Below are 137,929 nucleotides of genomic sequence, written 5' to 3'. Positions count from 1 at the left end.
GAAACGCTGGCATGGTCACGGCCACGAACGCAAGGCAAGCAACAAGACGGTACAAGGAAAAGGCCAACAAAAAGAAATAACACTACGCGGTAGTCACACCTTAAAATAACGGTCGAACTGAAAGTTACTGGAAGAGCATATTCAAAAAGTTGACAACACATATTAAATCTATAATTTTTATATTACAATAAACTGTATAACCAACCAACTTTTATATCTAGAAAAATTAATTCTACATCTACAAAAGCCCAAAATCTAAACTAAGTGTTGATAATTTATTAAACTCTCAAGCAATCGGCGGCTTGTGATTACTTTCTCTGACAAGTTGTGTCCGCTGCATTTTAGTCAAACCAAAAATTTTGCCCCAATCACGTTTGGAATCATCGACACTTTCGGATCCATCCTCAAACAACCGGACCGACGATCGGTACCGCCGCGAGCTAGATGCACCGGCATGCGACTTCTTACTTTGCTTTCCTGTCACGCCGCAAGCTTTTCCGTGACCATGATGGACGCCGTTTTTCACGGTTTCTGCGCACATGGCGCGGGCTTCGAATGCAACAAGAAAAAGACTCTTCAACAGGCGAAAAGCTGCTGGCTGCTAGAAGCCGCACGCTGCATGAAGGTAAAGTAAAAACTTCTTCGAGAAACGAGGGACGATATCGAACGGGCGCCTCAGTCGTTGCGAAGGAGCTGCTGCCTGCAGACCAAATGCGCGATGCAACCCTCGGTGCTGCACCTTCGAAACGAAAAGCCGTCCTTGGCAAGGACCACGAGCGCCAAGAAAAACGCAAACCAACCTTCACACGAATGGCGTAGAGAAGTTTGCCCGTTGGACGTTCCTCTACTTTGCCGCTAGAAATTCCGGTGCATTTCAGAGAGAAGGAGAGAAGGAGAGAGAGAGAGAGAGAGAGAGAGAGAAAAGTGCATCAGTTGAGACACGACCCGAAGGGCAGATGCATTCTAGCACGTCGTCGGCACCGGCGCTCCTGTATACGAACACATTCCAGACTGTGCTGTTGTTGTTAACGACATCAAACGTAGTTTCATGATTTAATTTGAAATTTTATAGGACACCCACGGTACACCGGTGGGTTTTGTTCGCTAACACGCTTCCTGGCGGACCGCACCCGTTTTGATCGGGTTCCAAAGTGTCTGATGCGCCTATCGTACGATTTCGACTGCACAGTTACTGGTGCTCAACACGCCGTTAACGGGCCGCTGTAAGAGGTTACCTAAAAGTTTGTCTAATTTAATTACATTTTTATGGTAATGGAAATAACGGGCTCAAGTGATTGCCCGGCTATGCTGAAAACTCCTTCATATTTCCCAACTTTACTCGTAAACTGCACGGTTCGATTGCGTAGACTTTCCACTGGCCGAGTGAGCATCCGTGTACATCCTGCTGCTGCTTTGCATCGCCACCCCCACACCTGGAGTCATCTCCAGCTGTCGATCCGCCGGTACCCGCACCGAAATGTGCCCAAAAAGGACCGGCTTCAGTTGTGAGGTCCTCCTTGAAAGCTTCACAAACTACTAATTACACTTTCGAAACAACCTGCCAGACGCAACCAGACTGCATCCAGTGTTGATAGAAAAAAAATGATTGCTGTTCAGTGAAACTCGGGAAAGCGATGAAAACAAAAACTATGAAACCCTACCCTGCTTCTGCCATGTAGCCGGGAAATGTACTAAACACTAGGCAGCTTAGAAGAAATCAGAACAGCGTCTGGCGGTCTCCTGAAGCAGTTGAAAAGTTGTCTGCGAGAAACATTTGTTGCGCTTCAATTGGTTTTAAAAAAGCACTTTCCTCGTCCAGCTTCGTGGGGTAGGGAAAATAAACAAAATGTGACATTCAACCGTACCTATCTCTGAATCGTCAAAAACTTTTCGATAAACCTCACGCTAGTCGGACTCGTCCGCAGATCATCCGTCTGCTCTGCACCGGCTGATCGGTTACTCTGGCTCAAACCCTGACAGTGCACCAACTTGAGTGCTTTAAGTTTAATAAATAGGCTCAATAACTATAAAACCTTATACAAACCACTGTCTCGCAATGAAAGAGATACACTATGTTGGCTTCTGGTCTACGAAACAAAAAACCCACCCCAAATTTGTAACAAATTATTGCAACTGTTTCAACGTATCGATACTTTCGCCATCGGTATCGCAAGGTGCGCTGTAGCACATCCGATTTGGGAATTAAAGACTCGTATCCGAGCAAGAACTTCATGACTCTCTAACTTCAACCACTATGCGCCAGCACAACAAAGTCGATCCCACGTCAGCCGTACGGCCTTTGCGGACAGTCAAATTCGATCCGTAGCGGTGGATATCATATGCATGCCGCAGGATACGCCTCGGACCGAACGAGGCCAGAATTCCAATCCACCATCAAACACGTCCACCAGGGAATGGAACTTCGGCAACATCATTGTATACATTTTTGAGCACGCACAGCGATGACGGTAAAGGTGCTTGCTAAGGACCGCTAGCTGCAGAGTCTTCTTATGAGCACATCGGTGCAGCCGGGTTGTCGTTCCGTGTCCGGTGAGAAATAGCTGATAAGACTTGGTAGCAATATTTACACATTTATAATACATGCAACGAACTGAACGTCCCGTTGTCGATATCGCAACACGGGCGAACCAATCGCTCTAGAACCCAAGGAACTGAAGGACATAGTTGTATCCGCCGGCAAACGTTATCCCGTCGATTCCTGCTGCGCAGACTACATACTGCACGTACGTTCACCACAGTGGATTCCAGGAACGGATCAGTGCCTAGTAGACAGTTAGACCCACGAACCATAGTCAGGCATCCGACGCGCCAGCGAGTCACCTGCAACGTGCAGAAACTATTATTGTCATTTGGGACACACATCAAACTTACTCTTTGAAGAGCCGATTCTTCTGCGAGCAGCCGTCGCTGAATAATTCAAACTCCGGGCACGCTCACCTTAAACCCCCCGGTGACAAGCCAAAGGTACCGCTCCTCATTCTCGAACGGTTCCGAAGCGAAATTTCCAAACCGGTCCAACCCATTTCTGGGGCTTAGTCTCAACAGTCACCAACCCCGAGCCGGCAACGTAACTGGATGCAACATCGTCGCCGAAGTGCAGAAGAAAAGTGCATTCTTATCAGCATGACTGCACCGTACCGAACCGAACGCCAGTTTGCTCTTCCTTCCTGACCTGGCGTGTTGGCTCCAGGTATCGTAATTCCTTCGCCACTCGAAACACTGCTCGGCTTCCAGGCGACACCGCCCGATGCAGTCGCTGATGATGACCCACCCGTTTGATCTGGTGAAACACTAACACCTTACGCGGCTGCAACGTCTAGTCCACTGGTTGCAAAGATTTTACCATTCACCGTTGACCGTTTCGTCGCTCAAGCACTAATGTGGCCACATTTTCGCACATGTTCGTGCGAGGTTATCCTCTTTTTCGGCCGAATAGCTTGGAACGGAACGGAGCTTTCCAGTGCCACTGAAGTCTGTGCACTGAATCTACGGGCTGAATTTATGCCTTGAAACGAATTCATATGCACTTTGTCCAGGACTTTGTGTGAGACGGCGTTAGTATTGTGAATAAAAATAAGTTATGTTTCGGCAAGCCGTAAAAACTCAGGATCTTTTAGAGTCTTGCTGTCGAGCATGGAGAATGCTTTGAATGAATTGTAGTAGAAGTAACCAAATTCTATTTTGAAAAGAGCTTTCTCGTTATTCTTTCTTGATAAGAGAGGTTAGTTCTTTTGTTATTTAATATAAGAACTTTATTTTAATGAATTCTAACTCTCTGAAATACTTCTGAACTATTATAATAATTAAAATATTACTAAAACATATTATAGTTTTACAAAAAGACCGTTAGTTACTGTACGTAACACAGAAACAATCGCTTTCTAAAAACGTGTAGAAATTTAGTTCGCGTTCGCGAAAACGCGAAGTTCTAGTTATAGTTTAATATAAGATGGATTGGATTTCGAAGTTCAAATGACACTCGTTTCTTTTCACGTGGTCAACTGAAGTCCAATCGCCAATTGTCTGTGTAATATTTTGCAAACATCAAGCTCTGCAAAAAGATCATATCGACGCACTTTTAATGTAAATTGAAACGAGATTATGAACTTCCTATCAAGTCGTACATTAAAGAAACAATTAGTGTTAGGAGTAAGGCCAAAATCAAAAATTAGTCTTATGATTCAGTATTACATAGAATTGGACACCGCTTTAATTCTTCGCTTATAAACAAAACCTTAGTTCTGTATTGTTTCCACCAACCTTTGGTTTATTGCTATCAAACAATGCAAAACTGTTCTGTCTATTGGTGAATTCGATGCCCCAACTGTTTACCAGTCTCACTGAATATTATTAAACGATTGCCCAAAGCAGCCACAACCAACAACATCGTCCTCTCCTGCAGCCGATATCAGCTAGCAAGCTTTCGAATCAGCAAATTTATATTCCACTCTCAAGTAATCCTACATAATGCCGGCCGGTGGTTGGTCGGTGGCTCGGGTGCCTATTGAACCATGGGCAGTGCAAGCACTGGGATACCAAACCATTGCAAACAAGCCAAACAACGACCCTGCAGGATAATGCTTCCAGGGTGTCGGTTCTTCTTACCGCGTTTTTTACTGCCGTCTGGCCGTGTTGATATCACTTCATAGCATCGGTTAGCGGCTTCCAGCAGTCTCTTATGGTTGAAGCTTTTCCTTGCGGTACACCGAAGCTAAGAGGTGGGATTTTGTGAAACAAGAATAAAGCTATCCCTATCAATTGAAAATGTGCCGAAATATATTTAACCCATGTGTGCGTTTACCTCATATGTGCGCTGCTGAAGATGTGCGAACGATGCTCGATCGTACATCGCACGGCTTCAGAATAGCCGTCCTTACGGATTACGGAGTGGGCAACGCTAGAATGCCAACATCTGAAGCATCTTTATTTAGCCAACCGCGTTCGTCCTAAGAGCGAATCGCGAGATTAGTCTTATTTTTCGAGCAGCACGGAAGCTTTCATCGAAGCCACGCATCCACCGCCAATTCTCCGAGATTTACCATTCGAAGCAACCTTGTCCGTTCCAAAATCTACCTAGCCCTTTGCTATCGGTGAAGCTGTCCACGAGTTTCGTGTTCGTTGGGTACGAAAATTGAAACACACTTCAGCACAGTTTCCGTGTCGCATCGTTGTGATCGGAGCTCAGGAGCGTATCTTGAGGTATCGATTGCATTAACTACCCCTCAAGGACTCATTTCAAGGACCATGTCATCAGCAGCGACGATGGCCACCAGTACGCGGTTCTGGAATCGCCACCTCCATCTGCGAATCGTCCACACGGTCGTCTTCGGGGCGCCGGGACTCGCCTGTCGCACATGATACTGAGATATTGGCAACCACTCGATTTCCGAATGGAGATCAATTTATTTTTATCGCTTTGATGAGCAGAAAACGGTGCTTCGGTGAGAGAACCGGAACGAGCACAAAACCGAAAATCTTTCCACACTCGACTAAGCCTGAGCTGCCCGAGGATGCCCCATGAAATATGCATTTCTAGTGGAAACGGTTATTCCTGTAGAGTATTGTGAAAGTCTTCCCCGTCGCAGCCACTCATCGATGATGATGGCAACGTGGTCAGAATTCAATCAAAGAGACTAGCTTCAGTCTTCGTCCCGGTTACCGCGGAAAGCCAAGCGCGGATGCGCTTAGGCGACCCTGCTTGCACCAGGAGCGTGCTTTGAGCTTAGATCCGCAGAACGGCCACAGCACCGGAAAGGCGATCGAAAGAGAGAGCGTTGGGCATTAATAAGGCAACCGGTGGACCACCTAAGTCGTATGCAAAGGAAATATTAGTTGAATACTGACAAACATAAAACGGTAGTGTAAATATCTCGAAACCCAAACAAAAATATATTAATTAACGAACATATTTTGGTCAAAGAACAAAGATCCTGCGAAGCATAAATACCATTTTTGGCTCTGTTTTAACCGTTTTATAGTGAAATGGCTATGTATTAATAACATTTGCAACATTTGCATTTGCAAACTTTGTCAAATGTCGGAAAACACGGACCCTGAAAATCTCGGGAAAACATTTTGTAGACCCCCTTCGTCCTGGATTGGTTTGTCCAGCAACAACATCAATGCATATTGAACACACTTTTTCTTCCCGGCACCAGACAAAAGCAGGCCGACACAAGCCAACATGGTTTACCATGCATTTGAACACGGAACTGCCCCACAGCATGTAAAATGTATGCACTGCCAATGTTGCGTTCGTTGGTGTTTCAATGCTTAGCCGACAGAAAAGACGAAGTTTAATATTAAGCTAGGCTAACGCTCGTACTCACCAAGCACTTTCCACTTGTGCTAGGACCAGGCGAACCTTCACCAGGAGAAAATTCAGACGAGGCAGTAGTAGAGTGAAAATAGTGCTCACGTTTGCCCGAACCCGATCGTGCTGTTTAGAGCAAAAGAATTCCGAGTCGTTAAAAAAACTTACTTTTCGTTGCAATGTTCACTTCGATCCTTCATGACCTTTTCTCTTTAGGGGTTCTTTGCGCTGTTGCTTCTACGTTGACGAATGTGTGATTGGGAAAAATGATAATAAATTCTTTGGTGATCGAATCATAGACGAAGCTTTCGAAGCGTAGTTCCCGTACTAATACTAATGGTTGCCATATCAACAACCATTCATTCAATGACAGATATCTTCTTACAATCATAGAAAATATAACAAACAACAGAGTTTTCCTTCGCATCTTTAAAAATAATTTTACTATACTATGCAGCGTGTACTGTATAATGAATGAGTTGTTCTATGAGCATAACTTGAAATCATTGTACAATTATTTACAACTACTGAGCCGTTGATTGCTCGGGGTGTGAAGCAGTATTAAAGATACTTATAAAATTACTCACTGTGGTTTATCTGTCAGAGCTCTTGGGAGCATCCAAAATCACGCTTGCTGATGCGATTATGATTGTACCCGTAATACATTCTAGCCGTTATCTTCCAGCATTGTCTTGAAGTTTGTAATCGCAACAATCAAACAATCACGCGTAAACAAAGCCGTGTAAATATTTGGTTGCTTAAATAAAGTAACCACAAAGTCAAGTGCATATTCGAAGAACGATTCATGATGGTTGGAAGTAGCTAATATGTTACGAATCGCACATTATCTGGGCAATCCTCGTTACTCATTCGCTAGGTTTGTAACTCATTACTTACCTTGTCTTGGCATTATTTAAGCACGACACAACCTATCCATGTAAAAAATTAGCCTAAATCCAACATAGATTCATTCTATAGATTATTATTAACACCAGATGTACCACCACCAGTCATTTCGAGTGGTCTGGTACAAGGGTAAGCTTTTTTATTTGCTTATAAAAAACAAACGGCTTCATATTTTTCGACGTTTGAACTTTTATTTGAAATATTCATTCATCACATTTATGTATAAACTAGCAGTTCCCGGCGCGCTTGTATGGGAGCCCCCCCTCCCGAAGGTGTCGGAGGGTCAAACTTTCCTATTCACAATCCGGGGTCACAAAACTACGCTGTGCATAATTTCAAGCGGATTGGTTCAGTAGTTTTGGAGAAAAAGCGGTACAGACAGACAGACAAACAACCATTTTTATATTAGGTGTGTGAATTAATTCTTGCGGTTTTTATTGGACATTTGTGACCTAACTACAACAACAAAACGTATGACTACCTTCATAAAAGTATTTTCTGTCGTTAGCTACTACTTTCTCCCATCTTTCAGGTAATTCCTCGATTCCGTATTGATTGAACTTCTTATCTTTAGAAGCGATCTACTCAGAGACCTATTTTTCGATACTTTCATAAGAAATGAACAGCTGTTCTGCCAAATCGTTACTTATGTAACGGAACAAATACTAGTTCGAAAGAGCAACATCTGGTGAATACGGCGGGGAGATTCACAGTTCCCATCCGACATTTTCGGGATAGGTTTTTACCGGTTTTGCGATGTGGGGTCGAGTTTTGTCATTTTGAAAAATCAGCTTATCATGTCTTTTATACCATTCTTGACGTTTTATGGCCAAAGCATTGCTTCAAATGCATTAATTGTTGTTGATGGGATTGTTCTTCAATAATTTCATCGAGTTTTGAAAGCTCAAAATACACCACACCTTTCATATCCCACCATATGCACAACACAACCGTTGCGCAGTGAATATTTCGCTTTGGTTGCGATGGACATGATTCACCAAGCTGTATCCAGGCCTTTTTGGGGTTAGAATTCTTGTAATAACTCCACTTTTTATCACCAACGACGATTCAATACAAGAATCCCTTTTTTTTGCCGTGCAAGCTGTAATGAAAAAGTACTCCCCGCAAAAACGCTTTATCAGGAACAAAACTTGACATATTCAATTGCTTAAAAAAGGTGTTGTTTACACTTTCACCAACAATCTATACCGCGTTAGATGCGTAATGAGAGTAGCTATCAAACACATATTTCATGCAAGGATTAATTCACACACCTAATATATATAGATAAAAAAGTGCATCATATTTGGCTAACCCGCACCCTATTGAAAACGGTGGTATATCTAGTGATTAATAAAACCTACACCGTATTTTGCGTGGTTATACTTAATAAATGAAATTTAAAATTAATAAATAAGTGAAGAAAGCAAAATCGACAAACGGACATTCGAAATCATCGGCCGTATCATTGAAAAAGCCATTGCGTGCCGTTGTAGCGAAACATCAAAATGCGCAGCGTAACATCACATTCATACCCCCCGGATTGGTTCCGATTTTCCCTACCTGCGGGGACACACGATGCGTAACGTAACAAGTTTGACGTTAACGATTAATGCCAAACTGCTGCGCCTCTGTCAAAACGTTTACGCCTCGCGCGAGCCGTAAACCCGAGCGTAATTATTTGTTTCATACGCTTTGCTTACAAACAGAGGATAATTTAAGTTCTTATTTGCTGGTATAGCAACAAAATCGGAAAAAACAGAAAAAAATATTCAGAAATCAATTAATTTCTCTTTTATTTCTATTTTCTTGGACCAAAAACACGTTTCACGTTTCGTTTTTAATTTTTTGCTGCCACACGAAGCGTAAACGTTTTGACGTTACAAATTAATTTTACGCTAGTTTTCACGCTTCGTGTGTCCCCGCAGTACGAGTCCTCAAATAATGCTGCTCGAATCTTATGCATCGCGCGCGCAAATTGTTTTGACAGTCCGTCGTTCCGTTTCGAGCAGTCGACACGCACACAACCGTACAACGCTTTTGCGCTACGTCCATACGAACACATATTTTTCAGCAGAGCAGCGAAGCTCAAGCGACCATTTTTCATCGTCCCAGAAGGCAGGTTTTACCAACTCTGCCCGCGACAGAAGGTTCGTTATCATTTCGCTCATTAGTTGCTGGTCCTGGTGTGTGTCCGATCGGCAAAACTGGCGTCGTTTAGTGCATTTTGAGTGGAGGCTGTGTGTGCAATGTGTTATCTTCCTTCCTCCCGTACCATCCGTTGGCGATAGAGCCGATTTTATGAAGTGTTTTTTTGTTCCGCCCGCGTTTTCTTGCATCTTTCCGTGCCGAGCGACGTCGTGTCGTTTCCCTGCGGACGCAATGTTTTTATGATGTGAGTGTATCTAATTGATAGGCGCCGCTGAGGTCTTGTTGGCGAGCGGAGGAATTTTGGCCCCAGCTTTTCCCTCCGGATAAAACGCGATTAAGGTACGCGAACAGTAGCGGCAGTTGTTCCGATTGGTGGGTGCGCGTGTTAGATGAGGGAAAGCCAAGGCAGATATTCTCCTTTCAGCGGGCGACGGTCCTTTGCTTGCTCATATGTCAAACATTATCGATCTTCGTCGTCGTTACGATGTTCACCGGAATATTCACTCCGTGATGCACAGGAACTAAGCAGCAACCACCGCTTCGGAGTTCTAAAGGGCGTATTTTTGGAATAGCAAAAAGTGAGAAAGCCACTAGCGCCCGTAGAAACGTCGTAGTTTATTTTTTGCCTCTTCCGAACTTCCGCTACTTGTAGCAACGACAAGCTAAACCGTGCATACCACTACATATCACAAACACAAAGAGAGAGCGCGCGAGTGCTGCGCTGCGGTGGGCAAAGTTGTGTATTGTGATTGGCCGTGCGTGAATGTGATCTTGTGTTTGCGGGCGCGCGCGCATTCATTTCTGTGTTTGTGTAGGTTTGTTGCGTTGACTGTGTTAAAGCGCACCAATCATAAATAAATACAGCACAAAATCGAGAAACGCTCGTGAATCTCGCCCAAAGTGGACCTTCCTTAGTAGGAGCGGACCTAATTCCAGGATAGCCCAGCGTCCGGTAGAGCGTAGCGTTCGCGGATACCACCTGATAACAACGAAGGACGCGACTTATTGAAACGTAGTTCCGTTTCTCCACCCGAAGTGGAAAAATGTGCAATTCTCCGTTTGCTCAGAAAGTAATGGAAGCAAAGTAGGCATTTGAGTTCGTCCACTTCGCATCAAGTTTTATCGCTAAAGAAAGTGACTGTTCGACATGCATTTGGCAGAATGTCGAAAATAAGCTTACGTTTGTCATATCGCGTGTACCACTGCGGGCCAGCGACTCTGTGATTAGAAGAGCCGTGGGCAGTGCAATACGTGGCTCGGTCGCAACCAAACCGCAACCGTCAATGTACCGTTGGAATCCATCGTGACAGTTTCCACTTTAATCGTACGTTTTCTTTGCCTTCTTTTCCGTGCATCCGGCCGCATCGCTAGGACAGCACACTGAAACAGGTACTGGTCTCTCCCGGGCCGGATCGGAATCCCGGCCTCGTTCTAGAAGGGCATGTTTACCACTTTTATCGGTTTAATTGGTAAGTTTGACAACACGGCGAGTGTGAAGATGTTAACAAGTTTATCTGTTTCGCACACGCACATATACATAAACGTCGTGAATTATTGTGCCACCCTTCAGGAACGGGTCTGCCCTTGGCATTGAACCATGCCAAAACAAGTTGCAATGTGTTGCTTCGCTGTTCTTTTTCCATGTTTTATTGTACGGGTTAACCGTTTGAAAGCAATTTAACTCCGGTGGCGTGGCGCAGTCCACTTTAGTTTTATTAAGCGGCCATTGATCTGATTCATGTTGATTTTGATAATTCTTTTATTCACATTTTTCTCTTCTCTTTGCTGTATAATCCAATAATCTGGTTAAAGATTTTGCACCTACTGAACACAGAACATTTTGCGGAAACTAACGGATAGGTCTAAATTTTTTATCCTTGATGAATTTTGCAGATATTCAATCATGGTGGGAGGTACCCTGCATCGCACACTTTTGTTCGCTGTTCAGTACCACCTTTGAGCTACCGGTGTTTGACATCGAGGTAACGCGAGGGGCTAGTATTCACAAAGTGGTAGATATTCATAAAGCTTTTCCTCCCGAATAGGACCTCGAAGAGGCACTGCTTACAGATACCGATGCCGAGGGACAAGTAGAACCAAAAGTGTATATCGCGCGCTTACTCCCAGATCTGATTGTAGCGCTACTAAAGGGATGTGACACACTTGCTCCGATCGTAGCGCACATCAGCCCGAGCAATTATCAGATGTTCCTGAGGCGCTTATTTAGACAAAAATGCCAGGTACGGTGTTGTTCATCGATCTCAGAATAATCTCACATCATGTGTGCTCTTCAATATTTTGTAGGAACATAGAGTTGAAAATCCGTTCAATACCGATACGGATTTCGAGAAGTTGCCGCTCCGCACTAAGATCCTGATTTTGAAATATTTGTGCGAATTCCGGCTTGATTCCGATGATGTGGCTTCGTTTTCTCTGTACGAACCCGACAGTATTCGCTTAGAACCGCTTGGGTAAGCATAGTGTTGTAACAGTTATCAATTCCTTACTACAATAACACACCTTATCGGTGGGTTTTTCGTTTCGCCAATAGATACGATCGTAACGGGTCATCCTATTGGCATTTTTTCGGTACACGGCTATACCGGGAAGACTACGTCCACGGGAAACATAAATCTGGAAGTACGAAGCCAACCGTCTGGCAGGTAATCTGCTTCTCGGAAGAAGATTGGCGCAATCTCGCACACAAGTTTGAAAACTCCACAGACCGTAAGGAACGAGCCCTACACGCACTATTGGTGGAAAACTTTTTGCCATACATTCCGAAGCTGTTTCGCGACAAGGAAAGAGTGCGAAGAGTTAAGTGAGTAAAGCACCGTGAAGCTAATAAATGGTTGTTCAGGTGAAGTTATGTGCATTTCCGTATGGCTACAGGCTTTTAGAGCGGAAAACCTCATCAAGGCTAAGACTCAAACGTGAAGAAAGAATCCTTCGTCAACAGCAACAAGTACAACAAACCAAACGCGAAAGTGAACAACCCGGCCCGTCGGAAGTACCAGAGGAAGAAAATCCTTCTAGGGGTCAACAGCTTGCCGAAGCACGCGCTAAGCGGGCCGAACGACGGTTAGAAGCAAAGCACTAACATAATTAAAACCAACATTTCAGACAAAGAGCGAAGGCAACTTAAACAGCCAAAAACATCGGAAACATGATCATTTCCGCTTCTCAGTGGCAGAAGGAATCGGAACAGTAATGGCAGAATCGGCGTATCATTTGTTCAAGAATAACCAACTCTCATGATATCCTACCATGATCATCTAACGGCCAAAGAAACAATTCACAAATACGGACATCCCTCATACCAACGACTGTGCATAGAAAGCGATCGCCAAGCGTCATCCCAAGCCGCCGTCGATCAGAAAGAGAGAAATGTTTGTCGATGAATAGAACGATGTTGCTTTAGTTACGTTTTGCTTTCTCTCGTCTGGGCTTTGCTTGCTTCTTATGTATGTATGCATGTTGTGTTTTTTATTATTTCACATTTTCTTCTAAGACGTTCCTTTAACAAATGGAAAAGTTTCATTTTAACAGCTGTATTATTAACAAACGCCTATCATTGCACCTAATTTACTGGAAGTTAACCAAACATTACGAACATCCAAGATGGCGATGCCTACATAAATTGATATTTCAATCACTTCAGTGCTCTTATCACGTCCGTTTTTGTGCCTTAGCTGCGTTGTAATATTACTTGCTACCATTCTTTTACTGGGCAATTTCTGTCAATAACAACATTAACGTATCATTAGTAGGCAAAGAAGGTGGCTACCATATTCAGCCAACCGTGCATTGTTAATGATAAACATAACATAATGAAACTTTTTGTTATATTTCATATTAGGGGAGTTTTCGCCTTCAAACTTAGGACTTGTTGTTTATTAATTACATCTTTTTATCTCTCTTTCCATTTTTTCCATCAGATCACGATCCAATTCCGTCACAAGTATAGTTACGACACATGCTAGCTCATCAGAGCCACCTCTGACGCCTGATTTTATTTTTCAGCCAAAAGAAAACGCATTCCGTAAAGAACTTTCTACATACCCTTACCTTCACACTACTAATTTGAGAGGTTCCACTTCTCCGTCAGTAGGTTCGCTCTTGCTAAAACAGGGCGAAGAGGAAGAAGACCACTTACAAGATACTATTAGCGGCAGCGGCAGCGGTCCTGCCAGAGAAACGAACCGTTCACCGTCCTGCGTCAGCCGTGAATCTGTTGATTCTGCAAGTAGTTATCGAAACAGCACTGGCAGCAGCAGCACCTTTGTGTCAGGAGAAAGCACGGTGCATGTACAAAGCCTGAGTGATTCTTTTTTCATCGCAAAACGCCACGACACCGACGACGATAGTGAGAGCTTGGATAACGTTGAAGCTGAGAATAACATCAACACTAATAACACTATTGACCACTGGCGAACTGCGGCAGAATCGCTTCTAGAGATCAAATCCCCAAACGCAGACAAACCACAACCAATTGACTCGAACAAAAAACATCAGAACCAAGGGCGGCGCGTATGCTCTACCGAATTGGAAAGTCTTCTTCGTTCGAACCATAATATGGCACCAACAGCGACGAAACTGCCCGGACGGCAGACCAATAACTCCCTTTCGTCTGTAACTGGACCCGTGATACTTCCATTTGCCGACGGTGGTATGCAGAAGGGTAGTTCAGCGGGCAGCAGCAATCATAATAACAACAACGGATCGACACCGGGTAATGGGAAAAGTGGAATAGAATCGGCAACAAACAACGGCGGACGGAAAGGCAAGAAAGGAGCAAAATCGGCACAGCATGTGTAAGTATCTTTCAGCAGTCGATGCAGTAGTGTTGTCTTTGCTTTTCATCACGAAAGAGACGTGATCGTGTGCTAAACGGTTGGTTATGGTTTCCTTAATATTGCTTGTTAGAAGGTCTTATAATATGCTTACACCCGGAAACATAATTCTCGTTAGTTTGATTTCTTATATGACTTATATTCATTTTGATTTGTTTGGTTCAATACAACTTCTAATAATCTAATTAAACTTTAGCTTAAATTATCTGCATTTAGTTGATATATTTGGCATGAATGTTAGCGTCAATAGTTATTAATGGCATACTATTGGTTTATTTTCTGCATAAAATGGTAATAATTCTTGTGCGACATGAATAGTTTTGTTTATATAACATGTATTTATTTATCTGTTCTGGTGTGGTTATCCACATTTTGTTTCTATCTGTCACCAAATGGGTGTTCATGTTGCGGTTGCTCTTTAAATTGCATATTAGTTTGGTAGTGTCGATTGCGTTTTATAAGAGTACATAAGTGTGGTATGTTTTGGTGTATTATAAAATAGACAATAACATTGATGCATCGGTTGTTTTCATTTTTCTCCCTATCACATCAACTTCATGACTTCGTTAATCATCATCCTCAACTGCACTGTATATAACCTGAATCACCAATGCACAACCTGGCGTATTTGGCCTATCCTGGCATTTACAAATGTATCTGTCAACCAACGACGTTACAATCGCACTCCATTCAACCTGATCTTCCGGGGTCGCGACGCACTGTGATCGATGGTTTCAACTGCACCTGTAAATCAAAATTCAAACTGATATTACAAACGCAAAAAACTCATCGCATCACATCGGTGTTCTGTGGGGTCACCTTTGGTATCGTTGGCGGTACCCACAATCTGCAGTTTTACCAAAACGACCTCATCCGCTTTCATATCGTCGTCTCTTAGCTTCACCGAAACGGATGAGGTACTGCAGATCGGCATGCATAAGGTGCTGGAAAGCATAAAAAACCACGACGATGCCTGGCCATTTATGGATCCAGTCGATGAGGATATCGCTCCACGATACTACTCCATCATTCGAAGGTACATTTATAGTTGATAGGTAGAAGTGTAATGAAAAATGCTTTCTAAATACAATAACTTGACATGTTAATAGGCCGATGGATCTACAGAAGATGGAGGAAAAGCTTGACAATGGAGAGTACGCCATGTTTGGAGATTTCCAGTACGATTTTAAACTGATCGTCAACAATTGCCGACTTTACAACGGGCAAGCCAATGGTAAAGTAAAAAAAAACTTATGCCGTGAACGGGACAACTCCACAGTACGATATTTTACGTGTTTTGCTTTTTCTTCAGAGTACACGGAGATGGTAAACAATCTTCAGCTGGCTTTTGAACGCGCCCGAAAGAAGTACTTCGATGAGAATTCTTCTGATGAAGAAATGATGACTCTCGAGCACCCGGATGTAAGCCGATCTAGTGCGGTCAAGGAGAAAGTGTCATCGTCGGTGCCCAACAAATCTGGCGATACGTCCAGCGGGGGTGGAAAGCCTAGTACAAAAGAAACTGGTAGTAATGCTGCTGGCAGCGGCACCAAAGCAGATAACACAGTGAAGGAAAAAACCAAGAAAAGTGGCAGTGCTGTGAATGTCAAAGGAGGAAGTAGTGCAAGTGGTAGTGCTACGGATGTCGATCGCGGACCTCTTAACAGTGGCGAAAGCAAAAAACAAACGACGACAGACAAAGCGAAGGATAACAAACCAAAACCAGTGAAGGGGGCAGTTCCTACAGCATCATCGGATCAAAAAGATGGGAAACATGGTGCGGCGACAAAGAAACAGAAACCGATCAAACATCCGGAAATGGCGGCAGATCCGAAACCTGCTCCCGAGCCGCTAGAAAATGAGAAAAGTGGATCGAGTGGTAATAAGAACTTGAAACGAAAGCGCAAAGAGAGGGAAAAGGCAAACAACAAAGTGAAAAGTAGAAAAGTGAAAACCGAAACAGGCGACGATCGGGGGGGTGATGTGGTGATGAAGGAAGAAGTGGATGTAAGAGCGGTGGAGAACAAAGAAGATGATGACTGGGGTGGCCCAGAGCGAAAACGTGCTAAAAAGGAACGGACGGAGCATGTGACGAAAAAAGTGCAGTCCAAGTCTGTTTCAGCGGCCGATGAGCGACACGAAGTGGTGTACCAAGATCACAAGGATTATTTAGTGCCTGTTCGGAGTGAACAATCAAAAATAGAAGGAGAAAAAAGGTCGGCCAAGGATGACGAGCAAGAAGATTATCCTGTGTACGAGAGTAAGAAGAAAGCTGCCATCAAAGCTCTTCAGCGACAGGAAAAAGAAAAGAAGAAATATAGTGCAAAGGTGAAGAAGGAAGAGAAAAAAACTAAAACTACTGTCAGTAGTAATAGTCTCAGTGGCACTGGCAAATATGGCAAGGGAAAGCACGAAATTCGGTCGCCGGTGCGACGATCACTATCGCGATCGCTGAGCCCTGCGCCGTTGCCTAAAATATCGAGAATCAGTGTCGAGTCACCAACTGCTACAAACTCAAACTCTCCACCGTCGGTGAGTCGATTGGGAAAGGATAGTACGAACGACAAGAGCAAAGCGCACAGATTGGTTACGAAAAAAACGAACAATAGAAACGATACAGAGTATGAAGAAACTCAAAAACGGGATGAGTCGAAACCGAAAAAAAGTGTGGCGCAAGCAAGAAGTGGTCCTGCCGGTAGCAAGGGGCAACAGAAAAAGGACACACGAAACAAACGAAAGGAAGGTGTTGCGAAGCCAGTCAAAACGTTCGAGAACGAGGTTGTTGTGGATGATAATAAAATCCCTGAATCAAACAGCGATAGCAGTGGAACTAATGCGGATGATGGGAGCGACTGCGAACAGGACAAGTTCAGCAGACAACGACAGAGTACTGGCGCGAATGCAGAAGAACTCAACGAAGATGGCGACCGAGAGGAATGTGGCCGAGGTAAAAAATCGGACAAATCTAAAAACAAAAAAAGCAAAAACAACAAAAACTCGGTAGAAAACAATAACGATGTTGAAGATCACCACCATCACCGGGGAAGTAAAAAAGGAAGAGGAAGTAAAGTGAAGGGAAAGGAGAAGAAAATTGACAAAAAATCTCACAAAAAAGACAAAGCTGGTCGTGGCAAGAAAAAATCAAAACCAACGTCTAGTTACTGGCGTAACCCAGTATCTAGCGGTGGCGAGGACGATGATAAGCAAGATGATGTGAAAACCACTGATGGGAGCAGCTGTCGTCGACAACAGGCTGTGGCAGAAGAACATAGCAAAAGTGCCTCAAACTGTGCTAAGCAAACAAGGGATTTCACGCATTACTCGATTCATTCGCACGACGGATTATCGAGAAGTGCCTCCCGGTCGCCAAGTCCGATTGGTTCTTACTTTTCCGATCAATCGGAAGATAATGATGACGAAATGGATGATGGTTGTAGTAAAATACCTAAGGGATTACTTGATCGGCCGATCACTCCCGACATCAAGGATAAGTTTGATCTCATCAAGGAACGCCGGAACCGTGCTGCAGCTGCTGCCGCAGTCGCTGCCGCAGCCAAAGCCAAGGCCAAACAAACCAAAGTTAAAACAAAAGCCAAGGAAACTGCCACTGGCACGAGCCCGGGCAAAAAAGGCAAACAGAAAACACAAAATCGTGGCCAACAAGAGCAACAGTTGGATGTGGCCGTTGCGGTTTCCATTACAGCAAGTGCCTCGGGTAGCAAACATCCCAAAAAACGTCATCAACAGCAACACCAACAAGACCAGGAGAACGAGAAGCCTGCGGTGGAGATGGCGAAACAGAAGAGCAGTCCCATTGGTAGTGCGAAGGGGAAAAAGAAACGCGACAAATCCATCGAACAGTCGGCTTACGGAACACTGGACACTTCATCTTCGTGGAACAAAGCGCATGAGAAGAAGCGTCCGACGGATTCGAAAAAAGTCGACCGAAGCATCGAGTATGAGTTCGTCGACGAAGCTGCATACGATCCCGTCAGTCCTTCGATAGTGCCCGGTAAGCCGGACCCCGACAGACGTACGTCACACGCTTCCGCCGGAGTGAAGGCGAAAGCAGCACATAAGAGACCACTGGCAGCTGGCGCAGTATCGGTTTCACAAAAACATGCCAAACCAAACGCGAAACCAACAGCGGCCATGATCACCAAAACATCCGGAGGCGTAAGCAGTGCGTCGAAAGGTGCTATGGTTCCAGCAGCTGCTGCTGGTGGGGCCAACATGGAAGAATTGGAGTTGGAAACGGAGCAAACACTGAAGGACATCAACAAATGGCTGGAGAACACACCACGCTTCCCAGAATACAGTTCCGCAAGTAACTCACCATCGCGCTACATCATGGACGACTTCGACAGCGTTCCAGTAAAGATCGAGGATACCGACTTTCGAAAACCAATTCCACTCTCTCAGCTTCCTGCGTCCGCAACGGCGGTCAGTGAATCGAGTGACAAAAGATCATCGGGCCCATCGGCAGCGGTTAGTCCGTTGCGTGGATCCAGTCCCGCGCTGGCAGCCATGGCTGCTCCACCAACAGCATTCTCTCCCAAATCGAGCACCACCGGTGCATCGGCGAAACCGATTGGCGAGCGTGCGGGTCTCAGTGCCTCACAACATTCTAGTGGCGCCATCGAAACATCTCTTAAAGACACCACCAACAGTGGGAAAGACTCCACCACGACCAACATGAAAAGTGTGGGGTCGGCTAACCACACGATACTTGGGCCGCCACCCATCATTCCAGCGCATTCGCAGAAGAAGGAAGTAAAAGAACCGAAGCGAAAAACACTGAAGGAAAAGCTGTCGCAGCTCGGTGGTCGAAAACGTGACCTGCACCGAACGATCGATCGGCTGCAACCGGGCAAGACAAAGGGCAACCTGATCGGTACAATGCAGAATCTCAACAAACCGGACGATTTGTTCGCAATCGGTGGTGGCTCCGGCGGTAACGGCGCTGCTGGTGGTGGAGGTGGAGCTAATGGGAGCGCTGGGTCCGGGAACAGCGGTGCTTTGGGCAAGTTCAAGGAGGTTAAGAACTCGCTTATAGTCAAGACGGACGAATCGAAACCGAAGCTCAGTCTCGGCACCGTTCTAAACACGGAAGGGTTCGGCATCGTGCAGCAACACAACTTCGCGGACGATGTGAAGGATGACGTGGAGGCGGAGGATTTCGAAACCCGGCGCTCAGAGCGGAAGCCAGAAGAGGAAAATACGACTGTGGACGAACCTGCGACTAAATCATCGCCGATGTTTCTGTCCAAACTCAGTAATGGAAGTGCGAACAGTGATGTGGGAATTCAAAAAACGACTTCTACGACTGGAAAGACTGAAGACGGCAACAATGCCAGCAGCACGCCGGGAGACAAGGAGCAAGCCGCAAAGCTTTGTTCCGCAGACGAGGGTTCATTCACCAAGGAGAAAGCGGCGAAGAAGGAAAATGGTGCCACCAAACCTACAGCAGCCACATTACCAGCGGAAGGAAAGGACGGGGTGTCCAAGGGAGCTGACAAACCTTCCGCTACCCCCAACTTAAGCGCTTGGTTCAAGGCGTTCGGTGTTCCAAAGAAACCGAAAAAATCGGAAGACTCGGACGAACCCGGCAAGGCGTCTCCGGCTAGTGAAAAGAGTAAGGGTAACGAACAAACACCCCCCACGTCCGAATCGTCTTTGGCACCCTCGGTACCCGGTGGCCTGGAAGGCTCAAATTATACGTCGCTCTCTGCACCACCGCGCCAACGAAAGGCCAGCACCGGCAGCACGGTTAGCGAACGGTCGTCATACAGTCAGGACCCGGACAGCCCTCGGATCGGAATTGACGAACGGATCGGTGGCTATCCCGGTCCATATCCCAGCCCGATTGGTGCCTCACCTATCATGACTTCGCCGAAGCTGGACGAGTCGCAAAAAAGTCCATACCATCCAATGAACGGTGCCATCAAGGTGGGCTTCTATCAGGACACGACGCAGAAGAGCAGCCCGGAAAAGAGCTGCAGTCCGCGGGATATGCCTTCCTCATACCCGCAGTACTCGCAGCATCTGTACACCTCGAACACAGCCAGTGGGAACGCCACGAACAGCGGTTCGCTATACGGTAGTTACGGTTACGGTGGCATAAGTAGCGGAACACCTGGCCCTTCCACTTCTTCCGCAATCACAGGAAGCACGTCCACTACGCTCGAGGAAGCAACTCGACGACAAAACAACAACAACAGTGTTAGCGGTGCGGCAAGTACCGAAAGCGCCGGGGGAACGACACCAGCTGATAGCTTCAAGGGCTACGGGAAGGAACTAAAGTCACCCGTCGATTTCTACGATCAGTACAAACAACCGGCTTCGCAGGAGTCCGATTACAACTCTTCGATGAGTCCGAGTACAAATCCCAACTCTCCATATCACAACCCAGCGTCCTCGCCGTACCATCAACAACCGAACTCACCCTCCTGCTATCAACAGCAATCGAACCAAGCGTCCTCTCCGTACAACCAACAGCAGCAACATCAACAATCGTTGGCGTCTCCAGCCTCGTCTGGGCCTTTGTCACCCTACAGCACGAGCTCGGTGACTCCCAACCCGCCGACGGTACCGCACAGTCCGACCAGCCAGGCAGGGCTCGGTGGACATTCGCCGTACAACAACTCGTCTCAAGCACATTCCCCGTATCATGGAGGGGCCAACAACAACCAGGCCCCACCACCACAATCGACATCGTCCGGAACTGTGGCCGGTGGTCCAAAGTCCAAACCGAACACACCGCTGCACCAAAGCCCCAACTCTCCGTTCTCCCAGTCGAACCAAAGCTCTCCTTACTCGCAGCAGGACCCCAACTCGCCCTATTCGCAAGGCCAACTGTCCCCGTTCCAACCGATGTCACCGAAACCCTCGCAACCAACGGTAGCGACGAGTGCTTCGGGCGGTCAAAGCAGCATCAAACTGGCACCGCCCATCATCACACCTCAGCAGGCGGCAGCCGCGGCTGGAGTAATACTTCCAGTTGAGGCGGTTGCTCAAAATCTGGCCACTCCCGCGAGCGGCGGATCGACGGCATCCTCTTCGCAACACCAGGCAACATCGACACCACCACAAATCAATCCTCACCACCAACATCACAACCATCAGTCCGCATCGTCGTCGTCTCATTGGAGTCACCAGGGTCACTACAATCCTTACCTTCCGACCGGAAGTGGCGATCCGGGCAGTAGTGGTAGCAGCAGCGCTATGCTAATGCCCCCCGCTCCTGCGCATATGCCGAATGCCACATCCTCTCAAGCGCAGCAGCCCCAGCAAGCCCACCACAATGCCCACCAGCATCCTTCACCTGCCCACGCACATCAGCAGCATCATGACCAACAGCAACAATCACACCCTCACACACAGCAACACCAACATCCTCCTTTGCAAAACCATCATCAGCGCCAGCCGCACCACGCTCTGGCAGCCGCGGGCCAACAGCAGCACAGCCATCTCAGCAACCTGCTGATGGGTGGCAACAGCAATCCGTACGCTTCCACTTACGGTCGTCCCTATGACCTCAACTCTGCTTCGGCTGCCCCGGCTAACCTTGAGCATCAACATCATCACTCTGCCCATCACCACCAGCAGCAACACCATCACCCGCAACATCAACACCAGCAACATCAGCAGCATTCGTCGAAGGTGCCGGAAATGATAAATCTTGGCTACAGTGAACCGGAAGCGACCGGCAACAACAGTAATGTATCGGCAGCGCCTGCTTCGATCCCCAAACAGCAAGACGTGCCAATGAACATGGAAACTACCGGTGGTGCGTTAACACTGAGTGGCAAAAACAAGCATCCGGGTGGCACAGACGGAAAGGAAAGTGCGAGCAAGCAGCCGTTACCACAGCAACATCCCCAGCAGTCTTACGACACCCCGCTAATAGATTACGCTGGAGCAATGGATGCTTCGATCAGCAAATCGAAATCATTCGATGTGTTTAACCGTTCGGCCCCGATGAACTATCCCCGAGGATTCGGCAGCAACCATGCTGCTGCGCCACCAATCAACAGCGGAGCAGGCGGTGGTGTCGGTAGCAGTCCCGTCGGTTACGATCATCATGGTAACAACATAAACAAAGCACACGAACAACATGGTGCGCCCAGTTACAACATGCAATCGTCGAGTACAACGGGCACCACAACGGCGCCATCCGCTTTAGCAAGTGCGAAAGGAGCTAGCGGGGGTCAACCTTCGGAGCTTATGCTGTCACGCTACGATCAGCGAAGTCCTCAACAAATCCAGTTGCACCCGCAGCAGCAGCAACAGTCGGCGAACAATATGGATCTCAGTAGCAGTGGTGCCAACAGTGCCGGGAGCAGCGGCAGCAGCACGACGGGATATAAACCCTACAGCTCGGCAATTTCGGGCCCGGCGGCAAATTTAATGGATCCTTCGATCCGCAATCTCACCTCTCTTTCGTCGCTGTACAATCCGGATGATCGGTTGCTGGGAGCGCCCGGTGCTGGTGCACTACCGACAGCTACGGCCGGCTACTACGACAAAAGTATCCCACCTACGGCGCACATGTACCCCAAGAACCTTGCTCCGACCGGATCGTCGTCGGCAGCGGTGGCCGCTGCAACCGCCACTACGTCAACGTTGCAGCAAATGTTTAACAGCACCATGGCAGCGACTTCTTCAATGGCCTACAGTCGCAGTGGCGAGCAGCAAAATACAGCCTATGTACCCCCTGGTTACCACCACCAGTCCCAACAACAACCCCCTCAACAGCAACAAACCATGAACACACCGGGTATTCCATCGCAAAAGATGATCCACGGGAGCGGCGTACCTTCATCGGATTGCAATCCCAACAGTGACCCGCAGCCATCGGTGGTGCCACCACCTGCCAAGCCGAAAAGGACACGGAAGAAGAAAGATCCTAGCCAGGATCTGCTTGCCCAGCAACAACAGCACCAGCCGTCATTGCATCAACAGCAGCCGAACCAGCTACACGGACACCAACAGCAGACTGCCCATCAGGGATTCCAGTCTTATAGCGGTTTGAAGCCCGGTGCCAATCCAGTGTCCGTAGCGTCCCCGGCGATTGGTAATATGGTCGGTGGTACTAGCGGCACCGGCATGGGCGGCAGTCACCCGACGGGAAGTGCCGAGGCTTCCGCCATTTCACTCAAGACGACCAACGTACCGGGGAGTGCCTTCAACTTTGGAACTGGGCCATCGGGACTTGGGCTACCCGGTAGTCTGTACGGCGATACTTCCGTGGCAAGTGCCGCGTACCTCGATGATGCGTATCGCAACACACAAAATCCTTACTATCTTCCTCCACCGAGTCATCGTGGTCCCCCCGTCGACGATAAACTTGCGTCGGTAGTGAATGCCGCCGGTACTTCGCAGGGAGTACCTGCTCCGCGTACAGTCGCGGAAGCGGCAGCCGCAGCTGCCGCTTCGGCTGCCGCATCCGTAGTACATCCTCCACCGCCATCAGCCGGTTCACCGTACCACCAGTTTCTTGCGTCGCATCACGGCTCACGACCGTACCAGTTCATGAACCAGCTCGATCCAATCCACCAACAATACCTCCAACGGCAGCAGGATGAGCTGCGCGCCCAAATGATGCTCAATCAGGGACTACTCGGGCCTCCGGGCCCCGCTCCGCCCAGCGCCTACGGTCAAGCAAGCTATCATCCGGCTCTCGGTATGCACAAACCGTACGATGCCATGAACAGCATGAACCGTCCGCCGTTCCTCTAACGTCAACCAGCAGTTTGAAGGAATCCACTAAGATCAAGGTGCGAGCTAAACTCGACGCGAAGGGTAAGTTTGCCAGATAATCGGAAAAAGAATATCAACACCTTTCCGACGCACGATTTGCGTACGTCTCAGTTCAAGGGTCATGAGCCGTATATGTTACAAACAAAATGAAAACGAGTTTCCCAAATTCGTTTAGTGTTGTATGCCTTTTTAACCAACTACAAATACTCGTCGTATTAAGTGCATCATTATGCTAGTGGTGTAGCGTCACACTTGTTCGTTTTGTTTTTTAAGCGCAAACTAAGAACACACTGTTGATTTAAACGTATCAGTATACTTGTTGCGGTCTCATGTTGATTTTCTTTTTTTTTTGTTTTGTACTTGATGTAGTCGATTTGGTCAAACCTTGTTACAGAAAAGGGACCAAGGAAAAGCAAAACATGAATATTTGAAGATTGCTTTTACCGCCTTTGCTGAGGTGTTACAAACGGGTTAATTTCAGCAACGGTGTAGCAAGGGGATCTTTGTATAAACAAAAGCTCCTGATTCCAGTATAGGATTGAAATCACGAATCATTCGCTTTGAGTTTCTCCTCATAAACTAGAATTGAAAGCAAGTCGTTCTGACTTTCAATCGGTGCATAGATTTAATTGTACGTAAGTGTTAGCAACTTGCAGCAGGTGTACCCCGAAAAGTGCTGTTAATCTTTGGACGCACTTGGCGTGGATTTGTATAGGTTTTCCTTGGTTCGTCTTAAAATCGAGTAAATTAATATAATTAGTGACTCACTGTTTGTATCCTTCGTTTGCTTTGTTTGCATTCATCCAGAAAAGTAAAGGTTTCAGGTATCCCGATAATGAACAATGCATTGTATTGTATGTACAACTGAAAATGGAAAGCAAACCCCTCATAGACAGGCGGATCACATTCCTACGTTTGGACGGAGAATTACAATGCCATATATGCATCGTGAACGTTTGTTAGCGTAGCAGAATTGTTAGTTCATGCAGTAATAATGAGTGCATTGTGCAGTAATGAAAACAAAAACATTATAAAATAATCTCACCAAAAACACAAAACAAATATTGCGGTAACGTTGCACAAAATGACAAAAGCATAGGGAAACCCGAAACTGGTAATTTTATATGTAAAATACAGCCCCTTTACGCCTTATTTATGACAAGAACTATTCTTCCAGTAGCAAAGATATGAAACATAGTGAACAAAAAATGAGGAACCAGTGTAACAGATCTTTAAAAAACCGAAAAATCTGAAAAAAATGGTATAGCTATAATGTTTAAATGTGGAAGAGTTGTTCAAATTGCCCACATGAGGTCTCTATTTATATTTTATGATACTTATGCGAACCGTACCTTCCTATCGATACGTGTGCTTAAGGGCGAAATTAAGAGGACGATCTGATCTAGAGTTTAAACCAATGAAACGGTGTGTGTAGCTTTGGTTTGTGTACAGCGCAATACACTTCTAACAAATACTGTAAACAAAATAGGTTATAGAAAACAACAGGAATACATTTGTAAGGCACAAAAATTAGGACGTGAATAGAACAAAAGTCCCCGAACGGAACTATTCCGGCAGAGTGTCAGCGAGAGACGAGGTTCTGTGAATCGAAATTTTAAGCAGACACGCGCCGTGTGGTGCCGCTTAGTTTCCACTTACCTAGTTGTTCCATTGTAAATAATGAAATATCGTATGTCACACTCGCGGTATTACTCGTGTACTGAAGGATCGAAAAATTAGGAAAGGCCTTCGTGTGTGCACGCTACGGTTGAAAAGAACAATCGTTAACTCTTGAGTCAGAAACTCCACATACAAAGTAGCGTAATTTAGCATTGAAGTGACAAAAAGTCTAAAGTACGACAAAAAATACGGCGCAGAAACACAGTGCTTAGAATCATAGAACGGTCATCAACATAATATCAGTTATGTGTTTTAAGTAAACATTTACATTCATTACTTCCAATGATAAAGCCTCATGCACATCAATATACCCTTATGTTCCAGAAACCGGCTGACATTGTTTCTGGGACGAGTAGACGAGATAAATCAAAACTACAGGCGGAAGAGTATTTGAACCTGCTTTCCGTACATACTCCTTAATTTGGCATAAGTGTTTATGGGCCTGTCGTGTGCACCGGTTCACGAAAACCTTTAAAAAAAACTGTCACGCAATGATAGTTGAGACGTTCAAGAGCAAAGCTAAGCTACAATTAGAACTGGACGCAGTCACAACTGCGCAATGCGCGTTGTGGTCAGTCTTTATGTTGTCCTTATTTTGTTTGTTGCCTGTTGTGTTCGTGTAAATACGCTTCTGTAAATGTGTTCTACACACTACAGAATACTTAAAATGCGGAGTAAAGCGAATAACTTTTTGAAGCCAATCGACAATTCGTTTCATTCAGTAAGTAAGAAAATTTAAAAGTTTGCATACTAATATTCGAGAAAATATATTCGATACGTTGATTTTTATGTTCACTTGTTTTTATCATCTTACGCCACAGAAACGGAGAACAGTGTGGAAACTGTAGTGCAAAAGCTAAAATAAGGTAACTGTAAACAATAAAAATGATACAAATAAAAACCTAAAAAACAAATAAAGTATATAGTGAATTATAAAGAAAGCAACTATGACGGTATGCATATACTTCGAGAAACAACATTCCTTCTACATTGAACGACTTAATTTATATTTTGTACATAGCAGAAACAGCTGTTCACTCACATAAAAGGAACACCAGGAGACGTTTTTCCAACTGTTTGGAAAGTTAATAGTAAGAAAATTTCAATTTCACCGGTGGTCCACGGTTTTTGGAAGTGCTGATGTTAGTAACCGGAAACAGCTGCATCTTACCCACAGCAGTGCACTGAACTCGATGGATCCAGATTGAACAATATCACAACGCCCATTTCTATGCACTCGAAAGAAATGAATACGTCCGTCATCGAGAGTCTGTTAGCTATCAGCCCAGGACTATCGCTAGCAAATGTTGAGCCCCAATTGCCGCCGCATTCATCCTCATCTTCGTGCGGCACCGGCGAACCGAGCAGAGATGCCAGCTCAATCTTATCAACGAACGACGGTTTGGTTCATCCGTTTCTCTGATAATCATGATTCCTTATTCACCACGTTACTCCGACGCAGCACATTATGATGCTGCAAACCCTTTTTCAGTCACATTCTTGCCATCAAAGAATTTGGATGCTACAGACCAGCCGAGGTCGGAGCGAGAAACGAGTTAGTGATTCGATTGAGTGGTTCATCTGATTGATCGGCTTGTAAAGCGTGTTTCGGTGTGGTTTTAAGGTGATCCTGTCAGGAGGGCCACCTGGAGACCTTTAATATTTAATCTTACCGTACATACGAACGTTATCTTTGAGTAATTAACTCATCGTCATTTTGTGTCCAGACGGCCCCATTATTGCATTGATAACGATAGTCTAAATGATAGATGATGGTTACATCTATAAAATCCCTGTCAAAAACGGTAAATTGGTTTAAAACGAGACTATTTTTCACATACTAATGATAATAATAAACGTGGTTTTTATCGCATTGCGATCAGCCAGCACCGGCTGAACCGTCTTATCAGTTACTAAACAATGTATGATCCTGGTTTGTCGATTTACATCTTCTTGGCCAAGCGATTGTCATTTCAAACTCAATATCGAATGAGTGGTTGTGAAGTCGGATAATGGATTAAAGAATGAAAAACCAAGTTAAAAACCATTGAAAATAGTACGTTATTTTGACGGAACACATGTTTTCTGGTAATCTAGTGACCTGTTGACCCGTTTGTTTACACTGCTCTTTTGTCACGTGTAACCCCCGAAAACATGATCTATTAACCTTGTTTCCCGTTAGGCGCGCGTACTCGAAGTTTGACAACTAATGCGCCCAAGGGACGAAGCCGAAACCGGGCGGAAACGGGCGTTGCATAACAAGAAAGTGCGGTGAACGGGTTACGTTGAACGTTGCCATAGCATAATCCGTTAGTCTTTCTCCGGTGTTCGAAGTGTGAGTGAGGCTGCTGTAAATGGGATTGCGGCAAGAAAACAACAATACCGGCACAAGGGACACGTTTTCAGTTCGATATTGTTGATATTGTTCGCACGTTAAGCATGCCACGATGATGTTTCTTGCGTTTTCAATATTTCAGTGTGCTTGTACCTCACCATAGGTTGATGTGAATCTCCAAACAATGGAAAGCATTGAATGAGTTTGGTGATTTCCTTTCTTTTGGGGAATCGAAGACGGCCGTTAAGAGCCCTCTCACATTGCAGCAAAGCGCACTGCCGGTGGAAGTAGTGCACATCCCAGTTTATTGAGGCAGAATTCAAGTGAAACACGTGAACGATCAAAGTGCACCATGGTTAACCTCGAGATCAACAAGAAGCTATTGCCGATGAAGGCACACTATTTCCTCTTTAATGCGGGTAAGCCAAAGAACCTATCGAGTAGCATTTTTCTGCAGTGTTTAAGACGGACGGGAATGTACCTCGAGCGTTCTCGAGTGGATCAGTTTAACAGCGAACGGCATATAATATCATCCGTGTGTACTGTCATTCGTGTCTCTTCGTTTGTATTTCCTTAGGAACGGCTCCAGTAGTGCCTTTCATGCCAACTCTGGTCCGGCAACTCGGATTCTCCACCGTAGTTGTTGGTACGATCTATACCGTCCTCCCAGTCGTGGGCATGCTGGTGAAGCCCCTGTTCGGGATCATAGCCGATCGCTTCCAGCGTCAAAAGTTGCTGTTTTTGATCTTTCAGGTAAAATATATCCTACCGTTCATTGTGACCTGTGACCGAAGTTAAAGAACTTTCCTCCTTCCGTGTCTTTTGGCAGATTTTAACAGCGATTCCGTTCTTTCTCATCATGTTCATCCCGGCCATCCCGCAAGAATCGACCGTTACATTCCACTGCCACGAGGGTGCATCTAATTTCCGCTTCTGCCCGGAAAATGGGACCTCTATAGATGGCTGCTTGGTGGAGAGCATCACGTCCAACGAAAACAACGCCTCCATGAACTGTGCACTCGAGTGCAACACTGAGCCGTGGATGTGGGATACGATCTGTAACTACTGGAACGTCACGAGATACTGTGACGAAAAGAACATTCCTGCTGATCAACTTCTAAGACTGACGGGCGTTGTGCCCTACAACCACATCAACGAGGTGGAGAACTGCTTATACTTTATCCTGCATGAGGGTCAAATCGATGGGCAGCGAGTGCCCCTCTATTGCCCGTCGAACACAACCGACTTTAAGCCACTCTGTCAGGTGCACTGCAACAACGAGCAGGTGATGGAGACGATCTCACACTCCAAAATCCCGGACAGCAAGGTGACAGGACTGTATCAGTTCTGGTTGCTGTTCCTCTTCCTTATCATCAGCTGGGCTGGCATGGCCGTGGTGGTAAGCGTCGGTGATGCCATCTGTTTCGAGATGCTCGGTGATAGGCCCCATTTGTACGGCAATCAGCGGCTATGGGGTTCCATCGGTTGGGGTACGGTTTCGCTATTTGCCGGTTTCCTTGTCGACACGCTGTCAGAGGGCAAGATGACAAAAGATTACACGATCGTTTTCTATATGACGGTTGTCCTGATCGGGCTCGATATGCTTTGCTCCTCCAAGCTCCAGGTAACTAACAAATGTTAAACACCCATTGAAGATGGTGCCATTATGCTAGAACACTGTTTTCATTCAAGCATACGCAAAGCAGACTGTCAACAAACATCCTGAAAGATGTGGGGCAAATATTCGCCAGCTTCCGCATTGTGGTATTCTTTTTCTGGTGTGTTCTGATTGGTTTCGGTACCGCGCTCATCTGGAATTTTCTTTTCTGGCACCTGGAAGACTTGGCTAGTGAAATGGAGGGGTAAGAACGGCGCGTAGCTTTTGTCGTTTCTATTACCGTATTCTACATATCTTTCCGTTGTTACAGTTGTGGCCATTCGACGTGGATTAAAACTCTGGAAGGTATCATCATGTCGATTCAAACGTTCGGTGGCGAGTTGCCCTTCTTTTTTCTATCCGGTTGGATATTGAAAAAGATTGGCCATATTCACGCAATGAGCCTGGTTCTGCTTGGATTCGGTGTGCGCTTTCTGCTTTATTCCTTCCTCACCGACCCGTGGTGGGTTATACCGATTGAGTTTATGAACGGCATTACGTTTGGCCTTTTCTATGCTACGATGGCGTCATACGCTAGTATTGTGGCACCACCAGGTACGGAGGCCACGATGCAGGTAAGAATGGTGCGATGCGGCCGATAACGTGCACTGTTACATGGTTTCTTTTTTTCGGTCCACAGGGTCTAGTAGGTGCTGTGTTTGAGGGTGTCGGAGTATCTCTGGGCAGCTTGCTCGCGGGCAATCTTTTCAACCGCATCGGCGGAAGCGCTACTTTCCGTGCCTTCGGCATCGCTGCGCTAGTGCTGTTTGTCGTCCATGTTTCGGTTCAGGCCTTAACCGATCGATTTGGTTCTAAGGGTAAGCTAGCAACAAAGAGAACGACTCTAGGTTAGGGTCTAATCAAGGGAATGGCAACGCCTTAGGGAACGAGGATAATGCGAACGGCTTCAACAAAACCAACTCTGCCCTGTCAAACTCAACCGTGCAGGAAGAGTTGTGTGAGCCGGAGGAGAAAGAGCTGACGGACAGAACTGTTCGTTCAATAAACACTAACATTGGAGCCGAATGCTGACCAATCCAACAGTTGTCTCGGCGTTGCGAACGGTAAAGCTTCCACGCCTGGCGAGCCACGACTATTCGAAGTGCCACTAAATAAGTAATTTTGCGCAAGTTGCGTAGTTGGCATTGGGCACTTGGACCAGTGAGACAAGGCTGAAAATGCATTTAATTAAGACCTACCTCAAAACATGGTCGGCATGGTTTGTACAACAACCATTTTGTACACATTATACGCTAGGGTGGTAAACGATGACGTAAAATGGCATTCGTTTTCTGAACAAAATGAAGAATTTTTGTTCGAAAAAGTAAGTTCATTTATTCCATTTGCAGTTCATGAAGTAGTACTGTTCTGTAATGTTTTCTCTCCACTAGATGTATTAACATCGCCATTTAGTTTTCTCAAATAAAATGATTTAACAATTATACAGTCTCTCTGTCGAAATACTTTCAATAAGAATCGGAAACGGAAAACCCCTATCGTTGTTTTCCAAATAAATTCGGTACCAGTGACCACCGCAAGGGAACAAACCTTTTCGTGTACGTTCGTGGATGCTCTTCCAAGAAAAGGTACACTTATTGCAGTAGAAAATGAAACTGTTGTTGGTTTGATTTGATTAATTTTACTAAAGTATACTAGAGTGTAAATGTAGAGTGTTTTAGGTTTTGTTTTAAATATCTGCTGTGGCATCTGCATCGAGCAACGCTTTACAATCAAATGGCTTGTAATGGGCGAGCATGCCGCATGCAATGCTAATTGGTGCTTATTACGTAGCAATAAAACAGGCCACAGTCTAGCTTAGCAGCGAATGCGACAAGCAACATTGTAGAGTGAAATGAATTGCCCGAAACAATGATTTTTGTTATCTCTAACAACGCCGATAACTTTTATCGATATAAAGATGCCTATAATGGGAGGGTGCCTTTTTTATTTTCGCAAGGTGGATGTAAAATATTAGTTTCTTCCGCCATATCGTATATTTTGCTGTGTAGTTACTACTTCAATAATGTACTTCTGTTATAGTTTGCAAACCTTGCACGAAAAACAAGCATGGCTCCCCCGGCATGCCACAAATATAACGGGGCGAACGACGATCCATTTCAGGATTCATTTCAATGCATTAACTCCGTTGCTTGTCTGTCCGTTTCAGAAACTCGCGACGGGTACGCTGCACCAAAGGAGGCGACGGAAAACTTGGAAGACGATCAACCCATCGTCCGTGGAAGCCTTCAGAGTTAGGATTGGGAGGTGGGGAGTCATGAGCTTCAATTTTAAACGACTGTTTACAATAATGACAAGATCATGATGATTATGCAAACAAACGAATACTATTATCAATAGAAGAGAAGAAACCAAAAGGGTTTTCCTTTTTGGCAATGACGCGCAAAGACAATGTTACGTGCACGGTATCATAGAATAAAATTTGACAACGATTTGATTTGATTTTGTTGCTATATTTGATGAACTTCAACATACTTGGTGATAAATCTTCTTTGCTGTTTGTTCCACAGTTACGGTGAGCAGGACAAAAGTCGTTTCATAAGTTCCGAAAATAGTTTTTAAATGACTTTCGTCTTCTTCATCGGTTGACAAGGTCCATGGGCGCCGTTTTCGTCTTAACACGTTGCATTTGGCATCGTTGCGGTAAGGACGATCATCATCGATTCTTGCGGGTTCATGCTTGCCGCACTGATTGTGGCTCAGTCCTTTTGATTTCGTTGTATTGTTTCACATTAAGCGACTTTTGTGCAATGCCGAACCACCAACACAATCCAAAGATCACTTCAGATGAAATAAATCGGTATAAGACTGTTGAGTGTAACCATTAAGATTTCCGCGGCGTTCGTTTACTGCTGGCCACAAGGGATTCTTCGTAGTGCAGTTGCTGAAGCTTTGTTGCACACTGATTCACTTTTAACTCCTGAATCTCCAGTGCCTTAGCCTGCAAAGAAAGGGAACCCCTTAGCTGCCATTAGTCAGCACGTAAGAGGCTGTTACCCTGCCATCCGCCCTCACCCTAAGATTCTTCGTTCGCTGGTGAATTTGATGCATTTGCATTTTGATCCGCGTCACTTTGTCCTTGTACGCCTTGGTTTTCAACACCTTGAAAGAAAGGGATTCGGAAATATATGTCATCTGCGACTGAGCACATTGTGTTTTGCTATTAGCGTATTGTTTTATATTAAGCGTCACAGCACTTTATTTCAAACGCCATTTGTGTTTGTATTGAGAAATTGTACAAAAATCGCAGGTATTTTGGTAATGTCTGAGCTGACGTTGGTATGCATTTTTACATAGTTCAAAAATTGTCTCCGATGTCGGTTAAGCTGCGCCACGCTCATATTTGGTGGCACTTCCGCTCGTATGCCCGCCTGTGGTATCTCTACTGGACCTTGCAAGCCGATTTTTCTAGCAGATGCTATCTGATCGATAATCGTTTGTGTAGTTTTATCCAGCTCGAACAGAAAATTGGTGGCACTTAAAGGCATCTGAAACAGAATTGTTCACAACAATGTCTTTATCGCTCGCTTGTGCTTCTGTGTCTATTATACATACATTCTGTGTCGCCAAATTGGGTGGCAGTGGAGCTTGCTCGAACAGGGCACTTTCTATTTGGTTTAAATTCAGCTGTTCCTCAGTATAAACGGTGAACAAGGGACGGTCCCACCGATTAGAGCCCAGTGGTTCCTCGTACCGCAGGCAAAGTGCATCGAAAGTTTCACAATCAAGCATCCCACTATTATCGGACGCAGATTGGCTTGTAATCACTTCCCGCAGTTGCTGCCGCTGCTCAATTGTCATAGCACAGTGGAGCGTACATTGTGTCGTCCTGGCATTTTTGCTGGCACAGAAAATCTCGTAACGATATCCCTTGATATAGTTCGTGCCATCGAGAATGACGAGCGTTGTTTTGCTTAGAAGTTTCATGGCTTCGGACTTCAGAGTGGCCCGAATCTGCTTCTCCTTGGCGGGGTCGGTGAAACTTTCTTTAACGCCATACCCAGCTCTTGCAATGCATTCTGATTCCGAGACCACATGAACCGGCCCCTTTCCATGCTCGATGAAATATTTTTCCAGCTCTTTCGCCCGAGAAGTTTTCCCACTGCCCGGTAGCCCCGTAATCACAATTAGTGGCATTTAAGAATTTGAGAACTAATTTTAAAGGAGAACGATACGGAATAGGCTCTGTTTACGTTATGAGCATGAGCTTCTGTTTTGACAGATCGAACGAAACGTCAACACTCATCGCGACAAAATTCCTCGTTCCTTCCGCAGCACCATTTTCCAGTTCGCTTTATTAAAAATGTTCGCAATACCTGAATAGAACATTCAATCATACTTTTCCGCTCACTGCTGAGTATATGATGAGTATGATCTTGTAAATTTACATTGCATATGCCGTTCATACAAAAACGTCCAATGCTAAAGATTCAATCGATTTGCGTGAACATATGAGTCCGTCGCATATTTGAATAGGTAAAAATTTCTTACTCAATTAAAGCTATAACTATTGTAGTATCCTAAGCAAATATGCTCAATATTGATCATGTTAGAAGTGTTACATGAATATGTGGTTTTCCGCATGTGCGGATCGTCTGGCAAGTTGCTTCGGGAGAGTTCTTTTATTCACTTACCATTTCGTACACTTCCTTTGTCTGAGTGCTGGAGAAGGCCTTTTTCTCGTTTGAGATTGCTATTTGCAAATCATTTTGTTTGTTTCTGGAATAAAACAGAGCAACATTAAGTTTTGTTTACAGGCAGCAGGGAATTAGAACGCACATTAGTTCTTTCAAATTTTCTTTAACCTCGTTCAATTTTGGTTCATAGATGCCCAACAAACCGGCGGACAGGTCCCGGATAGTTGTTTCATTGTGCTCCTGGAGGTCTACACTTTCGCTATCAGAACTATCGGTGCTGGCCATGAAAGTTGATATTGAAGTTAATTGGAACTGATATACTAAGCCGAATTTCACATTCTTACGCTCTCTCAGACATGGTGGTCACTCGTACCCAGTGAATATGGGGAAATATCCGATCCTTTACATATTCTCAAGCACTGAACATTGGTTTGTTTTTGTTTGAATACTCAGACTTTCGTAATGAAGTTTTCTTTTCTTTTTGTTCAACGTTGTTCTAAAGCGAAAATGGAAAACGAAATGAAAGACTTGTGCTAAAGCATGCTTCGCACACAACCCTAAAATCCTTTATTTTGACATTTCATCAATCGGCCAAAACACGTTGTTTTCCCTCGCTCCGCAAGGTAATATTCCGGCTCAAAAAAGAACATTGTGTAGACTACATTTTATGCGAAAACAACCATTTTAGCTGCAATTGAGCCTTGTTCCAGCTTTTCGACTTTGTTTCCCGTTCCAGGAACCAGCTTTAACTTAAACTTAGTGAACGTTGCTCACGAGCCCAACGACATGTTGACAAACAAAGTGTTTATGAAGAAAACCAAGCGGGGAAACATCCTCAAAATTGTCCGGGAACACTATCTCCGCGACGACATATGGTGCGGAATAAAAAGGTTTGTGTGAATAAACGCTGTAAACGCTGTGCTAATGTATTTTCAGTTTGTGAATATCTAATCACGCTGCAGATATTATTGCGTGATTAGAAATGTAATGCTTAATACTAACCTAAGGTTGTCAAATTCTGTCCATTATCGTCATTAGCTGCCGAAAGTGTCCTCTGTCGGAAAATGATGCGATTCTCGATGCTGACCCGGAACCGCTGAGTGAAAAGTATGGCTTTCCGCACTACCTACTCCTCGATACAAACGTCGTGCTGTACCAGATGGATCTTCTGGAGGAACCAGCCGTCCGGAACGTGATCATTCTGAACACGGTGTTGGACGAGGTGAAACACCGCAGTGCTGTGGTGTACAAACGGTTAAAGACGGTCCTCTCCGATCCGGGTCGAAAGTTTTACACCTTTGTGAACGAGCACCACAAAGACACGTACATCGAGCGATTGCCAGGGGAATCGGCCAACGATCGGAATGATCGAATGATTCGCACGGCGGCAGTGTGGTATGGAAAGCATCTAAAGAAGTCACGTGCGGGGCTGAAGATTATTTTGCTCTCCGATGACACGGATAATCGCAATAAAGCGATCGAATCGGGTTTGATTGCTTGCTCTGCCGCGGAATATATCCAAACGGTACGAAACGAAAATGCTCATCTATTGGACAAGATTTCACATCGAGAATGCAGCAGTGAGGCGAAGGAACCTCTTTTTCCTTCACATCTGACCGCCTCGCAAATTCATCAGGGCATCAAGACCGAAAGCTTGCTACAGGGTTCGTTCTTAGCATCGCGCGAAAACTATCTGGAAGGATTCGTGCGCGTTGAGGGAATCGAGAAAGCGGTACTGATCCAGGGACGGCTGAATTTGAACCGGGCCGTCGATGGAGACGTGGTGGCGATCGAAATGTTGCCTGAAAGTGAGTGGAAAACGCCTAGCGACATTGTGCTGATGGACGAGCAAAATGATCCGGGAGATATAATCGAACAGGATCCATCCTTCACGACGAAGGTACTGGCGAAGGAGCTTCTTGAACCAACAGCAAAAGTGGTCGGAATCATTAAGCGCAAGTGGCGCCAGTATTGCGGCATTTTACTTCCCAGCCATATTCCGGGTACGACGCGACACATTTTCGTTCCTGCCGAAAGAAAAATTCCACGCATTCGAATAGAAACGCGTCAAGCGACGACGCTTCTTTCGCAGCGCATCATCGTTGCGATCGATCAGTGGCCTCGTCACTCACGTTATCCCCAGGGACACTTTGTGCGAGCGCTCGGGGCAATCGGCGCCAAGGAAACCGAGAATGAGGTAATTCTGTTAGAACACGACGTGCCGCACAATCGCTTTTCCGAAGACGTTCTCGCCTGTCTGCCGCAGCTGCCGTGGGTTATAACGCCAGAAGATTTGCGGCGCAGAGTCGATCTTCGTGGGATCACAATTTGCTCGGTGGATCCTCCTGGCTGCACGGATATCGATGACGCGCTTCATGCTCGCAGACTTCCCAACGGCAACGTTGAGGTCGGAGTCCATATCGCAGACGTGAGCCATTTTATACGACCGTGCACTGCCATCGATCGCGAAGCAGCCAGCCGCGCGACAACCGTATACTTGGTGGATAAACGAATCGACATGGTACCGGAACTGCTCAGTTCCAATCTGTGCTCCTTGCGCGGCGGCGAGGAGCGTTTCGCCTTTTCTTGTGTCTGGGAATTGAATAACGAGGCACAGGTACAGCAAGTAAAGTTTCACAAGAGTGTGATAAAGTCGAAAGAAGCTCTCACCTACGAGCAAGCACAGTTAATCATAGACGATCGGACGCAAACAAACGAGGTGGCAGTGTCGCTCCGGTTGCTCAACCAATTGGCAAAAATTTTGAAGCGACGCCGCACGGAAAACGGGGCACTAGTGCTCGCATCGCCCGAAATTCGCTTCCAGGTTGATAGCGAAACACACGACCCGATTGACGTGAAGGCGAAACAGCTGCTCGACACTAACTCGATGGTCGAAGAGTTTATGCTTTTGGCAAACGTTTCAGTGGCGGAGAAAATTGAACAAGAGTTCCCCGAATGTGCGATGCTTCGGCGACATCCTGAGCCACCGCAGAACAATTTTGAGCCGCTGGTAAAAGCTGCCCAACACCAGGGTTTTAAGATAGTGACCGAAAGCGGGAAGCAACTGGCGACTAGCCTTGATGAAGCTGTCAATCCTGCCAATCCGTACCTCAATACGATGCTTCGCATTCTGGCTACACGCTGCATGATGCAGGCAGTCTACTTCATCAGTGGCACGCTACGGCGCGATGAGTTCTTCCACTACGGTCTTGCTGCTCCGATTTACACTCACTTTACGTCTCCGATCCGCCGATATGCCGACATTATCGTACATCGACTTCTGGCCGCTTGCATTGGCGCGGACTCCACCTACCCAGAGCTGCTGGACAAAAAGCTCAACTCAAACCTGTGCAACAACTTGAACTATCGAAACCGCATGGCCCAGTACGCGGGTAGGGCTTCGGTGGCACTTCACACTCATCTTTTCTTTCGCAACCGTTCCGAAGACGAGCAGGCGTTCGTGCTGTTTGTTCGGAAGAATGCATTGCAAATTTTGGTGCCAAAGTATGGCTTCGAAGGTACAATATATGTGGCCGGCCGCGACAATCAGGAGATCAAAAAGGGGGTACAGTTCGTTTACGACGAGGAAAGTCAAACGCAACGTTGCGGAGATGTTATGTTCCGTGCCTTTGATCCGGTTATCGTGCGGTTGAGTCTGGATTCAACGAATGTGCAGCACGAGAAACTGGTATTTGAGCTAGTGCATCCATACATCGAAGGGTTCAGTGTGATGCCTGCCAAACATGCCGAAGAAGGGAGTGTTCCGGAAGTACAGATTAAGCGGAAAAGTGATCCAATGCATACAAAAACAAAGAAAAGTAAAAAGCTAAAGTAAGGCGCCGTTCCAACATTTGATGATTATGATCGTTTTGACATAATAAAATATTGATACAATGCAAATCGTATCAACGCGACAAATGACTTGAGCTTGGTTCATGAGAATGATTCCGCAATTCGAAAAAAAGCGTTGGCTTGCTTTCAAGCAGTATATTTTTTGGCATAACTTTCTTCTAAACGTACATCGTTACCTACTTTGAATAGTGCGTTCCGTAAATATTACTTAGGCAGTATTAATTCCGATATTCCCCTTTTATTTAACATCTATCCCTGTCCACGGTACTCTCAGAGAACTGGCTTCAGATCGAAAATGATCCGTTTGTATATTTGACTGCATTTGTTAGATTTTTGTTCATTCATTCTCAAACAACTATATAGACATTGCGAGAAAAGAACTTGCATTGAAAACATTTTAAATGTAACACAAACTCAACATGCGCCTGAAAACTAAATGTAAAACTCTTTCCATCACACTGAATAACGAATATCGCTAACTGTCTTTATGATTTCTTGTTTCGTTTTTTTCCTCACTGTACACGTATTGAAAAGTCGATCAGACATTTTATTCTAATGTCTCTCTTGCTTATGTTTGTTTTACAATTCATCGCTGACTTAGATTTGTTCTTAGATACTTTTATGTTACGCTTCTTCTTGCATGTTGGTCAATGCGGTAATTTGCCTGCTGTTAAGAACAATAAACTTCTTGCTATTTTTATTCGAAAATGTTTCAAAACTCTTCATTCACAAGAGAAGAAGAAAAGCGGATGAAGGATGTGTTATCACAATTAAAATGCACTTTTACTAATTAGCATCACTAATCGACATTAGATGACATTTGCCTGCTAACCGATTCATACAAATTAAAAAATTGCGAAGTTATATTCCAATACATGGTGAAGGTTGAATCATGATTTGACTCCATCGCGAAAAGCGAAGAGACTGTTCTGCAGTAGTGTGTGTACAAAATCAGTGCGACTGCCACAAATTTCATTTAGCTACTTACGTACTACTTTGTGGTTACGATTATGTTTTGGGCGTTTCTTTTGATCCTCTTTGTATAAAAATAAAACCGCCACATGGTCGAACATGCAAGATGCTTTCGGTAAGAAACGGCCGTATGGGAAGTGGATATAGATGGTTCGGATGATGCCGGAACTGTGCACTGGAAGGAAGGCTCTCTTAGTCGTCGTCTTGCTCCAGGTTGAATCGGCTCACTGTGCGACGACATGCCCATCGGAACACTCTTCGCATTCGACCGCAAATGTACGAGCAAAGTCCTCCGGCAGTTACAATTAATGAGCACCAGTACTTCAAATAATCGGTAAAGCAGGCGGTTAAGGAAATACTATTTATAAACAACAGGTTAGATAAAAACGTCCACAGCTACAAAAATACACTTATGTTTAGTTTGAATATGCATAGTTTGAAATGTAAAAGATATAAAAGATTTTTAAACAATTCTCCTGATCTTTTAGATAACCTACCAAATACACTGTAAATGAACAAGAAAATATTTAAGACAATTTAAGTTAAAGTAAATGGGGACAAACCTATTGGCTAGGTCATGTTGTAGTTTCCTTTTGGTGGAAGTAAGATACAAGAATGATTGTATTATAGCAAACTTCTTGAATTCTATTCGCTCGAGATTTTAGAACTGCAGTCACCTGGACGAATACTGCCCGCCACATATGTGTAGAAACTCGTCTCCATTCTAATTTATTTTCTTTTTCACACCCTATGATCAAGAAACATCGATGTACAAATATGCAGTAGAATGTGAAGAACAAATAAAAACAGAAGTTAGTTTATCTTGGAAAAGGATATTATAGTGACCATGGTGAGTGACCTTCGTTGATGTATGTTACGTACGTGAAACCATCTTTGCATTTCCCTCGAATCGAGTAGTAGTAAGGCAAGAAACAATGAAGAACAAAACTGAAACGATAGACGGTCAGTACAATATTTTCTCGTAAAATAGGAATTCTTCCACGCGCTGCGGTATAATACACACCCTCTACGTTCGTAGAACAGGATAGCTGTTCGGTTGGTTGTGAGGACATGCAGGAATATTGCCTTCACCTTATGCCTCTCGGCCGTGGTTAAGTGGTTGATAAGGGAATCGAGTAGCAGCGAACCAATGCCATTCTGGCGATACTTTCGATGCACACCGAGTGATAATATGTAGCCAACCTCGGCATCACGACCCATTGATTCCGGTAAAATTCCACGATCCTGAAAAGATCGAGATCGAGAACAATTTAGATTTACTTATTTCTTTAATCTAGCAGTAGCCTTACCTCTTTGTTGAGTTTATTATACGACTTGATTTCGGCCACGATTAGTCCTATGATACTGAAGTTGTAAACTGCTGCCAGTGCGTAAAACCGCGTGCTAGAAGTTATGTCCACGTACCATGATAAAGGATAATCAATCGGGAACCAATCCTGGCACAGAGTTCGAACTTCTTCGAGATCATCAGGGCAGAGAAAACGGAGCTGCACATCGTTTACTGAGCACAGTGGGACTGGCGGATATTCGTTTAGGGTGTGGAGCCGATCACTGTTCTTAGGGCTACCAAGATGGTTTACCGGAAACCTGCCGCCAATGAAACAAATGCACCCGAACAGTGTTATTGTGGTTTATGGTTTAAATCAAAACAGAGGAACCTAATCAAGTAGTAGTCCCTTGCATGCGCAATCGTACTTCATATTGCTCGCTATTTTCTGACTCACTTTGAAAGAATAAATTTTGCAATTTACAAACAGAGCACGATATAATCTCGAATTTTACTGACACAACCAGAAATCGTTTCGATGTAAAATTGTTTCTAGTCCGATGCCCCTGTTCGTTCAATTGCGCCTTCGGAACGCTTAGCATATCGTTTGTGCTGGCACCAAACACAAAGTAAATAAAGTTAGGTGTGTCGTTGTTGGTCATTCTCCGGCTATTAAAACCAACATATGCATTCGGGGCTACTTAAATTGCCGATCCTGAATCATATTCATAAGCTTTTCTTTACATTACCAAGTGAATGATTGCGCCATCGAAGCTTGGCCACCGTTCGCTGCGATTCCGTTTCTTTGGTTGCGTTTGAACCTGCGAAGTACTGTACGAAACTGTGCCCCCTGCTTCTTACGCTAGACCAGTTCCGTTTATCACATCGCCGCTACCGACCACTTGTAACCGCAGTATCATCATTTTCACCCTCTTTCATTCGGCTAACTTTCGATTGCCACCCATTATTATCACTAACACTTTCGCTTCGATATCGCGCGGTCTGCTACGAGTGCCATATTCAGCCTCGATACGGCATGCGAAAATCACAAGTTTGGTGCATAAATATCGCCTTTTTCGGGTTGCTTCCTTGTTCGTTGTCTTGTTTGCCTGTATCACTGATTAAACGGTGGTTTCTGCAGTTCAGTAGTTAATCAGAATCAATTAAATTCTCGATATTCAGCCAGCAACGCGTTGACAGCAGCTGACCTTGTTTTGGATTTTTGCTTCCTTCGGCCACCTAACTTGACCAAGGTTAATAGATTTGTTTGTATTTTATAGTCTTTTTTCTAATTCTTCATTTTTACAATCAAGCCATCATTCGCCATAGGTAAGCTATCAAGATTGTTTTAGTAAGCAGTTGTTAGTTAGTAAGCAGTTGTTTTTTTTTAGATCTATATTCGTTATTCCAGTGTCTTTTATGATAAAGGGACGGAAAAGGCGCATGTTTAACAATTACAATTTTTGTATTCAAATTTATTTATTTTGTTTGTTTATGTTTATGTTAATGCTTCTGTGTTATGTATAACGAATTTCAACATTTTTACTCTAAAACTAGAGACTTAGAGTAAAGACTTGGCCATCCCTATCATTGCAACTGTCAACATCATTGAGCGGCAAGGTCGCAATCAGCATAACATTTCAGTTGCCGCTTCGTGTGGTTGTTGCGATTTCGTCGCCTAAATTTTCTATAAATGTCCATAAAGTAACGTCTTTTCCAAATTATTTGTGCTATTTTGTTTCGACTCACAGAGTTTCCGATGGAGGATATCAATATGGATGTGATGTAAGTTTACGATAAATTGTTTAACGAGGTTTTCTAGCCCCATCAGATTGGTTTGTTTATGTTCACATAACCTGAAAATTGTATCCGTGCAGACAGTGGAGGAAGCTGTGGCAGTTTGTTTCAGGAATACATTACGGAACCCCGAATTCGGAAGTGAAATGCAAGCTGCTGCAGGTGTCCAAAGAGCTCGTGGACGGCATCCTCCATTATAAAAAGCCCAGCAAAGAATCGGAAGATAAACTTCAGAAGCTGATCAAAGATAGAAATCAGTTAAAGCTCCAACCGTTTGCCAACAAACTTCACCAGTATTTGGTGAGAATCAACACAGACGAGAGGTGGGGAACGAATCTAACCGATTCCTTTTTTTCCCGCTCCCCGACAGGACATTGACGCTATCCAGTCTTGGCAAATTCTCTGCTTCTACCTGGTGAACGAGTATCGCGGGGCTGCGACGGCGCTGGCGGAGTACATATCGACCGAAACGTCGATGGTAAAGCTATTGCACGACATTTGGGTGTATCACACGATCGAGCGCATGGTGCAACTGAAGGTGGTTAAAAATCTACTGAATTACTTTCACTCCGGCAGTCATCCTTATTCGCGCGAGTATCGCGAGGTAGTCGAAAGAATCGGTTTACCTGCCCTTCGCAAATCGTACCTTGCGCAGCTCAAGCATCTGATTGCCGATCCACTCGTGACGCACAAAACACTTCCAAACGATGCTTTCCACACGCAAACCAAAGTAGCCTGCGCGGAGCGAAGGTTACGCGAGACGAGTGAAGTGCTGCAAATCCTACTGTTAATCGTCCATTATAGCGGCATCAATCCTGGCGAGTTAGATGAGTTGTTTGGTTTGTTTCGAGAGCATTCTTTCGGGCGCCAGCAAGAATACGTAGACGTTGCGACAGAGATTCACGCCGAACTGGTCAAACGCATTACGTACAACGAGTTGGCGCTCGTCTTTCGGACACTCGACCTGTCAGAAAAATTTGATGATACAAACTGGATCGAAAAGGTGGTGAACGCGCTCGACGGCCCAATAACAGCACTGCAACAGTTTCCCGAGCATGGACCCCTTCTGCTGGTATGGATGTTGTTCAACTTCCGTCTACAGCACAGTGTCGAAGATGAGGACGTGACTCGTCGCTACCAGCAGTTAGGTTCGCGGGCCATCAAACTCGGTGTGTTCGAATACCTCCACGGGCTCGTGTCGCATCCGATGTTCAAGGATAACAGCCTTCCGGCAAAGATAGTGCGAAAGTCAATTTTCAACCACATTGGTTTTCTTTGCCAACTGTTCGATGCGCGTGAGTCTATAGCGCATCACGGCAAAATATTCGATCTGGTCAGCGAACTACTTACATCTCCCACCATAGCGACAGAGTTTTGCAAAACCGAAGACCACCCGATACGTGCGCTGTTCAACATCTGCGTAGAGCAATTTCCCGTGGAATTCTTGCCTCTCTCGAAAGTAGCATTCGCCCTGGCTTCGGCCGGTTCCACGCAAAACGCTTACATCCAGCGACTGTTGGAAAATCTTCCGGTCTACACCGAGCTCTATAACGACACGAATGCTCAGTACATGTGGCGCAAATCGGCTACAGGGCTGGACGATGAATTCGTCCTGTGCAGTGATTACACTCCCTCGAACAAGATTGAATTTACCATGCCTCGGGGAACGAAGTTAATTGTAAATGACGTCCACTCTCACAGAAAGACCTACGTTCATTTCCGGACGCGTTACAATTTCTTCAGTGCTTTACATCACGAGATCAACGAGCTGCTGTTCGACGCACAAGCCACGAGCACACTTAGCCAGGAACGTGTACTGCGAATTGCCACGGGGCTAAAATATCTAGCGGTGGCCGTGAAGCGCATTCAACAACCACTTGACATCTCAGCTGAGATGGTACACCCGACGGAGATGGTCTTCGATGTGTTGCTCAAGTTCAAATCCGTTCCCAACCCACCGATCGATCTGCTCGTGCAGTGCCTTAACGTTTGCGCAGCGTTGGTGCCACTGTTCGAGCAGGAGATATACACGCGCATTATGAATCTTAACATTCTCCCGACGGTCAACAATGCAACCCTATCCTATAAGGAGTACGCAAATGGTGCAAGCTACGATTCCAGTCTGATCGGTTACTATCTGATGAACGTGGAGCGCATCGCCGGTTCCTATCCGATTCTAATGGCATACTTTAACTTACTGAAAACGTACACCAAGCTCGGCCGAGACAATGTGTTCGGAGTGGAACTTCCCGGTACTATCTTTCTGCTGCGGGAAGTGCTCCCGCATGCAAACAATTGGCGATATGAAACCGGAACTGATCGATATCGCGTGTTGGTGTTTGTGGTACAGTACATCTACGAAATTCTGCAGCTCGGCGAAAAGCAGTTGTGCAGCGATCCTGCACGTCGTACTCTGCGTGATGTTTGCGTGTTCAGTTTGCTCAACCGTGATAACGGCATGGTTTTGCTAAGGATTGTAGGACTGGGTAACGGTTATCTGCAAGCAGTGATGGAGCGGGAAACGAACTGGATGATGGTACCAGAGCAGCAGCTCAACTTGATGATACAGTACTCGATGACGATTCTGATGCAGATCTTGCGCCTCAAGCGACATATACAGGAGTACGATCTGTCGCCGCTCGAATCAGCGATATACACGCAACCAAAGCAACGTGACACGCTGCGCATCATTCCGATGGTGACGGGCTATATGAGCAACATTTTCAATCCACGATTGCCTATTCTTTCCTGCCGATTGTTGCGTCGCTTTGCAATCGAGTTTCGAATGTCACTACTGGCTTGCTTGGACATGGAAGCGGATCAGATACGGCATACGTTTCTCGAGCGGTTACATGATGATATCGAGAGCGAGGACTTGAAGCTGGCCGTGCTAGAGTTGGTCGAAGCTTGCGTTCACAAGCAGCCAGGTCTAACGGAGGCATTCTTCAAGGTGAACTACGCCAATCGCGACCGACGGCTGGTGCTCGGACCGAAGGATGTAATCGGCGCGGGTAAAACACGACCCAGGACGATGATCAACGATGGCATACCGACCTACATGGAAGAGTTTCTCGAAGCGATCATGAATGAGCCGAGCAAACTAGCCAGCCCACTGTTGTCCCGCCTAATGTCACTATTTCACGCTCTGTGGAAAAATAATATGCAGGCTTTGGTACAGAAACAAATGCAGAAACCGTCGTTTTGGCCTTCACTCTGCAATCCTCTGTTCGGTGAGCATGTTGCCGGAAATATCCGTGCGTACAGTCAACTCTTCAACATTCTCGGCATTGAACTGTTCCGCGTGAACTCTGTGTCCAACGTAAAGATGGACGCTGAGCTGTTGAAAGTGTTTGAGCGTTTCATTCAGAAAGTGGATGTGTTTGAACGATGGGTAAACATTGTGTTCGATCTCCCATCCGCCAGTGATGAGCAACAGACGAATTCAAATAACACGGACAGCAATGAGAGCTCCACGAGTGCCCTCACTGTGTGCTTCGAAGAAAAGGTACAAGAAACGCCAGACTGGCTGGGAAGGCTACAGTCCTTTAAGGATCTGCTGGTATTAGTGATTCGTAAACGAGAACCGGGTGTTGTACTGCCAGATCGGTGTAAAGCATTCCTTGCTGAACGCTGCCTATCGGTGCTGGTGGATCGGATAGAGGAGATCCATGATATGCGACCACTGATCGTACTAGCCGAATTGTATTTGATCGTTTTGTCTGATTTTGAAAACAAGTATACGTCGGATACGACTCGGGACGATCAGATGCTCCGTCAGATGGAAACCTTGCTCAGCCGTTTATCGGTCTCGTATGCGGACATTCATCAGCGGGCCAAAGAAGCCATTTTGGTGATCGCCATCAAAACGGTCGAATTCCAATCCGATCGCTGGATGGAAAACGGCACAATTGCTGTGGAGTTAACACGTTCGGCGGTGGACATAGCGGCTGAAGAAATTAGCACTCTCGAGATGCTCGCCAAATCGCCCGGTTGGAAGGATCGTTCTGCGAGCGACAAGACCGGTGGGAAGCTGTACAATTCTTTGCTACTGGCGATCAATCTGTTGAAACAGTTGACTATCAGCTTCGATCAGCATGTGGCAGTCCCATCGGCACAGTTTACAACTCGGTGGGTCAGTTGGTTCGTCAAGGGAAAGCTTTTCCAGCGGCTTCTCAGCATAACTGGGACGGTGTTGCCTGAATATGAACACCGGAAGTTGGTGGTCGAGCTCATGGATTTGCTGATTCTGCTCGCGGAAAGCCGTTGTTCCGAAGAGCTGCTGTACTGTGATGTGGGAGACTATCTGTGGCTGAAGTTGTTGCCACCAAAGGAGCTTCTGCAACGTCCCTACGTGGTGAGTAGTGTAAGTATGAGACCGAACTCATTCGAGTTTTTCTATGCTCTATGTGCAATGCATTTACTTCACAGGGAACCGAACAGCAATGGCAAACGCAAGACTGGTGGCCTATTTACTCGCGCGGTATACGGCTGGTACGGCTGCTGCTCAGCCGACATGGACATCGTTTCCTACGCGAAGCCATATTTTTCATCGGAATTCACGAAGAGTATCTGATGGATTCACTGCTACTTGCTAAACAGTCGCTGGAGCCGAGTGCATATTTGCTGATAAACGAAACACTCCAATTGGTTAGCACGATGGTCGCGTATGAAAAGCAATGGCGCTTGGAACACAGCCAAAGTTTGCTTCATTTGATGGTAAGAAGAATTGGTGGGAAGAGTTTATCCATCTTTATCATAAATTCAAAATCTGATAGTACAACTACGAGTAATATAAATAAGGCTTAGCGTTAGCGTACAAATGGTAATTTGTTTCCGACATTGCTTTCTTCAACCTTTAACAGCGCTGCACACAGTATCTGATGGACTACGCCATCTCGCTGCTTTATCGCCCGAAAATTTTAAAACGACTTATAACTGGAAGCGGAGATAGCAGTGGATTCCTAGTAACAGAACTTGACATTGATCCCAGCACGATCGATGCATCAGACGAGCTGGTCAAAGCAATGAACAATCTGATCGAGATTGTGATACTCTGTACGAAGGCATTGCTAGCATTCAGTCCAACCCTCCTTATGCTGCTCTGTGATGTCGAGTTCGCACCAAGCACGTTTCGACCGCTGGTGGAAATTCAGTTCGGAGCTCCGAAAATCAGCACAGACAACTTTTCACAGCTCAGCTTTGGTTCCCTGTTACAGGCAGCATGCATCTTCACGAAGGTTCTTAATCTGGTAAGCTACCGTGATCTAATTTTATAGAACGGATAATTTAATCCCTCTTTCTTGTATCTATTTGTTGGAGAACTTGGTTTAGTTTATTGCTTGCACTGATCTTTTTGCTTAGTTATAACCAAACGCTTGTAGTGACTGCCTGGTATATTGGCACAACGAAATTGAATTAAATTAATTCCTATAATTTTACATCATTTATCTTTTGTAAAGCAACATCATGCGTTTAGTGAAACAGCTCTAAATGAATTACCAGCAAGCATCAAACACCATCAGGGGGACGGAATGGACGATTCGGCAGCAGAAAGTCTAATCACCGGTGCCAATCGATCCGGGCTCACTAGTCACGGCAGTACTACGGGTCGCGGCAAGAGGTCCCAGTTCGCAAAAACCCTCTCCATGACCAGCGTGTCCAGCTACACATCCTCCAACGCCATAACCTTGTCCAACGAGCTGCTGACACATCTAGACACTAAACTTTGCATCTACGGTCTCGAATTCGTCCTAACGCTGCTTGCAGCCCAGAGTCTGCTGGCATTGAAAGACGTCAATTTATCCCAGCGGGAGAAACAGCTTATCAAGCGAGAACTCAGCACGGAACTGCTGATCTTCCATGATTTCGTGAAGCGTCGCATTCTGAAGGATGCCAAAAGTAATCTGGCACGCAAGAAGCACGGTGTAGTACCGATTTCCAACGAAGTGACCAACTCATCCGACATCGATTACGATGACCAAGATGACGATACCGACGAACGACGACGTGGCACTTCGTCGACGGATAGATCGAAAAGCGGCACCACTAAGTCGAACAAACGGTTGTCGTCTACGCAGCAATCGATGCGTATCAATGTCGTACGAAAAATGCACCTGCAAAAGCGTCATCAAGAGTCACCAGAATTGCCCGAAGGCGAATCAACGCCCGTTCTGAAGGGAATCCTTAAACCGTCACCACCTTCCACCTCAGTTAAGCGCGTTATGTTTGACGACGATCAGGACGAGGAGCCAGCAAATAGTATCGCTTACGTTGAACCGGAAGACGAGCCAGTGTATTACGAACCACATGAACCGCAATTTACTGGCCTTTCGTATGTGCAAATGGTAGAGGAAGATTATCTTCATCTTCTCTCAAATGTGCTACTGATTGTAGGACAAAGTGAAAACTGAACCCATAGCAGATGAGCATAAATTCGATTCAATATATGCCCATTGTACATTCTGATTAGCCAGAATTGTTGCGCTCGCAAGTGTAAAGCTTTCCATCATGAATTAATAAAACTCAAACTGATTATGTTTACTGATACTGATATACTGATAATGTGATGATTATTAGGCAAGGTACGACGTTAAGGTATGTTTTGAATGGTTTACAGGCCGTATCCTTCAACCCATATTCTAGCATCTCCAGCATGGGTTCAGTTCCACCCAATAACAATGAGTTAAATGATGCGTATTATGGACGGAGGACAATAGGCTTCGCTTGTAGAAAGTGTATGAATTTTCCATCTCTTGTATTCATTAAGACAACCGTTAAAACCGTCAAATTTTTAGTCAACGGAAGCGTGGATCGTATTGATGAATTTTGGATTTAGTCAAAGCATCAATCAGTATAATATATATATCATGATATAACGAAACAAGTCTTTGGGACTATTGCAGGAAAACGTTCACCCAAAACAAATTTCACATGGACGGAAAATAATATCCATTTACGTATCACTACCGACGACTGAATCGAAACAAAACACGATTGTTTGTCCTGCTAGATAGGAATGGACATTAGTCACTCACCTGACACAAACACCAACTAAAGCCGTGTTCTCATTTGTCAACCAATGATTTATCAATACTTTCGGTAGAGATTTTCATTCAATTATTTATAATTCCCATACTAATATACATTTGTTTCAATAGTGTTTTTGCTTGACTTCTTTTTGTTTTCTCGTTTGCGTCTTTAATCGCATGTTTGATGTTGTGAATTGAATATTAGACTTTGTAGTGAAACAGATAGCAATAGCGATTGGGCTCGCTCCAAGAGTTTATCGTACGTACGGTGCTACCTTTCAGCGTGTTCCTGCGTGTATTGACTCACTTTCTATATCTTGCTGTTCTTCTTTCGATGCTTCATTTTCTTCTCCTTCTGTGCTTTCTTTTCCCTATCATCTTAATTATTACTACAATTACTCTTTCTTTTGCCGTTACTTATGAAAAAGGGTCTCAATATTTGACGTATTCTTTTTTAATCTATACTGCCGACAGAGAATTACGTAAACTGTTTTGACTGTCTTTTACAATCATGCGCGAGCCTGTGCATGCGGGCGTACGTGTGTGTTCCATTATCGCATATACTTGCAATATCATTCAAGGATTCTTTTGTTGTCTCCTTACAACTTTTTCATGATTTCCGTTGGGGTCTAAACGTGCATTAGAGCACAGTGCATAACCGCGCCCGTGATGCAACTACTTATTTATGTTCGCGCATATTCACTAGTATTAAAACTAGCTCAAGGCCTTTTTCTGTTCGCTGCTAAGATATAAACTGGCCACTAAATTCCAACTTCTCCCAAACTGAATCGTTACCCATTAACTCAACGGGAAACTTCTTGAAAAGAGGTCATATAAACATAATGCGTTTGTGCACTAAAAAGAGAGTAACGCATTGTTAATCGTCAACATAGAGGTGAGAAATGTATCTTACCTTCATTTCAATTTTCATAAATAGTTTTATCTCTCTCTGGGGCATTTAACATCTTTTTCCTTGATAAATTTTACTAAAGCTAGCGACATTTTCAAGTACTAAATGTGTCAAAACAGGAAAGAAAATTGCGTGTGTAATAGACACAATAGATAATTGTGACTTTGAAAATTTTTCTGCATAGCTGGCTCCAAACGTTGTAACCTGAAATGACATTGGAAGGTTATAATTAGTAATCTTTACTGTGGTGATTTCATCTAAATCAGATTTGAAATTACATAATTCAGAAGCGTTAATTTCCATAAATCAATTTCGATGTAAGTTGCATTAGATGGGAATATTTTGTGACTTTGCGTGAACTCCGTTAGAAGTGTTAATATCTTCGAATAGGTAACGGCTTTGGTCTCTTTTCATTTTTAATTGGATTGCTACCTTACACGCGTGCAAAGTTTAATACAATTAGGCATCGAAGAAACCGTTGGCGATTTAAGGATTTCACGTGACTAGGTTGGCTGTTCATACTCTGTTTCATGCTGTTCCGGATGGATTAATAACTCTTCATAAATAAACCCTTAGTTGCCCTATTATGAACTTCTTCATAGCGCAAACAGACAAAGCTGTGAAAAAATACCTACTGCTCTTTGTTCTGCCGATATACGTTATTCTGCAGGATCGTTGTTGGCCATGCAAAACTATAGAGCGATCGACCGAACAGCCCGCACGTAAACTCACGGGCGAATGTTCGAGAAGCAAACGTTATTGTTTGTTCTCTTCAAGGCCATCCATGTTTCTTCAAAATATGCTTTTAAATAAACCACTCAGCAGGGGGGAGAGGGGAAGGGGGGACGAGGCTCAAATTACGGCCGCATGAACAAGCGCATTGATCAATATGTTTACCTTCGATTGCAATTCGATACACTCCCTCTCTCCATGGTGTTTGTCTACTGTTCTACACAAGCATTGGTCAGCCGGAATCAGCTGTTCACGTCTATTGGTCAGCTGAAGCTGGATGTAGTTGAACGAACTTCCGTAAGTGGGCACAAAGCCAAGGTAATGCGACATGAGCTGCAACCGTTTTTCACCCACATCACTGAGCGTACAAGTTGAACGTTTGATCTGTTGGCTTTCATTCCGGCCCGGGACAAATCCTTCTTACCGTTGACGATAAACGTAGAACGCTCTGACAGCTGTGGTGGCTTTTGTAACTCGCTCGTCCAATTTTCAATTTTGAAAACAATTTTTATTACACACACGAACGCGCACACATACAGACACTCACGCAGAGTAAAACGCGTTCGCGCAAGCGATTACTCTGTAGTCTTCTGGGATACAGGGCTGGTGGCTAGGGGGGATCTATTACTGTTTAGAGGCGGACACTGCTACTGCTTGCACAGTTACAGTTACCGGCGCTTGGTTCTTCGGGGTTGTTATTTAAACGATAATCGGCTTTCGAGGACAAACGGAAACGGCCAGACTCTAGTTATCGTTCGCGTACCGTTGCGTCCACTCCTTCGCATTCCGGATCGCTTCGGCTTCGTTGACCTTCCACAGCTCCGCAACGTCGTTAGCCAGCGGATCATCCGGGTTCGGTGCGCTGAGCAGCGCTTGTATGGACAGCAACACCGTCCGGATTTGCAGTGCCGGGCTCCATTTGTCCTTCAGAATGTCCAAACAGATTCGCCCGAGACGGTCGATGTTGGGGTGGTAGATCTTTGTTATGAAACGCACCTTTGGTGCGGACATCGGGTAGTCTTCGGGAAGGAACAGCTCGAGCTTGAATAGGCCCCCCTCAAACGGTGAGTCCTCAGGGCCGAACACAATGACGTGAAAGTAGCGAGCGTTCTGGTCGTCCGGAATAGCGCTGATGCCGGGCACGGGTTCTTGCATCAGGCGCTGCGTTTCTTTAATTATTCTACGAGGCAGAGCAGCCATGTTTGTTTGCCTTCTTTTCTTTTCCGAAACTACACCAGCGGGTATTTGTGTGTTGGTGTACGCCTTTTTTCGTGCTGCAGCACCACCCAATGCCTCAAGACTTTTCGGTCGTATCAACGCCAACCTACAGAATCCGCTCGTGCAATGCGGTGCGTTCCGTCCCGGCGCCCTGCGAATGCGGAATTTGACAGCGTGAACGCGTTCTCTAGGGCTTCTGCCTTCTCGGTGTCTGTCAATGGGAGCAGCTTTTCCTGTCCTTTTTCCGAGCGTAAATGCAACTCTTTTGCCTAGTTTTCCTCAACTTTATGTTTCCGCAGAGAATTTAAGAGTACAAAAGCCGCCCGCTGCTGTATTTGCCTGCGTTGAGCTCACAGTGACGACGACGAAATCGATAGAATGACGGACTTTTTCAGCACTCGCGTGAAGGAACACGAAAATTATGGTTCAGCTTCTTTCTTGTCTGCTTTCAGCGAGGCAGAAAGAGATAGAACGCCAGAAAGAGACAGAAGATGCGAAAGATGCCCGGAAAAGGCTCCGGAACGCAGGCTGCGTACACGCTGCGGAACTTAGGCTGCGTACATGAGGTCTTCATTTCTAAATATTTCCTTCTGTTTTTTTCGATTTTGTTGCTATACCAGCAAACAAGAACTTATATTATCCTCTGTTTGTAAATAAAGCGTTTGGTAACGGGTTTTGCGGTCGGATTTGCTGTCGGCTGACCATAAACGCAACAGTTTGGCATTAATATAAAAGTGCCAAAATCGTTACGCTACGGCTCGTGTAGCCCGGCAAATGGCCAGTGCTGTCAAATGTCAAAGGTGTTTACATTCGTGTTGATTCGAAAATAATATTCGAATTCGAAAATAAAAATCGAAGAGGTAAGTTGATTTCTGACCAATTTATTCTGTTTTTTTATTTTACAGGTGAAATATTCAAGCAGTGCTGTGTTGCATTCGAGTGACGAAATAAGCTGGGCATCGAAGGTGAACAGCTACACAAAGCAAGTGTTTTTCATTTTTTAAGTTATAAAAGGTCATCATCAGCTGTTCGTACAGTAACTGGTGGGGGCTACATGAGGCGTGAAAACTAGCGTAAAATTAATTTGTAATGTCAAATCGTTTACGCTTCGTGTTCTGTTTTTTTAGATATGGCTGCTATACCAGCAAATAAGAACCTAAATCATCCTCTGTTTGTAAGCAAAGCGTATGCAAAAAGTATTTACGCTCGGGTTTACGCCTCGCCGACCCGTAAACGTTTTGACAGAGGCGCATCAGTTTGGTCAAAAACATTACGTTACGTCTCATGTAGCCCGCCAGTATGACAGCAGGAAAAACGTAAACAACAAATTTACATCAGCAGAAACTGCGCTGCAGAAGTTCAAATGAATCAGGAATTATCCAAACGAAATGGCCACACTGCTTTCTTCTGTAAAACGGGCGCCAGTTTTGTGCGATTCCAGTAGTGTGTGGCTGCTGACATGGTTGAACAATTACCAGCGGAAAAGTACCAAAATTAATGCTATCGATTCGTTCATCATTGAGTTGATAGAAAACAAAACGCTCAAATGGAAAGTACTAAACAGTCGACATCGCGATGGTCAACCAAAGGTGGCCGAAAGCAGCATATCGGAACGGCCGCTTTCCCAGGAACGTAACAATATGGGAAGCATCCAGCGAACTTCGTTCAAGATAGCCAAATTTTACAATGAAATTACGCAAAATCCGTTAGCACTAAACATTAGCTCAATGGACGTTGCTCAAGTGGACCATCTCATCTCTACGGCATTGGCGGAGCACGAGCACGAGGACGTGAATCTGTTACTGGAACAATTAATTCAATTTAAGAAACTACCATCCCAAACAACCATGAACAAACTCCTGAAGTACGTAGCAAGTAACGGCGAAATGGACAAATTGGAACGTTTGACCGTGCTCGCTGTTGACCAAGGCGCAGTGGATTCAGTTCGCATTACACCGATTCAGAGGTTCGAGCACTACCGTGCCTTATGCCAATGGAAAATGGGAAATACTGTGAAATCACTGGAAACTTACCGTCACATCGTTGAAAAATGTGACATTGACGAGATGCCAGTTATTGATCGTATTCTGGTGGAAATAATCGACGAAACGATTGATAAAAAAAGCGAAGCAGCGTTACTTTCCGTGATGAGGCTCTGCGAGTTTTGTTTAACGGAACATCGGCACGAGTTTCCTATTTGCAGCTTGTGGGATAAAAGCTTCCACAGCATATGGCATAGCGATCAGGAGTTGTCGAAAACCTTGTTCGATCGACACTTTGCCATACGGGCAGTCACTAGTAAAAGGTTTGCTGAAATTCTGATTCAAACGACGTATTCGTACTATGCAATGCCTATATGCATCATTTTCAGGGTTGGCCATCTTTGCTACTCGTTGCTGCTGGACAACAACGTCGAAAAGGTTTACCAACTGATGGAGATGTTTCTGAAGCATGACATGAAACCAGAGTGTGCATCAATCCTCGTTCGTTTGTTCGACTATCAGTGTAAGTCAAATTAAAAAATTATTCTGCAGATTATGAATAAACTGTATTATACTGATTTTAGATTGGCGAAAAAACTTACGAGGTTGTTCCGAAATTATGCAGAATGCTGTTGACTTGAACATAATGTTGCCCGAACTTTACAACCGCCGTTTGCTGGAACTACTGTTAGGTCGCCCATCGGTGAATTCGACTTTATCCAGCACACCGAAAAAGACTGTAGTGCTCAAACCAAGAAAATATGAACTAAAATTCTAGTTATCTAAAATTTAAAATGTTTGCAGAGCATGTCGTGTTTAGTAGCGATTTAGACTAGGTTGTGAATATAATTAATAAACAATTGCTTGGCTATTTCCAAACTGGCCTTTGTGAAAAATATATAAAATACCAGTCTCTTAGACGTTGGTCCTGTTGGCCAGCCCACAATATGCACTCGTCTTGCGGAACGGAAGCATCGAACGATTATGCATATGTTGAGCAAAGCTTGTCTACATCGTTCATAGCTTACTTATTGAAAAAAAAAAATCTGCACTACCAATACTTTTTAGTTTATTGCCGTGCCGTATTTTTGATACAACTAACACGTTATATGATACAGCGCAAAAAGGTAATTTGTTGAAATAACAAAAGACATTGTTTTAATTAGAAAAAAAATCATTACACTACTGGCGAAGTACTCTGGCAGGATCAACACTTTATTAGTTCGATGTTAAGTTCTTTGCGTAACTCGGTGATATCTTGTTTCCACCTTTTCTCCCAGTACACCGTCATCAGGGGCCTGATGCGCCTTCCACTTCTAAGTGCCCAAGGCAGGTACTGTCGAAGATAGTTTTGACGTTGTCTGAAAAAAAAAAAATGTTAACTTCAGAACACAAACTTTTCCTCCTATCGTTAGCAAAATGCATACTTGGGGCGAAGTCGGAATGCCCCAAAAACGGCGCCACCGTAACACATGGGAAGACCCGTATTGAGCGCTTCGATCCATTTGATCGTTACCTCTCCCAGCATATTAGTTGGCATACCAAAAACAGCATGGACCATATCGTGAGTTTCGCGATAGCGTGTCATAACGTACGCGAGCTCCGGATCGTCAAGAAATCGGGTCTCCATCCGTGAGTCAGGTGTGATATTCTGCAAAATGATTAGTAAAGACCGCTTTATTTATTGAAGTATATCTTATTTGATAAGATTAAATGTAACGGACATTTTCCTTCATGAATGTGACGTACAAATGGCCGAAAGTATTTTCCGGAAGCCGTTCCAATGCTTCCATGTCCACTGTACGTGTGTTAATGCGCGGCTTTTCTAAAAGAATTTGCCGACCTTCTTCATTAGCTTCCATGACATGTTTTATATTCTCAAGTGCCTCTCTGCCAGTGGTTTCTCCTAAACAAGCGATCATATCATGTCTGAAATAAATTGTTCAAACCAACGGAAACATAATCATCGATTGAAAACACAGAATTCAATTACACCATTTTTTCTCCGTTTTCCAGAGCATACCTTCGCGGATCAATCAAAGCAGCCATTGAACTTCCAACGCTAAGGATAAGTCTTTGTAGTTCGCTAACCTTGATCTGATTTCGCAGAAACTCCTGGGTAAACTGGTCCACCACTTGGTCATCGTTTGTTTTGCCATCGGAGGGAACGGTTGCAGATTGTATCCGGGCGTATGAAGTCGTCAACATTCGATAATTGGTATAATAATTAATAATTGGTTTCGATACCAAACGAGGGCATAGTTGTAGCATTTTAACTTCGCTTTACCCTGGTTAACGTGAACCTGAAATAGAACATAATGCAAAAATAATCAACCGAGTTCATATGAAGCTAGAACGTGCGTTGTAAAATGCATTACATTACAAAGATAATTCATAGCGGCTTCGCCCACTTTCTTCGGAAATGTCTCTGATAATACGTACTATCAAACGTTAATAACGGTGGCCAATGAACTTATCTACAGAAGGGAGTCATTTAATTCAGCGTTTACATACGACGACAGAGGAACAGAAATCATACGGTACCATGCTTATCTGCTGCATAGTCAACCGTAGAAGTAAAACCGGATCCGGAAGCCAAAGAACGTATAATTGTAGGCCTCTTTGTATGCAAGGGTGGTGGATCGTTCTAAGGTGGTTTATGTTTAATGGAATAGAATTACTGAATACGAATCAAGTCATAGAATGATGGAAAATGAATTGTGACGTTGAACCTCTGGCACTGTATTTGAAACGAGAGCCATTTTCATTGTTCCCCTTCACAGGCAGCCGTCGCTCTAATCATCAGTTGTGTGCTAGACCAGCTTTGTGTAATCTTCAAACAAACAAGACGCGCACAACAAGAAGACAAGACACAAGCCCTGGTTCAAGGGCATTATTCATCTCACAACTCTCCAGCCGAAGTATGTATTACAAGTACACCGAGACAAAAACCAAAAAACTGGTTTTCTGGAAACTTTGGAACGCACTGTGTACATCAGCATGTAACACCGTGTGTGTGGCTTCATTGTTCGTCTTAGTTGATTAAAGGTTATATCGATTTCGTTCGTTTCGCTTACACTGCAGCAATGGCTTTTAAAAGTAGCCATTACGACGACCACTGTTCGTTGTTCTGGACACAGCTTTTAATGCACAGAACAGTTAAGCCTTCGCAGCCAATTTCTTTCGCCAAAAACACGCAAAACATTGATTTTTATACAATTTTATACACCTTAGCGATTTATATTCAATATTACGCGATTGTGGTACGCATCAAAACACGGTCCACGCTACATACACTTAAATTAAAATACATTAAATTAAAGTAATGTCGCATAGCGTATTGTTCGTTCGCGTATGTTTAATATCAAACCGACTGAGTGGTCAAACGCATCACACCGGAATTGCAAATATGTGTACAGTGATTTTGAATACTTTTCCGTTGTCACGAGGTGCTCGGGAAAAATATCTATCCGTTGGATAGCTACGATAAACTGTACATAACTATCACTATGCGGAGATGGTGAACTGGCTGCTTCACTGGCTACACAATTAGGATGCTGTTGGCCTCATCTGCGTCTTTATAAATATATATGCCCGCCCGTTTTTCCCTTTGGTTTTGTTAATTATGCTATGATCCTTTGGCGATAAAACTTGTCGCCTCTTATGCTCGCGCAGAAATCTATCTTAAACATTATCGATCCGACCACCGGCGGGTAACAACAGTTTCTTGTCTGTGGAGTTGGTGTCTCCGCTGCCGGAGGAACCACTCCCGGAACCGCTGCTCGGCTTCTTACGAAAGGTGACGTACGTGTAGAGCAGGCTTCCGGTGACACTTATGTTGATGCCGATGGCATTGAGCCACGAGAACACGTAATCACCACCGATGAACATACCGATGTAGGTTACACTGATGTTCTTGAGGCAACCGACGATCGTCGTCGTGAGGGCCGAGTTATGCTGGGTGCACAAGATGATGCTGTACGACAGAATGAAGCCCATCACACACGACAGTAGGAATTGACCGGCAAACAGTGGATCGTTCCAGCCTTCATACTGCCATGCTCTGTCCAGGTCACCGGCTAGCCACGTTCCAAAGAACGCAGGCAGAATCATGAACAGTGAGTTGTAGTACATCAGTCCGTACTTGCCCATGTCGGCCGTGTCCAACTTTTTCTTCATATATACACCGTTGGCAGCGGTTAACGTGTTGGTGATCATCACATACAGGTAGCCTTGCAGGTTGAAGGATAGATCGTCCAGCGCGGCCAGTAGGGCGCCACCCACCATTGCGAAAACGCTCACCTTTACCGCGAGTGTCGGTCGAATGCCGAGCACCAGCAATTCGAGCAACATGGTAAGGAGTATGGAAAAGCGGCGTAAGGCAGCAAACATTGGCAGACTGAGGGCTTGTGTTCCACCCAACCCGAACATCATGTTGCCGAGGTAGATAAGCGGGAGGGGAAATATGCGGCGCGCGATGTCGCGGCTGAAATCAGGATACTTAACGATTCCGAGTCGCTTGGCCACGAACAGTACGACGATACTTGCAGTCAGTTGGCCCAAGCTGAGCACAAGAAACGAAGGAAATCGATAGCTTGTTAGTACGGTTTTGTTTACAACCGTAATTAGGAACGACGAGAGACCGTAGAAAATGGCGCTTGATACTTGGAGAAACTGTGCACCATCCGTTCCGCCCATGCTGCTGGCCATATCTGCGGCTAGTGCGCGCATATTCGTAAATTAAGATAACGTTGTTTGCCTTAAAATCATCCGATGCGAAACCTCCGATACCAGTGTTCTCTACCGGACGGGGATGGTGAGATTCTTGTAATGGCAACTTTGACGTAGCTCGTAGTGATAGATCTCGCAGGCGATCCCTCGATAGCGATATTGATGAAGAATCGTGCTATGGCCTGTTTTTTGATGCACAGCGAGGCAAGATACCGACCTCGGATTCTGCACCGTTAGTTTAACGTATTCCTTGCAGCTGGATCGATGCAGCATTCTTACAACTCGTTCATTTGCCGTGTATTTTGTAGCCGGACGGATTTTTCTTACGTTCGATTATTCCTTTGCTGTTACAGCATCTACACTATGGTGGCGGTGAGAGAACATTGACTGCCGAATACTGCAATTCCACTTTTAAGCCATCTCTGGCGCTGGTTTCGCTGCAGAAGACTTATCGCCAAAAGTTTTACGAGATATCCGGTTATGGTCCGGAGATCTGCCTCGGGAGAATATCTTCGTGGTCACGGTTTTGCTCATTAGGTCTATTAGAGCAACTGTTTTCGTAATTATTCGCTCGTGGCGATAGTACTAGCTGGTCTACGAATTACCCAATTGACACGAACGACTCTTTGCTTTAACGCTAAATGTGTACAACATTGGCGAAGCAGGCCAGATCATCCGCCAAGTCACAAATTCAATAGGAACGTGATATTGTGTAGGAGTGTGGGTTACTGCGTTTGACACTGGGACGTTTGAAGTTTCGCGAATCAAGGTCTCTCATTTAGTGTCAACAAACTAACATTGCTCTGTAAAATACTCGTCTTTACACAGGAAGGCTTTTATGTTTTGATTGAAGTCTCCCCTTCAAGAAACATTAAAGCATTTCGTACAGATTTCACAATTTATAATAACACAATTTTCGCCGGCTCTTTTAAAAAGTCGCGTGTGTGTGGGTTCACTTTGGTGGTGTTCGTGACAACCGGCTCAACATAAATTTGACAGATATCTCGTTTGCGTTTGTTTGGTACCAGCACTCCAAGATTGTGGATCATGGGATTGCGTGATGTTTCATTATTGCTACTGCATGTTGCAAAAATGCGAATGGCTAGCAAAAAGATGTGATAAAACCTTGAACTTCATGCTTCAATCAACAACTCAAAAATGGATTAGTTTGACAGGAGTTATGTGTGCGATTGCATGATGGGTTTCAACATGTGATCAACCAATTTTCTCCCATGCATAAAGAGTGCGAGGGGAAAATGTATCTTCATGTATCTATTAGTGACTAGCAAAACTTACTCTTAGGCGAATGTATAAACAATTTCAAAACAATTATGGTCACCCACTTGCTGTTTCTTTTGGCCTATGTTGACAACTGAAGAAAAGTGCAATTCGGAGGAATAGGCAAGTTTTACGCATTGTTTATTTTATGTTCGCTCGCACGGGCGAAAAGTACAGTGCTTGTCGAAAATGCACTCTGTGTGTAGAAAAAGTAAGGAAATGCAGTTGTTTTGCAGACATTTGAGAAGACAAAAACTTTTGTGGATCCTAGTAGGAATGTTTACTATTTTTACGTTTTTATAAATATGCCTCAGAGCAGAAACTTAGCTTGGATACTCAACAGCATACTGGTCGGTTGTGTACTAGGTGAAACTACCATCAATTGTTTGTTGTGCACTAAAAGGATGAGTTAACTGCTATCTTCGATCATTCTTCACGGCAGTGCTTTTACCCTGATTGTTCCGTCCTGAACGGGGGGAATTTTTTTGAGATGGTTTCATGATACTGGGAGCTGGCGGTGTTGCTGCAGCAGCTGCTGCAGCGGCCACGGCGTAACGAGTCGTAGCCGAGTGCGGTTTGGATTGTGACACGCCGCCTTGATGCAGCGGATTACTGTTTGCCATCGATTTAGGAACTCCGATTGATTTTCCGGTACCGTTATTGTTGGTTCCTCCATTGTTCGGGCCAGCGCCGGAACCGTTGTTGAGAATGGGCGGTGGTATCGAGGGGCTTAGATTGGGGTTCGGTTCGCTCATGTTTACCATCTCATTGAAATTGTAGCAGAAATCACCTAGACGAACTATTTCTCCGTTCTTTCCCGAGTACAGCGTGAGGCATTGGCGCCAAATAGCGGAGTAACCTTTCGTCAGTCGCACGATATCCCCCGGCGATAGTTGCTTTCCGGGCTCATCCCAAATCGAAACGTTGATTGCTGCACTCTGGTCAGCCACCTTAAATGTTCGCACCTCTCGATTTTCCTTCGTTAGCGTAACGGGTCCAATGTCGAGGATAATGAAGATTACGTTGATATTTTTGAGACCCGGATAAATATCCTTAATTGCCATTAGATCCATTGGATTCGGGTTCGGTGGATGGTTTGGCATTGGCCTGGAAAGAAGAGTGGGGCGATCAGGTTGATGTTGATCAGGGCTCCGCAAGTGCGATGTGCGCTACTCACCCGTACATGTTCCCGGCCATTATATTGTCAGCTTGCGTTGAAGTGAATATTCCTTTTTAAGTTGCATTAAAATCACCGATTTGCATGATAGAGAATTGTGAAGTAAATGCCTCAGTTTTCGAAGACGACTGTCAGAGCCTTTTGACATTTGACTGTTGAACAGTGAAAAGAGAAGGCAGAAAAAAAACAAAAAAAAAACGGGCGAAAAACGAACAACGAAACGACGAGCGTCCGTGACTGTCATTTTGTGCTGCACAACACACGGTCGCGGATTGTGAGGTAAGTTACCTTTGCAAGAATTTTCTTTGTTTTGCGAACATTTTCGTTACCTCGCCAAGCAGAATTAGTAATTTATTCCAATGCACTTGTGGCTCGTTCAGAGAAAACAGTTTTAAGCGAATTCGGAAATATGGATATCGATGAGGAAGAGTTTGAAGCACCGACCTCTAGCAGCAGTCGTGGTGAGCGGAAGCGTTTCGAGGTCAAGAAGTGGAACGCGGTAGCCCTTTGGGCTTGGGACATCGTCGTGGACAATTGCGCCATTTGCCGAAATCACATTATGGATCTGTGCATCGAGTGCCAAGCCAACCAGGCATCGGCTACCAGCGAGGAATGTACGGTCGCCTGGGGAGTCTGTAATCATGCGTTCCATTTCCACTGCATCTCTCGCTGGCTCAAGACCCGACAGGTATGCCCGCTTGACAACAGGGAATGGGAGTTCCAAAAGTACGGCCACTAGAAACGGATACACGCCGCAAGTACTGTGCAGTAGAACGGCCAATACATTTGTTCGCTTTTTTCTGATTCAACACATCCGGACACCGTAACAACATGAACGTGATGCTATCTGAGACAAAAATAAACATGTTGTGATATCGTCAAGAAAATCAAGCCACGCAAAGGCAGTAATAAATTGAAGTGTTTCGAGAACTCTGACAAGTACTTTAAAGCTATCCAAACGTAATTGTATTTATTTGAATGTATTTCATCACAGTCTCTTTGAGGTTAAACGTTGTTTGTCATGCGTCTGATACGCGTTGTCCCGGCCTTATCGGCTGCTTCCGGATCCGTCCAATGGTTATTGCCTAACGTGTTCGACCAATGTGGCCAAGTTTTGATAATGTCGTACAGCGCTTGGCCGGGACTCTCGAAAGGGGCTAGTTGACGGTGGCCATACAAGCTGTAATTGGAAGCAATATAATTGTTATCCAACCCCATTTGTATTAGTTGCTTGGCAGCACTCAGCTGAGCGATTGGTGGCTTCAATTTAATAAACGTTCCCACGAAGGCTATGCAGATGCTGTCCACATTGTAACCTGCCGATGGGCATAAAGAGCGTTAACAATTTCGTGATCCATAAATGACCATATTACCTACTACCTTTAGTGTGTGCTCCTTGCTTCGTCCATCCTCTTCCTTCGTATGCGTTCCCGTCACCGCCAACAAGAAATTGATACGCAATATCAGAAAAATTTCTTGATTCGGGGCTTATGTGGAACTCCTGAATTAGCTTCACGTGGTACATACAGTTGGCCTATCGAAGAAAGACGTTTACGAGAATCATGAAAGTGCATAAGACGTTAAAAGGGCACTGCAACAATCGTCACTATAGATAAACCGCAGTATAAAATAACGAAAGAAAAAAAACTTTCCATTTTTTCTCGCCAGTCTTGCATTTTGTATTTTAGCTTCACGCGTTTGAAACAACTAACCTAATTATGCTGAACGTATGGATTTGTTTGCGTGTTCTTGTGTTTTGTCGACGAACTGATGAAGTTTCCGCAATGCCAATAGCAGTAATTTCCCGGTTGGTGCAGTTGGTTCCAGTTGCTCGGAAGCATATATTTTGTACTTCGCCCCCAAGTGTCGTTTTTCGACACCAAATTGTAGTATTTTCTGCAACAGTTCCATTTGCTTCTCCGAGGGCGTGTCGACGTAGTTATAGTCTCCAATAAACGCGATTCCTATGCTCTTTGAATTATATCCTGAAATGAGAAATAAGTTTAGTGGTCGACTGATACGCGGACATGAAGAATTGGTCACTACCCTGCGTATGTGCACCGATTTTCTTCCATCCACGCCCTTCATAAATGTTGCCATCGCCTCCAATAAGAAAGTTATATATTATGTCATCGTAGTTCTTGCCGTCCATATGAAAAAGCTGCAAGTAACGCACTCGTAGGCGACACGCTGGCTGTAAAGATCGGGATAGCAGTATAACTAACTAATTTGACCTCAGTTTTCGTATTCGGTGACTGATACGCGCAACAGGAAGCGTGTTAGGCTTTACTCTGTGCACCAAAGTTTTCGGATGTGTTTTAAATTGAGTCAGACAATCTTTGCGTCACATAGTCACTATTTGGTACACTTTCCAAAATTTGCATTACAGGCTAAAGCTTAATTAAACAACATTATTTTATCATATATTGTGGGCTACACTAATGCTTTGCGCTTTCATTCTAGCACAAGATGTTTCATCATCCTCAAAGTTCAAGATGTTTCAAAGGGAGGCACAAAGTTCAATCCTATTGCTCCTAAAACTTATTGTTACCAGCTTGGTAACGCATGACCCTAACAATATGATGTACTGCGTTCAGTCTTTTGGCGATCGTTCGGTGGTGGAAAATGATTTCAAGTTGGATTGTTTGTTTTCCAACGACTGGCCCTGTAAATAGCGGTAGGTTTCTCTTCGCTAAAGTGGGGCAAGAGTTTCAGTTTTTCCATTAAAAATTTGCCTGGACTTAGAGTTGCTTTCAACTGACTGGCACCATACAGTTTGTAGTCCACTGCAATTTTGCCCTCCTCGGTTCCGTTTTGAATCAATTTAGACAACTGATTCATCTGCGCATCCGTAGGATGGTCGATAGTTTCATAATTTCCAATAAAAGCAATTCCTTCACTGATTGTGTTGTAGTCTGTGAATCCAATAGAAAAGGTGGTTCACCGTTTGATCTTTGTCCATAAACGTTTCCACAAGAAAACATACCTTTTAAGTGGGCACCAACTTTATTCCATCCACGACCTTCATATACTTTTCCGTCACCTCCAATCAGAAAATTGTATCCGATATCGCTGAACTTATTCGAATCCATATGCAATGTTTGAATATACTTAACATTTGCAATGCATGCTAGCTGTTAGGAGTTAGAATTTTTTAGAAAGGGATGTAGTAGAATAGCGACTCATAGAAGTAGAATTCATGGTAGAGTTGAAAATGAAGTGTTGAGCATTGAGTTGGTGTTGTTATATTGATGTTTTCAGAGCAACGCTAGGCAATGTGATTTAATGTTTGTAAAATGTTGCTAATGTAAAATGTAATAATGTTGCTGGTCTTTACATTTTATTTACAGATAATGATTTTGAAGCGTAAGTTGATCTATTGCTCTTCTTTATTTTTCTTTGGTTTGTCTAAACTGAAGTGTGGCATTGATTGTATCTTTTCTAGCAACCATTTTCCTGTGCTTAGCTTAGCTTTAAGTTGGGTTGCGCCAAACAATTTATAATCTTTCGTAATTTTACCATCATTGGTTCCGTGTAGAAGCAGGCTGGATAACTGTTCCATTTGTGCAATCGTCGGCTGGTCAACGTTTTCATAATCGCCTATGAAAGCAACTCCTTCACTGATCGTATTGTAGCCTGTTAAATTGATAGAAAGCCAGAGGAAGGCTCTATTTTGTGGTTTCATTCGACTGCCAGCTTCTAGTTCCATCTAGCAGGAACATACCTTTAGTGTGTTTGCCCTTCTTGTTCCATCCTCGACCTTCATATACAACTCCATCGCCACCAATGAGAAAATTGTATCCAATGTCGTTAAATATGTTCATGTGTAGTTTCTGAATGTTTCTAACCATATCGATACATGTGTTCTGAAGAAGGGAAAGGTATTAATCTAGTTATACAAAGGATTCTGGCTGCGTGCTGTTGAATATAGCAAACACATAAAATGTTCAATGTGCATTCAATGTTGTGTTATGGAAAGAGGTATAGTTGTGATGAAAATTGTGCAATTGTGATTCTACCAGTAAATGTGGTGTAAATGTGTAAATGTGTCAGTATGTTAAATGTGTTTCAATCCGAAGAAATATATTACACAAAAAATTCACACGTATTCACAGTTTTTCATCTGGGTCATGAAGCAATGCTTCGTGATGATTTTGAACGCACGACCGATGTTACGATTGATTGGCTTTTCACACGCTGAAACATAAAATGATTGTTAACATATTTGATATTCCTTTGACAGATATCACATATATTTGACAACAGACCGGACAACTGAGGCGATTGTGTAATTTTTCGGCTAGATGGGTATTAAACATAAATGTAGTACGGAGCACAGATCCATCCATCTCTAGCACAGAGATGCTAGATAAGTGCGTTGTTGGATGTTTTAAATGTTTTCCATTCATTACTGTTGTAAAATGGGGGCATAATTTTAACAAAGCCCGTGAGAAAAATAATTGTTGGTTTTGTTGCATACATTATTTGATGCATGGCAAATGTTGATTGGTGCACAGGTCAATGAAACAATGCCAATACCACAAGCACATCAACAGCATATGAAATTTCCCGCTATTGACATTCGAAGTATGTAATGTCCGTTTAGCTAATTACAAGCTTAACAAAGTTTACTGAATGATCACAGATCATTTGCAAACTTTGAACATTTTTATCATTACCTGTGTAGTACATCCTTCAGTGGCGGTGTGTGCAATAATGACGTTGTTGACCGGAAGCTTCAGATCGGTTAATACTTCCCGCGGTGGTTGAGCAAGCCACTCGGTACGGGTTACCAGCCGCAATGGCTTCGGATCGGGGAAAATATCACCTTCTGCGAAGGAAAGGGGCCGAGTTGAGGTTAAGGCAACACTTCAAAGAGAGAATCTTGTGGGTCGTGTGCTTCATCTTGTTCAGAACTTCCTGTACCTATGTCCTTTTCCGGAGGGACATTGACACGGTCATCATCTCCATCGCCAATCGGAGGGCTAAAAATAGTTTTACCTGACGCAGTGAGGATGCAAATAACCGCCACACCGGCGCTCAGGAAGCAGATCAGTGTTATTATCAGTATTGAGCTCAGCAGAGGCTTATCTTTAATTAATGCCTTAAGACTAGACTGCCAGGATTTAGCCTGAGAAGATAACGTTGCCGGAGGTTCTAATAGAACAAACAAACACACAGAAACTATTAGTAATGTCTACATTTCCGGGTGTTCCGAGCGAGCAGTACCTTTTTTACTGGAGCTAGTTTCCACCGCGTCCTTCTCGTGTTCTTGGTAACCAGCATTGGCAGAACCATTTAATCGATCCTGATAGATATTTTTGATCACAACCTGTCCCTTGATGTAGGTTTTATTGCCGAACGTGATATCCGAAGAGTTTTGTAGCGCTATAGACCCAATGGTAGGCGGTGGTTGAAGCCCAGGATTGATGGTTTCTGTGCCCAACATTAGCCTCCCATTTTGAATCATACGCGTTTCTCCGGGAGCTAGCTCATTTGGTATCCTTTCAATGGCTCGTGTAATTGTTTCATCATCACACTCCGTATCACTGCTGCTGTCGAAGGCGCTCGAATTATCGTCTCTGTTGTCTGTTTGTTTGATGGATGTCGTAGAGATATTGGAAAGACTTCCCCTGGTACTGTCCGTGGTACTGGTTACTGCGCTAGTGTCTTGAACATTACTTTGCAACGTTATTCCATCGCCCGCGGATATTTGTTGAGTCGCAGTACTATCAATGGTAACCGTGGGTTGGTTCCCGAAATCGGGATGTTTTGCCTTCGCCATCCCGCGGTTGCGTAATGATGAGTAATTAATTAGGATGATTATTTTGGGGTCTATTCTGTCGCCTCACTATCAAATGAAGTCTTCGGAAACATATTCACGTTGCTATAACCAACCGTTGACGTTGCCTAATAGATGGTAAAGATAATAACATTTATTATAAATACATCGTTACCGACAGTTGGCTGGGGTTTTAAAAAAAATCCGTTGTTCATAAACAGCCGAACTATTATTTTATTGCCTCAAATTGACTGTCTTTCATTGCTTGAAATTCTTTGCAATTTACTGCGTATATAGGAATTGCATAATAAAAAAATCCCTTACATCGGAATACAACTTTCACAAAATACTCACAATAGCGTTTCAAGTGCTTCTTCATCGTTCAGTACATATAAATTATTTACAGCGAGGCCAACTGAACATGACGAGTGCTGATAAGAGCGAATGCTGCTGTGTTCTACTTCAGAACTCCTCGCTGCTGATATCAATTGTACATATCATGTGAAAAAATGAACTTGTTCCTTCGTCAAAGTTTAATTGTGTTCAAAATAAATCAACAATCAGTGTCTGCAATAATTTGTTCTCCGATGTATAGAGAGTGCGATCGTACCTTTCTTCAGCGCCAAGCGACGATCCATGTAACACATATAATCACAAACTACAAACAATAGAAGACCACTGTTATTTTGCACACAAGCCTTTGTTTCCAAATCTCACCACTAGATGCAGTAGTGTAGTAATCATGCACTTTCGAACTGAAAAGTTTTCGCCTGTCGGTTGATCTTCTCGAGTACGCAAATATTTTCTTTAATTTTGATATATTTCACAACTTCTGAACGCTGCGCTGCGAGAATGTGAATACATGCATCGCATCACAGCCGGCCGTGGGACGCAAACAGTGAACCTGGTTCAACACACTAGCGTTCGAAGCGAGTTAACCGATCGCGGTAACGATATGGTGAAGGTTGTTTGCCTACTTTGCTTGTATCAGTAGGTGACGAACAAAAAACGTGGATCACAATTTGCTGGACTTTTTGGTATTTGTGAGCCGTCAACACTGATCCACCTCCCAACAGTCGTCACTCTCGCGGCCTCTCGACAAAGCAAATAGTGAAGTTTCTTTATGAGCTAAAGCTGCCTCTTCCGGATCGCAAAAGGCTCATTGCAACGCACAAGGCAAACACTGTTCGAATGCACAAAGAGTGCAGAAATTCTGCATCAAACACACACCACTTTTACAGGAACTCGTTTTTCACATCGGTTCCGAACAACGGATTCAAAATTCTTCGCAAGTTCATCCTCCTAGGATCCCACGCCTAGGTATGTTTAATAAATTTGCATTTAACATTTTTTTCTTCCTCTCTTTGATTCGTGATGAGCATAGTACGAAGAAAAAACAGCACCAGCACCGAGTAGCCTTCGAAAACAAACCAACAAAGACGAATTCGAACTGCTTTGGAGGAAAAGATCACCCCGTAACCGATTACGACGGCAACGACGGAAACTGCGATCCGTTTGCTTCTACGATCTGAAAGTTACTATCATCGCCGGGGCTCGGTTCGAGCCAAACCAACACTATCAGTTCCGTGAAACCCACAACCACAAGTAAGCAGTGCGGATCGCATTGGACGTGGTCGCTGGACAACGCAAACATACTTGTTTTTCACCGTTCATTTGCAAAAGGGGTGTTGGAATGTTACGCGAAACATCTTCCCGCGTGCCCTTTGCGTGAAACGGCATTGATCTGTGGCTAGAAAGCGGCTGTGATTTGCCCGGTACATTTTCTACTTCCTTTGCTTGAGTGGATGAAACCCTGTAGAAATGTCCTTTTTAATGCCGCTTATGTCCAGTCGTTCTTCTTTGCGTTTCCGTTATTGAAGTTTCCATGCACTTTTCATGTGCAATATTAATTAATTTCAAATTCATTACATCTACACAAACTAATCAATTCGATGACACGAATCAAAAGAATGCTTCAAGGGTTCAGTTTAAATGTTTAAAATACGTCCAGTCTGTCCAGTAAGTCAACACGAGGGGCCCAACTTTTGAAACGTTGGAAAGGACATCTACGAAGGGACATCTTTTAAAATCGTAAATATTGCCGATGCATTGACGACCGTGAGCGGTGAATCTCCTGGACGCTTGTTCGCCAGCTAGTTCTCGGAAACGGTTTAAGATCTGTCGCTTATCGCTTTGTCATGTAGGCCATAGCAGGTTACAGATAATTACGACATCTGCACCATTACGAGTGGTTTGCTCCTTTGTGGTGTGTGCGGAGCGAACACTTTCGTTTTGTTTGACCATCATCTGGAAGGAAGGCGAGAACCTCCTTTGCGGAACGCTAGTGTATCTGCAATTATCGAAGCTGTCCGCCTTGTTTGAAATTCACAATTAATTTCAATCAGCGCTCTTTTCACTGATAACGAAGGAAAATGCAACTGATAACCGGATACGAACACCGCGATGTTCGCTACATACACTGCCCAACGTTCGAATGGGCTGAACTAATGAATGGGTGGCCACTGTTTGGCCGAGCCTCGTGCTGAGATAACATCGGCTCGCACAGTTCATATTTCGTAGCAAACCGGTTATCGGTTGAGTTACCAACCAATAACCAAGATATGATTGGGAACTCTTCCTGTTTTCGTATTTACATATGATACACGCGATAGTTACGGTACGGTTTAGCTGCAAACCCTCTGAACAGAGGGAGCATGTCAATTTACTAGTAAACTCAGCTATCGACGATATCGCTGTTCATATGTTTTGCTACACGTGCTGTTTCTCGGAATAGATACGGGTAATATTTCATATATTATATATATCGCTTAACAAACATCATGACTTTTTGTGGGGCATCAAATCGCACCGATAAGTGAATGAAACTACTGTTGACGCAACTCCTTGAACATCAAACGAACGCAGGGCGAGCCGTCGTAAAGTGAGACCGTGTTCGCTGGACGTGCATCTGTTCAACCGATAAGAATTTTGCTCCTTTTGGCACGAGCAGCCACTCCGGAACAAATAAGAGCTGTGGTTCAATTCGACAGATCTAGACATTTGCGTAGTTTACTTTCGATCGTTGTACATCTTTGCACGATTCTTTTGCACGAGACTAACTGTATTGACTTATTGATAGCGTTTTGATGAAACAAGCCATGGCCGGCTGCACAAAAACTATGATCCTATACGGCGTTAAAAGTAGCCATTGCTGATAGATTGTCACTTTTAACTACTGATTGCGATTTAATAAGATAAATTTGGCTTACCTAGTTTTGGCTTAGTAGTTAGATTGGCTTGGCTTGACTACGATGCCGCTAATATGTTGATACTATTTCCGTCACATTAGCCGTCTGTCGAATTGTTGCACTTTCCGTTTCGGTCGTGATGTTACTACTTACCTCGACCGTACCATTGCTGGTAAAGGAAACCTCTGGTTTACCATACTCTAGGTCCCAAACCTTTGGCAAACCGATCTCTAGGCCGCAGTGTTCATATCCTGGGGTTCCACAAGGATTCCATCGTGGAAGTTTGATTATTTTTTCGTACAGTTTAATGCCTGGACTGCGAGTGAACCGTGTCTGTAAGCGTGAGACCAATGGATATTTATACAGTTTTTTTTTCTCTATATAAACCAAAGGCAATGCTATGTCCCGACCTGACTATGAGCAACTAGCCGAAAGTCTTGTGTCAATAGACCGTGCGTTTCTCCATATGTAAGAAGATGTTCTAGAGCTGAAAACTGATCTTCGTTTGGCTCGTAGCGGCCATAATCGCCCATGAAGCAAATCGCCAGAGTACGCATGGAGTACGCATTCGCCCTATTCCAGCCACGTCCAACGTAGACATTGCCGTCTCCACCAAGCTGCGTTGTACACATTGACGGTTATTACGATACTCTTCTACACAATCTGCTGCGGGTTTCAGAACAACGTACGTAAAAATTACTTTGTATGTCTTGAAGGTTCTTTTCGGCGATAGCGGCATCTTGGAGGGTTCTCATCTGGATGGAGCAAGTGTGCACATTCATGCACTGCCGCGAGTGCACTCCGATGTGTGTGATCAAAACGTAGGGAATCGGGGGAACCAGTTCGTACTTCCCCTGCACTCCTTGCTGTGCTCCCCAGTTGTTGCGGTCAATGAGCATGTGTCCATTGCCCAGATTTGGGACTAGTCGGATAAAAGTTTGAAACCTTCGTTCGGTGCAATTAAGTGGGCTTGCTACTTACTAGTGTGCGAGACATAATTGTTACCAAAAATGGTTCCTTGATCATTGGGCTCTTCGCGGACAGGAAGCGACTTGTAGAGAAAGTAGCACGAAATGACCAAAGCTGCTGCGACAAATAGCAGGATGACACTGTAAACGATATACCGCTCGTACTTTACGCTGTTTGTGTTGTTCGGCAGCAAAAGATTGCTTTGATTGTTCTGTCCATCTGTAATGCGAAAATTTACAGATGGTAAATTATTTACAGAGAATGCCCATCAATCTTTTAAACATATAGCGTTACAATAAAACATTGATTCCACACAAAATTCATGGCACGTGATATTTGATGGATTTTCAACATTGCATCCGATTTATTACATTCGATATTATGACTACACTGATTTTATACAGTCATTTACAATAATGTACAACAAAATTCCGATTGCTGAATCTGCTACCATTTGATTACGCTTTCCGAAGCCCAATCTAGACTAGACTAGAACGCCATTTGTGGTTGAAATTCATTCCTCTTCAGTTGTTTTTCGGGTGCCGACCATGTGAATTGTGATTCCGTTCCGTTTATTAAGGAGCCTTTCTTCGTCCCAAACAGCGGGATATCCCAGTTCAGCTCCACAGTGAGAATATCCTTGAGTGCCACACGGATCCCAGCGAGACAGGCGTACAATTTTGGCGTACAGTAAACTTCCCGGGCTCGTTGTGTTCTTTGTCTGCAATGTGAAAACGCAGTTTTTCCTTGGCTGATATAGTACACCTACTGTAGAGCACATATACTGACCTGCTGGCGTCCCACGAGTTTGTAGTCTGTAGCGAGGGAATTCTGTACGACACCGTAAGTGAGCAAGTGTTGCAGGGCAGAAATCTGAGAATCATTGACGTCGTAGCGATTGTAGTCTCCCATAAAGCAAACCGATAGTGTACGATTGTGGTACGAGTTAGCTATCCTCCAACCGCGTCCAACGTAAACGTTTCCATCGCCCCCGATCTGCAGAATGGCGAAGTGTGCATATTTTAGAAAATAAGCCTCACGGATGACTTTTGGTTCGGTTCGTCAGGTGGCAACGTTTTCGATTTTGTCGTAAAGCAAGATCGTATCGAAGCGTGTGTAATCGGGATTTGCGGATTGCTTACATAGAAGTTGCTCGGCAGGTCTGGTAGATGTCTTTCGCCGATGGCCGCATCCTGCAGGATTCGTAACTTGTTTGAGCACTGGTACACGTCTGTGCACGCCTTCGAACTAACGCCAATGTGAGTTACGATAACATACGAAATGGGTCGTTTAAGTTGAACGGATGCGGAAACATCATCCTGGGAACCCCAGTTTCGGCGGTCGATGATCATGTGACTGTTTCCAAGGGTCGGTACTGCGGAAGGGTCAATCTAGCAAAGTTACTGGAAAGCGTGTCCACCAACCACTTGGTTCATCCCTTTGGTGGCTAGCCCTTTGGATCATATACTTACTGGTTCGCGAATCATAGTTACGATCGAAGTTAATGTCTTGCGATGGCGTCAGGTCATTAGCCGTGCGCGTCTGATTGATAATGACATAAATTGCCGACGAGAATCCAATGATGGCAAAAAAAATCAGGGCCCCGTAGATGAAGTAACGTTCCTGGCGCAGAGTGGATGGTACCGTCGAAGGTAAGCTCCGGTTCTGGTTGTTGCGGCCAGCTGCACATTTGCATTTGAACCAGGCGTGTGAAAGAGGTAATAAAATTCAGTATCGTCACCACCACATTTTTTCATTGAAGCATTTTTAAGTAAATGACGTAGCTCGCAGATAATGCTTGAAGTGTAAGGATTGGTCTGGTGTGGAGCGAATGTTTTCTCTAAATAACTTCGTCCTCATGTTCAATGACTTCAGTGACATAAGGAGTGGCACAGCTAGTCCATTCCACTTGGAAAGTGCAGAGGTTGTCAGAGGAAACACGACTACCCGGAAAGCCAAGCCCTTATCGTCGGAAAGAAGGAATACTTTTCCATAATGATTCACACACATCTTGAATTGCTAGCGAAACTGCATGAAGAAGACTGGATGTTCCGTTGCAGTAGAGGCCAGCGGTCGGTTGAGCATTGCACCGATGTCGTATAGTTTCCACCGTAGATCGTCGAAGATGACGCTATGCCAATCGAGCTGGACTCGTTCGTTTCCGAAGAGACTGCACGAGACGATGGAACACCAGCGGATGACGTCACGGGCGCCGACGGAAAGGATGACGATGGCGCGGAATGTGTTGCGGGTGTGCCAGTCTGGGAGACAGGCACTAGTGACGACGATGATTTCGAGGTTCTACGATGGTAATATTTACGCTTTCGCTGGAACAGATTGGCGGCTGTCGAGACAGGGCTTGACTGGTTTCGTTCTTTGTTGTGAATTTTAAGTAACAGTTTCATGATTTACAGCTTTGCATTTTGCTATTGGCGCACACTCTGCAGTAACAACGGACACACAAAACTACCACTGTGTAACCGGCGAATGACCTTCAGCACTATTATTGGCCGAAAATAGCACCGGTTTCTCGCGTATTAGAAATGCAAACCGGGCGCATCGGTTGTATACTTTTGGAGCACTTATTGGGGCGTGTTACGCCGTCTTCTTGCAGCATGCCGAGCTGACTGAACGACGCGTCCGAACGGATAAGCCGTCCAGTGGATCAGCAGCGCAAAAATGGTCCCGAGCGGAGCGTCCATGCACGAGGCCACGATGAATTTAAATTCAATTAGCGATCGAGCTCGTTGAGGACGTCGTGGACAGTGGGTCCATGACTTGAACCATCGCGGATAAGCACCCCGACCGGGCCGGAACGCCGGGCATGAGTCCCATAAATTTTAACTCAACCAAGAAGCCGCTTCTAATCCGTTTCCAAGCGGGGTGTATGGCACGCGAAACACAATATCGTACACCAACAACCCGGGCACGCTGGCGTCAAGAGATCAACGACGGTGCAATGCACGGAATTTCCAGACACAAACTGACGAATTGTTTGACTGTGGAGCGATGGACCTGTTTCGCAGTCCATCCGACAGGCGGTGTGTTGGTATTGTGGCTCGCGATGCGATGACTACTGTGATTGATACTACTCGCGTGAGTGTTGGTTTACTTTCTGGCTCATCGGGTTTTCCCTCCTTTCAATCGAGAAGATCAACAATTCAAACTTCCAACAAATGCAAAAATGTAAGGGCATTCAAGAGGAGAAGCCTCTTCTTGAAAAGTTCAAAAGTAGTTGACAGCAAACATTTATCAACCATTGTTTGGCTAACTCGCAAATTACATTCATCTATCGCGGAAAGTATAAAACAGAAAAATCTGTTTGACTAATGAAAGTTTTGTAACATGATATGGTGGACCGTGTTTTTTAACTCAATAAGTTTGAGTTATTAAACCGTTGGTTTGTTCGTTTTTGACGAGAGCCAAGTTTCGCTGACAAAGTATGCAACCAGTTCGTGAATATTAACGAGTGTCACGTACTACCTCGAGATCTGACTGACTTTCGTTCGAGTGTTGGTCGGAGTGATGCATGCGTTAACCTCAATTTCCCCTTTCTTGTGCATCAACCAAGTTCCGTAGTTTTACGGATTCATTTATTTTAACTTACTTGCAATTCTACTGGCTTCCACGGTTGCATCCATATACTGGTAGATGGTAACGGCACCTTGGTACTGGTAGTGTGTCATGGGACCAATTACTACGTCGCTAGAGTTCGATAAGTTGATCACGCTCGTAGCTGCCGGTTGTACGCCACCGGAAGTTCCACCGCTGCTTGGCGCCATATTATTCTGAGGGCTCACCGGTACGCCCGGATTGTTTGCGCTTTGCTCGTACCTTGCCCCAAGTGTCTGCGGACCAGCAGGCATGGAATTGTGCTGCTGGAAGTTGTTGTACCGCGGATGTATGCGCGTTAGAGCAGCCGCCACCGATTCCGGCATTGGTGAGGTCGTTGACGTATCACTGTTCTCCATATTACTACCTACTGCCTACTTTTCCAACGAACAAAACGGCTTAACGTATGCTTATCACGACTCTGCAGGCACGCACCACAATAAACAGTACTAGCGATCACTATGAGATCTGGCTTGTTACTGAAGGTAGAACCCCCTGAAAGGAGTTACAGACAAGTTTCGTCTCGTTCGTATATGTGCGAAGATGTTGGCATCTGTGCGGAGCGTTTGTAGCAAGAGCCAAACGTGATCGTGAGTTATCGCATAACCACGTGGGATTTTTTACTAGCGCTGTGTAATTAATCTTGTTCGGATAACGAAATACACAAGAAAAAATCTATCGTACACTTTTTACGTGTGAGTGGAGTTTTACATTTAAGCTACAGATATTCTCTTGTTGTTTAGTTGTTGGGTTGTGATCAACGTATTGTATTGAATACTCTCGACGATACTGTTACTGTTTGTCTCATTATGCGCCATATTAGTTTACTCTGTCGTATTGCGGCAAATGAAAAGGATCTCTCTCAACTCAGCAGGTTCAATTGTTTTATAAAATATCTCATGCCTTTTTATTTCGCGCTACTTGTTAACAGTTAAAGGAAATACCATAAATAGTGTCTATTCTCAGTAGTGTTCTTGCTGTTCTTGCTTGCCGTTCATTTTTGACATTCTTGTTGTCACTGCATCTTTCATTGTGTTAAATTACGCACGCGAGTAGAAACAAAGTGTTGCTTTGTATTAAAACTGGACTGGCTCAGGTGTGATATACACTAACAAGCAACTAAATTTTGCAATCCCCATTTTGTATATTAAAGAACTAATGGGAAAACAGTTGATTGTTTTTTCACTTTTTTGTCATAAGTTTAATTTTTGCCGTATTTAATAAAAGATTTATGTTCACTAAATGCAGCATACGAAGCAGCAAGGAAACAGCATTTTTATATTTTTACACTATGCTACTAATAAAAGCAGTTGAACAATCGCATTCCTGCTCCTCCAGCCTTACCACTACGACCAGTGCCGGGCGTTAAGCACATATTTTTTATGTTTCCTTTAAAATTCAAAATTCGCAACGTTATGCTACGGAACCGTACAATAGCTCGAGATTGTTCGTCCATTTCTGTTCTAGCCTACTAGGCAACCCTGGTATTGTCGCATCGAAACGAACATAGCTGTCAAAAGGTTTGTTTATTTATTTAACATCTTCTTTCGTTGCTCAAGATGGAAACAGCGGAAAACCGCGTCGGTGCGAATCGCAAGCAGCAAAACAAACAGCAAGTTGGCAAAAATCTGAGTGTTTCATTTCAGAAGTTTAGTGCAGAGCGCCCCGAAGAGATTCTTAAAGCGCACGTAGACGAATGTCCTACAGCGTTGGCTCAATATGTGAACGACTTTGCGTTTCGCTCCGAAAAGTGTGCCTTGGAGAGGTTGGAAAACAGCCCAGAATTTTTACAGTGTGCCTCATGGAGCGTTTGTTTAGACTCTTTTGGGTTTCGTGAAACTTGCAATAACGAGCTACCGTTGGCACTCAAATCGATAGCATTTACTGAACCGTTTCCGAAACCCGAGCATGTTAACGGAGTAAACTTTCAGATGCTCTACCTCAACTTGGCATGCATGATGATGGGTCAGCCTATAAGGGGTATGAATGCGTCGACAAGAAAGGTGTTGAAAGACGTTTATGAGGTACGTTCGAGCTTAAATGATGTGCATGTGTTGGGCAAGTGTTTGTTTTATTTCTTCTGTATGACTTTTTCCTTGCAGCAAACGGTCCTCAAAATATCGCAAACGGATCACAACGAAGACATAACCTTACTGCACGAAAAATTGAAAACAATGGCTCCTCCACAGAAATCGAAACGAAAATTGCCGATAACGAAAGACTTGAAAACGTTTTTCGCTGATCCAAACATAAATCCCTTTAAAATTCCCATGGAGAAGATAGTGAAAAAGGATGGAACAATTTCGAAATGAGAAGCATTTGTCAGTATTTGATTGTTTGGTTGCTTCATTAACATTAAGAGAGAAGAAAAACATTAAAATATACCAAGTTTTCAATAAATTACAAACTCGTAACAGTGAAATCACGCTGTGGTTGTTTATTATTTTTAATCATTTGATCATGGTTATGACAAATCTTGGTATAGGTAGTTAACATTTCTTTTCGACATCAAACTCAGTTCTTTTACATCAAGATCTTAAGAATGGTTGTAGAACGTCGTTTTCCACATTTTTGTTAAATAGTGCTGGTCAGGAGTGGTAGCATACATCATCCAATTGATCGACATTGTTAGGTGGTTCGAAAACGCTTGCGGAATGTAATGGAAAATATTGTAAATATAGTATAGTATAATAGCAATATAAATAAAAGGTTTTATTGAATGACTTACGAGGAAGCTATATTCGTTTACTTATCTCTAAGCTTCCTTTTTTCCGTCGCTCACTTAGGAACAATATTGAAAAAACAAAATGTCTGCACGACATCGATTCTTTAGCTTTCATTCGTTCACTACTACCTCACATGATGATGTTAGTTGTATAGCGACACATTTTAGCAGAATTCTGTGTAAAGGATATATAAAAATAGTGACCAGTTTGCTTTGTGATGTAGTGTTTCTTTGTTGCGTTAAAAAATGCGCTTATCAGCAACCCATTCTTTTGTTAGCAAAACATCGTGAAATAATGTTATAAAATGCCTTACAGCCGAACTTCCCGTGGCGTTGCGCTCAACTGTATCGTATAAGTTGTATTTGTATAATTGTGCTTTTGCTATGAATCATCTTGTATTACTAAACGTTAGTTGTTTTCGAAATGTGTATGCTGATATAATCCTTTGCCTTACACTATCTTTTAAGTCACACACATTGTCCTACCTACATTTAAACACCGATAGTTTTTATAGGTTCCATGTATTCATGAATCGAACTTGGCTTGGGTCTGCCCCGATATGTAAGACTGAGCTCACTTAGTATGTAGTTGTAATCATGAATGAATAATTGTCACGTTGAATGTTGGTAGTAGGATTGTCTGGATCAAGGTTGTTGCAAGCGTACACAGTCATAGTGCAATTTAGCGGCTCTCCAGAGCAGACTGCTGATGCTGGCACGAGAGTTTGTTAACATTCTGTTGAACAGCTGCCATATCTGCCATTTTGATGCAGCGGAAGGATTCGGGATAGTTTGTTAAAATTTCTCATGTGATAAGCGAAGTTACAAAAATACTTGTGTATGTTAAGTTCTCTTTGGGTGCTATATAGAACTATGCATTTCCGTTCTCAACGATTTACTATATGACGTTCCTTTCGAATCCTTTTTAGACTTCTCTGTCATGTTCAATAACCAACAGTGCCAGCTCTACACTCCTTTGTATATTTTTTAAGCCTCTGAGTACTATTTTCCGTGCAAAATTGGCAACGGAACGATCCCCGCATACATGTGTCTACTCTGATAGCATTGTCTTCATCCTATGTCCAATCTTCCTAAGCCCTGTAGCTATGATATGTAGAAAATTCAAAATACTTGAACAACAGTTTACTTATCTCAATGGCAACATAAACCCATCCCACTGATGAAATTATCACAGCAACATTACAAAACCAAATGTAGGAATGAAGACTTGCTTGGAAAGATCGATTTTAGCAAAACGTATAAAATTCTTGTCCAAGAAGCTCGAAGGGGGTATCTTTTGTTTCGGAGAAATAGAAAATTCTACACGCAGGCTCGACAGGCGTTACTGGTGGGTACGCTGGATTGTTAGAAGCATTGTGGTTATGCTTACACTAGTGGAACAATTGAAGATAGGTATCATATGAGTGGATTGTCTTACAGTTCAGATACATCTGTTGGTATTTTTGTGTTAATCGCAAGTTTCATAATGCAACGCTTGATGTTAATGTTTTACAATGTTGCACTTACAGCAACACGCAGGCATATTACCAGCTCACATCGCGTCTGCGACTGGTTTCCTTCGCTTCATTCTATCTAGTGTTTGACTGGTTCAAATTCCACCTTTAGAAGACAATAAATGTAGTGGTACGATTATGCCAATGATATTCTATGTGAACGACATTGATGGATTAATAGTGCTTATCTTAACGTGCCTTGCTTAAAAACTTCATTCAATTAGATTCGTTATACATTTATTAAAAAGGAACGTACACACCGTCCAACGTGAGTCTGTAGGGTTTTGGTGTGTGCGTTACGCGTTTCATTAATACTTGTTAAATTCTCTCCTCTCGAAACTCTGTTACATGTTTTTAACAGTGAACTCTAATCTACAGTATTCCATTTGTGCCATGTTGTTTGGTTATTTTGGTTGCACAAAAGCTTACTTTAACAAAACTCACCACTAACACGGCTTTGCGGTATGGGAATAAAACAAGTTTCTCTACAAAAAAGTACCGCTCGTCCGTTGAAACTACGTTAAATATAAAGAGTACAAAAAATTGCTCTCACGGATCTTACGGATTGAATGGGCTTAAATTCAATGTACCATAGTACCATTTTGACAAAATACATAACGTTGCCTTGGGTAGGATCCAATTTCATGTGTCCTACACGTACAGCATAATTAGCTGCTCGTAGGTACCTCGGTGTGGATGTTACGGATACGCATCACGTGCTACATTAGTTGAGCAATGGTTACAAACCTACACAACGAACGTTACCCTACGAATCTAGTATCCATCTTAGGTAACGTTTTTAAAAGGAAAAACGTACATTAGAACGCCTTCGGACGCCCTGTGATTGTCAAGGGAGCCTTCTTACGGTCGGTAGTGAGGTAAGGGTTATCGTTCCTCTGGCAGGGTATATGGAAACAACAGTTTGTCATTGACATACAACAAACAGACGTGGCTACCTGTTAGCAAGGATCGCGTCCATGTATCTTATACTGTTAGGTTAGAAGAGTATGGGGAAATGGGAACAAGTTTGATATTAACTTCGTAACAATACTTGATTAACAATAGATATGTGAGATTTAAAATTGCACATTCTTCTACTTAAACATTTATATTGATCATTAGTGGTTTAACCGTATGCATTGCGTGAGACTAGTACAGATTCGCCGTTTCCTAACTCGTTGATTTTACCGCCGCGTACTTAATCATGATTTTATTATGCGTACTACACACTACTCGCTGGAATAAATTAGAATTAACTACGCAAACCTTGTTCAGAGTTTCATTTTCCCCTTACTTTAAATTGGTATTTTACTAAAGTCAGCAGTCAGTAGTACTATGGTCAGTAGTTAGTTAAGTCAGTAGTCAAATCAAATAATCCCAATGTTCATTTCGTTTTCATTCATGATGCATCCATTCTTTGTATGTACAGTGGGCAACAGATTGTGGTGAAACAGTTGCTGTAAACACGCGTATTTTGGAGTTATTGGTTGTATTTCTTCGAAACACAGTTGGAAAAAGAGCTGGGAAAGAAAAACTACGGAACCGATAGGTAGCGGTGACATTTGCCCTGTGTGTAACAATTGCCGCAATTGGTATAAGTTTACTCCATAATTACCCAACATAAGCTATGATCGCGGACTTACATGAACTATTTAATTTATAAGATTGTCGTTGAGTAAGCTATTGCAATAATACTACTGCAGTTGCCAACTTGCCTATTCGTTTTATGATTGTACTTAGCTTAAACTGAACAACATTATTGTTTTTCTCTAACTTTTTTGTTCAAGCCTGTATAGAGATCTCTAAAACTGTGCAAACAGATTCAAAATGATTATATTTTGCAAATCGCTTGTGTTGCTTGGCACACTCTTTGGTTTGTTCTTGGGGTATTTCATTATGGCTGATGTAGTTGTATTGAAGGTCGGTTATTTCCCGATTTCACTTTACACAATAGACATTAGTTCATTGTTTTGTTGGGTCGTTAATTTTCAAATTAACAGATTGTCGAGCTTCACTATTCAAGGATCATAAGTATTTGTTGTGACTCTACTGTACCAGTTTTACCAGTAATAGGTAATACTTTTAAGTCCAGCGAGGTCAAATTATTTCAACCCATAGGTATTCTAAGGAACATTGAGGATTATAGGGGATGAACACCTTACACACGGTACACTATTACTTCTATCCATTTTGAGCACTACCGGAACAACAGTTCGCTGTAGGTAAAAATTTCACCAAACAATGCCTTCTGTCTGTGTTTGCGTTTCTTATACGAGGACCACAGAGGCTTGGTTCGTTTGCATTTACGACAAACATTGTGTATTAGAGTTTAAAAATTGTTTTTACACCGTCAGGCAATTATTCCATAACAATCGCTTGACGGTGAGTTAAAGTGAAGGATCGATATTTCTATGTTCGAAAGATTCATGTTACTACTTACTTATCCGGCAACCTGATGGCCTGATGCATGTTACCTTACTTGAAGATCAACTTCCTAATCAGCTCTACTAGAATGATCCGCTCTGGCGTTTGATTCCGCATAAGAGTAGTTGCTTGAATTGGAGCAACATTATTTGAGAGAAGTTTTGGGCTGTCCCTCGGTGGCCTGAAAGCCATTTTTTAATGGGCGCCAGTGTGCGAGTGGCACACGATAACAACATCGTGCATTTGTCAAAAACTATTGCGATTTATTGGAACACACGCAGTGACAAGTTTTAGTAAAAGTGTATTGAGGGTGCTTCGAAAAAAATGGGAAATAAGCCGAAGACCATCGCAACAATGGACAAAGGTGCTCGCAGTAGGCTGCTCATGATTGTTAGCATGCAAGCAGAGGTATTGAGGCGACTACGTGAAACTAACGGTTACCACCGCTACCGAATAAGGTGGGTGATTTAGCTGATGACGCACCGACAGTAGGCAAAGTGGTTGGAGAAAGTAGAACCGATACGCGCGAGGTTGTAAAGTTGGAGACATGCGTTACGGACGAAGCTCTAGCAGAACCACCTGTGACTACTACTGGTGTGGTTCCGAGGCTGTTCGCCCGCCCAGTACCAGGAGAGACGGCCCGAGAATTACTGGGCGATGGACATTTGGTAGTGGTCGTGATGGGTAACGCCGTGGGACAACTGATTGTTGGCGTTCTTACGATCTGCGTGATGGACGAAAGAGTTGTTGAAGCATCGTTGACCGTGATGGCGGAGGTAAAGTTGGCAAAGGTGCCTGTACCGCCTGTGGCTAGCTTGCTGCTGTGAGGGACTGTGCTAGTGGTGGTCGTAGCAGTGTTGAGAGAAGTTGCCGATGCAGATAGGGCTCCCTGTGGTTTGGCAGTTGGTGCCTGTGGACTAGTGTTACTGCTGACCGTGAATCTATCTTTAGTCATAAGTGCGTACAACTGTCGCTGCAATTCAGAAAGGAATGGTCGGTTTTTGTGTTTTTTTTTCAATTTCGAGGAATGTGAGGTTGACCATATGCGAAAATTAAAACAACACATAAAACGATGAAGGAGGAATACACATGGAGATGTTTAGGTATGTAGAAAAGAATGAATAGCAGAAGAAAGATGAAATTGAAATAGGTATGATCAGATAATATTAGAGCGTTCAGATTAGAAGAAAGAAAAAAGAAAAACAGTAAAACTATCATGAGGAACTTGAAGTAAGAGCGTGGCTACGTTTGCATAGCATCTATCAACAGTCCATAACTTCAATGCACATACACACGAAACACTGAATGTTATACACGATGCGACGAATATGGATAGTCCGGGACTACATAAAAAAATAATGTTTTCTGAAGAAATAGTTTTGTAAGATAAGAGTACTTCCGACACATAAAAAAAAGAATACACCTGAAGGAATAGATCAACGGTTTTGGCGTTAGTTTCAGTAAATGTGTGTCTTTCAGATTACTGTATTTCATTCAGAAAAAGAAAAGATGTCACATTGATATCGAAACCGTAAGTCATGTAGAGTCCAGATTATTTAGAACTAGGGGCTTTGAGTTTATCTTTTAGCAGCAGTAGTTTTGGTTGAGAGTTAGTTGGTCTAAGGTTGAAACAAACTAGGGTCATACTGTGATTAGGTTACTAAGTTACTACGATTTTAATAGTGCTTACACAAGCAATTTGTATGCAAAAAGGTACGTTTTGGCGATCAACAGTTCAAATAATGATGCAACATGCAAATGAAGTATACAACACAAACTGCGAGTGGGAAAATAGGAATGATAAAAATATTAATGTCTATGAAAACTAGTGCAGACCATATGTAAGTAGCGTGATATTTATGGTAACGTTTGACACAAGTACATGGCGTTGATAATGATAATATGGAAACAGCCGAAGAGACTGGTTTTTCAATTATTGCACTTTAAAACGAATTACGCCAAACGGTGCACCACACCATGTGTCTATAAGAAATTTGGACATGATAGCAGAAACTGTTGTAATTGGTGGATTGATCACATTTCTTTAAGCAAACGATAGTATCAAAATTTACCACACCCGAGCGCCAATGGATAGCCTATGTTCGAATTTTTGTTTCCCAATTCACAGTTTGTATTCTGTTGGTAGGTAAGGTTTAAAAACCATAAAGTGCAAAATAATTTAATTGGATCCGTTACCAGCATAGCTAACCAATGTCGCACTAAGCTGTTCGTCAAGTAGAGGAGAAAAATTTTTGAAAATGTTTATGGCAATTCGAATCAATGATGTCATCAATCACTCCATTTTGCTTACTACACACGCAATAAAGATTTACAAGTAATCGTATCATAAATATGATGTACTTCAAACATCTACAGAGAACAAAAAGAAAGATTCGTTTCGATCCAACTGCTAGATAGTGTGATAACTAATGTTATTCACATTAAAGTTAACTAATATAAACAGCTTGTCAATAACGTTGGATAACTGGCAACATTACATCATTGTGTACGATACTATAAGATACTATGGCTAGTAAACTACGCCACTACAGGCTACCCCAGTAGGCAATGAGCTACTCATCAGAATAGAAAAGCGCTCTTACTACTGGCTAACACTACATTTCTCTACGTAAACTGATATCTGGCTGAGCTCGGCTTACCTCGGGTCCTTTTGCGTGTATGATAGATTTGACACAAGGACAAACTTTGGCTACACGTACGGAATTGGTACGGGCAACTACAGGGGTTGCTGAATTCGGGATCTACAAGTTGTCCATACCGGGTTCTACAGTGGGATTGAAAGGCTGGACGGATAACGGTGCTTCACGGAGATACTGATATTTCCCAGTAATAGCGATGGATTTTCTTGTGACTGTGGGTTCTTGGCAATTAGTGCATGTGAAGCTAAATGGGGCCGGATTTGTTGGTAAGCAGAGAAGATGAAACGTTCTGTTTTGCTTAAAATCCCAACTACAGTCTCCGAAACACCGGGGACTCTGCGATATTCTGGTGCAAGTGTGCTATCCATTGAATGGAAACGATGACAACTGTGTGATGGTGTGCTTGAACTTCATGTTTAAGATGGTTCAGTTGATGCAAATTAACTCATTCTTCAAAGTTATAGCTTTCCCCCTTTGCTTCTACGTTCTAGTTTTTAACGATCATTGTCCATGCCAAATAAAGAGGACGATCGTGGGCGATTTTTAGTAACTTTTTCCAGTACGGATTTGAAGTTTTTGGTGTTCAGTATCTGAAAGTATACAGATTATTGTGGTGAACAACAGGTGAGGTAAGCAGCGGGACAGTTGAATGGTTCGTTAATGGATGGTTGGTGGTAATGAAGAGGCATGCATTTGACTGTGGTGGCTGTTGGAAAAATCTCCGTACATACGTGTTACAATATACTCTTGGGGTGAAGAAAAAAAAAATCACATTTTGATTTATATCGCGGAAAAACAAAACGATTCCTACGGCACAATTCCATCGCAAGACCAGCATTGAAGTGAATAAAAGAAAAGTGGCCGCGATTGATTAACGAAATAAGTGTATACTCTGTTAGCCAACATTTCAGATATTTGAAAATAGTATTGCAAATTTCTACTGTCAGGAGTTGCTATTGGGGTTAGTGGGAAGATTTTTCGATATTTGTGTGATATGATATTCTATCCAACTTTTACAGGTTCTACTGAATACACTATGCTCTATTGATACGATCTTACTTGTTCAAAGTACCGTTATCGAACATCGGTTTCCTTTCCGAAGACCCGTAGAATAGTGTTGCGCATTTTGTATTAACCCAAATCTCACCGCCCAGTTGGGAGTAAAAACCTCATGCTCGTTTTTGAGAAATTGTCTATCCTACCAAACAACACACCAACATCCGCATGATACCAATACGATACTTCCAAAGGATGAACTGGTGCATTTCGGGTCGCTTTCTCTGCGGTCTGCGCGTTCTGCATGAGGCTATCTGTTTGATTCTCGTTGTGCACTGCAGTGTTGGTGTTATTACGATTGATTCCCATAAAATTTGGTGCACATATAGCCTTTGTTGATAACCATTTCGCCGTATGCTAACATTTAAGATTCTGATCGTAAGATACAGATAGAAACCGATGTGCTCTGCTATGCTCCAAGTGCAACACATGTGTTTTCACCAGCTTCCATCCATTAGGTGCGTTGTTTACCAGGCCTTATAGTCGTTGCTTTCGCAGTACTGGTGTTTTCATTGTTAGATGTCGTGTTTTGTGTGTACTAATTGGTAACGCTACCCTGTTGGTGTCTTATTTATATTTGTTAACATGTAGGCATACTACCGTGAACATCGACATGAAGTTGACTCACATCTATTGGCACGCGATAGCGATTCAAAAAGTAGTTGAAATTATAGTTCAAGCGTAGAAGAAGCGACAGTAGCGATAGGTTGAGCAACGACACACAGCAATTGGCCGTAGCGCACGACGATAGCATAGTCATAAGACGAGTTGAGACATAATAGGCAGCATAGAGGATGTCCGAGGGAGTTTTGCATCCGTTTAGTTCTTCATAGCTTCATTCCCGTTCGCAACATCGAAAACGCACACATGGATTCTGCACACATATTGGAAGGCTCAATTACGGGGTGCATGTGGATGGTATAATCGATGAGTGTCACAGAGGAGAACGCATTGACTCCGGCGTCAAAAATACTCTCCAAAGTTGGTGAAGAATTGGAGAAACCTTTCCAGTGCGAGTTCTGACTCCCGCTTTCATGCCCATGTTTGGAACGTATTGTACTTTTGCTCACTTTCCGAGTACTTGCCGCACGGCATCGTCCCAACGTGAGCTTGCTGGATTTCAAAGTTTGAAGCTCTTGCGCAGATTCTTGATCGCCTTCTTCTGGCTTTTTTGGAAGCTACGCTGGAAGCTGCTGGTGGCGCTCGTATTGGTACGTGTCGCTGGCGCGTACGATAGGAGATCCAGTGGCTTTAAGTTGGATATTTTGGACGATTGCTTGACGACGGTCGACTATCGAAGAAGGTGGATGATGCCCGAAGCGACATAATAGTTGTTGACGTTTTTAATACATATTTTAGTTCATGTTTTACCAAGAAACAACACAATAACGGTTTTTCAGGATTGCGAAAGAAATAATTGGAAGAGAAAGAGAGAAAGAGAGAAAGAAAAAACAAGACAAGTTTTGTAGGAAAGCCTTTTTTCCAATCAATCACAACGCCTCGATCGTTCGGCCTGCTGCTTGTCTACCTAATAAATTATGCCATCGAATCAATGTTGGTCAGTGGTGATTTTGGCTGTGGTGGTTGTAGTGATGATAGTCGTATTACCAAGGTTGTGCCTGTTGTTGTGTAGTAGTAGTAGCTGTTCGCATTGAGAGTGTCATTTATTAAGCCGGTGTATCAGTGGTGGGAATCTTGCTGCTAAACTAACTGCTTATAACCGAGACAGTGTGCTGTTGGAATCATTCGCTACAATAAGCTGGCGTGTGCATGGGTCTCCATTTTTTATTCGCAAGCCCAAATCTGTTACTGTTAGCATACAATTGTTTCAGGCGCATTTCCAGATCAAATTGGGTGACTTCTGTAAGTGTTTAGTTCTTTATGTGCGATTTGGTTAGGTCTGAAGCAGCTTTTAGTAGGCTAGGTGAGAACTGTCGAATGGAGGCGCCTGGTGTGTTTCGCTTTCTAACGCACGAATCAGCAATGCATGAGTTCTGAGATTGCGGTTGGTGCTTTTGCCCGGTACGGTGAAGTATAAGCGGTGCCGCTATGTAACAATTTACAAGCCTGTCGTTTTATGAAGCTGTTAACACAATAACAATAAATGTTAACACAAACATAAATATAAAATATTGGTTTCCGAGCAAACATGTTTCACAAACCTACCAATAGAAATTAGAGCTTAACTTATTTTAATCAATAGCACAGTGAAATATGGTAACCTATAAGAAATAACAATCACGCCTGTTTGGAAAAGCAATCTTTTCATTGCAGCGGGGCGGAAATATATGTGAAACGAAAAATAAACGGTGTCACGTATCGTTATTTCCACGATTACCTTATAAATGAAGATACTAAAATATTGACAAAAATATCCAGAAATTTAACAGAATTTACTAATTGGTGCCTTTTCTAAGGTTGGTATAAATCCTTTGACACTCATACAGCAATGTTACTAATCGTAATGAAACTTTTCAATAATTACAAATTCCTTGCTTTTCGCTCACTCGGAAAAGGCCGATTAAAAATTCGTTCATTTTTGCAAAAATACAGTATATGTTGAGAAAGGGTAATGAATAGGGCAAAATAAACCACACAGATGAAATACAATACAATACAGACATTCGTTCCGAAATTGCTCATCGTTCTTCCCAGCACCCTTGAACCTGTATTAGTACTTTAAAGAAATTTCAACGATGCTTGTGGTGATGAAATGATGACTTTTTTTATTCCATCAGTTTTAATGGATGTCTTCTGCATCAGAGTGGGCAGGGAACTTTTCATTGTGTTCATATGTTTTGTGTTAACTACATGCCACAGAGAACATGCTCACCGAGCAATTCTAAGAAGATTAATTTTTTTTTCCAACTTTCAGATTACCATTTCATCTGGTTACTGACAATGGCAAAATGAGTCTTTCGGCAGAAGGTGAATACCGCATGCACCCCATTTTCTTTTCCTTCGGTGCCATCTCATTTACAGTGAATAGGATGGTGATTGTTATTTTTTGGAAAGAAAAGGCAGCGGTAATACCGCAAATGGCTCATGAAAGTCAAAATAAGCTACTCTGAGTTTAATTTCTTTTCGATATACGCCGGGCAGATACCAAACCCGTTCGTAATTTGAGTACGTCCTCAGGTCGAACACCATCAATGTTAGACGAGCATGTTGTTTGCTCGAAATTTTAGCATTTAATATTTCCTTTCCAAGATACGTTACGTATGCTGAACGCCCAATGAGATTACCCGCGGGGTTTCCGTTCACCTTGTACTAAGTACACGGTGAGAAAAACACGTTTAATTTACCTTGCAGCCGCACGGAAACTAAGCCGCGAATACTTATATGTTGGAGCCCGGTGTCGGAAAAAGCTAAAAGCAAGGCTTGCCGGAAATGAGAACAAATGACAGCTATCAAGAAAAATGGCCGTAAACGAAACCGTGTGCGGCCTTCGTCGACGCACACGCCACCTGTCAACGGAAATGCTAGCCTTGCGTAGCGGTCCAATACATCAAACCAGATTAGACAGAATACGTGTAATGAAATACTAAACCACCGCGGTCGGTGCGTCATTTGCGTACGCCCGATCCAATTGAAACGGCCGCCGCTTTGTACTTTATTGCCTTAGCATCATTGCAGAATGGGAAGAGCCTTCATTAATTTGATTTTCCTCATTTATGAAAATGGTGGTGGCGGACGGTGTAGTCATCAGTGCTTATTCCGAAAATTGGAATAACTGTCATTGAATGTGGCATGCAAAAATACTTGGAGTAACTTTTGCTAGTTTGAGTCACCATGTACGTGTTATTTCTCGTAAGCTCAAATACATTACATAGCTTTGAAACCTAGATGTAGACATATTGAAATAATAACAAAAGGATGTTACAGAACATAACATTAAGACATTGAAGATCTTATCTTGTCGCATGTAAATAAAGAAATCTGGTAATGTTGATACTTTACGAATCATGTATACCCTTAACAATAAAAGTACATTTTTGAATAAATAATAAGTAGTCTAGTGTGTCTAGCAATCAGCTACAATTCGAGAATGAAATGTAATTCGGAGTGGTGACGATTGGCGAAGATAAAAAGGAAGAAAATGGGTTGATGTTAAAGATTCTTTAAAACATCAATGAGCACAAAATATTTGCCTGAAGCCTGAAGAGGATTATTGGATAAGTTTCCAATTCGCTACGTACGAGCATGAAATGGTTACATACGGTTATACACGTGCCCGAAGACAGATGAAATGAAAGATTGTCCTAGTACTAAATTGTGACAAAAAAGATGAAATAATATTATAAGTAATGGAGTTATAAAATATACATGAAAAAGACTAAATGTACCGTTAAATGGAAAATGACTTAGACGATAATGACGATTGGCAAATATTGTAAATAAATAACAAACAAACAGGAAAGACAGCAGGAAAAGATAACACTTTTATGGAACTGTGCGATGTTGAGTTTGATCACAAATAACCATAAAGCAAAGCATTGAGTTGATGAGGCACAAATATTGGCATTGAGTACAACATAAATTCTAGTTGACTGTTCAACCAAGGTATCATGATTATACGTTATCGTTCTTCCGGTAGGAAAAAACCTGATTGTAATTTAATTCAAGAAGTTTACATAACAATAAGTATGTACTAGAGATTCCCGGGCAGAGTAATGAGCAACGGAAAAGAGATTTTCCAAAACATATGTTGAAGCACAAGCATACGGATGCAGCTAACGGCGAACAAGAATTAGAAACTTACAAGCAGATTTTGCTGTGTATTTAGTTGAAAGCATACAAGTTCTTGGCTGTCTTTTCTAATTTTGACAGTTATTACAATGTAAGCTTCAACGTAGACATGGGCTGAAGGTACAAAAGATAGGGTGGCTACAAAAGATCGGTTTTCTGCTTTCTTATATTGGAGAATATTTTGACGAAACAGTTAGCAGTGCAATAGATGAGTCTCGGGATGCAACATCAAGCAATACCATACATCTAGGACTGAAGACGAGAAGCAAAACGGGTCAGCTGACATTCAACAAAGAGAAGACCGACAGTCAGAGAGTCGAAAGTAGAGCATCGAAGAAACGCAGTAACGATTGACGCATGCATGTAAGGGTCACCACAATGCTGAAGATCTACAATAGAAAGTACGGAAGAAGGAAACCGAGCTTCACTTTCTACAGCAGTACGCGCTAGGTATCATATGCGTTAGGTTGCATGAGGTGTGCAGAACGATTACAAGTTGATTATTATTTCCTAGGAAAAGACATCAAGCAGCTTTTCAATACACTGTACATACACAATCCATTACCATTGTAACGGTGGTCGAAGGCACTAGAATATCAGGGGGCCTTTGAAAGGACGCCGCTATTGAACGCTGACATAGTTTACAGTCTTTCCAACGACCTAAGAATTAGCTATACATGTTAAACCACATTAAGACACGTTTCGTAGCCACGTGCATACTTTAGCTCGTTTTGAGAAAAAAAAGTTGATAGACAGGATTTTTACAGAAGATCCAATAGAACCTTATGGGCTTTAAAAGAATTTGGAATTACTATTAAATATATATTCATAGAAAGTGTAATAATAGATAGACGAACCATTGGAGAGAGAAAAGTGCTACAAGATGGGAATGAGGTGATCCTGCATCTGTTATTAAAACGTTGATCGTACCAAATTTCCATTGTTTTCAAACGAACCAGTGACAAAACAAGTCAAAGTCTGCCTACAACTTCTGGAGACCCACCCATATCCAGTTCCAGTAAAGAACAAAGTTGTTGAATTCATCACAGTGATGGTCAGTGTATTATATAATCTATGCGTGACGGTCTATGCGTTTGAAACCGGAAAAACGAATAATAAATAACAATAAAGATGGCTCTACCTGCCGATTTGGACTTCATTCTTCATTACTTTGTTGTGGCATCCGGTAAATGAGTACAGATAAAAAAGAAATGCAACCGAACTTTAAAAGGATTATTATTTTTCGGCTATCTCTTGAAGTAAACTGCTTCAGAATCCATCAAATGCAACGAAAGCACCAAATGCTTGTCGGGACTTGTTTTTGGAATATTGCTGTGCTTTAGTGGCTTAATCATTTCAAAATGGCGATTTTGGCTTACAAATAAAAAGCGTCGGAAGACTCCAAAAAATGACTTTCTGATGGGACCAGAAAGGTGTGGTGTAACACTAGCTCCTATAACCTGGTGAAACCTTTAATTCAGATCACTACTGATAACAAATGATCAATATGAACCATGCATTGATCGAAAAACGACCAAATTGCCGCTTCTTCTTGTCCGAAATGGAGGCGCCAGGTGGAGCTTAATGACCACTGAACCTGGCGTCTCCATGACCCCCGATGCCAAACTGGTTCAGGATACTAGCAAATTACTTGGATGGGAGCTGCTATTCCTCACCGCTGTATTTATCAGACTTGGTTCTTTTCGAATATCATTCATTTTCATCGATGGGACACGTATTAGCTGAGCAACCCTTCGTTTTTCTACGAGAAAGTCGAAATGGGAAATTAGTTTACTTAAAAAGATGAAGAATCCTTTCATCTGGGAATGCACAAATTACCCGAGAGATGGGATAAATGTATAGTTAGCGATGGCACATATTTTGAATAAAATGGAAATTTTCATTAAAATATTATAAACATTTGTTTTTTTTTTAAACAGTCCGGTTTCAAATGCATAGACCAAAGTTCCAACGTCTTTCAACGTCCAATGGCAACATCTTCTAATTTACGGTTTACATGCAAATCGCATTCATCGCATTGCAGGGCAGATCGATCTACTCGATACCATATAAATACTTATAAAAATAAGTGCTTGATTTTATTTTTTTTTAGTTTGTAGTGTGTGAATAGGAATATATGCATTCTATTTTTAACATCGCCATTAAATCGCTGTATCCCGTTTATTTGATTAAAAACATGTATGGTTGTAGGGAGCCCGAAATAAACGCGAATGGGATTCTATTTTGGTCTGCGTTTTTCTCTCATCAATTTATAGTCATACATTGCCGAACGGTGTTTTGATTTAGGCAAACGCTTGTAATATAAAATTATAGAGCGATATTCAGAAGTCTGCTCTAAATGGTATATCATTGGCTTTGTTTTAGCACGTCTTTAGTCTAATGTGTTCTACTTCTAGAATATCGATTGTCAGCAGAAATCGATGTTGCACATTGAGCTCGTCAGTAGCATTTGTTGTCTACTAATAACATATACACAAACACATACATGGCACATACATACACGGTGTTCAACCTGCCGAGTCTTCTATGTAATAGAAGACAGAAATAGTCGAAGAGTTCTCGTTCGAGTCGATTGTAAGAATTTTTGAAAACCCATCGCTGTTTTTGCCACAACCTCGTTCCATGTACTTACGGTTTAGGGTTTAAGTCACTCGATGTCAATGTGAAACGATGGTATACGTTAACGTCTCATGCTTCAGATTTCGTCGCGAATCCTGTGGTTGTTGCAATGTATGAAACTTAAACGCTGCTCTTTAGCCACGTACCAGTTGCTTTGCAGTTTAGCAGTGTAAAAATTCCGAAATCAGACTCTTTATACCGGTTCATGAAATATTAGTGTTTGCTCTCTGCCCGGGAATCCGATGACAATATTGAAATTGTAAGCCGATTAATAGTTATAACCACTATCGGCCGTTGTCGTAAATTGTTCACTCGATGTGCGGAGAATGTTAACTTATTAACTGCTTAAACAACATCTTCCGTCACTCTAGAGCAACATAGTTTACGAATTAGTTCGCGGTTTAGTTCTCGTTTTATGGTTCCCAATGCCAAATTATCCTCAACTACACACTTAGCTTTTTGCTATTATTGCTGAGTTCGAAAATGTTCTTTCCCTTTGAGTGTATTATTTAAACATAATGTGACTTTTTCGTACGATTTTCTTGTTTTCTCTATCCGTAATTTTCAGTATACTGTTTTATGTAAATGTTAATTTTGATTGGTATTCAAAAATTAGCAGCATGTAATAAAAGTTCGATTGTGAATGAAAGCAGTAAGGCTTAAAGCGTAACGGCAAGAATTGTAAAAAAGTTTCAAAACTAATAGGAAAAGGAAAAATGTATTGTAAAACCAGTGATATAAAAAAATGCATCGAAAAAAAAATTGCGGTACTGAAATGCTGATGCCATTTGGATTTTTGAAACAAAACATTTCAAAGCATTCCAATCGATACAATGGTTTTTTAGGTTTTTTAAGTGAAGAAAAATACTGGACATGATGCATAATAATTAAGAAATAACGTCCAAAGTTGTAATAGACAAATATGCATTAAACCGGATTATGAAAAAAACATTCAATTTCATCGAATATCATTTGCTCTCAAAAGAAAAGTAATAAAAGTTCACCAAAGAATGTTAGGATGTAAGCAAAACCGGTGTCAACATAAAAGTTTGAGAGTGATGGGACAGAAAGAAGCGATAAATGATGAAGAAATTGGACGAAACAGCACTGGTGGTTTTATGCGATACGTGTGTAGTTGTGTGTGTGCAGGTGTGTGGGTGATGCGGTGAGTTTTAACGACTAAACGTAATATTTAGTGATGGACACTTTCGTACATAATTGTTTCGAGTCTGACTACTAGAATTTCCATTGAAAAGAGACTGTTGAACCGGACTTGCGGCACCGGAGCCACCATAACCAGTCAGTTGTCTTACCATGCCGGAACCGAGCTGTTGGAGCAGACCGGAACCGGAACCGAGCGGTCCGGACGAGAGCACGGTCGAGGTACGACGGCTCCTTATTGATTGCATGCTCGACGATAGTAAGAATGGAACACTGCTCGAAGTGTTCGGCATCGAGCCTCCCTGTAGTAGTTTTTATCCAGGTTCCAGGCGCGTTGCGTCGTCGTCGGATGGATGAACATGTTGCGTAGGGATGCCACGACAGCGTCAGTTATGAAAGACGAAAGAACAGAAACCAAGCGGATCCGCAAAACAAGAGAAAAATGTCGGAAGAAAAGAGAAAAGAAGCAAAATGCAATTAGTGGTTGTCAATTTTGTCAATTTCCGATTGTTTTGTCTTTATTGTTATGCTGTGTCGTTTGTCATATTTGTCAGAGAATATGGGCAAACCTTTCAACGGATGTGGAAACATTCTCAATTGTGCTTATTTTTATATCAAGTTTTAAAAACCTACGCCTTGCATTTAATTAGTTAAGGCTTGTATATTTTAGTAATTTAATTTAATCACCTACATGGAGATACAGAGAAGTTTGTCTTCCGACTGCAATGAAATACTCATTTACTTTTTATATTTTTCCTGTACAATACGATGCAATATGATTGAAAGCTATACGAGCAGAGTGTAGAGCAGAGAGCAGAGTATCGACATTTTTTTGGCCATAATGTCGTAGCATTTCCGTACCATGACTACCGATACCTGATTATTCAAGATATTTAAGATATTGGTAAATTGCGGAATATCACAGTTTGGTAAATCAAATCTTCAAGGGATGGATCAAATCTTTGTATGGATGGTTTGGTCCGTTTACGCATATTTAGGAAGCACTTTGCACATGTTCGCACATATTCTCTTACAGAGTCGAATAATTTGGTTTAACATAATATTATTGTAGATATGACGTTACAATGCCAATTGATTTTCAATAAGTTGAGGAATCACAAAAAATGGTATAGCGTATAGAAGTTAGTTCATAGCAAACAATTCAACGTTATGCCACATACCTTTTAATAACGGAAAGAAGAGAAACGTTATTTACACAACACAACACAATAAAACAATAACAAACAGTCATTCGTGTGCATTAGCACAACACAGGAACAACACTACGGCTAGAGAGTTTTCAATCAATTAATGGTTCATTAAGTGAACAAATAGGTCGGTAACAGGAACTGAAAAGTACCAAGCTGATAATTTTACATCTATTTTCATTTTTTCATTAAAATTATGTAGTAGGGATATGAAAACATACTATGGTGTTAGCAAATAAGTTTTAGACAAATCGAATAATGTTACCAACTGCATTAGCTCGCCTGTACTGCACTACCCAAAAGCTCCATAAATTAACGAAACGATGCACAGCCTAATAACAGCTGCGGATCTTTGCGAAGTGGAAATGGAACAATCACAAAACATCCTTCGCATGTCCATATCATTTGATTCTGCAAACCAAAATTCACCATACAAACAGTGAAAACATTTATTTTTCAAACATTCTGAAATAAACAAACTTAACTATCAAACATTGCATATAGAGAATGGGATACCTCTTCAAACATAAAGCATAAGTGTAGCATTACCTGTTATATAGCAACAGGTCTCCAAACATTTGTTTTAGACAAACCGAACGCGTAATAGATTCGTAGTAAACCATTTTGTGGACTACCCAAGAATTAAGAGTGATTAAAACATCGCAATTAATACAAACAAATCAAACGAATTCCGACCAGCGGATGATGTGAATCATAATTTCGGTTAACTGTCTCTCGTTTAATGAGTTTAAGCTTTACTCGTCTCCCGTCATGGGTGCCTGTTCAAACCGGATACGGGATACTGGGCGATAAAAAATCCTGGCAGATCGTGTGGACCGGGCACGAGAAGGAACCTATGCATTTGTTACATGGTCTCCACCAGAAAGACTACTGACTCTATGTTGTGGATACGGTAAAAAGAAGAGATTTACAGACAGATAGTACTCACGATCATGCTCCGTGCAAGCTAAAGTCAAAGGAAAGAGAAGCTTATTTTTTCTGTATGCTTTCAGATGTCGATGGATCAAGTAGCTTTATGTTAAACTGCCCCGCGAATTAAATGCATTCGTGAATGCGAAAGTGCGGCAGTGACTGATGTGAAAATGTGAGAATGCTAGTGTATAGTATTGCGTAACCACGGTGCCCTGTAGAGTGATAGATTGTCGTATGGTGTTATATTATGTTGCCATGACAGGCGTCTATAAATCACCTTCACTGACTATCGATCGACTGGTGGAGCTGTTTAGAATACAAAACTATCAGACGTTTTTGCTCACATAAAGTCTGTCACCATTCATTGTTTTATTTGTACAAACAATAAAAAAGCAAAATATAAATAAATTGAAAACTAAAACATAACATCAATACTAGCACATGTCCGTTAACAATCAAATAAAAAGGATTAAAAAAATTCGCATATGTAACCATGAATTTAGTTAAATGAACAATCAAGCAGGAACGAGTTTAAGTAACGCAAGAAGCACACAGCACAAGTTCAGCCACTGATCAAGTAATTTATACAGTTCAAACGGACCGTGAGCATAACAAATTCGTTAATCAAATACTTTTCAAAATGTTAAAACAATAGTAACAATAGCTTAATTGCCACAAATCACATAGCTTGGACGGCACAGGTCAAAAACTATAAAACTAGAAATCACAGGGGATGTACGTTCACGTTCACATTGAACAAAAGGTTAGCAGATGGAGACACTCAAGACGGTGGAAAAGGTCATGTACAGTTTTGGATTTATTCCATTTAGAACCGATGTCTTAGGCAATTAGATATTAGAGATGATGCTTTGAGCAACATCCGAGCAATCTCCTAAGCACGCAATTGTAGTCGACTTTATAGTAACATTGTTATGTTAGCTTTAATTCAGTGAACTCAATTTGTTGATTTCAAGCTGATATTTGTCGATTTTTTCCATCGATTTAATATGTTAGATAAAGCAACAAGAAGATTAAAGCAACATTCGTGCTGAAATGAATGTTGTGTCTATTTTCGGCCCCAAACTTTATTTCTATGAAAGGTCGCCGACGGGAGATAAACTAATATACCATACTTTGGGCCATAACTTTTGGTCTCCATCAATGCCGTAATGGAAACAAACAGGAAAGCTTTTTTTCAATTATCATTCGAATCATGGGCCAGCCGCAAAACGTTGATCGGTTGTTATACCTTATCCTATCTCCCTTCACGCAAAGGGGAAAAAATATCCTGTACGGTGAACTGCAAATACCCTGAAAGCCTGACGAAAGCAAGACAAACAAAACAGCAAACACTGCCATTTGCTGTAGCTTTCCACTTGTTGGCTTGGCACGGAAAAAAACACTTTCTTCATGTGTCAAGTAGTGGTACAGCAACAGGTCAGTGGATGGTAACTTTTGCGGCTTGCCGGTTTATTCAGACAACGTATTACTAACTCGCCGGCAAACTATTCGACGAGCTAGCAGGGCACAAAAATTGTGAAACTAAAAATTGCCAGTTGTCAAATGTTGACAAGTGTTCAGGCACGCTCCACAGGTGGGCCGGGAACTGTCCAGGCTAGCTCCTGCTTCCGGCTCGTCCTATGCTGAACGTAGTGTAATGTTAGGAAAATTGTATGAAAAAAGAAGAGTCTATAGTTTTTTCCGCGTCCGTCATTTGCCCTGGTTGTGATGAGTTGTGTCGGGAGTCAATGTGAGTTCAATGAGAGTGTCCATAAGTTGGGATAGTTATTTTTCCGACAGGGTCACAGGTGGAAAATTGTGCGCCCCATATGAAGGTTTGCTGCGAAGCTCTATGGCGATAGCAACAGCAGCTCGGTAGACGCAAGTTGGGATGACAGCCACATCATTCAGGGACACGGATTAGGACAGGACCGACAGAAGTGATCCGCTTTGTAGCGTGAACTTTTTTGGGACAAACAACACAGACAGCGCAACAGTGAAGGGAGTTCCGGAAGAAGTTGTGCATTCTTCTTTTTCAAACAAACTGAATATCCATCGATTTTTGCAATCACGAAAAACTTGTGAACAGAACAGACACGCGCACACAAAAACGTATACGAAAGCAAACGATTTGGACGAGAAGGACGAAACCAGGACGAGCGAACGATAACAATCGACCGGAAGCACACATGTGAACCAATTCCAGCACAAGGACTGCGCAACAATCGGCCCGAAAGCGTGTAACGACGAGCACAAAACACACACGCGAGGACACATTGAGACGGTGCAATAACTTGTTCTTTTCTGCCAGAATTATGCCATTGGACGCCACAAATGACAGTTTCAACGTTTCATTCAAATAGATGGTGAAATGCACAAAAAGATGCGTTAATAGACTAACGGAGCGATAGAAAAAGTGTTAAAGAAAGAATAGAGAGGAAGAGACAATGAGAAAAACAGAGAGAGATAGAGAGAGGGAAAGGGGGCGCGGCAGCGAGTCGGAGTTGCGTTTTGAAGCCCAAGCAGCCGTCGATCGAAACTGCTCGATCGGGTTTGATCTCTTAAAACTTACTACATAAGCAGATGAGGAAGGCACTGAAAGGCTTGAACCGGAGCCTCCTCGAGCGCTGAAAGCCTGCTTTAGTGTGTGAAAGTTGCATTGGTGAGTGTTTGAATAATTGCGAGTGCAAACGAAGGGAAAATAAGGAATAGATTCAGAAAAAGGGGAAAAGAGAAAAAAATGCAAGAACGTTAGTCCATAGTAAAGGCTGTTGTTAGCGTTGTGGCGAGCTTAGACATGAGACTGCAGTTATATCGGTCAACGTTTCATTTTCTCCTGGAAGTGGAGACAGATTCGTGTGGTTGCAACAACTGGGAAGGAAAGCTTCTCTAAAAGCTTGGTGATTAGTAACAATTGCTAGTAACTGTTGGGTTTGCTAATCCATGGCGTGGGAATAATCGAGACACGTTCTTGACATTACATAAGATCGAACACGTGATTGTCTTCATTGGCAATCGCTTACTCCGGTGAAGAATTAGTTCGGCACGAGGCGGTTAACCCACAATTGTTAGAACAGGGAAGGGGTTGTGAAGATTAGTACGAAATTCTACAAACGATGAACTTGGCACGATCTAAAAGATTTGGTAGACTCTGTCGTTTTTGTTTGTTACACTATCTAAGAATTAGACGTAGTTTTCTTCGAGCACAAAGGGCTAGAGGAATGGGTCGTAACTATTGTGACAGTGAGAGAAAAAACGAGAAAAAGGACGCATAGCGATAGAGACCTGGGCAAGAAAATACGCACTAGCGGCTTCACTAATGCTGGGTTTCGCTACTCGGACTAATAACGCTACGCAAAGGTAAGCGCTTCACTACGCGCCTAAATCTTACTTAAAGACTACATTCCCCGTGGGATGGGCTGCTACTTACAGTTGGTGGTGACAAATTGATATTGGAGCCTCGTCGTTCCTGTGGACCAATGCTCGAGTGACGTCTTATGGGTAGTCCTCCGCCCGGGGTTCCACCTGGGAAGAGAACGGTTACCGAAAGCTAGATTGACGACCAGCAACGGGACACTAATTTCCGTGGCCAAGTAGAAGCTCACTAGTTACGTGCATTCCTTCATCTCAACCAGCGAACCTATTGCCGTGTGCAGTTAATACTGTAACACATCGTTGTATGGTGTCTATGCTGTCAGCAATAATCATCTTATGCATTCGCTTTGAAATTAAAATACAATTGAAGGATGTGCATGTTGTGACTTTTATCACGAGAACGCATTCCAGTAAGTAATAGGAATGTACTGCAAGTAATAAACCTCACGCAATTGGCAGGAACGTCGCGAGTGATTTAAAGCACGCGTTAGCGTTCCTTTCGGGATGCAGACCACAGCGGTCGTAATGAAACATACATACATCGAAATCATACATAATGAAACACGTCATACATCCAGAGCGCGATACTGATTACTGCTTATTACTTCGTCCCATTTTTCACACGTGTTTTATATGATTTTAACAGCCTGGACTTACCCGGAGACGAAGCACAAGACGGTGCGATTCGTATTTTCGGTGTCATAAGAGTGTTGTCGGACAGGCGCCGGTTCGGGAAGGCGTTCACCACACGCAGGAAGTTGCTGTCCGGCGAGGACGGCGATCCGCCGAACCACCAGCTACCTAGAGCACCCGATCCTGTTAGAAATGAGGTTAACACACAACACAGACACAACTATAGCATGCACACGGCTAGGATGTTGCCAATACCTCTTCGGGTACCTGTCGAGTTCTTCCGCGCCATGTCCTCTGCGCTCGATGTTTTGCGTTGATCGATTCGAAGATTCGGAATGTTAAATTGTTGGGCGTTCATGTTGTCCGACGAGAACTGGTGCCGCAGTGGTCGGTGACGGTCTGGTGACGGTAGCGAAAGATTGTCCAGCTTCAATTTATTACGTTGTTGTCTATCTATTTGGTCCAACATTTCTTGAAGCACCTACACGCAAGCGAAACAGTAACGGAACAAGAACGTGTGAACGTGTAATTCGTGACAGTGCGATTCACGACGCGTCTTACCTCCAGAAGGATCATGAACTGTTCCAGATTCAACGTCGGGTTCACGGTTTGCGGCAGCAGCGTGGGCATCACCTTGGTCGCCATGATATTTACGGTTAAGCCATACTTTTTGTCACACAGCATGATTCGGTAGATATCTGTGGGGGACAGGCGGGAGGAACAGGCGGAAAGCATTGAGGCCGCGGTCCAATGTCCAATGAATAATTTCACGTCAACCGGACACTCTCTATGCATGCATGCATACTTTTACCCCGTACACGACTCATCGCATCAGCGTGCGGTTCGTTGTACAATTTGCTTTATTAGTGTATCAGCCGGCTTATGACATGATTTCCACCTCATTAAATTATATTTATGATTCCTGGTACCAGACGAGGCAGGAAAAGTGAAGCCATGTGTAAAGCCGCGATGGCAGGGAAACGCCAGGCTTGAAAGCAGTAACGCTTCAGTTTTATGAGCTCTGCTGCGGGGTGGTTTAAAGCCAATTATCATTTTTAGTAGAAATATTGAAAACGAGGAAGCTGATTATCTACTCACAACTTGTTTCATGGTATTCGGGTATTGCAACAGCAACGTACCATCAGCTTGCACATAAACAAAGTTTTGTGCAAATGAAACTAGGGTGATTTCAACACAATGTAGCTTTTTACCGAAGTGTTCGGAAAGTACCAGTCCGCGTCTGAAAATACTTCACCATTTCTTCGAAGCTGAAGCACGTCTGAGAAAAGAAATAATGTTTACCAGATTTAAGCAACTTGTGAAAGCGACCAGGCGCCGGTTGTTTGCGGCTCTAGGTAACCAACGAGCCATTCTAAACGTGACAGCTTTACTGCTTCATCGCTGTCGAAACCCACGCTGTAGTAAAAATAAACTTTTTGGTATTGCGCAATGCCATCAATCGCCCGTTCGAAAGGCGAACGTGGTTGCAGCAGCAGAAGGTTGCATTCGAGCTTCCGTAGGTGTTCAATAGACGCACGTAATTTTCTCTTGCTTCGACCTTGTGCGTGGGAGCCCCCGGGAAATGTGCAGCCGGCGTGAACGATATTAGCTCAAATTATAAATGAACTTCTTTTCTAATTATTGAAACTCCTAATTGCGGTGACGAATCGCTGAATGCTTAATGCATGTGCAGGTACAATCACAAATCCATTAAACTCGCGACAGAATCGTGACGATTCATAGTTCGAATGCTGTGTTCAGTTGACAGGTCAAAGTGACAGGCGTTATTTTGTGTTTATCTTTTATGCAACGAACAACCCTAGTTACTATTCCACTCGATTCACTGTGTGAGGCCTACTAGACGTATGTGCGATAGTTATTAACGGCCGCTGTAACTTCGTGTGTTATACAGGTATGCAGCTTAATTGTGTTACGCAGAATACCGGAGGAGCTATTATAATATTGTTAAACATTCTAAATATGGTTGAAAGCCATTCTCTACTTGAACCACATGAATCATGTTTCTGCTAAGTAACCAATCTTGGACTTATAGTTTTATTATATGATCACAGTTGCAGTGTCAAAGGTAGCAGGTTTCACCAGGGAACAGTGGGAATCGACGATTATGCTGCATGTGGCAGAACTGGACCGTCTCGCATCAAGTGCTTCGTGTTAATGACAATGCATGCTACAGTGCATTTCCCTACGGCTTAAGGTATCTTGCTTGTGCATCCCACCCGCAACCTGGTCGATGATGCGCTACCGTTGACCCTGTTTTCCTGCGCTGCGAACAAAACAGATAGAGCGGCCTATAGGCCTAGGCGCATGCAACGAACGGATATTCGTTAACAGGTGCCCGGCAACGTGGACGCTGAAGAGCCCGACCGCTGGAAGCGTGGCTATTTCGATCTAATTGCAAAATGTAAACACGCTGAAAGACATTCCGTAGTGCTTTGCCAGGGAGCCAGAACAGCTTCCAACGCCACAGGCACGCAGAATCGCCGCGTGGCCTCGGGTTCGGAACCGATAAATGCTTTCCAGGTCAGAGGACGGTTATGGGAAAAATTCAATTGCGTACTTACTGACTACTCGCACCACTATGTCCGGATCGGTGAGTCGAACCTCGAGCAGTAAAGGGAGCACCTCGTCGATTATCTGCCAGCAGACGAGAATGGGATTTCAACGGGTGAGTGAGATGGTGAGCTGGCCGACAGGTGTCGCCGTGCTGGGGAAGACACAACTCACCTGAGACTTATCTAGTTTATCTAACGTCCTTTCGACACACTGCAGTACGTTGCCCATGATTTTCAAATCACTTTGGTTCTTCTCAAACACTGCCTTTAGTTTCGGTAGCACCAGCTTTTTGATCGTGATATCGTCCAAATAATCGTACACATTTGTAACTGCTACGAGCGCCGCACTCTGCAAACGTAGGAAGAATGAAGATTGGATGGGATTTTGAGATACGGCAACGTTGTGGCAAGCAAAGCCCAACCAAAATTAATTTATCACTCCAACAGAGTTTCGCACGCATTCCATCACATTTGAGCTTCGTTAAAACTTTTCTCATCAAAGTACGCTTCCAGCTGATACCTACTCTGTGCCCCGATCGGAATACTATCGTGAAGATAATTGACACTGGGAATGGAGCATTTGCACTCAAGGCTGTAATCTGATGGAGTTGATGGACTACGGAACGGTTGCGACATGATGATTTCAAGAACATTCCAAAGGTTCGAGGGCATTGCAATTTCTTCCTCAACAATCCTTTGGTGCTTGGAACGTGGAAGTTCAATCTCAACCAAACTGTTACGGGCATACGTAAAATAAACCCTTAAATTCTAAGTGCTCTGCCGACTATGTTCGCATAACGATCGTAAAATGTTAGCTTAGAATCTAAAATTATACCGAAGTTACGGACGGTATAAGCCCTGGAGGTAGTTGGGCCTTCTATCTTACGTTTATTACCTTTAACAGACATACCATTACAGTTACACCATCGAACATATATATTATCCCAGTCAGTTTCGTTGAGTAAATATGAAACTTTTACGAAGTAAGGAAATTTAAAATTATTTGTGCATGCATAGATGGTGGAGTAGCTTTGATCACAAAGAACCAATAACACTAAGCCCAAACGGCAGAGCATCAATTGGTTGGAGTGGAGCCTCACTACGATCTATGAGCATTACGTTGAAGTAACCTGTTATATTTGTTTACAATGTTAATGAGCAAAAGCAATTTGTGGTAATTATCTAAGTCTAACGATAGGTTTTGTCCGGAGCAGCAAATTGCCGGCACGTAGTAAGTGAAGCTGGAACAGGTCTAGTTACGCTTGGGGTTTCCATGTCTGCGACTGAATAAAATCGTCAGCAAGGAGAAGACGATCACTGAAATCGGGATAATATTTCACCGATGGAATCGTTCAAGGCAGTGTCCGAGTTGCTGTTAGAGCAAATGTTTGGGGCAACGTAGACATCTCTGATGCGAAGAAAATGAAAGGTCCTACGTTCAAGAAACAACTATTTTTCATTCTTCCTTTTTGGCTTTACCGCACATTAACAAATATCAAACTATTGCCAAAGTTTGTTTGGTTAAAAACATTTTTCTCTACCCCGGTAGGATACTTACCTGTACCTGTATCGTCGTGCTTTCGAGGGCGTTGAACAGCAAGGGTAAAACTTCAGTCCGTATATCGTCTCGTGGTGTTTTTTCTAGGATAATATGTAAGTTTTCTAATAACGCTACGGTTGCTTGTATAGATTTTGGAGCTACAAAAACAGTCCTGCGGAGACAGCGAGAGAGCCAGATTGATGTTACAGAAAAGTAAATACCGTCACAAATCAGTGTAAGTCAGAGTAAGCTTCAGCTTTACGCGTGTGCTTGTTTGCATTACTTCACAGAGGCGTTCAACGCACACCATTTGCTGGAAATCGTAATTGGTCCTAGAATTACTTACTTAAAGGTAGGTAAAATGATTGCTTCGTATTCCGTGTTCGAAGATTCTTGGACTAGGGTGAGTGCAGGCTGCAGTACTGCAGCCAGGACTTCATCAGCTCGCATTTCTTGTTGCAGATTAGGCCAGATATGTTGCCACCATAGTTTCTGTGAGTAAATTGAGAAAATAACTTAATAGCAGCATTTGAACTCAATGCGATAAAGCCTAACTCACAGTTAGTTTTTAAAGGAAAGAACCGACCTAAATTATTCATAAGCTTATAATAACTAATTTGACACTTTTGTATCAATTTTGACTAGAAAATGTTGCAACAATGCAACAATTACTGTGAGGTACCATACATGGTATTCAGAAACAATTATTCCCATTACCATACTATCAAAGCCGGTCCTCATGCTATGGCGAACGAAGCGTGAAGTATCGAATTTACGACCATCGAAACCATCATTTGGTAGCTTCCCGCCGTAAACGCTTGCGATCTCTCAAGTGGCTCTCAAAATAGTGGTGGTGATGCTTTCCGACTCGACTGGATCGGCTCTCGACGGAATGGTATATCGCAATATTGTTGCGCTCGCTCGTGGGTTCAGCCGAATAGATCGATGCAATCTAATTTACACTTTAACATTGTTAACACTCGCATTGGGGATCGGATTACCGTAGACTGTTATCACGTACGCCGTTCTTTTACAGCATATTTCAATCGATTCCGACATCGGACGGTACGATTGAGTTCAGCACTTGCAACAAATGTGCAACAGGTTGTTGAAACATTCTTCGATAGACGGGAATATTCTAGGATAGACATTTAGCACATCGGGCAATGATTGGTATGGCGACCGTTCCTTTCATTCGGCACGGTATTGGATCGATTGAGGTTGATTGATTTGCCAACACACTTCGAGGTGAAATAAGAGTGAAGGGAATTGGCAAAATTGCTTCTGTTAACGGTAGATGGCCAACTGGTATCGTGCAATTTCTCCATTTCATCTCGAATAAGCTTAATATCGGTTGAGATCTAACTCAATTTATATCGCCAAATATATCGTCCAAACGTATGATCGTAAGAAGTTTAAGACAAGATACAGTTTGCTTTAAATTTTAGAGTGTGTTTAATGTAAATCAGTAAACGCACAAATGTAATTCAACCGAAAAGTGATTCAATGTCTCTCAAAACATATCCATAGGATCACCTGACAGGGAACAAGCAAATTAATAAATGATCCGTCATCGGATCACCAGCGGTGGGCTGAATTGAAAGTGTAGCAAAGTATGGCCTCTGGCAGTGCTGCTAACTTGCAGCAAATTTGTATTACATTTAATGGACAAATTATAGCAAATTTATGCGGCAAGCTCTTTGATAAAGAAAGAACCGGGAAGGAAACAGTAGCTCATGGGTCGATGTTTCCTATTATCATCTTCTCGCTCGTAGACTGGCTTGTCAACTAAGAAAATTATATTTTCCTACCCGCGGGATGAAGGGTAAGACCTCTCTGAGGGTGCTACGGTAGTAGTGCGTCTTCTGCGTCGGGTCCTTCATGTTGATCACGTCCAGAAACTGTAGCGCCTGCACAGCCGGGTCACTGTTGGGCGGCATTCAAGTTCAGTGTCGAAAGAGAGTTAAACGAAAACGGTCAGCAAGAGGCCAGAGAAAACAGGAAGGAAAATGAAAATTAAATGCGAATCGTTTGAACGGGACACGAACAACTTGAACAATCCAATTACGCATCCTGGTCCCATCTCCCGTCACGGTACCGCGGAACTTGCCTTGCGCTCGCGGGAACTCGTTTTACACGGGCCCAACGGCGACCGGCAATGAACGGGCCGCGGGGCATGCAATATTCGTTATTTGCCTCGCTTACCTGAAGTATTTGATGAGTGTCAGTAGCTGAGCTGTCGGACGAGCGCCAGGCGATTTCTTCAAGAGTCGTGTGGTTGCCTCCTGTAGAGGAATCGGTATTCTTGGGAGGATGTTGTGCACGGCTTCATCTAGCTGTAGGTTTAGAGACAATTTATTAACGTTTTATTGTCCGCCTGAACATTTCCTCTATGCGGGTGCCGAGAATTCGCTTGGGAATTTTTCGCCAGAGATACTAAATCAGGTGAGAAAGTTGCCGTAATCCAACAATTACCTAGGACTACGTTGAGGTTTTAGTAGGGTGAAACGATGCTGCCGTCAATGACGACGGCAAAAGTTTGTTAATGGGAAGAAGCAGCAACATAAATGCCACAAATTGAGTGCATTGATTGTATGTGAATTAAGCATATCCGGCTGTGAATAGCTATATCAAGCTATCCAGCCAGACGTTCGTTCGATCTGAGTTTCCTAGCAATGGGTGTCTATAGGTACGTTAGCCATCTGCCCAACGTCGGTGGAAATGGATTTTGCAAAGTGGAGTTTATCGTAGCTTCCTGAGGTCGGATTTAATCGGTAACGAACTAATCATGTTTGTTAGAAACGCATATAAAGTATATCGAAAAATGATGACCTGTTTGCGCTGTCTCGTAAATATTGAATCTTTATAATACTTTGGAAAGAGGAACGTATTCTATTTATTTCCAATAGTGACTTATACGATAACTAGTTTATAGAGAATACTTATTTCCTCTGTTTTTAAAATTCATTTAATCAGACGTTGCGGAAGAGGGAATTAGCAAACGACGATATCATGTTAGACCGCAGAAAAGGCACGTTAGCCTCCGTGCAACTCTTTGGTGTGCTTCCAATATTGATGTTTTAGTTTTGAATTTCTTCATTACCATCCCATATGCGTACATTACACTATGTGTGAATGATAACCCAAAAATCTGCTACTTTGAGCCATTATTTCCCAGATTAAGGGTGCTGGAGTATTACACAACAATGTCTGGTGACACCAAACCCTCTGCAACCTGAACCAACTCGCTGACAGTAAGGACAACAAAGAGAACGCTTAAACGACTAGCGTAATTTATGATCACAGCGAACGCTTCTTTTATGTTGTCACTTGACCTGCGTTTTCGAGGCCTATGCGTGGAAGGATAAAATTCCGTGTATAAATAGAGTACATTTCAAAAGGTCTATTTGCGAGTCGTATAGTAACGTTGATGCTTTGTAGGTAACCTGAGAGACAACCCCTCTCCTCTTCGCTCCGGTCGAGCGAGAATTTTACTAAACCACGCTTTTCAGCGAGAGTGCTTGAAGTGGGGAGCCGAAGGTGTGTTTATTGCACACCGTTTGAACGTTTCGCTTTTCTAAATTAATTAATATTAAACGCATATATGATTACGTTATCATCATGCTTAAAACATAGTTCAATGTTTGATAAATTTCAAATGTTCATCTACGTCACTACGTCGTTCATAACGAGGACTAGTAACCAACGAAAAGAATCCTTATTATTGAATTGAATACCTACCAGTTCCATCTGCTTGATGTATGCCGATGGAGAGTTTCCAGACTGTATTAACGAGCGGCCGTGGTTGAAAATGGAACATACGACCATTCCAAGAGAGAACATATCACTCAATATGCTGCAGCTGCTGTTGATTTGAATCTCTGGCGCTATATTTCGGTTAGAAAATTAATGTTACAAGACCGCTCAACTTGCCGTAACTGTGACATTCACATTACCCATGTAGTCTAGATTCGGCTGAACCAGCTTCGATGCTCGGGATGACCACGGTTGACAAGGTACTGGATCGGTGGCGTCAGTTTCGTTGATGCGTTCGGTAAATTCAAAACCGGCCAGCTTCCAAGTGCCTTTCTTAGTGATTAGGATTGACGAAGGACACACGTTTTTGTGTATGACTTGGCCCGAGTAATGAAGAAACGATAGCGCTTCGGTAATCTGTAGAAGTAAATAAAATAAATGTGCGACAATGATGTTGAATACTGACAGGGAAACTACTAGATGTGGTTTAGATAGAGCAAAGGTAGACGTGGTTTTGACAGATCGAAGGAAACATTGTAGACGGTGGACATTGTTTCACGTGAACATTGGAAGCAGACATTTTTGCGCTTTACAAAAGCGTTTTACAAATAGCTCGTTAAACACCGAGAAAAGTACGGTTATAAAAGTACGGCTATGGTTTTTGAAAGCATACGGCCAATAAAGGCGGTACAACCCGTTATTTGAGAGAGAAAGAAAATAGAAACCATACCGAAGCGTATTGCTGTCAATTCGTACAATCAAGAAAATTTCAATCTGGCGGCTTCGGATTTTTCATCAAATAAGTGAATTCTGAAATGAATTACCGTGCAGTGAAGATATTTAAGCTATTCAGACTCGGTGACTATTTTATTGTCACACCAAAAAGTAAGTTTTATGAAATTCATCAACTTATTTTATCGATTTTTTACATCTATTTTCCAATCATTTATCGCACTGTGAAGTTTCAACTAGTTCTCTGAGTTTGTTATTATACTGAAAAAAATTACCACATTGCTGCCTTCTAAACTTGTCGCTATTATTTTACACGGATGTTATATATAATAGCAACGACAACACGTAGCGATAGCGATTTAAAAAATTTCTTGGTGAACTTAGGCGAGGCTCAGTGCGAGACGTGTTTCACATTTCAAGGAATCCGGCTCGTGGCTCAACCTCCGAGTAATTGAGGAGTTTTCGTCGTTAGCAACAGTCCAATTTTTGTCGAAAGCTGTGTGGAATATCGGGAAATTTCGTGAATTCAAGAAAAATGTTGTCGGAAAGCGATATTTCACCCTGTCCATCTGCTGATAAAGCAAACAATTATCGGCATCGGTTTTTTGCTGACATTGTCAAAAATAATGATGTAAATCGTTATTGTTTGTGAACTTCTGCGAATGGGGACCATCGATTTATGACAGGAGAATCCAACGATAGAACTTGATGAACAGGGAACGCTTAAGAGCATATTAGGTTTTTAAGACTCCGCGAAAGAAATCAACTTCTCTGCCTTTAGACACAGACATTCGTATTTTGCTGTCGATAGCAAATTGGGAATTAGTTCTTCCTGTTGACCGTTAGAACAGGCCATCTTGGCATACCTCATCGTCACAGATGAATGAAATTGTGATACGGTCCGGAATTCTCGTCAGTAGTCTGAAAAACGAAGGGCCGTTTTCACGAATCGTTGCTGGTTTGAAAAGACTTCCGAGACCCTTTCACTAGCCGAATAGGAATCCGCTCATCCACCGGTCCAATATTCTTCGCTGCCCAAGGCAACTTGGGCAACAAATCGTCATCCTTCATTGATGGGGTATTAGAGGAGAAAAAGGATGCCGCAAGCAGTCTACAGCAGCAGGGGCAGGACAAGAAAGATGTACATACCTGAAGGATTCCGTATTTCAGTTCGATGTCCAGAAAGGTGTATTCCTTCGCATGGGCTGGTCGATTGGCGGACATGCTGTTTGGGCAGTGCTGCCCGGAAGCCCCGGTGATCGGTGGGCCCGTAATTATCCCTCCTGCCTCCTGCTCAAACGAGTACCCGGCGGATAGAAAGTGACAGAAGCAGAAAACGAAACACTCCTTGTGAAGCTTTCATGATGTAGATGATGTAGCTGTAATCGGCCCAAATCCACTCTCAGGGCACGCGGTGCGTCAGGTTCGCGCAATAACAAGTGTTGACGAGATTGTACCCAGCAGGGCACGAAACACAACCTCCAACCTGTGTTGTTGTTCACGTAGACGGATAAAAACTGTTTTGGCAAACAATCACCGAAATTTTGCGTTCATTGCGGTTGGCTCCGAGTGCCGAATCGGATACAGTATTGGCGTTATTTATCTTCTGAATGAAAAATTGTTGTTACAAACGCTATTCTACATTTTCTCCATATCAAGTGTTCTGACGCTGGCGAACGCAGCCAAATGGTGGGTTATTACTCGATAGCTTGTGTTCAGGTCTGACGTTTTTTGCGTGATGCCTTACAATGTGGACTAAGCATTCCTCCTGGGTGCTTCGTTTCACCCAACATCCCACGGTCGGCCCTGTTGATGATGCTAACAGTCGTTTAGAGTAGTCAGGATAACGATCAGGATTGTGGCGACAATGGCGCTAAGGAGAGCCGTCGACCATAAATTCTTTCATAATGATGTACCACATGCAGTGCGGGTGAGCTGGTCCGATGTGTCACATCAGACCAGCTCTAAAACCGACAGGCAATGGAAATGGCGCACAATTTGTCAAACATCTCATCCCAACCTGCATCGGTCAATCGATTGCTTATAGTTGTGTTTGGAAGAAGCGATGTGCCAAGTCATTCTTGGCGCTGTGGCCACACCACTAATTGTCACCATAAAACGGTGTCACCAGGGGGTCTGCTCGTAGTCGCCCCAAGAAACCGGAGAACGTTCACCGCTGACGAATTTGATGGTAGAATTTGTGGTTAAAATGTTGGTAGCACCGTACTTCGATCAGCGGTGGCCAGATTGAAAGTTGTGGTTGATGTTTAGTAGAATTGTGGTTTCTATTTTTAAATCGAAAAACATACAGAATGTTGCAATTTGAGGTTTTGCAACACATTGGTCTGTAACGGATTCCAGAACACATCGCACGCAGCACGAGAACCTAAAAACTCGTTAAAATTGTGTGGTTCAGTATCTCTGAATGTTTGTGGTTAGTTAGTTAAAAGAATGGTTGGTAGTTGCAATAGAGTGATGCTTAAACTTAAAGAGAGTGGTATGCTGCACAATTTTCCAGTACGCGAAATACAAATTTCTTACAATACAAACTGATGCTCATGCTTATGGCGTGAATCGGATAAATATGAATTTACACAATGGAAGTTTCGAATGATTTACTCTAAACCATTAGTGCACGAGCCTATCGAACTGCTATTTCAAGTGCCACACACACACCAGATTAACCAATCTTACGAAAATATAAATTGACGCTTGAAAATATTTAAACTAGAAGCCCTTATGATATGATTAAACAAGGCGTCGCTGTTGTTGACGCCACATCGAAGTGTGATCAGCTGCTACGGCTACAACTTCATGTCGCCTTGTTTAGCCCTGAATTGAGCAATCAAGCACATCAAACGGATTTTAAATTTTTAATGACATCAGAACAGCCCTTCACATGCCATGAGCATGTCGTTCACGGAGACGTTACACGGTTTCGCACCGTTGGCTGGCGGGGTAGCTTTTCGCAATGAAACTTCTTTTTCCTTCGTGTGGCAGTACTGCGAATAAAAGCGCATTAGCATATCTATCGCATCGCGGCTTGCGCTTGCATCGATGTAATCCTGCCGTACGCGAACGGCGGGCAAATCGGTGGTGGCGACGGCTTTAAAAATTCATTACCACTCACATCTGCCATGCGGAGGTTCCGCTGGGCCGTCTATCTAGACTTAACGCAGCTGTCGATCTTGACGCCCGTCAAGATCCTGTCAGCCATTCAGAAACTCTACTGTGTCTCGCACTGCGAAAACACTGTGGGACTGCTGTTGTAACATCAAATGACTCCAGCACGCTCCGGATCCTTCCCTTTGCGGCGCGGGTTAACCAGGATGATGCATGGGGGCCCGAATCCTTAAGTAATCCCCTGTAGCGTGGACCGTTCAACGTGGTCGCGCCAGACTCGGTGGCTACAAACCTTCCTTCATGGACGACCGGGTAATTTGCACCAGGGCTTCTACAGTGCAGGTGCACGTTGGAAACGTACCTATCCGACAAGTGCGTCGCGTGCCATCGAGAGGCGTACGTCAGCCGAGTGGTGTTGAATGTTCATGCTTTAACCACGCTACAGTACGTCGTTATACCGACCATGAGTACCTTTGCCGTGAAGGCAAGGCGAAAAGTATCGTTTTCACGAAAGTACTTCGGGTATGGCGAGCCGCGTCGGTGCCGAGCATGAAGCGGTGAAGTGGTGCTCCGGACAAACGGCATTAGTCGGCTGCGTAGTTGGGAGAGCTTTTACGCTGACAACAAAACCAATAAAATTGGAACGAAGAAACCTGGAGTGTTGTGACTAAAGGGGACAGAAACGCACTTCGACACAAAAGCCAGTGAGGATGAGCAAAATCGTAGCTCAACCCTGCACATTACTCTTCACGGCGAATGTAACCTTGCCGTAAGAAAGTTATGAAAAAATAATAAAAGCTTAGAAAGGAGCAACTTAGGTTTGCACAAAAAGCGCAGACAATGCCCCTGTTCCATCGGATATAAAGATATTTGCTTTGACAAGGGCAGGTGACGCATAGGTTGCGTCTGGAAGAGTCTGGGCGTTACAGACCGGCTCTGCTGGACAAAGTTGAACCGAAGTAGAAGTTGGGCTGCCAAGACGTGCATAATGCACCACTCTGGGCTGATACGTAAGAAAACATCCGAAGTGCTCCAATGCATACATATGCATTCTTTGAATGTGACACGGTGCTGGTAACGCATAGTCCTCTTCTTAAGGGACGCAATCGTAGGATAGGACCACGAAAAGCCCTCTTATGGTTGGATGTGGCTGTTGTGCTGATTCGTGCGATGATTAATTGTTTTTAATCCTTAATGATTTGTAAAATGATATTTCGCTAAGCGGTTTTGTAATGTTGCAGGACAAAACGATGTACCCGCGACGTTTTCACGTTCGATGCTGAGTAGCTGCTATTGGAGACAGGTTGTAAAATCGGACTGCCAATTATCAATTACAGTAAGTAGAGCACCTAAAACTGTAGCGCACTAAAATGTGTGGAATTTATTACGACCATCCTCGGTTGGACTGAGTAATCGGGCGACCGGCTAAGATCGCTTTCGTCCAGAACGGGGCGGCACCAGAGTATTGAGTAAGCTACGCACGAACCGGATGGGTATAAAAATTAATGAACCTGCTACATGCATGCACTTGGGGAATTCGTGCGTTACCGGTACGCCGTGGCAGCAGTCGTTCATCTGGGTAACGTGTGCAAACTGAGTCCACTGTGACCGTATTTGGAGGAACGAAAACCGCAGTGCGAAAGTTTCAAGCTGATGGACTTAAACATGATTTCCCAATATAATTAAAGAGCTTTATTATGTTTTATGTGCCAACTTATTGGTAAAGTTTTCTTTGCCGTTCAGCAAATGGATGGAATACGACGACCAAATGTTCCTTCTAGTTCGCAAGTAAACTAACGGCGGTTCCTGTACGTATGTTGGTATGAAATGTTTCGTCAAGCAAAGTAAATTTGGAGAGCTTTTTCCTGTACTTGTTTATCGAAACACTATTGTTTATAGAACGAACGAACGAAAATTGCAATTGAGGTTTATCAACAGAAATTTTTTTCAAATAAAGCAACTGTTTCGTATTTACTAAAACAATAGACAGTAGTGAAAATCTGATGGTTCAAATAAACTGGTTGCAGTGCAGTGCCAATCATGGTTTAATTTACAACAGATAAACATGTTTTGAGAAAGAACAAATATTCCACGAGCTACATTTCTTAACTTTGGTAACCTTTGGTTGGACCAAATGTGACATTTCGGTTTTTTCACCTTTCAACCCTCAGGTCGTCTACGGAGCATTACAAAACAGGGAAATTCGCGGTGGGTTGACAGAAAAACGCCACGGGCTTGCGAACGGCTTATGGTTCGGATGGCAAACACGGCCATCGCGAGTCGTCGCCATGTTACTCGCCAACAAACTCGTTGCGCGTTGCCTGTTTACCTTCGCCTAGGCGTGTAGAAGGAGCCAACCCAAGGTACGAGCCCACGGCTGGGTAAGCAATCTATCTATTCTCCGTTCATTAGCTTCATTATACGAGCGAGTGGCCGCGGATGGGTGCGTTGCTCGCACAGGATAATCGCCGAGCCCCGGGATTACGGTTCTGGGGGCCCACTGTTGATTATTCAGATTCGCCGCAGGGTCTCGCCGCTGCCAACGCTAATGGAGTGTAAAGGTGGAGTGGAGTAAGTTTTCGCTTCTGTTTACCGGTCCCGGCTTCTCCGAATAGCCGCCCGCATTCGAGAGCGCATTGGACCTTGTCGGTCACATTGGTCGGCTAGAATTTAGTGTACAAAACTCCCATTCGATCCCTGAGGGCTAGTGGGTCCTGGAGTTAGTTAAAATAAATACAAAAGATAATTGTCCTTTGCCGGTAGTTTCCAAGGCTCCCGCACAACTCTCGAAGTGCTCGGATTATAGTGGGATTCCGGTCGCACAACACGCCGACAGTGTCGGAAATAGTCGTACCAGCTTCTTTTCCGGTACGGAGGTTAGTTACAATTCAAAATAGATACAGGGCCCGGGAGCAGAAGTTTAATTATGAAAAGTGTTACCACCACACGGCTGGTAGTTGAGTTGGGACCATTTCCTTGTTAATTGGCGACAGTTCGCGCAAGTGACTTTGATTGTCTCATTTCACGGGAGTGTCTTTTGTTGTAGGTCCGTGCCTGCTGTACTCCACAGGTGGCTGCCTGACCACCTTCCAATACTTACGTGGTAGGCGAGGATGTTGGCCAAGCTGGCAATGATGGGCTCGGTGGCGAACGACAGGGTCTCCGAGCTTTCCTCCACGGTGTGCATGATCTGTAGGATCTGTGAAAGTGGATTGAACAAAGACACACACACAACCAGAAAAGCCATCAATTTCACGCTTTTGCGCTGGATGCAGAGCCGACGGTACCTTCGGGTGTCGAAACCTTTCCAGCTGCTTCACGGAGGCTCGTAAAATTTCCGTAACCGTCTCTTTCCGTTTCGGTTTGTGCAGCTTTTCCGCCGTTCGTTTCTCGAACACAAAGATGGAACATTCCTGCGAAACAGTAGAGAAAGCGAAACGAAACAAAATGAAAAACTGAGTTCATCTGTACATCGACCTAAGCACCAATAGCAGGGTAGCCATATAAAATAAGGAATTCATCAGCAATTTGAAGAAGCATAGTTGCACGATTTGAGACAGACATGGGCTTGGGATTTGTTTACGTCTGAGAATCAGTTTGTAATTTTATTTTCTCCAGTGAGTTGTTCTTGTGTGACAAACTGTTCTTAGTTCATCTTGAACTAATCTGTAATACTTTTCATACATCGGTTCAAATTAGAAAAATGGAATGGAATGGATACATGGAATTGGATACACGGAATTGGATACATGGAATTTGAGACATGGCATGACATACAGCATACATGGAAAATGTGATCAGTTGTGTTGTAACGGTCACAACCGTTCATGTTGAGCAGTATATGTTGTTTTAATGTTACTACTACTAGCTTTCTGTTGAACTATCCAAGTTTCGAAGGGAAGGAAAGTGTACCATTAGAATGGTTTTTTGATTGATCATAGCCTGGCTACAATACCACTCGTATTGTCACACTCGGATGCATCGTCAATAACATTATGTGCATTTTGGAAGATACTTCACCGGCCCAAGGCACGCGTCGTGTCGTCCCCGGCTCAATGTTCCAAACGAACGAACATCTTGCCACGGTCCATCTGCAATTCGTTACTGGCCGGTAACAGGTGAGTGCTAAAGATGGCAGCAAATCGCTGTAGGACCCAACCCGCGATTGCTTGCCAAGCTTCACGCCCTCCGAATCCGACCTTTTCACTGAACGCACTCAGTTCAGCTGCCTGTTTACTGGTCTTCCGTCGAAGTAATCATATTCACGCTGTGATAAATTCAATTTTATTTCTGTTTTATAGTGTTGAAATATTTGATATGTTTCCAAAGATATGGCGGCGATGCGTCACACGAAGGATGAAGGGTTCGTGGAAAAGTTGTTGTTGTGGTTTCGTTTTGGTCGCTCCTTGTTACGAGGCACGTAGCAGCGGTTCTCTCCGACGGTTCAACAGTCACGGCTGCTACGCGGAGTTTGCGAAGCTCGTACGCCGAGATTCGCCGGATGCCATTTATGTCTTCAAGGACGTGTTTGTCGCAGTTGTCAATTTTTCCCCCCAGTGTTGTGGTTTCGATGCTCGGAAAAGCTGATAAAGCCGAACGTGGAACGACGACAACCGAAATTGTATTTTGGTCGGTGTCGATTTGAGGAAACCGCCTTTGGAGGATTGGACAGGGCTTCTTAAAGCCGTTAGAATATTTAAGGTTTGCTTTTCGCGTGGAAACTGTCACAATACAAATCTCGCCCTGCTTTCAATACGCTCGCAAAAACGGCATAATCGGCTGGCGGATTAACTTGGCGAATTCGGGCAAAGTTTACTGCGCAAACAACGATTCGGAATCTTTCCTCGAGCTTGACGTCTATTGGTTTTTAGACACATTAGGTTGTTGGTTTTTCGTCTGTCGTTAGGATTATCTTTGAATTGATTGTTGGTAGATTGAAGGCCCAAACAGTAGTTAAAACTTTTGATGACTGTCTTCTGCAGACTGTCATACAATGAATATTTTCATCCGCTAAGCCCCTATACTAGTTACCAGCGTACCAGTGAATTAGTAGCAAAATGATGATCGCAAACTTTGTCAGATTATTTGTTGAAAAAGGCAAAATAGAATAAACATTAAATCAATAATAACATAATCCCGGGTATGAAGCTGACCTGATGTTGTTTGTCACACCGTTTGCACCGCTACAAACAAAAGCTATAACTAATATACAAATTGATCATCAATCAATTTTCTAGGCCGATTGTAGTTTGCCGGCAAGTTGCTGACTGGACAGTTTTCGTCCGGAAAATGTCGCTCATATGTCTTCAATTTTCCTTCCTACCAATCGACTGTGACACACCGGATGAAAATGTTTTGCGCTTGAGAATGCAAATAAAATACAGTAATTGGGGTGCCAGCCACTAGCTAACACTAGGGGTAGGTTGGGCACCGCCTAACGCACTATAATTTGTATAAGCGTTTGCATAAACGTCTCCGTTGCGTTGGGCAGCGTAGCGTCAATCGATGACGGTGTGTATTTTCCCATCGATAATCCTCCTAGCGGCTCTGTCAAAGTGGTTTTTGTTTAAATTTAACTATTACAGCTCAGTGATTGAAATTTTTCGCACAATATAAGAAGGTCCACATAAAGTGGGTTAGAATGTAAGTTTGTCAAGTTCGTATATGAATCTGGATCAAATTCGAACTAATATCGATAAAAAGTGTAGTCGATTGCAATACTGTTTTCTACGCTTACCGAGATTCGAAGCAGTTCCGGTTGTGGTGTGAAAAGCTGCCTATAAAAGTGGCATCAATAATGGATTAAGCCCGTATTAGTTGCACGATCGTATTAAGGTGAGGCGCTTTCCCTCGGGACGGTGCCATTTTGCAATCGATTTCCCCAGGTTCGGAGCAGTAAATATTTTCTTTCGGTGTTGGGCCAGTGGAAAGTGCAAAGCGAAGTGTGAAACAGGATCAACCTCATTTAGAGTCTGCACAATGGCGCGCAGGGCTGGGATAGGGCTGGAAAGCATTTCTCTGTTCCCGGGGCTGGCGCTACGCTGTTTGATACTGGTGCTCGTGCTCCTCCACGAACCGTCACCAACGGAAGGGGTAATAATTTGCCCACCGTCGAGGACGCCCACCGAATGGAACGATTTACTTCGGACCGCAAGTTTGATGTATGGTTTCCGGGTTTTTTTTTTCTCGTTCCATTTGCTAACAGAAAGCGACGGTCGAACAGATGATGAAGTCGGGTGAAATGATACGAAGCGTTTGCCTGGGCAAAACGAAGGTTGCCCTGGAGCTGGTGGACGGGCTTCGCGAGTCCAAGTTCGTGGACGTTAAGGAGCTTAAGTGTTACGTCAATTGCGTGATGGAAATGATGCAAACGGTGCGTTATTCACTATTCCGCATGGAGCGTACCGAAACAGCGGGAAGCGAGCAGCGTTGACTGAATGCATTTTCTTTGTCGCATATTTGTAGATGAAAAAAGGAAAGCTCAACTATGATGCGTCTATGAAGCAGATCGATACGATCATGCCCGACGAGCTGGCGGAACCGATGCGGAATGCGTTAGATGTTTGCCGGAACGTGGCCGACGGTATCAAAAATAATTGCGACGCGGCGTACGCGGTTCTGCAGTGCCTGTCGAAAAACAATCCGAAATTTATTTTCCCGTAACTGTGAATGGAACAATAAGCAAAGTTACAGTAATTCCTGTATGCGCTGCTGGTCGTTAACTTTCGTTTCGTTGAAAATATATTGAATCAATCATTTTGTGGTGCTTTGATACCTAAATGCCCAAGAATTCCAAGCAAGTTTCAGCATGTCCGGCGTAGGGCACGTTAACGGAAGGAATGCCTATGTTAACGCTTTAGATAATTCCAATAATTTTTAAATTCCTTTTTTTCATCTAAGAAATTCAATAGAAAAACGGAAATTCTGCAAAGTAATTAATCGCCCTCGCTTGGGCGCAGCAGTTTGCAATTGTAAATGTTTCTTTTTTCTCTTAATGGATTGCAGCATTACGTCAGCATGATCGTAAAGTTTGTCGGATGCCTTTTCTAAAGTTACCACACTTCCTACCGTCGAGCCGAGAACGAAGAATGGTTTTTCTCGTTTAGCTCATGCTACTCTAAGAGAATTACTTTCCAAAGTTAACTTGAGGAATCTTTTACCGCGCACGCCCGCGCTGGATGAACCCAAGCAAAGTCGAAACCAAAGGGAACTTCCAGATTTGGATGTTAAACATCAGTGACCACATTAAGTAACCCATTGGAGAATGAAGTTGGCGAATGCGTAGAAAATGTTGTTGAACTTCATGATCAAATTAACATGAGCTCACCGTTTGTTTACCGTGCAATGGCTTAATTAACGGGGTTCTTTTTAAAGCCCTTCTACAGTCATTCAAAACACTTGTAGAGAACCTTTTTCCTGTTAATCACTTTTCTATGATTAACATTTGGTACAATACTTTGTATGTTTAATTCTCTTCCTACGTTTTAAAAGACGGTTTCCAATGTTGAGGCGGTTGAACTGTCCGGCTTATGATGAATATCACGGCAAACGGAAACGAACATCTTTATTTCCGTTGTACACAGGTTCGGCGCACCTGTTTACCATCGATATCACCAGCTCCGCCTCCGTTGGTTGACGGATAATTAATTCATGCAACACAGCAAGTTCTGTTCGCCGTGCCAGGGAAGCATACAATTTGGCTGATTGCTTTCCGAAACATTATCATTATTGTTGACGATGTAGGCAGCAGAACGGAACGTTGTGCTGGTCAATCGATAGGAGCGCCCCGGGTAACAGATATAAAGAAAGAAATCCGAGAAAAATAAGGTCCACTTTTTTGGTTGCCACCAGCGTTAGTTTTGAATTAATTTAGAACCATATTTCACAAATTGACGACCATCTAAAATGCGCTGTTGACACTGGAGTATTGCATAATGTTTTTGTTAGCTTTCGATCTTCCACAATAATCAATCTGAAATGTAATTTATTTTCCATACATACAAGGAGTTTCGACTTATCGACAGAAAATCATTCCCGTCTGGACTGTACATTTCTCCGTAACCAAAACATCCGTGGATTCCAGCGTTCCGAGTACCGGCGTCAAGTGTCCGAAATAGAATTGAAGGATATTAAAAGAAAATCGCCTCTCGCCTTTCGCAATCGCTGCCTCGGATCGGGTCCATTTAAGCGAGCCTTGAATGGGTTCTACCTCCAAAATTGCTACGTCTGTGCGCAACTGAGCCATTTAATTGATTTTCACCGTCCCCAATTTCGTCCAGCACTTCGTCAAGTTTTTCCGCCACAAACTGTCGCGATAGGAAGCAAAGTCGAGGGAACCGATTGATTGGGCGATGGTTCTTAATAAGGATGAACCAATTCCAGGTTGGGTTGTGTTTCGTTCTCCTGGCTTACGTTCTTCGATTTTCATTTTCAATCCACGCAAGGGATAACGCCCCGGCTATGGCGTTTACTATATTTTCTTTCGTTTCCACCGTTTGCGTTTGATAGAATATAAATTGACCTATCTTATACATAAGTGATGATTCTGAGAGCAGTGCGCTCCTTTCAAAATATATCTTCCCCGTGGCCCCCGTTAAAGGGGAAAGCATCATTTCCAACGTCGACGAACACAATCATATTTCTTACTCGGAAGGGTTTAACTGAGCGGCCCAAGTCTTTCCGTGCAATACCGGCCAAACCGTAGCGAGTGAAGACGGTACGGAGAATCGTTCCATGCAACGCTTATTTAGCGAGCTTGCCTTGGGCTTCGTCGTCAGTTGCCGCAGCAGTACTCTGATTAGCCTCTTCGATAAACGCAGCATTCTGTTTCTGATAGTTTTCAAAGCCACTCGCTTTGGAATCAACATATGGCAGATTCTCGAATCACATTGTGCACATAAAGTCTCTCTGTAAATAAGGATATACATTATTTGAGTTCGTTGTTGGTATTCTTGGTTGGTCCGATAGCTTAACTTTGCACAAATACGACAATGTAATTCAACTTTCATAAGAAGCGCCGTGTTTGCTACTAGAAATTTGAATCTCCAAAAGGTCGTACCGTATCTAAACATTTCTGTTAGGGTGAACGACTCAGGGCGGCCTTCGCGATCGGAATGCTTCTGTTACGTAAAAAAGAGACCTGAGTGTTCGTAGAACGAAGAAACTCTTAAGCTCATGTAACAGACCTTTCGTATTTTATTTGTAGTTTAAACACATTGTTCCAAGCGTTGGTGTTCGTGTAACAAACTTTTGCATACTTTAATAAACATTTACGTACCATTTCAGAGAAGTCAGATGTTGTACCGCGAGTGGCAACAAGCAGAAAATACTTGGTTGTTAATCCGGGGAAGACAATTTTCCACATAAATTGACATAAACCTTCCATTTGGCCAAGCAATTTTCCCACACCGCAAAGTCGCACACATTATGCAGTATTTTCGTTTCAGTAATGAATTCGATTGCCTACCGAATCGGTATGCCGAATGGCACGAAACATGTGTTCGACATAAGCATTCGTACGTATTTCTGAACATTTCAAGCTCATCAGCCTGCTGCCGTTGCCGGTGCGGTTTGCCTGTTGCTTTGTGCCAAGCTTGTGTCAGGCGCGGTTGCTACCAACGCCACGAACGACCCAGGAAGGTAATCTGTCATGGGAAATTATGACAAATACTTTACGAAGGTGCCGTGGCACAGTACGTTAGCTTTCGCCCTGGGGGAGAGCGTTTCTAATGCTAAGCGTGGACAGTTTCGCCAGCCAACCTTCGCGTTCGAGATCGTGTGTCACGATAATGTCCATCACGCTTGTCGACGGTCTGGCAAATTTCCATGCATTGCTTGAGTGCCAGTATGATAGTGCCATCCGTGCCGGCTCCCGAGCCGGATATGGAATGGAATTTGCGATGTACATAATTTCTTGCGCCAAAGGTATGTGTGAGATTTCAACACTCGCTCGGGTTAGGCTTGACTGGATCCGCAATGGCAGCGTCAGTGAAAAATGGAAGGAATTTGGCGTTATGAATAAAAAACGTATTTCAAACGCCAATGGGACCAACGGAGCATTGCTAACGTTGAACGAATTAGCGAAATGATATCGCACTTTTCTCGGCATAGGCAGAGCAGAGGGTAACCCCACTCGTAGAAGTTTTCTCAATTTTCAATCTCGGTGCTGTCTGTTTTGCATATCTAAAAATAACGAGACAGGCAGCCATAATGCCTTTCTTATTTATAACGGTTATTCTTACGGTTTGATACAACTTTACAACAATATATTTCGCATTTCAACGTTGTTTTTGATTGATTGAAATTAATTCTTATGATGTTATTGATGTTATGCAACTTTGATAAGTCGTTAAAACTGTATACAAAAATACTGACTTCTAAACGGCAGCCAGACTTAGGCTCTGCTAATTTCTCGCCATATCCATTGCATTTCAGTGTGTAACTGGTTTCATTTCGAAAGATGCAGTCTAACAAAGGAACTACGAATAGCACACTAAAATGTTCATTGTACATAAGTAATCCACTATCAGGACGAAGTCATAATTTTGGCTGTTCAGAGAACTTTCATTCTTCAAATTGATCCAAAAGTTTAGGGAATCAACAAGGAAGCTAGAAAGAGCAAAAAACAGAAAATATCCATTTTCTACAGCCTTCAAATCCCACTTGCCGGCATGTTGGATCTTAGTGTGTAGCACACTTTTTTTAGATCCAATTCATATCCTCTCTACGGTGTGTATTTTTCATAGCCCGCTTTCGGTCGATGGGTGACTTTTATTACTTTTATTCTCCATTGCGCCCAGCTACGACATGAAACGATACCAAGGGACGCAAAATTCGGCAAAGTCCGCCGTACTTATCTTTCGCATCGAGTTTTATTACTTTCGGTGAGTGTGGAAGATGGGGAACTTCCAACAAGTGGCTGGAGCGTTTTGGAATGAATACGTGTCGGCTGAAATCGTTGGGAGAGAAATGGATGGCCCCAGGGGGTTTTTAAATGTCTTTGAAATTGTCTTATTTTAAAAATATGTTTCACCATCTTCTTAGGGCGCCAAAATGTATATCATCCAATTCTGGATTGATATTAAATTTCTCACTTTGTGTTTCCTTTTAGCATACGAGTTCACATTGCAGGAATTTGTACCAAAGTTATTATACGAACAATATATACAACCACTTTTTCATGAGTTAGCGTCCATGGTGGATGATAAGCTCCTTGCTGTGGTGAAGCGGAAACCGGAAGCGGGAAATTGTTTTGTTGATGGATAATTTTGAAAATCACTTCCGCTTCTTTTACTGTTTGTAAACTGCCTAGGGCGAAGGGTAGTTTCCTGTCGAGTGAAATCACCGGATTGTGGCGAAAGCATTCCAGAAAGTAAGAAAAGAGAAGCTCACCACAACGCCAGGCATCTGATAGGGACGTGAACAAGAAAAAGCACATGGTTTTATTGCCCCCGTATTGCTGGTGCACTGTTGACTCAATGATCCTTGAATCAAACAGGCCATCGAGCAGTGGTAAGCCTCCGGTGCCCAAGGATGTTTGCTCGTCTCAGCTCGAGAAAGTGTCCATCGAAGGCAGAAAGGAAAGCGTTCTTTGTGCAGTAGGTCCGTTAAAAGCATTGTCGCTTTTCCACGACAATTGAATAAATCTCTCTCAGCGGGAATTATAATGTGTTTCTCTTGAGCATTGAGGTCAGGGAGAATTTGCGAAAGCCCTCGGGGTGAAGATTATTCACACTTGCTTTTCGTTTGCGATCGGCCACTAAAAGTGACGGCAAAGCCAAGTGAATAAGGTCTTAAATTAGAAAGGATTGCTGCAGCAAAAGTATTCAACAAGGCGTTGAATGTTATTACGAAGGTGGCAAAAGGACGAGCACAATGGGATTGAAAGTTTCGCTTTGGTACTTTATAATGAAGTTGGATGTTTGTCCAGTGATAATAAATGACTAAATGACAGAAAACGAATATTGCATTTTAACAAACATTGTTGTACGTTAAACTCCGTCCAATTGTAGATATTTACTTTCCCATTTATTGTTAAAAACCCATTTATTGCTTTATAGATGCTAGCTCCTGGGAAGAATGGAATAATTTAAAATGAAAACCCATTTTTACTAGGAAAATAACGGTAAAGGCCCCCTACTCTCTTTTGTGAGTGAATCTCTGAATAATTGTTGTAATAAATAGATATCCTTTGATGAAACGGTACAAATATTTAAAAAGCTATTCTCGTTAATGCTTATAATTAAGTAGCTGTCCTTGGAACTAAACACCCCTTCATTGGCACAAATTAAGTAATGAAGTGGGTTGTCATCGGTTAAAGCAAATTATTACTAGGAAACACATTTTAAACGCAAATGTATTACAAAGTTCCAACAATTTGTGTATGGTTCAGGGGTTTGATTTAATCAAATGACTTCTGACTTTAAATAAAATGAATTGACAAACTATTTAAGTAAAATGGCCAGCTGCGTAACAACCGGTCCCGTCACCCATGGCATGCTGCGTAACAACGACGAGCGTTACCGACTGCTCTGTCAACTGGGGGCGTGCGTGAAATGACTAGTTACCATTTTTATATATTCATCAAGTATGAAAAGTTTTACTTATTACATTATTTTGAGATTCGCGCAGTCCTTGATTCCGTTTGCGCAATTCTACTATAAAAACAAATCACAATTCTCTGGTCTGTTGTGGCTACACGAATTTAGTGCAACGTGAAAGTGGCTGTCAAAAACGAATAATAAAGTGCTTTGCCTACGATCGCCCCACGGATCTGGCAAACGAACTGATATACATTGATTATACCAGTTCGTTAGTAATTGTTTTAAAGTTTCTCAACTATGCTGTGCGGAACAGAGCCAGGAGATGACGAAGGTAACCTCGACCGCTTCACAGGTCGTCGGCTCGCTTAATTCTCGACCCAACCCAGAACACTACACGGCAGAGCATTACCAGTCCTTCCGGCATGAATTAGATTGCGTTGGTAGATTTTGTCGGCGACCATAAGTTTTAATTGACTTTAGCGACCGTACCGGGTCTCGATGCCGTTTACCATTATTACTAGCATAAGTTGCATGAGCTCTTCAAAAGCTGCGTTGCGCTAGACTCGCTATGCGCACCGGCGACGACAGCTATTAACTAGTGAGCTGCGATGACACGGTGCCCCTGGATACAGAATCTATATTTTACATTAAAAATTGACGCAAAGTTACTCCGTCGGTGCCCTTCTGGCACGGACTCAGCGCCACAGTAACTTCATGGCTACGGTACATTGTCGTTTTCTTACCATATTTCCAGTCGAAGGGGAGATAGTTAGTCCAACTTCGTCAGTGAATAATGCAAGTATGGTAGCGTAATTTAGATCGTTTTTTCATGTCTATATTACTGTGGTATTTTATTGGTCGCTGTTGGGGAAGAAATAGTTTTCTACACATGTTTGCATAAAGAAAATATTTGATAATTATAATGATGATTTGAGGAGCTGTGCATTAAGGTGCTGTTTTGAATACTGTATGTTCTTTACATTTTGCATAGCGATAAGCTGCCGAATGATTATGGTGGGTATTGAGATTGACCTCTAAAACTGTACAAAACTAGTAAAAATATCAAAAATGTGTCCAAAATGCGTCCAATCACCTCTTAGATTAGTACATATTAGTACGTCTGTCCTTAGCTTCACTTCAGTGCTAGTTTCAGTTATGCAGCAAAGTTTTAGTATTAGAAATCGATCCACGGAAAGTTTCTGTTTTTTAATTATTTAGGTATCGAGGTAGGTATTAGTGATTAATTAAAATTGAACAGGAACGCCCGAACGGTGGACGCCCTCACGTGGGGTAGCCAAATGCTATTGTATCGATGGGAGATGGGAAAAGCTCGATGGCGAAAGTTCACCATGCTTTGCCACACCGAACGTAGTTTTATCATTCGGGCAACGTGTTCCTGTGAAGTGAAACGCTAACACCCTCGGGATGTTTCCATTTCATTTGCAGCCCGCTACAAAAGCATTAAGCTAGGGGACCGAAGGTGAGGCACGACACAAGACTGTAATGGAAAGGTGTAGCTGCAAGACATTCCCAAGGTTCATCAGGTCAGTGCTCGGAAAATTTGCCCGTGTCTCTGGTCGCACGAAGGGAGTGTTCGTGAATGGCCAAGATTTTATCAAATTGGCATCACCCCTCAAAAGGTGCTCTGATCTACTCTGTGGGCTCTACAGGTTGGTTCATCGACATTACTTTGCGCGTTGTGAAACTGCGTTTTGAGCCGGACACTTCCTTGTGTCCAGTCGGCATCCAGAGGAGTGCCCTCGTGTAGGCATCGACAGCTTAGTTCTTGAAGATGGTAATTTAATTAGCTACAAACAAATGCTATCTAACACGCACGCACCGCAGCTCACGGCGTCGGGAAAACGCTTAGCTATGAAGTTCCACGCCAATACCGGGATCCATTGTGGCTGTTCCGTTTATATTTTGTTTTCCACTCGCCTCCGGCAGCGCGAACGCGCACCAGAAACACAATCCACCGGAGCTAAGTGATGAATGGTAAATTGTTAATCTTCCACGTTTGGCTTTTTCCACCATCAGTGCTTTGCCACGCTCGTTCCTTGACAGCCAAGCATAAATCAGACCTCAGCATAAGCGAGCATGCTGCTGGTCGGCGAGTAAAAGCTGTTAGCATGTTTTGGTCGGACATACTGACTCGGTGAGCTCTCGGCGACGTGCTGTAACCTGTTGGTCGCGAACACACTTCGTCGCTTCAAAGCGGGACGAAGTACGGGACGAAGCAAGACGTTGTACCTAAAACGAAGTTCCCGACAAAAATGGAGTTGTTTTGGATTGTTTTTGTTCGTCTAGCCACAGGGCAGCTCGTGACGAATGAAAATGCCAGCTGTGTGCCTTCTTGGGGCAGGCACCCGGGCACCGTTGCAGGCTACTAAGTCGGAACTCCTGCTGGCTGCAATTGTTATTAGGTTAACCGTAGCTTCGCTGACTTCGCCCCAAAATGGAGCATATGAACACCAATCAGAAGAATGTTCGCGAGCTGTGGGCTAGCTGAGTTTTTATTCCCGCAACGCCTCTTCCAGGACTACCGCCTGGTCACGAGCAGTCGAAAGTTGGTCGAACATCCCAAACAGGCAGGCGGAACACACCGGGAGAAAGGAACACAAAGTAAAAGTTGCTTCGGGTTTAGTTGTCTCCAGTGCGAGTGCAGGCCGGCTTCTGGGCGAGTTTGCCCGGTTGACACTTAGGATGGTGCCTGGTGAGTAATAAATCTGTCACGAAGTTTGTGCAACGGGAACGTATCTATTTTTGCAAGGGACCGGAAAGTCAGTGGGTAGGCTTGGGAAAATTTGTTTTGACACACCAAATTGAATTAGTTTCAAACAAAAACGTCATCGTAGTTTTGTCTGAAGTGTATGCCTTCATTAAGCTCTTGTGGAATTGCGTTGATACTGTTACTAGCCTTCCTCTAAATTACAAAAATGGAATAGGTAATATACGCGGTGGAAGGATTCTATAATGCAGACCAACACCGCTCAGAGGTTTTAGCCTTATAAGTAAGTAATATACGAAGATCGTAATTATTTCGCTAGAATGATTTTTCTGTTCTCGAACATTATAGATAAACTAAACATATAAAAAGTTCGCTATGTGTTTTCACAAATGGGAATTGATGCCAAGATAAAAATACATTACAAAATTCTATGTTAACAGGTTCTTGCAGTTATTAATTGAAAGCCATTTTGCTTACCTTTCCATCCGTTTTCCGGAAACCTTCGTGGATCTTCCATATCAGCTCCGGTCCGGCGCAGGCGACTTGCTTTCCTATTTCAAAGTACTGCGTGATAGGATTGTTGTCGTAGGAGTTTTGTGGCGGTGCACTGGTGGCGCTACTTTTGAACTTGGAAAACATCGTCGCGGCCGGCATAACATTTAATTGGAATAGCGGAATGTTGACTGTTTGCCTAGGTGGTGCTGAAGACCACCGTCGAACGTCGGATAAGAGGAGCCACCCTGACTCCGGACAAGATTCCCGCCGCGCGACACGATCACGAGTGTCTGTCTGGTGGCTTTTTCGAGCCTTCAAAGGAGTTTCCGGTACGTCCGGCGTACGGAGTTGATGAACTACTCACCCGCAGCACGGTAAGTCGCTTATGTTGACCACTCGATTCAATGTTGGTCGTCGTATGTGGATACTTTATTTTACTTTAATTTCACCGACAGATAAAGGTAGCCTTTCGTTTTACCTTGGCTACCTCCAGTTCGGTGGACACAAGCTTCGGTGAGCACGGGTTTCGTTTTTAGGATTGGTTCTCATGCAGACTGGTGTGATGGGATGTCGGGTTTGACTTTGCCGTTTGCGAGTCCCGAAGCGCGCTCTCCAGCGAGGTTTAAGGTATGATTAATGTCGATTTTGAATGATTCTACCGAAGGCTCATTATCCCTTTACGCGGTTGGGACCGCTACCGAAGCTGCCCGGGTTATCGAGGTTGGCTGGTATAAAATAAAACCTCGAAAAGGGTTCTTCGCATCGCACGCTCTGCCGAACCTTCGTAGGGATAGCGCAGGTGGCGTGTTATGGACCGAACGTTTTATTTTAGAAAGTATCTCCGATCTTTGTCGGTTTCACAGTGACAGGATAGCGCCAGAGCTTATTGCATTAACGTTGGCCGTATTCCCAAGTTGATTTTGATGAGGTGCGTCACTCATGGACCTGTGGAAAAGGCGGATAAGAGAAAAAAAAAACGGTTGAAAAAGGAGAGCCGTGTACTGAACCCAAAATAAAATGATGAAAGAGAGATTTTTTTTCTATGAGGAGAAGGATTTTACATATTCATCAACTGCGGTGAGGCTTGTTTTCTTAATTTGTGAGCTCCATTAAGTTTTACATTCGATCAAACACCGCACGGGGCATGCATCCCGAATGAAGCTGTGTGAAAAGCTGGTCCTAAGCTACCTAAACATTTCAACAAGTTCACGACATCAGCTGAGAAATTAGTAGCTATTACCTTTAATCGATTTGACAATGGTGTTTTTTGCAGTTTCACAAACTTTACTATTCCTGTCAATCCTAATCGATGTTAGCAATATAGTTCTATCATTGATGAAAGATGTGTACCAGAACAGAGTTCTGCACTTCACTTCGGATAGCCTAAGTAAATATTCTATATAAGTATACAGTGCAAAAAACAAACAAACAATAGAGAACAACAGTTAAAAGGATCGAAAAATCTACGGCAATGCCCATCAATCATTGTAGGTCGTCGCAACACGTAATTATGGCAACAACCTGTATAATTCAGATCAGAGGAGCATCGATCCGAGCTAGTTAAAGGGCGCAGTTTTACCATACCAAAACGCCTATTTAAATAATGCTGCTTGAAATGACAGATAAGGAGTCCAACTCATCTTCTCATCCAACAGATAACTAACGACAAACAAGACATTCAAAGTCTTTAAAGTAGTCTCATCGAAGATTAAACGATGTCCTTTATGGAGATTAATTTAGAAATTACTACCCGGAGAAAATTAATCGTGCCATAAAGGCCGTATGAGTTAATCAATATTATTAGGTGTTTTATTAAACGTCTCCAGCATGAGCGGCGGTTGCTCCTTCTTGCGGTGGGAATGCGCATCAACCTGCCATTAGCCGGGTCCCGGATTAGCTGCGGTATCAATAAACTGATTAAACAAATCCTTCTTCATTAGCGTCACCTCACGCTACGCCGCGATGCTAGACTTGGTCCTGGTGGCAGGAGACTGGAACGGTGCACGTAAATTCTTGTGGGCTAAGTGGCAACAAGCAACAAGTTTTGCCGTACCGAGGGCCGACTGGCGTTCGCAACGGACAGGCGTGCGACAACGGAAAAAGGAGTAAAAACAGAACGGGGGAAAAATCGTGAAAAATGGCATCCTTCCTACCTTGCTTTCGCACGATTCATTTTCATCACAGCTTTAGTAAACCAACGACGCTTAACGATGGTTATTTTTATCGTCAATGTTTTCCCCTTTTTCCTTTCGGCACAATCGAGGGAAAATTGATTTCTTCGCAAACAAGCGAACTCCAGAGAACTGTTGCTCTGGAATTGCTTCAGAAGCAGGAGAATTGTTCAGAAGCAACCCACTCGGATGGGTTGCTTCGCAACAACAGGAAAAGCTCTCAGCATTGCGCTGCATTTCGTGACGCTGATCACAAACAAAACATTGCGGACCATTATTAACATTTTATAATATCCACATTCCACTGATTTCATTCCTGAGGCGCCACATCCGTGTTAGCCATTTCGCCTCGTTTGCAAATAACAGAAACTTTTTAAAGACAGACCAAAGATGGCTGAATAAGTCGATAAAAAAGTGATTTCGCGATTTTTTGAAAGTAAACTTTGAAAACATGTTCAAATTCAAACAAAATTTGGGACTGAATACTTTTATAATAACCTACAATTTATCGTAATGTGACAAGATGTCCAGAGAGGACTTGCGTTGTTATAAATTGTGATTGCAATATTTTGTTCTGCATCTTTGTAAATTTATAATCACTTTCAGTAACGGACAAGAAATAACATTAAAAGACAAGTCTGTCTGTGCGGATCTAATTTTGCTTTCAGCGAATTAAGTCCACCGTGTTGTCATTGATAAAAAAGGAAACAAGTAATTCCAAGAAAAGGTTCCCGAGGGATTTTCTAGCTAGGATATTAGTTTATGAATGAGACGCCATCAAATTGAAAGCCCATCGAACCATCCAAAATTGATAGGAAGATTGAACGGGCTTGGCTTCTCTTGCTTTGATTCTGATCGTTGAACAAGAAAGTGATTTACCTCAATATGATAAAATTACGCGTATATTGATCAAAAATCATTGCAACCGCACTTTTATACTACAAACCACAGTATAATAGTACAATCATCAGATCACAACGCGTTCCACGCCATCTCCATAACATCAGTTGGAGCACTACCGTAAACTAGCAACAGGTCGCAATTAAATGTTAATAATGGGAATCCATAGAAATAGACCGCTTATTGAAAATTAGGCATATTGAATAGGGATTGGCTGTGATCGGAAGAACAATACATCGCATGAACTATCGACCTGGTAGTGCCACCCATCACAGTTTCGAGTAACGGTTTCCCTGCATCAAACAGCAATTAGATATCATGTCGCTGGTTTTATCGCTAGTTGTAATTAGCGAGAGAGACTTGTGATAGAATTTTCGAAATCGATTTGGCTGGTGATGAAATATAACATACTAATCTTACTAAAAAAATGATTTCTGTTCCTTTTTCTTATTACAATCTTATAAGAAAGATACTGAAAAGGAACGATACCAGACAGCTGCAAATCAACTAACACAGCAGTAAACTACACTGAATTTAAACGTCTTCGCAAGAACAATTTCCAATGAAACTGAAAGGGGACCACATTTGAAAAGGAGTTCTAGTATTGCATTTCAAATTGAATCATCAACTCTGAAAGAAATCCGTGGGGTCCATTAGCACACAAATACAGATCATACAGGGAAGAAATGGAACATTTTACTATCGAATTGTCGAATCAAATAGCATTATCTTTCACGATAGCTTTTACGAACGATATAACAGAGGAAAAAGGTTCTGTACTTTTTCTCCTTTTAGATTGCTTTATTTGGTTACGTTTGGCTCGCTTTCAAGAACTCTGCTCTTTGTCGCTTTTTGACATGTGCACCGCCTAGTTTTAAGACTATGTTTTTTTAAAAAGATTTTCTTATTCTCCAATATAGGAAACCTATTTTCCGAACATTTGGTGTGCCAAAAAAACAAATGACACAAAAAAAACATTGCTTCCGAAGTATTTGGCGTTTTAAAAGCAAAGCAGATCTTTCATGCATTCTAATATCGCCTTTCCATCTGCCCAAACTAAGAGATTGGGGTTTGAATAAATTATGCGAATTTCGCGACGCTTTCCACCATCTGTTGCCCAAGGTTGGTTCACGTGCCCTTCTTGGTTTAGGAGCAACTGTGAAACGACCACAGTTGGTTGGTTTCTGGCAGACATGATGGGTGAATGATGGGATAGTCTAAACCGTTAGCCAACTGTGTATGACATAGACCATCAGCCTATGTTGAGTTTCCTACTACTTGGGAGCATAGTAGTGGAGGAGCAAGAACATAGGGCCCAAACCAACGTTGGTGGTTAGCATCGGTTTCGCTCATGGCTAGTGCAAGCCAACGGAATTCGCACCGATCCACAGACTGTGGCCAAAACTAGCCAGCATGGGCTTAAAGTTTCTCTATATTGGGGTTTCGCCACTTTGAAAGGGCAAGACCTTAGACCAACTTGAACCGACCGGGGTATGCCAGTTATGCGGACAGGTTTCATTATGCTTCCGCGATTAGCGTAAGTCCTGACGTGTAGCTGCGGCCAACTCTTTAACGTTGTACTGAAGCACAATATATTCATACGATTCCCACTATTGGCCATTCCATCATTGGAATCACATTCCATTGTTTGGCGAAAGCGGAATGGGTCGATGCATGAACCTTCTTAGTATTGCGTTGAATTAATTCCTCTGCTTTTAATGTTCCATTTCGCGCGAATTCGTATTACAGTATGCACATCAAAGGCTGTTGCTGCTGCTACCAAACGCCAAACCATCTTAGTATAGACGACTGCCACAAGCGCAGTCCGGTAGATCCGGTTTTATCGCCGTTCAACGAACGGAACTCTGATCCGAAAACCCGTGCATATTATGTTTTCCCTCGAAAATCAGCCACATAGCGCCCCGGCCTTAATGTTCACTTAATTGAGTTCGGTTTTATTTGCTTGACCGATGGTTGGTTTTGTGTAGCCCGATGACGCGTAGCGGTGGTGGTCCTTTTAACATCATCGCCACCGGACGGGATGATGTTGTTCCTCCGCTAAGACAGAGCCAACGTTCGGACTGGTCCCGAAAAAGGTCGTCACCATAGCCAGCGCAGCGCACAGGCCTCTCGGATACCCTTGTCGTAAAGTAAAGCAAACGTGATTATATTCCCGTTTATTGTGACTGTTAGGGGGCTTGATTGTCTTGTTGCGTGGAGCACTGCTGGCCGCAGTGGTGTTGGTCCAACATACCACAGCCGAATTTAGCAGAAGCGTGGTAGTTAGCGTTAGCGAGCATGATGTCGTCCTTTGGCCATTTGAACGAGGGTGGCGATACGATCATCCGTTAAAAGGTGTTGCACGGTTTTGTCAGCGCCACATATTTATTCATTCATAAAGTTTTTTTCGTTCCCGGGAGTTCATTTCCGGGAAGCTTCGTGGAGGCGTTGCCCCCCCGGTTGTTGTGTTGGACATAATGTTTGTTGCTGTCAATTAATATAACTGGTTCGCCAGTTGGACTGGGTGGATTACGAGTATAGTCAGAACATCTTTGCGAACAGGCAATCGTTTATGAGTCATATGGGCTGTGATTTTGAAGACGGTTGGCTCTTTAAGTTATTACAGCAAACGATATTAATCGTCCATGGGAAATATTTATTAGTGAACCCTCCAAAATATTTCAACATCCAGCATTATCTGAGAAATCAATCACAATCTATCGTATTGAAGCGATAATAATTGTTAGTGGAATACACGAAAGGCATCACGTTAAGCATCTAGACAAAATTGAAAACAACAGGATGCACGAAATTTCCACTTTCGAAATTTCAGTACGCATTGTAGCCCATTTCATTAATTGCATTCTTCGACAATGGAAATCCAGGCATTGCTGGCATCCAGTGCGGTCGATCCGTCGAAAGAATAAGAATGCTTCTTATAATTAATTTATTGCATTCTATGTTTCCCAAATACCCAAAAAGGATCAATAACATTTTAAATATCTGCTGATTAACCATCGAAGCCCGTAGCATTTTCAACATTTTGAATCTCGCAATCATTTCACATATTTCAGTCCGCTTTGTAATGCTTCGCAGCCAGCGCTAATGAACTGATTTACTATTATTTCGACTATTGAGGTATATTGCAGCTCAAGCTAATGTCGTTATCTGTCTGCCTGTTGAATGTCGTTGCTTTCCATGACTTCGAAGAATCAAGCGGAGTTTGACTCGGGCCCTTCGGAAGATTGAGGGATGAAGGACCTGAGGGACTTCTCTTGTTCGGAAGACCGTTCGATTGCTCATCTTGATCCTATTTTTATGGATCCCTGCATCCGACTTCTTCTGTTTACTTTTGCCAATCTCGGAAGCGCTTGAACGATGGCTTAGAACACTCGTTGCCACGTCCAAACCGCAGCCGGAGAATACAATTTCATCTCGAATCGCGTGAAGCAGTGAGCTGTTTCGTCTTTCCGTCTTAGGCACCGTGTCCGCGACTTCTCTTAGTCTCCATGGTACTGGCCGCATCTTCCGCGTGTCTTTTCTCGGAAGAAACGATGGGCGAGATTGTAAAAACTCCTCTCGGACCGGAAGCGTACGCTAAGAGACAGAAGCAGAATTTTCGCGATAAGGTGAGGCGTACGCTAGCGGACGGTTCCCCTATCACTAATCAAATTGGGGGATTTTTAGCGTATCTGGTTGTCGACATGTGCGAGAAACGGCAAACGCGCGTTTCCTCCTAGTGCCAGACCGAGTTAAGGAAGCTTAAGGGATTCAAGCGGATGGCGCACTGATGGCGTTAGTGGGGGCTTACTGGACCAATTTACTGTAAACCTCGACAGAAATAGACGGCAGCAGCGGTGTAGGTCGGCCCTCGCACATCGGAGGAGCCTGTGCCTGTGTCGAATGTGACAGGAGCCGACAACAGCGCGACTGAGCAACGACGCAGAAAATGATTTCGTTTTAGTTGGGCTTATGTTTATTTCCGGGAGCTGGCTTCCGTTACAGTTCGGATACGGCCAGGTGGGAAGGTCAATCATATGATGCTAATTTTAAACCAGCGCCAATGTGGGAGGAGAGCTCTTCCATTGAACTTCTTCATCGGCGTCTTCGTAGAAGTTACCGAAACATGGCATACTATTTTCAGTGCTGTAATCGGTTTAGCAACTATAACATCTTCCGGCTTTTGTTGTGAAATAGACATAATAAAGCCAGCAACGAATGGAATGGTAAATTGCAGTTTTAATGAAAGCTTTTTTAAATCATTACGGCGGTTTGAGCTAATGCATAAAGCGTGTCTGAATTTTTATTCACCCAATCAGCAAACAAATAAATGTAAAAGCCTTGGAAGAGCCCAAATTTTTAAATACCTTACAACGGGTAGCATCCAAGTAAACTGTTAGCGGTAGCTGAGTTCAGTTGTTCTGCGTCCATGACGCTGCACGGGTCACAAACTTTAGCGACTACTTGGCTCCCGACTTGACATAAAAAGTCAGCGGACCCGGGCCTCGCGCGTTTCAAGCAGAAGTAATCTTCTTACTGACCACGGCAAGAGTTGTGCAAACCTGAAGCCTGGTTTGAGGTGGACCGCAGTCATCCCTGGTGAATGGAGTTTAGAACCTACCCATCAGACCTAGTGGCGTAGCGAACCGCGAACCACACGCAACACTCAGTTCGCTGCCAATTCGTCGAGGAAGGTGACTGTGACAGGTAGGTTTGGGTTGTTTCATTAAAATGTAATTAAAATTTCATAATTCTTCCCAAGCCGACAGACAATGAGCTGTGTGGTTGGCGGTTCATCAGTTTGGGTTAGGACGTGCCGTACCCATGGTAGCCGTGACGGTAGTTTGTAGCGCTACAGCATCGAATCGAGGCGAAGCCAAAAAATAACTACATTCTTGTGGTTGCCCTTTTTCATTGGTGCTTTATGTTGATGATCGTTAGAACATCGGATTCGAGTGAGATTGTTCGTCGAAAGCTAAGGCTCTTTTCTGTGATAAATTAAATATGCGCTTGTTTGAACTGTGCTTATTTTAGTTAGTTAAGTCTAGCGAATCTTTACTAGCAGGGAAGTCTAGCGAATCTTTACTAGAATGTTGTAAACCATACGCGTGAAAGTTTTTTGCATATCGATTAATTACCTTCCAAATGTCCGTTTCACAGCCACATCACTACCAAAGCACGGTTTACGTTAATTGCTAAAAGTAATTATCTACAAGTTAGCTTCAGCTTCGGCTGGCAGCTACTGGGGCTGGTGCAGAGCCGTATCTCTGGAGTCTCTGCATGAAACGCTTTGATGTCCCCGCACAAGAAGGTGAGAGTAGGTGAGCAAATCTAAATTCCTTATTCGGCGCTCTTTAAGCCGCATTACAATTCACACCGAACGTTTCACTTCGTGTACTTAATTGACTTTTGCCCTGTCCACACAATTACAAGCAACACCACAAGCAGAATGCTCCACAAGCTGCAAAGTATTCGAAAGGCAATGAACAAATTGTGTTTAAACGGGCACTTGGAGTCATACGAAACAAATTACGACGCAGTGAATCGAAGGCAGCTCCACAACCAGAAGGATTCCTAATTTTTCACATACACAACTGCACTGCAGTACGCAAAAAGTGAAGAAGAAATTTGGTGCAAATTTCGCTTTTTTTCTTGCGCTCTGTTGCGACTAAAAATTCACTGAAATAACCTCATTTCACTTGGTTGTGGTGACGCATTGCTGGCTTGAAAAGTTTAAAAAACGGGCCAAAGGCTATCGGTTCTTAGGTGTTGATAAAATCAATAACGTAACATTCTCGGAAATTTGATCTCCTCCACTGCCACTGCCACTCGCCACGCGGGTTTCGCACGTCTTCTTCGCACGCACCACTTTAATTCAGGCTCCCCAAAATGGGCCACAAAAGGCATTCCATCATTCCTTTTTGGCAGGTGAGCAAGATCAGTGCAACGGATTTTTCCTTCACGCCGAATTTACCCAGGGGAGCAGAGCACAGGTCACTCTCACAGACACGCACTGACTTCTCGACGGTTTACTAATATTTTCCAACTCTTTCTTCACAGCACGTAAGCCTGTTGTGTGGCAGAGAAAAGAAGAAGCAGAATGATGCAGGCTGCTCTCCCACCTTGGACACACAGTCACACGGAGAACGCACCTGGCACGAGCTTAAACCGCACGGTTCGATGTCTTCATCAAAACTGAACCAAGCCAACCAGGACGATCGCTGGTCAGGACGCGCTATGTCCGGGCGCTGATGTCCCCTAGTTGGCCGAACGCATTTCCCCGCCGCTCCCGAGAGGGCCTCTAGCCGAAGGACCGAGACGAGTTCATTCGCGCAACAGTTTCCCAACCCGGCAAATTGGCTGGAAACTCGCGGAGCACGCTGGGCTTGTGTTTTTGCAAAACGGATGGCAAAAAATGAGTACCATCGCTCGCCATGTTGCCCATTGCACGACAACTTCGTGCGCGCCATCGAGAGTAATGCTCGTCCTTCGTCCTTTTCTGGGTGCGCATGTCCGGTTAATGTTCAGTGTGTTCATTCGACCACCGACTACCTGTTAATCAAAACATAACCTCTCCTCGGGCCTTCGCAGTGTCTTCGTTGTTGTGCTTCCGGGAAGTTCCAACAAATCTATTTGCCTTCCTCTGGTGATGGATATATTCTTGACGGTTTGCATTTTTAACTCCAGTAACTCGAGAAAATAAGCAAAACTTTCCATCCATAATGCCCCAACAACACAACGGGTCTTAACGAATGCGTGAGTGAGGACGGACTGGCCGGACAGCTGGGTGATTGGTCCCGGGGAACAGAAGGTCAGAAGCAGCCAGTGGCCCCGACCGCTAGGAGTAAGCCATTTGTGGAACTGGGTCAATGCAGCGGCGAATGCTGGAAACTGGGTGAACCTTGCCCAACATTCGCGTACAGCTGTGCCGTGCGTTCGATGCGCATCGTACACTCACGTCCCCGTTTACCCAGCTAAATCCTTGTTGCGGTACGCGTCCCGTTTGGGATGGGATGGGTTTGAATTATGAATATGTTGTGCCTTTATCAGGACACAATCGTTTGAATAATGCAAACTACTATTTATGTATTGCGTTTAAAAGTATAAATTTTATACCTGCGTCAGTTATTCACCAAATAAGCAGTAATTGATTCGGGAGTCATTTTTGTGGAATGGATGTTTTCTGGTGAACGTGCTAACATGCGAACCAACCCGAGCACACCGGGGCACTTTGTGTAACGTAAAAGTTTTGAATGAAAGTTGAAATTAATCACTGTAACTCTGCAGTCCCAAAGCATGTCATTATTTACCCTGACAGGCTCACGTTCGTGTGACATTCTGCTTACCGTCGGTGGCTGCTGACGGCACACACTTTCAATAAT

General features: G+C 43.4%; 19 protein-coding genes across 35 annotated transcripts; 8 read left to right on the top strand and 11 right to left on the bottom strand.

The window, feature by feature from the left end:
* The first annotated feature begins 10,798 nt into the window (after positions 1-10,798).
* Positions 10,799-26,551, top strand: LOC131215423 (uncharacterized). Its single transcript, XM_058209812.1, has 13 exons — positions 10,799-10,860; positions 11,285-11,373; positions 11,437-11,631; positions 11,696-11,862; positions 11,943-12,212; positions 12,284-12,472; positions 13,330-14,201; positions 15,064-15,280; positions 15,354-15,478; positions 15,557-18,674; positions 18,711-20,482; positions 20,513-21,966; positions 22,000-26,551. The coding sequence occupies exons 1-13, from the start codon at positions 10,833-10,835 to the stop codon at positions 23,983-23,985; spliced, it is 10,482 nt and encodes a 3,493-aa protein (XP_058065795.1). The 5' UTR covers positions 10,799-10,832; the 3' UTR covers positions 23,986-26,551.
* Positions 26,552-27,954: 1,403 nt separating this feature from the next.
* On the top strand, positions 27,955-32,123 carry LOC131205684 (major facilitator superfamily domain-containing protein 6). The gene is made up of 7 exons (XM_058197890.1): positions 27,955-28,440; positions 28,599-28,774; positions 28,851-29,645; positions 29,714-29,883; positions 29,950-30,253; positions 30,319-30,496; positions 31,846-32,123. The coding sequence occupies exons 1-7, from the start codon at positions 28,374-28,376 to the stop codon at positions 31,932-31,934; spliced, it is 1,779 nt and encodes a 592-aa protein (XP_058053873.1). The 5' UTR covers positions 27,955-28,373; the 3' UTR covers positions 31,935-32,123.
* Positions 32,124-32,134: 11 nt separating this feature from the next.
* LOC131205686 (biogenesis of lysosome-related organelles complex 1 subunit 6) lies at positions 32,135-34,817 on the bottom strand. Of its 2 annotated transcripts, none has more exons than XM_058197892.1 (5): positions 34,678-34,817; positions 34,476-34,610; positions 34,331-34,415; positions 32,712-32,798; positions 32,135-32,637 (listed from the first exon to the last, which is right to left on the bottom strand). In XM_058197892.1, exons 1-5 carry the CDS (start codon positions 34,689-34,691, stop codon positions 32,521-32,523), a joined length of 438 nt encoding a protein of 145 aa, XP_058053875.1. In that variant the 5' UTR covers positions 34,692-34,817; the 3' UTR covers positions 32,135-32,520. The 2 variants fall into 2 exon arrangements, with proteins under 2 accessions (XP_058053875.1, XP_058053876.1); XM_058197893.1 differs by having other exon boundaries at positions 34,476-34,601; positions 34,678-34,806.
* LOC131205685 (protein KTI12 homolog) lies at positions 32,879-34,177 on the bottom strand. Its single transcript, XM_058197891.1, has 2 exons — positions 33,252-34,177; positions 32,879-33,184 (listed from the first exon to the last, which is right to left on the bottom strand). Exons 1-2 carry the CDS (start codon positions 33,831-33,833, stop codon positions 32,900-32,902), a joined length of 867 nt encoding a protein of 288 aa, XP_058053874.1. The 5' UTR covers positions 33,834-34,177; the 3' UTR covers positions 32,879-32,899.
* A 271-nt stretch (positions 34,818-35,088) lies between the features above and the next one.
* Positions 35,089-38,501, top strand: LOC131205849 (exosome complex exonuclease RRP44). Its single transcript, XM_058198122.1, has 2 exons — positions 35,089-35,223; positions 35,372-38,501. Exons 1-2 carry the CDS (start codon positions 35,120-35,122, stop codon positions 38,166-38,168), a joined length of 2,901 nt encoding a protein of 966 aa, XP_058054105.1. The 5' UTR covers positions 35,089-35,119; the 3' UTR covers positions 38,169-38,501.
* LOC131205850 (N-alpha-acetyltransferase 60) lies at positions 38,299-41,643 on the bottom strand. Of its 2 annotated transcripts, none has more exons than XM_058198123.1 (5): positions 41,195-41,643; positions 40,468-40,765; positions 40,182-40,402; positions 39,995-40,105; positions 38,299-39,491 (listed from the first exon to the last, which is right to left on the bottom strand). In XM_058198123.1, exons 1-5 carry the CDS (start codon positions 41,212-41,214, stop codon positions 39,350-39,352), a joined length of 792 nt encoding a protein of 263 aa, XP_058054106.1. In that variant the 5' UTR covers positions 41,215-41,643; the 3' UTR covers positions 38,299-39,349. The 2 variants fall into 2 exon arrangements, with proteins under 2 accessions (XP_058054106.1, XP_058054107.1); XM_058198124.1 differs by having other exon boundaries at positions 39,352-39,475.
* A 489-nt stretch (positions 41,644-42,132) lies between these two features.
* On the top strand, positions 42,133-48,763 carry LOC131209482 (nucleoporin Nup188). The gene is made up of 6 exons (XM_058202563.1): positions 42,133-42,230; positions 42,323-42,542; positions 42,613-46,605; positions 46,671-46,958; positions 47,105-47,491; positions 47,702-48,763. The coding sequence occupies exons 1-6, from the start codon at positions 42,205-42,207 to the stop codon at positions 48,650-48,652; spliced, it is 5,865 nt and encodes a 1,954-aa protein (XP_058058546.1). The 5' UTR covers positions 42,133-42,204; the 3' UTR covers positions 48,653-48,763.
* Positions 48,764-49,324: 561 nt separating this feature from the next.
* Positions 49,325-52,556, bottom strand: LOC131206179 (ubiquitin-conjugating enzyme E2 N). 3 transcript variants are annotated; one of them, XM_058198621.1, is made up of 3 exons: positions 51,337-52,556; positions 51,078-51,270; positions 49,325-50,384 (listed from the first exon to the last, which is right to left on the bottom strand). In XM_058198621.1, exon 1 carries the CDS (start codon positions 52,110-52,112, stop codon positions 51,657-51,659), a length of 456 nt encoding a protein of 151 aa, XP_058054604.1. In that variant the 5' UTR covers positions 52,113-52,556; the 3' UTR covers positions 49,325-50,384; positions 51,078-51,270; positions 51,337-51,656. The 3 variants fall into 3 exon arrangements, with proteins under 3 accessions (XP_058054604.1, XP_058054603.1, XP_058054602.1); XM_058198620.1 differs by having other exon boundaries at positions 49,326-50,125; positions 50,184-50,384; positions 51,078-52,556; XM_058198619.1 differs by having other exon boundaries at positions 49,326-50,384; positions 51,078-52,556.
* A 902-nt stretch (positions 52,557-53,458) lies between these two features.
* LOC131216404 (uncharacterized) lies at positions 53,459-54,977 on the top strand. The gene is made up of 3 exons (XM_058210887.1): positions 53,459-54,435; positions 54,502-54,635; positions 54,697-54,977. Exons 1-3 carry the CDS (start codon positions 53,519-53,521, stop codon positions 54,888-54,890), a joined length of 1,245 nt encoding a protein of 414 aa, XP_058066870.1. The 5' UTR covers positions 53,459-53,518; the 3' UTR covers positions 54,891-54,977.
* A 223-nt stretch (positions 54,978-55,200) lies between these two features.
* On the bottom strand, positions 55,201-60,209 carry LOC131206264 (ubiquinone biosynthesis protein COQ4 homolog, mitochondrial). The gene is made up of 5 exons (XM_058198753.1): positions 60,140-60,209; positions 56,136-56,415; positions 55,837-56,041; positions 55,540-55,763; positions 55,201-55,473 (listed from the first exon to the last, which is right to left on the bottom strand). Exons 2-5 carry the CDS (start codon positions 56,381-56,383, stop codon positions 55,320-55,322), a joined length of 831 nt encoding a protein of 276 aa, XP_058054736.1. The 5' UTR covers positions 56,384-56,415; positions 60,140-60,209; the 3' UTR covers positions 55,201-55,319.
* Positions 57,346-59,424, bottom strand: LOC131206263 (UDP-sugar transporter UST74c). The gene has a single exon (XM_058198752.1). The coding sequence runs from the start codon at positions 58,841-58,843 to the stop codon at positions 57,797-57,799; it is 1,047 nt and encodes a 348-aa protein (XP_058054735.1). The 5' UTR covers positions 58,844-59,424; the 3' UTR covers positions 57,346-57,796.
* A 50-nt stretch (positions 60,210-60,259) lies between the features above and the next one.
* On the bottom strand, positions 60,260-61,437 carry LOC131206266 (SOSS complex subunit B homolog). The gene is made up of 2 exons (XM_058198754.1): positions 61,299-61,437; positions 60,260-61,228 (listed from the first exon to the last, which is right to left on the bottom strand). Exons 1-2 carry the CDS (start codon positions 61,316-61,318, stop codon positions 60,538-60,540), a joined length of 711 nt encoding a protein of 236 aa, XP_058054737.1. The 5' UTR covers positions 61,319-61,437; the 3' UTR covers positions 60,260-60,537.
* A 67-nt stretch (positions 61,438-61,504) lies between these two features.
* On the top strand, positions 61,505-62,228 carry LOC131211632 (RING-box protein 1A). Its single transcript, XM_058205195.1, has 2 exons — positions 61,505-61,577; positions 61,679-62,228. Exon 2 carries the CDS (start codon positions 61,708-61,710, stop codon positions 62,035-62,037), a length of 330 nt encoding a protein of 109 aa, XP_058061178.1. The 5' UTR covers positions 61,505-61,577; positions 61,679-61,707; the 3' UTR covers positions 62,038-62,228.
* Positions 62,229-62,246: 18 nt separating this feature from the next.
* On the bottom strand, positions 62,247-70,472 carry LOC131211570 (peptidoglycan-recognition protein LC-like). 12 transcript variants are annotated; one of them, XM_058205097.1, is made up of 7 exons: positions 67,691-68,603; positions 67,435-67,555; positions 66,528-67,208; positions 66,225-66,455; positions 65,978-66,129; positions 62,679-62,832; positions 62,247-62,614 (listed from the first exon to the last, which is right to left on the bottom strand). In XM_058205097.1, exons 3-7 carry the CDS (start codon positions 67,081-67,083, stop codon positions 62,304-62,306), a joined length of 1,404 nt encoding a protein of 467 aa, XP_058061080.1. In that variant the 5' UTR covers positions 67,084-67,208; positions 67,435-67,555; positions 67,691-68,603; the 3' UTR covers positions 62,247-62,303. The 12 variants fall into 12 exon arrangements, with proteins under 12 accessions (XP_058061080.1, XP_058061098.1, XP_058061089.1 ...); XM_058205115.1 differs by lacking the exon at positions 67,435-67,555 and having other exon boundaries at positions 67,691-67,738; positions 67,798-68,603; XM_058205106.1 differs by lacking the exon at positions 67,435-67,555 and having other exon boundaries at positions 67,691-67,862; positions 68,512-68,566.
* Positions 67,134-71,601, bottom strand: LOC131215422 (peptidoglycan-recognition protein LA-like). Its single transcript, XM_058209810.1, has 6 exons — positions 71,592-71,601; positions 71,310-71,516; positions 71,018-71,250; positions 70,739-70,945; positions 70,482-70,661; positions 67,134-67,208 (listed from the first exon to the last, which is right to left on the bottom strand). The coding sequence occupies exons 1-6, from the start codon at positions 71,599-71,601 to the stop codon at positions 67,134-67,136; spliced, it is 912 nt and encodes a 303-aa protein (XP_058065793.1).
* Positions 71,602-71,674: 73 nt separating this feature from the next.
* On the bottom strand, positions 71,675-75,257 carry LOC131209444 (peptidoglycan-recognition protein LA-like). Of its 2 annotated transcripts, none has more exons than XM_058202529.1 (5): positions 74,905-75,257; positions 72,770-72,979; positions 72,440-72,672; positions 72,087-72,293; positions 71,675-72,018 (listed from the first exon to the last, which is right to left on the bottom strand). In XM_058202529.1, exons 1-5 carry the CDS (start codon positions 75,233-75,235, stop codon positions 71,812-71,814), a joined length of 1,188 nt encoding a protein of 395 aa, XP_058058512.1. In that variant the 5' UTR covers positions 75,236-75,257; the 3' UTR covers positions 71,675-71,811. The 2 variants fall into 2 exon arrangements, with proteins under 2 accessions (XP_058058512.1, XP_058058503.1); XM_058202520.1 differs by lacking the exon at positions 74,905-75,257 and adding an exon at positions 73,306-74,215.
* A 1,211-nt stretch (positions 75,258-76,468) lies between these two features.
* On the top strand, positions 76,469-77,538 carry LOC131215421 (uncharacterized). Its single transcript, XM_058209809.1, has 2 exons — positions 76,469-76,933; positions 77,012-77,538. The coding sequence occupies exons 1-2, from the start codon at positions 76,469-76,471 to the stop codon at positions 77,219-77,221; spliced, it is 675 nt and encodes a 224-aa protein (XP_058065792.1). The 3' UTR covers positions 77,222-77,538.
* A 4,464-nt stretch (positions 77,539-82,002) lies between these two features.
* LOC131215420 (SCY1-like protein 2) lies at positions 82,003-127,635 on the bottom strand. The gene is made up of 19 exons (XM_058209808.1): positions 127,459-127,635; positions 114,999-115,124; positions 114,812-114,910; positions 109,738-109,878; positions 108,057-108,273; positions 107,842-107,987; positions 106,306-106,436; positions 105,912-106,026; positions 104,447-104,592; positions 104,119-104,272; positions 102,733-102,909; positions 102,570-102,642; positions 100,549-100,685; positions 100,255-100,468; positions 100,012-100,170; positions 99,410-99,504; positions 95,996-96,013; positions 93,991-94,140; positions 82,003-82,545 (listed from the first exon to the last, which is right to left on the bottom strand). Exons 1-19 carry the CDS (start codon positions 127,633-127,635, stop codon positions 82,003-82,005), a joined length of 3,018 nt encoding a protein of 1,005 aa, XP_058065791.1.
* Positions 117,540-118,515, top strand: LOC131205845 (general odorant-binding protein 72-like). The gene is made up of 3 exons (XM_058198116.1): positions 117,540-117,804; positions 117,917-118,084; positions 118,177-118,515. The coding sequence occupies exons 1-3, from the start codon at positions 117,691-117,693 to the stop codon at positions 118,372-118,374; spliced, it is 480 nt and encodes a 159-aa protein (XP_058054099.1). The 5' UTR covers positions 117,540-117,690; the 3' UTR covers positions 118,375-118,515.
* Positions 127,636-137,929: the final 10,294 nt, after the last annotated feature.

Source organism: Anopheles bellator, chromosome 1 (genome assembly GCF_943735745.2).
Source record: "Anopheles bellator chromosome 1, idAnoBellAS_SP24_06.2, whole genome shotgun sequence".
In the NCBI taxonomy this organism is placed as follows: Eukaryota; Metazoa; Arthropoda; class Insecta; order Diptera; family Culicidae; genus Anopheles; species Anopheles bellator.
The sequence above is the reverse complement of the archived record's forward strand: the minus strand, read 5'-3'. Positions and strand labels throughout refer to the sequence as shown.

Excerpts from the sequence above, each read along its gene's own strand:
- LOC131215423 (XM_058209812.1), top strand. The coding sequence starts at position 10,833 with ATGTTTACCACTTTTATCGGTTTAATTG. Across the intron at positions 11,374-11,436 it reads TACCGGTGTTTGACATCGAG|GACCTCGAAGAGGCACTGCT; the intron begins GTAACGCGAGGG and ends CCTCCCGAATAG. Across the intron at positions 11,863-11,942 it reads ATTCGCTTAGAACCGCTTGG|ATACGATCGTAACGGGTCAT; the intron begins GTAAGCATAGTG and ends TTTCGCCAATAG.
- LOC131205684 (XM_058197890.1), top strand. The coding sequence starts at position 28,374 with ATGGTTAACCTCGAGATCAACAAGAAGCTATTGCCGATGAAGGCACAC. Across the intron at positions 28,441-28,598 it reads CTATTTCCTCTTTAATGCGG|GAACGGCTCCAGTAGTGCCT; the intron begins GTAAGCCAAAGA and ends GTATTTCCTTAG. Across the intron at positions 30,254-30,318 it reads GTACGGAGGCCACGATGCAG|GGTCTAGTAGGTGCTGTGTT; the intron begins GTAAGAATGGTG and ends TTCGGTCCACAG.
- LOC131205685 (XM_058197891.1), bottom strand. The coding sequence starts at position 33,833 with ATGCCACTAATTGTGATTACGGGGCTACCGGGCAGTGGGAAAACTTCT. Across the intron at positions 33,185-33,251 it reads CCAATTTGGCGACACAGAAT|ATGCCTTTAAGTGCCACCAA; the intron begins GTATGTATAATA and ends ATTCTGTTTCAG.
- LOC131205686 (XM_058197892.1), bottom strand. Across the intron at positions 34,416-34,475 it reads GAAAATTTGAAAGAACTAAT|AAACAAACAAAATGATTTGC; the intron begins GTGCGTTCTAAT and ends GTTTTATTCCAG. Across the intron at positions 32,638-32,711 it reads AGCGAACGAAGAATCTTAGG|GCTAAGGCACTGGAGATTCA; the intron begins GTGAGGGCGGAT and ends CTTTCTTTGCAG.
- LOC131205849 (XM_058198122.1), top strand. The coding sequence starts at position 35,120 with ATGTTGACAAACAAAGTGTTTATGAAGAAAACCAAGCGGGGAAACATC. Across the intron at positions 35,224-35,371 it reads ATATGGTGCGGAATAAAAAG|CTGCCGAAAGTGTCCTCTGT; the intron begins GTTTGTGTGAAT and ends TATCGTCATTAG.
- LOC131205850 (XM_058198123.1), bottom strand. The coding sequence starts at position 41,214 with ATGGCGCAATCATTCACTTG. Across the intron at positions 40,766-41,194 it reads ATGGCGCAATCATTCACTTG|GTTTCCGGTAAACCATCTTG; the intron begins GTAATGTAAAGA and ends CATTGGCGGCAG. Across the intron at positions 39,492-39,994 it reads CACTCACCATGGTCACTATA|CGATTATTTGAAGTACTGGT; the intron begins ATATCCTTTTCC and ends CGCCTGCTTTAC.
- LOC131209482 (XM_058202563.1), top strand. The coding sequence starts at position 42,205 with ATGGAGGATATCAATATGGATGTGAT. Across the intron at positions 46,606-46,670 it reads GTCCCTACGTGGTGAGTAGT|GGAACCGAACAGCAATGGCA; the intron begins GTAAGTATGAGA and ends TTTACTTCACAG. Across the intron at positions 47,492-47,701 it reads TCACGAAGGTTCTTAATCTG|CAACATCATGCGTTTAGTGA; the intron begins GTAAGCTACCGT and ends TCTTTTGTAAAG.
- LOC131206179 (XM_058198621.1), bottom strand. The coding sequence starts at position 52,112 with ATGGCTGCTCTGCCTCGTAGAATAATTAAAGAAACGCAGCGCCTGATG.
- LOC131216404 (XM_058210887.1), top strand. The coding sequence starts at position 53,519 with ATGGCCACACTGCTTTCTTCTGTAAAACGGGCGCCAGTTTTGTGCGAT. Across the intron at positions 54,436-54,501 it reads CGGGCAGTCACTAGTAAAAG|GGTTGGCCATCTTTGCTACT; the intron begins GTTTGCTGAAAT and ends CATCATTTTCAG. Across the intron at positions 54,636-54,696 it reads TCGTTTGTTCGACTATCAGT|ATTGGCGAAAAAACTTACGA; the intron begins GTAAGTCAAATT and ends TACTGATTTTAG.
- LOC131206264 (XM_058198753.1), bottom strand. The coding sequence starts at position 56,383 with ATGCTACAACTATGCCCTCGTTTGGTATCGAAACCAATTATTAATTAT. Across the intron at positions 55,764-55,836 it reads TCACATTCATGAAGGAAAAT|AATATCACACCTGACTCACG; the intron begins GTCCGTTACATT and ends ATCATTTTGCAG. Across the intron at positions 55,474-55,539 it reads GCATTCCGACTTCGCCCCAA|ACAACGTCAAAACTATCTTC; the intron begins GTATGCATTTTG and ends TTTTTTTTTCAG.
- LOC131206263 (XM_058198752.1), bottom strand. The coding sequence starts at position 58,843 with ATGCGCGCACTAGCCGCAGATATGGCCAGCAGCATGGGCGGAACGGAT.
- LOC131206266 (XM_058198754.1), bottom strand. The coding sequence starts at position 61,318 with ATGGCCGGGAACATGTACGG. Across the intron at positions 61,229-61,298 it reads ATGGCCGGGAACATGTACGG|GCCAATGCCAAACCATCCAC; the intron begins GTGAGTAGCGCA and ends TCTTCTTTCCAG.
- LOC131211632 (XM_058205195.1), top strand. The coding sequence starts at position 61,708 with ATGGATATCGATGAGGAAGAGTTTGAAGCACCGACCTCTAGCAGCAGT.
- LOC131211570 (XM_058205124.1), bottom strand. The coding sequence starts at position 67,083 with ATGGCGAAGGCAAAACATCCCGATTTCGGGAACCAACCCACGGTTACC. Across the intron at positions 66,456-66,527 it reads AACTAGCTCCAGTAAAAAAG|AACCTCCGGCAACGTTATCT; the intron begins GTACTGCTCGCT and ends TTGTTCTATTAG. Across the intron at positions 66,130-66,224 it reads CCCTCCGGAAAAGGACATAG|AAGGTGATATTTTCCCCGAT; the intron begins GTACAGGAAGTT and ends TTTCCTTCGCAG.
- LOC131215422 (XM_058209810.1), bottom strand. Across the intron at positions 71,251-71,309 it reads CAATTATGTCTCGCACACTA|TCCCAAATCTGGGCAATGGA; the intron begins GTAAGTAGCAAG and ends TTATCCGACTAG. Across the intron at positions 70,946-71,017 it reads ACATACAAAGTAATTTTTAC|CTTGGTGGAGACGGCAATGT; the intron begins GTACGTTGTTCT and ends TGTACAACGCAG.
- LOC131209444 (XM_058202520.1), bottom strand. The coding sequence starts at position 73,702 with ATGAAACTGTTACTTAAAATTCACAACAAAGAACGAAACCAGTCAAGC. Across the intron at positions 72,673-72,769 it reads TAACTATGATTCGCGAACCA|TACCGACCCTTGGAAACAGT; the intron begins GTAAGTATATGA and ends ACCCTTCCGCAG. Across the intron at positions 72,019-72,086 it reads AACTCGTGGGACGCCAGCAG|ACAAAGAACACAACGAGCCC; the intron begins GTCAGTATATGT and ends TTCACATTGCAG.
- LOC131215421 (XM_058209809.1), top strand. The coding sequence starts at position 76,469 with ATGGAAACAGCGGAAAACCGCGTCGGTGCGAATCGCAAGCAGCAAAAC. Across the intron at positions 76,934-77,011 it reads TGTTGAAAGACGTTTATGAG|CAAACGGTCCTCAAAATATC; the intron begins GTACGTTCGAGC and ends TTTTCCTTGCAG.
- LOC131205845 (XM_058198116.1), top strand. The coding sequence starts at position 117,691 with ATGGCGCGCAGGGCTGGGATAGGGCTGGAAAGCATTTCTCTGTTCCCG. Across the intron at positions 117,805-117,916 it reads AACCGTCACCAACGGAAGGG|AAAGCGACGGTCGAACAGAT; the intron begins GTAATAATTTGC and ends ATTTGCTAACAG. Across the intron at positions 118,085-118,176 it reads TGATGGAAATGATGCAAACG|ATGAAAAAAGGAAAGCTCAA; the intron begins GTGCGTTATTCA and ends GCATATTTGTAG.
- LOC131215420 (XM_058209808.1), bottom strand. The coding sequence starts at position 127,635 with ATGCCGGCCGCGACGATGTTTTCCAAGTTCAAAAGTAGCGCCACCAGT. Across the intron at positions 107,988-108,056 it reads GCCGAATCTAGACTACATGG|CGCCAGAGATTCAAATCAAC; the intron begins GTAATGTGAATG and ends ACCGAAATATAG. Across the intron at positions 104,593-105,911 it reads TCTTACCCTTCATCCCGCGG|AAACTATGGTGGCAACATAT; the intron begins GTAGGAAAATAT and ends ATTTACTCACAG.